Raw genomic sequence first — 119,176 nt, 5'->3', positions numbered from 1 at the left:
TCTCTCAAGCACTCTTCTTAGTTGTGTCACTGTGTTTTTTCTTCCTTACCTGTTTCTGTCCTTGCATCTCATCTTTTGCCTCCCTGCTCATTTATCCCATTGCTATGTCAAGCCCGTGTGTCTTAGGTCTGCATCTCAGTGTTTCCTGTTTTATTTTGAGGGCCTTGTGTCCAATGTCGAGTGTGTTCAGTTTTGCTTCCTCCTGTCCCATTAGGTCTAATTCATTCCAGCTGTTTTCCAAAGTGTTTCCACTTCCATGATTCCCTACTTGTGTGTGTATATATTGTGTAAGTTTCCACTTGTCCTTCATTGGTGCGTCTGTAAATCTCCTGATAGTCCTTCCTTGTGTTTTTACAAGGAAGTCCAAGTCATTCTAAGTTTCCTAGTTTTCCAGGTTTTTTGTTAATTCTAGTTTTCCCAAGTTAAGTGTTTCATGTTTTTGTTTTTGTTGTTGTTGTTGTTTTGGATTTCTTGTTTCAGCTCATGTTTTCTGTAATCTGCCTTAAAGATTGGCACGCCCTTATTTAAATACAGTTGTGTAGAGTTGTGTTCTCCAGCCAGCACAGCATGCTCTGGGCTGCTATTATGTTGTTGTTTATTTTTCCCTTTTCGCTCAGGCACAGCAACACTGCTTGTGCCTATCGTCAAAAGCACTACATACAGCACTCTCAAAGCACTCACACACACAACACAAGTGGAGATCAAACGATCACCGGTGTCACGGCTGCACAGCTGTTTTATACGTGAGCTGTAGGGCGTGGCCAGGCGAGCTGGAGTGTCTTAAAGAAGTATCCACACGCCACGACCAAGGGGGGGCGTACCCCGTACATATGGAATATGTAACGGTGTGGAGAGATAGTCTCGATATGCTAGAGAACTATAGTTTTTAACAGCTTCAGTTTCCACCTCAGAGGTTGTTAACTTGGTTTTCAACCTGTGCCCAACAATCAAAACAAAGATTGTATGTCGGGTTCTCAGCCCTGCGAGCTGTTTAAACTGTGCCTCTGTTTCTGAGGAAAATCTGGTGCTTATGAGAAAACTTCTAAATGAGGCTGAAAGCACTTTCATCACATTTCTATTAAGACACTCGAGTCCCCATGATACAGACCCATAAAAGCCTCTCCTTGCTCCTGTACTTGTTCAATATCTTTCGTGGTCTCTTTTTGGTCGTTTTGCGTCCCGTGGTTATTGAGCAGCCGTTCTTTTTGTGGTTTAGCATCTGTTTATAGTCGTCTTGGGTCTCTTTGCCGACGTGTTTCTTTTCTTGCTCATATATTGTCTGTTTGTAGACTTTTTGAAAATCTTTGTATTTTGCATCTTTGCATACTCATTTTGATTATGATCATATCACGAAGAGCCATATGCGCTGGTGGGTTTTGCCACTTCAGTGTAAATTCGATGACTTAAGCTGTAGTTGTTTCAACTAAATGTCAGAACGGTTAAAGCGTGCAGAACATTAAAGACAGTATGTCCTTATCAGCGCGCTGCAGGCTGTCTCATATTGGGAACAATTGACGACGACTGCATTACTGCCAGGCTTTAAGATGATGATGATGGACTATTGTCTGTTTTTAATATTCATGCTGGACTGTTAGCTTCTGAATGGAGCTGAATCTCACACTAATAAAGAAAATATATTTGTAGCTGCAGTGTCTGTATTTCTAAATGACGACAGCCTGTGTTCACAAACGCAGAGTCCTTCCTCATGAATCAATAATTTGATCAATAACAGCAGCAGGATTTATTGAAGCACAGATTTTTGCCCACATAAATGCAACAGAACACAAATATAAATCAAGCATAATTGTTTTGTTTTCACAGCCAGCGAAGATGTATAATAGGACCCATTAGTTTATTGAATTAAGTATAACAATAAAAGCAAAGCAAACTGTTCTCCATAAGGAACGCAGTGTCTTTTTTTTCTACCCACATAGAGTTTAAAGAGCATCGCCACAAAAAGCATTTAAATCCTCAGTATTTATTTATTATTTAGTTTTGCCGTTACAGTTACAAACCACCCCAAACAACAAGCACAAAATATGATGAATGATATTACATTTAAATATAACTGTGGTAAAGGGATGGAGATGGATAAGAACACCACACCAGGCAGTGGCACTTAAATTCTGGGCCAAGAATATATTTCTCACATCATTCATTCCCCCAGCAGTCTGAACCATGGTTACAGTGAGATGGAGCCTTTCTTCCATGTTTACTTGAGACTCTGTCCCGACCATCCAAATGTTTGAATAGAAATCACATATTTTACTCTCTTCTATTTTCCAGTTTTCATGCGCCTGTGTGAATTGTAGCCTCAGTTTCCTGCTCTTAGCTGACAGGAGTTTTTGCCTCTCTGTGTTTATGCACCAGTTTGGATTTGATCATTATGATTAATATCTTTCGCTCTTCCACAGTGTGTCTTTTGTCCCGTCGTTTTCCTCCTCTCATCCCCAACCAGTCACAGCAGATGGCCACTCCTCCCTGAGCCTGGCTCTAAAGGTTTCTTCCTGTTGCAAAGTGCTTGCTCAAAGTTTGATTGTGCATGATTTATGGTTTCCTTCCTATTAGCTCAAAGGAGTCTCCTTTGACCTTTGGTATTATAACCCAGAGAACTGCCATTCACCGGATATTTTCTCTGTAAGTCCTAGAGATGGTTGTGTGAAGAAATCCCAAGAAATCAGCAGTTTCTGAAACGTGGGAGGTGGCTGTAGCTCAGGAGGGCGAGCAGGTCACCTACTGATCGGAAGGTTAGTGGTTCAATCCCTGGCTCCTCCAGTCTGCATGTCAAGTATCTGTGGCAAGATACTAACCCCGAGTTACTCTCTGATGCATCCATCAGAGTGTGAAGGTGTATGAATGTAGTTAGGAAGTGCTCAGTTGAACGAAAGTTCTTGTGTGACTGGGTGAATGTGGCATATTGTATAGAGTGATTTGAATACTCTGGGAGAGTAGAAAAGCACCTCCACAGCTGCTCTTTGCGCAGTGCTTTGTGACTGACAGTTAGTTGCTGGTAGATGTTTCAGGTTTTGGTTGCTTATGTAACCCTATAATGTATTTACCACCACCTCATGTGTCAATCAGCTGTATACTTTTTACTTTTAGCAAGCTAAAATGCTAAGAACAATGTCAACTTCTGAATTTCAAATGTCTCACTACTGGAGCGTGTTAGCATTCTACCATTAACACTGACTTCTAAGCACCTCTATGCAAACACTTGTAGATAGCAAAGTCAACCTCCCAGCTGTGCTCCAGCCTGGACAAGGTTACTAGATCTGGCTAGCTTTCTGTTGTGTTCATCTAGTTTGGTTTGAGAACTGGGAATTCACCTAAGGGTGGCTGTAGCTCAGGTGGCAGAGCAGGTCAGCCACTAATCAGAAGGTCGGTGGTTTGATCCCATGCCGAATATTTTTGGGCAAGATACTAAGCCCATGTTTTGCCTACTGGTGGTGGTCAGAGGGCCCGGTGGCACCAGTGTCCGGCAGCCTCGCCTCTGTCAGTGCGCCCCAGGGTGGCTGTGGCTACAATAGCTTGCCATTGCCTATGGGTAAATGACTGAATGTAGTGTAAAGCGCTTTGGGGTCCTTAGGGACTGAATCAAGCACTATACAAATGCAGGCCATTTATCTGTGGACCATGTATAGGTTAAGTAAATTTTGGTTTATTTTGAGCCAGTGCACTTGGGCCAGCTCCGGGCTGTCATTAATGCTATCCTTCATCAGAATGGGATTCGGCTCTAAAAGAATCCTGAATCTAAATCTTTGGAGAATTTTAGCAAAGGTGACAGTAATCAGCAAAAATTTTCACCATTTTTTAAAAATCAGATTTGATGGTTTAAAATTATATATAGTTACAGTGTTTTGCTCCAGTGACCACCACAACTAATGTAGATGGTGGTTCAAAATAACTCTGTATGTAATGAGATTTACTTCTAAAGGGATTTTGGTATCACAAGAGTTTGCTAGCCATTGGAAAAGTTATTTTTGTTTCAGACTGTACCCTACATACACTTGATAGTATTGCTAGAGTATTGTAGTTCCGTCATTCTGTGTAAAAAGGGGTTAAAACACAGCAAATATAAACAGCTTTTGTTGCATTTTCATTCAGAGGACTCCTTTTCTTCTTCTTCAGCTCATTTGCACTTGTGTTGTTTTATTTCAAACTCGTTTATTTGTCTCCAGTGAAGGATGTGCAGTTTTGCCAGCAGCCCCTCAGGGAACCAGTCCTCCTCCGCCTCGCAGGTCTTCCAGAAGTTTCCACAAGGGTGCACAGTGAAAGGTAATGGGCCACAAACTCCTAATCATGGGTCTTTCTGGGGCTAATTGTCGGCTCCTTCTGTCTCATCCTCCCTTGCAGGGAGAGTAATGAGGTGTTACGTGATATGATGTACCCCTCAGGACAACAAACCATTCATTGAGAAGTCCTCAGAGATCAGAAAAGAGCTAATGGAGAGAAAACAAGGACAAGAGATAAAATCATAGGAAGAACAATGGGATAGAAAAACAGAGGTTAGAGATAGTAGTGGGTGTTTGTACAGGAAAGGCAAAGAAAAGTTACACTTACAGAGAGAAGAGGAAATTAAGACACTGCACCAAGAGACGATCGATAGAGCAAAGAAATAAAAAAATAATCCAGAGAGAAGAAAAGGTGAAAGAACCAAAGGGGACTGACTCTGCAGGACACCAAGAGAACCAGAGGAAAAGATAAACGCACTCCATTTACTGAAGTTTCTTGTATGAACCACTTAATTTTAAGCAGCCTGAGGTTTGCCTCCAACTTTAAAAACTCCACAAAGAAATTCTCCTGCAGCCTCGTTTTCTCCTATAAACTCAAGAAACATTTCAGCAATTAAACACCTTCTGTTTTCCACATCTTCTGTCATCTTTTATAGTGTGCAAATGTGAGATTCATTCCGAGTGAGTGTCTGAAGGCGAACGTCTGCCATCGGACCTTTTCTTTGTGCAGATGGGAATATTATTGTCAAAGCAGCATTTAGAAAGGTGACTTCTTGGAATAAAATCAGTTCATTTTATGGCTTTGAAGTTTGATCTGCCGAATGTTGTGTTGATCGATCTTAGCTTAAATCAAAGATAAATTAGTTGTCCTGTTTGTTTCAAGACGATGTTCTTTGATTAGTTTCTGTCAGGTATTTACAGGCTGCAATAATTATGTTTAGATTTGAGTTTCTGATAACGTAATGCTTTGAAGAACCTACACACAATCATATCCCTTCATTGATAAGGTTTAAGGTTTGTGAGAAAAACACAGTGTAAAACTCTACTGTATGAAATGATTTCTTATCACTTCTGCCACCATAATAGTTTTTGGGATATTTGTCTTGTATTGATTTACTTTATCATAGTTTTAGGTTTTACTTTGAGTTCATTTTCAAGTTTATGCCTATGTGGATATGTAGTATTCCGATATTCCTGGTGTGGAAGCTATGGTAGCACGAACATCCTGGTTCCTGCATATTGTCTGAGCCAGTGATATCTGTTATTTCAGTAACTGATCATCTTAAGATTTGAATGGCAGGTGGGTGGGGCTTCTATGCATGAGAATACCATATTGGAAATCCCTTTTTTCTACATCACAAAAGAGTGAGAGAAAAAAAATTCTGTTGTCTGATGTCTTTAGCTTACAAGGGTTACTTGTACATATACTGACCTCATTATTAGAAACTTTGGCCATGTCTAATATGAAAATCCACCACTGCAAGACTTTTTATGAGACAGGAAATAAAAGCATACAATGTTCCCTTTGATAGACATCGGCTTCAGGTAGCTTATAATGAGTCTGGTATGTTTGTAAAATGGATTGTTCAGATTCAGTTGCTGTCAAATCTTTGAAAACAAGCTTTCCGTGTCTCACATTTAGTATTGATTGTGCTGGTGAGTCGTGCTTCCTGCAGGGTGATTTTCCTCAGAAATGTCTGCTGAAGTGACGCCTTATTGAGCCTCTCTGGTCACATTATCAGAGTGACATTCCTCTGATCTGCCTCTGCTGTCAGCCAGCTCTACAGTGGATTTTGGAGTGTTGGTCATCAGAGTATCTCCTGCTGTCTAATTTCATCACAAAATGTTTTTTAGCCTGATGTCTTTACAGCGGCTCAGTTACCACATTACAACATTACAGCTGCTTGTGGATATTTCTGCAGAACACATACAACTGTCATTTCTACCAATTGGTCATGCCAGATAATGAGAGATAATTAAAGTGAAGAGAGGCTTGATATCACATTCCTTCATCTAACAGACACATACCCGCCTATAGAAAGAATACATACTATAAAAAGACACAAGATTAAGAGTTTCAAAGAGCCTCATGTCGAGCGGGAAATAGGACTCTCGATCTGATTTAACCTCCCTTCTGGCATTGCCCTGTGGCTTCAGAGTATCAACAAATCATTTCATAATGTTCTATAACATGATAGATGAGGAAAATAGTCCCCACTCAAGCGGCAAAAAATCGTTTTTTTCTTTAGCGGCAAAACTCTGCTGGGTGTAAGTCAGGTCTTAATTTTAGCACCATCACCAAACAACACAGTTTCAGCAGAAAACCAAACACAGACACGCTCAATAAAATACATTAACCATATATATATACATACATGAGAATATTACAGTTTATGTTGGCTGAATGATGCTAATGATAATAAGAGCTAGTTGAATTGTGTAAATAGAAAGAAAGGATGCTTCAGCCCTTCCTTTATTACCTCCTTCAACAAAGGATACAACCAAAGATCCTTTTTAAAAAGAAAGGAGATGATGTGTTCACATATTACACAGGACATGTCAACAGGGTGGGAAAAACCAAAGGTCTGAGAGAAAACCTGCCCAAGCACCTAAAGAACATACAAACTCGTCACACTCAATGCAAGCCACTGTGAACCCACAGTATTAACCACTCAGCTTCTCCCACAATTGACTCGGTCAACCATCTAAACAAAGATGCTCTGATCTGCCTCTCTCACTTTTAAAAACCAACATTCAGTGCTAATTGACCAAGTTCTTGAACTTGTCTGTAAGGCTGAGCTCAAAAACTCTTTGGAGAAAGCTCATTTCTGCTGTTTGTCTCCTCAGTCTTAGTTTTTCAGTCACCACCCACAGCTCATAGCCACAGGTGAGGGCAGGAATATAGATTGACCAGTAAATCAATAGCTTCACCTTCAAGCCCTCTCTTCACCACATACAGGTATAACATCTACGTCACTGCAGATGATGCATCAATCCATCATGAAAACCAAACTGAGATACTCAAACTCCCCCACTACAGGGAACAACTCCTCAAATCAGAGTGGGCATTCCACACTTAATACCATGGAGGTGTCAAGGGTGGTTTTCAAATCAAAGTCATTAAAGAATCTTAGAAAATTGAAACGACTTGATGATGAACAAGCTGTTTAAAATCATGCAATGTAGTTTTAAGCAAGCACTTTGACATTCAGTAAAAATCTCTAATCAAGCGTGAACCCATGGATTTAATTGATTTGCCAAGCCCTAAATGAAAAAGTGTAAAGTGCCAGAACAAGCAGGCAAATTAGTCCTGCAGAGACTTGGATCTGTTATCATTTCAACTCAAAAGCGGGAAAAAAAAAGGAAAACTTCAACAGTCAAGCTTATAATGTAAGTTTTTATTAAATAGTATTAGTGACAAAAATCAAAAGATTATAAATTCCAAAATAAATGAAAAAGATTATGCAGACAAACAGGCGAAGCTCGGCACAGTATCATTCATATACAACTGTGAACACCTGATTTTTCAGTTTCAGAGTATAAAACATTTTGCTGCGGTGCTGCTTGATTGCTCGTGTAGTCCAGAAAACACTGGGGAGGAAATCCAGGAGTAATGTGAGGAAACAACCTCCAAATCAAACCGAGTTGTCCTCTTTCTCAGGATTCCTGATCAGAGAGAAATGTTGAGCAAACTGAAGGAAAACTCAGCTTCTTTATAACACAGAACACACTGAACACCTTTCACATGACCCTAACACCGATCAACATCAAGTCCTGAAATTATATGAGTATATGAGATTATTGACATTTATGGGAGAGTTTAGTGGATACTTAAAGTAACTGTAAGATCCAGTATTATAACTCACAGCATGCTGGTCACAGTCTTGTTTCTCTTGTATTTAATTTCGAGAGCTGAATGACTTTTGGTTTGTGTGTCCAATAGTCCAGTGGATACAGGTGATGTTGTTCATTTCCACTAGTTAGAAATTTTGTTCTGATTGGTCCCTTTGATGGTGCCTGTTTCCACATGATTGACTACACCAGACGTAGGAGTGTAGCTAAAGCCCAGCAGAAACTTCCATGTGTACAGGAGAAGCAGCTGGTTGTGTTGGCTGAAGGTGGTGCTGTCAGGAGGCTACTGCTACAAACTCTCTGCTGTGTGTGAGTGAAATCAAAATGGTGACTCTAATACTCACAGAAAAGTATTTTACTGCATTCCTAACCTGTAAAAAATGAGCTACATCTATTCTTTCGATGGCTTCTATCTATAACAGAACGTTTTATCCAGAAAATGGTAATTCTGGTTGACCTTAAAAAAAGATCTTCCATAGCTGATCAGATGGTTCATGGTGTCTGCTGGTTTGGGACACATGTTACAGTTTGCATACTGGAGTTACTGTCTGAGACAATTCTAGGTCATATCTTGACTTATGGCATCATATTTTTGGATCTTAGATGTTGTTTTTTCCTGTAGCACATATTACTGGCACCTGATTTAACCCCTTGACATCCTCCAGGTCACCAGTGAAGCCCTTGGAATTATGGCTGCACTTTAGCCACATTCTAAATGTGGATAGTTGTTACCTTTCAAATTAACTGTGTTAAAAGCATGTTGGCCTTTCAGTTCCTCTGTTATATTAGTTCCATTTGGATATGACACACAGGTGAAAATTCTGTATAAAGGGGTAGACTCGAACTCAAAATGGATTACTGGTGACTTGCTGGATGTTAAGAGGGTAAATTTATATTTGAGTATATTAAAAGACTCGAAAGGGGGGAAAATCTTTTAAACCAAAGGTAAAATATTGGAAAAAAAACACTCACTTAAAAATTTTATGTGTGTCACATCAAGAAAGGTTCAGTGTAAATTTACCACAAAACACATTTTCAGTGAGTGTGCTTACATGGCTATGTAGCGTCCTGCTATTAATGATATGGAAACTATGATAATACGAGCATCCTGGCTTCTGCATATTGTTCAAGCTGGTGATATCTGACATTTCAATAACTGATCGTCATCAATTCCACCGTTGACCAATTTGCTGCAGGTGGGGTTTTTGACAGTAAGGGAGTTTGGAAATTGCTTTGGAAGTTCAGGGCAATGATTGTTTGTGGACATTTTTAGGCAGCAAACAGAACGGATTAGAAACTTGTCATCCTTGCATCCTAGTCAGGTGCTTGAAAAAACTCAACTGCCTCCTTTCGATGTGGAGCTCCTCACCTTGTCGCTAAGGTTGAGGCCAGCTACCCTTCATAAAAATGGTAAATGGCCTGTATTTGTATAGCGCTTTTCTAGTCCCTAAGGACCCCAAAGCGCTTTACACAACCTGTCATCCACCCATTCACACACACATTCACACACTGGTGATGGCAAGCTACAATGTAGCCACAGCCACCCTGGGGCGCACTGACAGAGGCGAGGCTGCCGGACACTGGCGCCACCGGGCCCTCTGACCACCACCAGTAGGCAACGGGTGAAGTGTCTTGCCCAAGGACACAACGACCAAGACTGTCCAAGCCGGGGCTCGAACCGGCAACCTTCCGATTACAAGGCGAACTCCCAACTCTTGAGCCACGATCGCCCCACGATCGAAAAAGCTTATTTCTACTGCCTACTGTCCACTAGCCAGAGTTTGTGACGTCTTTATACATTTTCTGGAACCCTAAACGAATGCAAGTAAATTCCTGTGACATTGCGGCGCACCATTAGTGCTGCTGCAACTAGAAATCAGGACTTCTTTCACTGGTAGCAGTTATGTATGATGAGGTTTGTTTGTGTCACCTTCATAGCAGAAAAAAACACTCTTTAATAAGCTTGAAATAATTTGCTGACTGATTAAGCCTGCTTCATATTGAAGACGCTCTGAATTTTTGAAATGTAGGTGTCAATAGCAGGACACTTAAACATAACCAGTAAACATATCTCCACATAAACACGCTCACAATTTCAAAGCATATGACACATCAGTCTGTATTCCTAAACTGCATTAATATGAATATAACTCTTGGGGCAGATCACAGATCAGAGCGCTGTCAGCTGTTCTTCCGCACATCCATCCGCTTCCGCTTGTCCTTTTCAGGGTCGCGGGGGGCACTGGGGCCTATCCCAGCTGTCATATGGCGAGAGGCGGGGTTCACCCTGGAGAGGTCACCAGTCTGTCGCAGGGCTAACACACAGGGACAGACAACCATTCACACTCACATTCACACCTATGGGCAATTTGGATTATCCAATTAACCTATCCCCACTAACTGCATGTCTTTGGACGGCGGGAGGAAGCCGGAGTACCCGGAGGGAACCCACGCAAACACGGGGAGAACATGCAAACTCCACACAGAAAGACCCCGGCCTGATGGTGGAATTGAACTCAGGACCTGCTTGCTGTGCGGCAACAGTGCTAACCACCGTGCTCCTGCTCTTCAGCACGTTCCTGAAAAAGGTCTTCATGCTCAAACTTCTGAGCCCTCTCTGATCTGGACATGGTGTTCTGTGTGAATGTGACGAAGCACAAAGGAAGAGGAGGGGACTGGAGTGAAGGTCAAGAAGAGGTTTAAAAAAGTTATCCCCCCCAACCAAAACGCTGGTCAACCCCCTCTGCTGCTTCAGTTTAAGACAGTGCTCATAGAAAAAGTAATTCCAGTTCATTTAGTTAGAGTTTGTTAAGCCCCGCTGCTTGTCTTGATTTCTCTCAGGTGTTTTGTTCAGGTGCTCTCTGTTCAGAGTTCTACAGTATTCAGTCATTCACGGTGAACATGAACACTTCTCCTTCTGCCTGCCAAATCCCTCTTAATCTTTTTCTTTTCTCTTCTGAATTCAACACTTTTCCCATTCATCCATTTTTATAGTTCTTCCTCCCCTTTTTTCACTTCCCTTGCCACCCGACATTTCATCCTTATTCTTCTTTTATGCTTCCCTTTTTCTCTTTACTTTGTACCTTCTATTTCTCTCCTCACCAACAGACTGACAAACAGGTAGATGGATAGAAGCGTCTTGTCCAATAACGAGTCTTGGCTAGGATCACATGCCTGTGGAGGAGAGTCCCAGGCCGGCTGCTTTGCTCATGCAGGGTAAACCCTGAGCTCCGGCTTTTGGGAAATCGTGGGCCACCACGCGGCCATTCTCCCCTCCAAGTCCTGACGGTCCAACTCCTAACCCACCAGCAACCGCTCCTCCTCCTGCCACCGCTATCCCGCCAAGGCTGGTGCTCATCATGGCGGCATCAATAAGCTCCTGCAAGACAGGGAGAGATGAGACAAAAGTTATTTAAGCACACAGACTCACACAAAGACAAGTCTTTATTAAATTCAGTTTAAATAGTTAAATTGTTTGGCAAAGAGGAAAAATATCTCAAAACTCTTTCATTTAGCAGATGAAAATCCTTCTAATAGTTTCAACAGTGAGTTTTTCTCTTGACCTCAGTTTCCAGTTAACAGAATTAATATTACCTTTTTAAGGCCAGAATTAATCAGCCACATTTCACGTGAATTTACCTTGGATATCCATAATGTAGATATTTTTATTTCCATCCATAACCAGATAGCAAAAAGTCTATTTGGATCTTATCGACAAATTCTTCGAGTCCATGTTGTTTCTTTTATTTATTCAGTTTTTATATTTCATATGTTGAAAATTTTACTTTTTGCCAGTGTACTTTCCAGACTCTTCGCTCTATGTGAAAGATGTTCTTTCTGCACAAATCAAAAAGATGTGATGTTCATGCTCCCAGCATGAACAATAACAATCACCAAATATCAGCATAGAAATGTATTCTACTAATCACTTACCTTGATTCATTTGATTAATGGAGGGATATTCTTGTTGTTTTTGGCTTTCACATCCACCAACACAGAGTGGAAACCTGGTGGATGCTGAGGAAGTTCATGAGGTATCAATAATAAATGTGTGTGTGTGTGTGGGGGGGGTTAAAATGATGTTTTAACAAATTAACAACAGTAAACATTGCCTAGCGGAAGAGGATGGATGGAGGAAGTATTACCTCCTATTACACTAGATGGTTTTTCCACTGAGGTTCTTTAGTTTCTTTATTCCTCAGATTTCTAGTTTGATTCATAGACATTCAGTCGGCTGAAGTCAGAAATAATGACGCACTTTATATATGTTAATATTGTTCACAGAGTTATGACTCTGAGAAGTAAGACTTTTGGCATAAACTACAGTGATCTGGTTGAAGGCTCCTAATTGCCTCCATGAGTTGTTTCACAGCTGCACATCCAGTTTTTGGATAAATGATGCTTGAATGAGTGTGTACCGCAGTAGACCGTGTGTGTGTGTGTGTGTGTGTGTGTGTGTGTGTGTGTGTGTGTGTGTAAAAGAGTCATCACCAAAAGTGATCAGAGTAGAAGTTGTTTTTCAGTAGCAGAATGAAGCTCTTTCCCTCAGCCTCACCTCTCAGTAAAACTAATGATGTGGATCCAAAGTTAATATCCTGCATCGGGCCTCTGAGGCTCCCACGCTCCCTCTCTGTTTGCTGCAGAGTGCCGACAGTCGTCAGGCAGATTGGTACAAATAAATCCTGGATTTATTCACTTACTGAAGCAGCTTCAGCGCCTACAACGCCTTGGAGCGAGCGTACTTACGTCTGAACGCCCGACACTGAGCACCATGGGCATCTCCCCTCATGTCTCTGCATCTCCTGCCCATCTTTTTCGTTTTGATAGAAGGTTTTATTATGATAGCAGCTCTACATATGATGTCAACAACAAAACAGCATCTGTCCCTGCAGAGTCAGACCATCACTGCTGTTGCCTGCAGATAATAATAGCCACCTGTTAAACCATCGTGAAGCAGACAAGAGATTTTTGTGTCCTGAATATGAAAATGTCTCCTTCCAACACTGTGGCCCCAATGACGGCCCTGTTGAAGCTAAAACTGAATTTTAAGCATCACTTGTCGATTTGGCCAGTTTTTAAGTAAAAAAAGTAAGAATCTGATGATAAGTAAAAGACATTATAGAACTTACAGGGGCATTTTCATGTAGAGACTTGATTCAAAATAAGTCTCAATGTGAAGAGAAGTAATAAAGCCACTGAGTAATAGGTGGAAAAACTTAAAGCTGGTGTTAAACAGGTGGAAAGTTTCAAACAGATGAATGCAAACAGGTTGGAATATAGGTGGGAAGGATTCCTTTTTTGGAGACCATGAACTTTTCTAACCTAATACACAGTTGTTGTTATGATATCTTAACTGTCATAAAGTGAATGTACAAACTTGACTGGACATGCATGTCTTTGGACTGTAGCAGGAAGCTTGAAAATCTTGAGAAAACTCTTGCAGCAACACAGAGAGCATGCAAACTCCAGGAAGAATCATCTGTCCCAGGAAGATTAATCCTGATGTCCACTTCTATGTGACAAATTAGTATCAAGGTTTGCACAGATGTTACTAATGAAGAACAAAGAACTTTAATGATCTGCAGCCTCATTAGGACAGGAAGTTGTGTCAGAATGTGAGCATGGAGCATAAGGTTTATACTGATCATATGCAATTAAGCCACAAAGCATCTCACGCCACTTAATGCAAAAGTAATGCAACAACTTACTTTGTCCAGGACACAAATGACAAGTAACGTGTAATGCATTTCTTTTCTTGAATGAACATCCCAACACATGGCAGATATTTGTCATGTATGGGTTTAACACGATCAGTATCTCTGCTTCTAGCGCGTTCTCATCCCTCGGGTATTACTTAATGCAGTTTTGTCGCTGTCGTGTCTCTGTTGAGCACAGGGTGTCCTTTAGTTTCTGTGCCTTGACACAGTAGGTTATGAGATCAGCGCGAGGGGTCTGTCCTCAAATCCCATCATTAGTTAGTGTATGGGTTATTGTTGTGAGCTGTGTAGCCCAAGCCACAATCTTCTCGTAAACCTAACTGCAGTTTTCAGAAACCTGAAAACTAGGACTACTTCACAGCACCTAAATTTAACCATTATTATATGAAATATAAATAAATAAACCATTTGGGTCCTTTGACTAGACCTAACTAGTCCTGATCTTTGTCACGTATACCCCCAAGTGCAGGATGCTTCTTAAACCCAAACCACAAGCTCTTCCTCAAGTCCATCAAGTACTTGTTAGTGCTTCAGTCTAACAAAGTTCTTTTCAGCTTCTAAACCTAATCCCGAATGTTTTAGTGTTTAAACTTAACCAGTTACTTTTGAGCACATAAACCTGACCAAGAAGTTTGAGTTCTTAGAAATAACCAACAAGTGAAAACTAAAGGAAAATAGGACACAGACTATCTAGACCTCTAATATGGGACCATTATCTCTCAGTATCAGCTAATGCCACAATGACAAAGAACGTCTCGCATCTAAGAAAAAGCCATTATATTATGGGCTGGGGTAAGAAAGTGCTGGTGCCTTAGACGATGGTCAATCTAATCGCAACTTGGCACCGAAGTTATGTTGGAGCACAAAGACACATGCAACCAACCTTAAATAAAAAGAAAAGCTACAGCTGCAAAGACCAGAACAGCTTCACAATCCAAACGTTTAGTGAAGTTAAAAACCCTTGCTTCTCTGTTACGGGAGACTATGATGCAATATTAACAGCCTAGTTTCAACAATGTATCAGAAGAGAATGCATCATGGATATTCCTTTATTGATTATCAGTCCCGTGTGTGCTGTCGTGCTCCTTCACATTCCTCTGCAGCAGGTAACCGTTGTGTAGCCCTGCTCCGTATGTGCCCCCATCTGCTCTTACTGATGAAATCTTGGCCACATGTTGTGTCACCACTGCAGAGTTTTTTAAGTCCTCCCTTTGTGCTCAGACAGAAATGTGAAGTGAATGCAAAGTCCAGCAGAGAGGAGACCTGACACACTGGTGCCTCTGCTGTGGAAAAACGACTCTAATGACTTGTTTGTTCCTTCTGAGCAGCCCATCAAAGTCTCAGTATTAACCAGCACAGTCAGTAATGAGGCGACCGCGGTTTCATCACATACGGACGCCGGCGATAAAGAGGAGCTCGAGACCCGAGTGGCAGATGAGCAGAGTTCAGTTGATGTACTTTGAAATGGCAGAAGTGTTTTTGCTCCTGCCCTGTGGCTCCATGCAGAAAAGGGCAGCAGCTCATGCACATGATTAAAAATAAAACTGCACCCATGAATGAACGAACTTTGAGTTCTCTGGTGTAAAAGAAACATGCACTAAAATTATGTTTATCTATTTGACCAGGCTTAAAACACCCACTTAGCTGGAACGAAGGTTATATATCACCTACAGAGATGCTGTACTACTACTACAAAAAAAAAACTAGTACAAAATAAACGGGAAATGTCTGTAAATTTGAGACTGGGATGTTTTCATGACTGAAAGTTCTAAAATCTTTTAAATCTATTCAGAAATTCTGAAGCCATCATAATTAAGCCTATAGACAGAAAACTGAACTACCACAGAAACCAGTAAGTACTACACCAAACTGAAACAGTGGAAACTAAACTTGACTAAAGCAAACCTGAATCTGTTGCACTCCCCTAAATATATGGCTAAAATACTCTTTTCTTCCTGTTAAGTACCACCTTTGATTTGTGGTGGCCTGACTGGAGTTCTATTCTTTTTTCTGTCCCTCGGATCCATATAGACACATGAGCCGTGCACTGATAATATTCAGATATACCTACTCAGTTCGCCCTTACGTATGTTCTTCAGCATATATTACCCATCTGTCTCCATCACCTTCATTCACTAATATTCCTCTCTATCTCTGGTTGTTGGTGTTGCTTCTGTGAGAACTTTTATGTTATTTTTTTATTCTTCCTAACTTAAATTTGCAAATCAAATCTGTTGCCAGAGCCAGCTTTGTTTCAAAAAACAACCTTGAGAAGGTTATCCGTGCTTTCATCATGCTCAGAATGAATTACTGCATTTTTATGTGGACTCGGGCTCTTCCAAAATGCTCCTGCGAGAGTCCTGACTGATGCACACAAACAAGTAAATGAGTACACATCACCATCCTGGCTGCAAAATTCCAACATGTGTTTGCTCCCAAGTGCTAATCACACTTGTTTCATGTACCATGCTACTCATTTAGATCACATCACCAGCAGCTGTTTAAACCACCAGATTGTATTCAACAGAGAAATTTCAAGCTGAAGCTCAGAAATGATCTGGAGGAGAACAACCTCTCCTCCAGATCATCTACCTCTGTAACTGTTAACAAATCAGTGCACAAGTGCAAGAAACGAGGTCTGTAAAGACATGGACGAGTGAGTTTGGTGTGGTTAATCTTGACTGGCCTGCACAGAGTCCTGACCTCAACCTGACAGAACACCTTTGGACTGAATTAGAGCAGAGACTGTGAGCCAGACCTTCTCATCCAACATCCGTGCCTGACCTGGCAAATGTGCTACTAGAGAATGATCAGAAATTTCCATAAAGACACTCCTAAACTTTCTGGAAAGCCTTCTATAGCTGCAAAGTTTTAAGCATATGAATAAAAGTGGGATGTCACTAAAGTTCATATGTGAGTGAAGGCAGACGAGGACTGCAGATTGATACTTTTGGCAATATATTGTATGTTCACGCTGGCCAGGACAGCCCAACTTCTGACAGCTATGTAATAGACATTTGTGCTTCATTTGGATCAAAAGAAGCTAAAAAAATTACTGCAACATCAGATATGTGAAATATCCAGCTAAAACATTTCAGGCTCAGCGTTTAAAAGCAAAAATCGCAGACTTGTTTTTACAATTTTACCATTTCTCTGATCTCACCTTCATCCTTCTTGACTCAATCCGAGACTTGTAGCAGAACTCGACCAGAGCCACCAGCATGGCCAGGCCCAGCCCACCAATCAGGATGTAGAAAACTCCAGCTACATTGCTCAGACTGAGCGCGCTAGTTTTGTCCTATCAGCACAGAGAAGTGAGGTTAGAGACACCGAATCATGGTGCACAGAGGCATGACATCACTATGGTTTGAATCCAACTGTAAGCAAAAGGACAAAATTATTTTTAGAAAGTTTAAAATGGTCTAAAATCCCAAAGCTAAATACAAGTTTCTAACTAGGAAGACCATTATGCAGCGTTCAAAGGCTGTGATATTCTGACAAATGGAAATATAAATCCCCTCAGAGAATGTCTGAGATCCCCTGAATTATGGAATTTAATATGAAATTACTTTTGGGCGACATCCACTCAAATTTGAAATTTGAAATTTACTGCCTAACTGATAAGTTTGTAGTTTCCATTCAAAACATAAAACCTAATCGGTGACACCTGCCAGGAAAGTAAGTTTTAATTGTGCTTTGATGTTTTTGTACATCAGAGTCTATTTTGAGATATGAACAAACTCCTCTTTGTAAAAAATCATCACTTTTTCCCAGCTAATCACAATAAGGAAACAGTTAAAATAGTTAATAAATGCTAACAAATGTTAACAAATAACAAACATTAAAACTAATTAAAATGAGAGTTTGTCACTCCAAGAGTCCAATTCAACCATCTAGTCTTTAGCCCAATATTATCTGATATATAAATGTATTTAAAAGTCCAAATGTATCTGACCCTACTGAACAGGGCAAAGACCCTGCTAATGTTCATCTCCTCATGAAAAGAATGACCCTCTGTTGCCTCAATCATAGCCTTTGAACCTCCACATCTATTGATCGGTCACATGCAGCTTCATGCACGAAAATGCAAACAAAATGAGGAAAAAAAATTATCTTGAAATTCTTAACAAAAAGGTCTTATACTTCAATTCAGAGGTTCATTATATCTGTGCTGGTCTTCACGGTCATAGAAATGTGTCATTTATGAAAAATAGCTTTATATCACAATCTTTTAAAAAACAGACTCAGTTGGCGAGCTCTTGAATTTTGCACGTTCTTTCCTCACATGCATCGCTTGGTTTTTGGTGGGTGTGACTTAGCTTTTTCATCCAATAGCATGCAGCCTGTTAGAAAAAAAGAAAGGAGGAAATAGTGGGCGGGGCCTCCCTTCAACAGTAGGAAGTGGTGTGAGCCTATCAGTGGGATTTCCTCTCCACACTGTCATGTTAACCTCAACCAATCAGCTTCTGGGAAATCCCACCAAAAGACACTAAAAAAGTCAGACTTCTTAAAAACAAAGTCATCTGAATTTGTGTGTAACATCTGATGCAATAGTATAGTTCATTGATGCTTTATAGTTGTTAACCAGTTAGCTAAGAGATCATGTGAATGATAGTAGAAATCAGCTTGTTAACAGAGATCTTTTAACCAAATACACTGATTAGATACCAGGTAGGTTAAATTTTCTTTTAAGAATTGTTTCTGGGAATAAACAGTCACGGGTCATTTTTAAAGTTGTCCCTGCCATCACCCTTGTATTTACAAGTGTTTTACAGACTGCATCAATAAGATCAACAGCCTTTATAGGGACTTTTCTTTGTCCGTGAGACTTGTACATAATCAGTTGTCCTATGTAGTGGTGTTAAAGTATAGTAGTATAATATGTTACTGAAAAAACTCAGCAGCTGAGCTCAGTGAGCTGTGAAGCATGATCACTGCCATTACTGACAACGTGTAAACAAAATGTAGATAAACTCCAGAATTAATCATGTCACATTAAACATTTTGAAAACTTGAGGGCATTTTGGTTTTTTTTACATAATGCGAAAGCCTTCTGAATACAGCCTCTGATATGAATGGCTTCAATAAAGAGATGACAAAGATCAATTTTAGTAAATGAATCTCTATTAGTGGACACATCTTATCATCTCTGTATATTTTTGTTATGGAAAGTTCTCTCTACACTAAACTAATCCAAAGGGAAGGTGGAAATACACCAATCATCGGCATGACTCTCAGTGCTGCACTTTCAGTCTGACATTAAAAGTGTCTTTTCTCAACAGATTGATGAACGTTTTTCCACCATTTGTTAGTCACGGTCTGTTACTCAGCGAGTTCAGAAGAAGCAGGAGGTACATGACAGATTGGAGACAAAAACATCAGCATTTGTGTGTGGGAAGGAAAGGGGAGGAGGGAGGATGGGTGGGGGCAAAGCTGTGGTCATTTGCTTCAATTTAATCAAAGTTGGTCAGCAGCCATAAACAGAGAGAGAGAGAGAGAGAGAGAGAGAGAGAGAGAGAGAGAGAGAGACTCAAAGAGCGAGAGAGGAAGAAACAGGCAAATATATCTGCATTTATAAAAATCTGACATTTTACATCTGACCTGTGTGAAGGGAACGCAAACCTGCTTTAATCTGGAGCTTATCTTCCGGGCCTGATTATGTCTGTTTGACGGCTTCTTCTTTCTTTTTTAGCAGACAAAGTGTCTTTTTCAAAACTCTGTGACACTGTACAGCCACGAGCAGAGACTAAAAATACACATGTAAAAGTGGCACCCAAAGGCAGTTGGATGTGCGATTAAAAGTGATGTAAAAGGTCACATTTTTCAGCAGAGTCACTCGTCTGTCTGTCTGCGGCTGCTTCCATTGAACTGTGCTGACCACCAAATATTCTGGAGAACAGAAGGAAGGCTGAGCAGAGAAAAGCCTCTGAAGAAATCTGATGGATTTCCACTGATCTGGACTCATGAAAACCCCTTATCTCCAAAAAATGTCTGCTTTGTCAGAAATGGCTGAAGCCCCGCTCGTTTGCCTCCCAATTTGCATAAATTTGTCTTCGAGCTTGAATCACGTTTGGTAGGAAAGAAGTTCATAAAAAATACTCAGCACATTTCAGCGGCCTCTCAGTTTAAGTCAGGAGTACAAATTGGAGTTGTGGGGTTTACACATGCCATCAGGATATTAAAATGTTTTCATGTTTTAATATGTTTATCTTTCAGTTCTTCAGAATGGTCAACTGAGTAGCAGTGATACACTGTAAAAGCAAAAACAAAAATCCTCAATAAACCAAAAAAAATAATCAATTAAAAAATGACTTTATGACCTTGAATGAAAAGTTTGTCACTTTGCGACCTGCTTTCATACTTATAGGTGAGAAGAGACCGTTCATGTTTAACCTTCTGAGGCTTCAGTCACAGGACATACCATTATTCCTCAACCAGTTGGTGAGTAGTTGCTGGCAGTCACTGGTTTGGTTTCAAATAGGTCTACAGTGATGCGCCAAAAACTTTGTTGCAAATGCTTTAGCCACTTGCAGGTTGCTGTAATCACACATAGATTGTATGAATTTGTTGGGAAACAAACAGAAGCTGTTTCTGTTCAGTGTGAAATATGTGCCTTTTGAAATGTGTTGGCACAACTTTTGTTGGCAGCACCATCTTTGTGAATGATTTCACCCAGGAACAGTTAGCAAACTACAGCACTACTTGCCAAATCATTGGAAAATACATATTTTTCGCTGTCAAACAAGGTTTTCCAGGGCAGGTCCCTTGGCCTGTATTACTGAGGCCTTACTTTAAGGACTTGAGACAAACAGTCTTTGTGAAGGGGTAACAAAATATACCCAATGAGCACCTTAAATCTCACTAAAACATTTACTCTACTGAAAACACGTTTCCTGTTGTGTCCACTGGTCATTGTTTACAAGTGTAGTTTTATTGGAAGATCTAATACAGTAACCTTTCCATTAGGACCTACTCGGATCGAGTCATCACAGTTCGCCATGGTTTTCAGGGTTTTCCATTAGGTCATAGTGAGAGTACCTGGTACCAGGATCCCTTGGAACCCTGCTTGGCCAGGGTTCCAAGGGATCCAAGGAGGTACTAAAATGTGACTTTGTTAGACTGTATTCCACCAATTGGCTGGTCAGTAGTGTCACTCAGTGACTTATGAGAGTGTCTTGTTCAGGAAAATCAAAGCCCCCATTTATAAGAGCTGGCAACGAATGAAACGGCTACAAGAAACAACCCTGTGGTCCCCGAGTCTGACGAAGAGGCACAGCACAGCAGGTATATTTTTGCCTTAACATACACCTTTGTTGTAGCGCTCATGTCGCACATTAATTACATAATGGGACACGTGGATGCATTGCTATGGTGACAACCACACACATCAAGTAGTACTGGATCGTAATGGAAAACCAGTCGATCTGAGTCGAGTCGTGGCGAGTTGATCCAAGTCGGTACCAATGTAAACGAGACTTAAAAGGTTAAATTATTGTCAAATGCTAGCAAAGGTTTTAAGAGTTCGTTTTGACAGGTGCTTTTCTTTTTTGCTCTTCACAAAGATGTTTTACCTGCATTATTCTAACCACAAACAAGTACAATCAGGCACGAGAAAGCTTGCTGCTGATTGTTCACATTCATCTGCTGGTATCTATTTGAGTTTTGAAGAAGTTATCTACAGGTTAAGAGATGTTTAAGAAAAATGTATTTTCTTCCTCATGCAGGATCCTCACCCCAGGTTACCTAAACGAATTCAGTCACTGTGATGTAGTATGTATAAAGTGTAAAGGTCATGCTATATTACTGCTCAAGGCCAAGGGACAGTGTTGGTCCCCAGAAAGTAGTAACATGCTCTGTTATTGGTTTTGTCTTACTGATATCTGTTTATCTCCCTAAATGTAAACAGAATTTTTACAGGATTCATATTTTGAATTTAAACTGACTTTAAAACTAAAAAATACATTTTAATGCAGGACAATAAACAAACATTTGCTTTCTATTTAGCTGCAGACTATTAGCGGTGCCTTCACTTATAAAAACACTTTCTTCCAGGTAACTTTTAGCTCAAAGCATACCAGTCAATAAAAATGTGGAATAAAGGATCAAAAATATGAATTAGCTCAACTTTTTTGTTTTTACAGTGTAGCTGCTGGAGTTTCAGAAACTAATAAGGGAAGGGGGAGGGGATTGGGTGGGGTGGTGTAGGGGGTTAACCAACACATGACCTTGGGACCAGGCCTCAAGAACTGACCTTTCTGCCGGAGTCCTTGTGTCCACACTCCCCCTTGTCATACCACCACCTGTTTTTCAACTTGTCTAAGACGGCTTGTTCATTGAGCTTCAGTACTGCTAGGTTTACTGGGATTCTTCAAAGAACCATAAGAGGAAGGGAGGGGAATTGGAAATAACATAAATAACATTATGCACCTCCATGTTATCTTATGTTATTGTTCAGCTGCACAGCAACAGGGCTGCGATAGCTACAGCAGTAGCAGTGGTGGTGGCAGCAACGTTTTTAGCAAAAGTGACTTTAGCAGTACAGTAGCTGTGGAACACTACAGAAAACACCTCAAAAACAGCAGAAAGAAAAACAAACAAACAAACAAAAACAGGCACAATCACACGGAAAACTCTGGAAAATGTCAGCATCAAAGTGATATGCATTAATACTCCATCTAGCTTGGTTTAGCCTGACTCCCTACGTGCGAGATGTGTATTACTATATCACTTTGGGTAACCGGCAAGGGCTGAAAACACTCCGGGAACTTTGGGTTTTCTGAGAAAGAATGCGTCATAAGCTGTCTAAAAAAACAGACTGCATACTATAAACTGTAGTCTCTAGGCAAGGAAGGCTGAACAGCTAACTTTTTCTGGAATAAAATTGAACTGACAAAACTGACTGAAGGGGTATTTTATTAAGTAGGTTTAGTACTTATCAATTCATTGCTAGTTAGCCAGGATTTATTTTCTTCAACTCCATGAACAGACTAGATTTGTATGCTGAACCAATCAGCCACAACCTTTGAACCTTTGGTCACTAAAAGGCATTTATTGTCTTACAATTCAGTGTTGTTCCAGGAAACCCCGGGTCCTAGAATGGCTTTCCTCTGCTTTCATCAGCCCGACAACCTGTACTGCCACACTACAAAAACAACTCTAGAAAGCCTTAAGAAACCCAGACAGACATTGTCTAGGCAAGTCTAGATCCCAACTCAATCCAGCATCTAAACCAGGCATATAAACATGTTGAATCTGGGGAAGTCGCACCTTGCAACTTTTGAGTACTCTAATTATATACTGCCTGACGCCACAGACAACCTTCTGCCCATATGACATGTCACAGCAACCAGAGGTAGAACCACAAAAGTTGGTTTTAGTGTCAGGCTGTATATTTATATAGGTAAAACAGTCCACCTACCTATCTCTGAAATATTGTTCTTATCCATATTAGACTTGAAACACCTAAGACAGACGGTTGGGACGTATTTCACCAATCTTTTACTTTTGTAAATAAATTTACAGATAAATGTCCTATAGTACTATGAAAGACTACAGTATTTAAGCAATCAACTCCTAGACTTTAAATATGTAAATCAAGTTTTGCTGGTTCCTCTGGTATAAATGCAGGTAGACAACCTGAGTTTCCCAAAGGGTTCTAAAGCCCCATTCACCTATAAAGTGGCTGGGTTCATTGTTTCTCAAGGCTGGTCACTGGTCCAGTCTCTGGTTGCCCAAGTCACTTCTTTTGTTCAAGTCCAGGGTCGAAAACCTTTCTGTCACTGTGTAAACCTGGAGAAAATCACCATCTTCCTTCTACACGACTAAAAGTACTAAAAAGTACTGAAAGTAAGGTGGATGTTAGTCTTTTAGTACTGAAAGATTTTCTTTTGTAAAATACCCCATCGATCAGAAAGTAAGAATTCAAAAATGTCTTTGACAAAGAAGGTCACAGTTTTGATGGCTCTATCACCTCCTACTTATCTGTAATAATTTTCTGAGAAAGACACCAAATAGAAGGTTCCTGTAGCATTTCATTGGTGCCATCCGGAGTGTTTTAGTTAGGTAGCGAATTCTGGGTTATTGCCGGTTACCCTGGTGTGCCATTGCCTGTCGTTACCCGTTGGGGTTACGGTGATCTGACCTTGGAGTCCCCTCCCCCGGTGCCGCACTCTCCCTTGTCATACCACCATCTGTTTTTCAATTTGTCCAACAGGCCCTGCTCGTTCAGTTTTAACACTGCCAAGTTAACAGGGTTTCTACGGGGATGATAGTAACAATAAGGGATAAAAGGGAACCTGGTGTTAATGAACAGACGACTGCCACAGTGAAGATAGCAACATTAATACACATGTGTACCTATGACAGGCATGATATTATTAATGAATGGTACATAAAAACAACAGATTCACTGCTATTCAGCCCAGACCTTGTAACATGCTGTTTTCCTGCATCTTCCTCCTGCATTGTGAACATTACAATGCAAGTAGACCAAATACTTACAGTTAGAGAAAAATGCCATCATTTTTTTTAAATCAAATTTTCTGAACTGGGAAAATCTTCAGGTAATGCACACTAGTGACTGTCTGTCTGTCTACTTTACAGGACTCATGCAGTCTCTTTTGAATCTCCGAACACTGTGGTCTTTAAATGGAGAAACACCGTTGTCAAACTCAATTAAAGGTGTGATGCCCATTTAAATGTAATTAGTTAATAACCTCTGTCTCTCTTCCACAGCATGTTTTTATCCTGTTTTCCTTCTCTCACCACAACCGGTCACAGTAGATGGCCCCGCCCCTCCCTGAGCCTGGTTCTGCTGGAGGTTTCTTCCTGTTAAAAGGGAGTTTTTCCTTCCCACTGTCGCCAAAGTGCTCGCTCATAGGGGGTCATATGATTGTTAGGTTTTTCTCTGTATGTATTATTGTAGGGTCCATCTTACAATATAAAGGGCAGCTGTGGCTACAACTGTAGCTGCCTCCACCAGTGTGTGAATGTGAGAGTGAATGAATAGTGGAATTGTAAAAGTGCTTTGGGTTCCTTGAAAAGCGCTATATAAATGCAATCCATTATTATTATTATTATTATTATTATTACAAAGCGCCTTGAGGGCACTGTAGTTGTGATTTGGTGCTGTATAAATAAAACTGAATTGAATTAAATGTCATAAATAAGTATGCAATACTGAATGGAATATCAGTGCGGTGGTCTATAATACAAGAATCATTTAGACTTTTAAAGTAAATAACAATCAATAGTAAATGTTTGACAAACACTTTAATTTCTGTCTCTAATTATAAGTAAAACTGGTAAAAATTCCTGTTTGTGAGCATCTTTTCAGTGGTAGCATATGTTGACAATGGTCTCACTGGTTGGATCCCAATCCTCCAAAACAAGGCTAATCACTGCATTCATTATTTTATGAAACAATGGCACCACGCCGATGCCAATATGGCATCAGCTTCTCGGTTTAATTTGCATTGTCTATAGCTCATTCTTGGCTCTGACTTGTAAATGGCTGGCTTGATTCACTCATTCAACAATTGCTTCAGTGGATTGTGTTAAACTCAGCCATTAGTTGTAGCAGAATGACAAGTTTCTCAAAACCAAAGGAAAGGTAAACTGCACTTTAATATTGTCTGGGTCGAAAAAACAGAAAATGATTCCATTTTACTACTGTGCAGCAAAGCGCCACTTGCATTTACTTCTAGTCAATACCTGATAAATAAAGGCGGAACACCAGTCAAGTATTCAGGTGTAAATCAGTTCAAATTAAAGGGTAAATGTCTTTTAAATATAAATTTTGTGACATTGTACATGTCCTTGTTGTTCCCCTTTACATACCATAAATGATCAAAACTATAGTGTGGCAGAAGGCAGCAGATGATGTTGAACGGTACATGGTAAATCAATAAAATGATCAATGAGCAGCAGTAATTCAGTTTGAAATGTCAATAACAGATGATGTGATGAGTGTGAAAGCAGCAGAAGAGTTTTGTTCTAAAGTGCATAATTTAATTTAAAAAAAGATCTGTATAAATTCAGTGTGAAAAAACTCAGATTAAATTCAGATTAAAAATGTTTGTGAATCAGATGCTGAAAATAGTAATTTTACAAATTTGACATATCAGGAGAATCACTTACGCTGGGTTCAGACTAGAGAATATTCGTTTTTTATTTTGAAAAATCGTTGCTTTTCATGACTGAAACAGACTAAACATTGTTTCCGGATCATGAATGCTACCTTACTTTCAAGGCGTGCATAATGGAAGGAAGTGCTGATAGCTGTATGTCTTGAGTAATGGTGTGTGTCCACAGGAGCTACCCATTCTGCTAATTAATGACTTGTGGAGCTAGCTGTGCAAAGCTGAAAACTAGCTGTGGACTATCTAAATGAATACATATTTACTCCTCCCCTCAAATGTTTTCAGGAAAATGTATGTATTTTTTCGAGGTTTTAACCTCTCTATTTGGTATGGTCTCATCATTCCCAGTGGCCAGAACAAAGTTTATCTTTTATTCTGATGTGGTCAGAACAAAATCAAAAAGTCTGAACCCAGCGTAACTGTTCACAGAAGTGATGCTTGAGTTCACACTGAGAAGATTCCTGCTAAATTACATTTCATGTCTACACACAGCTATGTTTGGTCAGATTGGTGGTATTCCTAATTGTTCAGGATTATCTCAGTTGGGATATCAAAGAAGCCAGTCCTACAATCCAGAAATGAGTTAGTATTTGTGCACTTCCAATTCCCTTGTCGCAGTCAGCAGGATTTTTAAATGGGACTGTGGTTGATATGAACTTCAGAGATTTTTATGTTTTGTTCTATAACATCAAGTACATAAGTAAATATTCATTTCATAAATTTTGAAGGTTTTACTTTAAGTCTTTGAAGCCTATGGACCTCATTATGCCCACCAAAATGTGTAAGTATCCAAAACTTTTATTTCCCACAGAGCTTATTTAATAGTCTAACTCAAAAATCAAAATCTGTTTTGCTTTTTAGCAAAGGAATCAGGGTGACGCTCACTTCCAAGTCAGCCTACAAAAACCCATCATCCCCGTGGCACTTTATTGTAGAAAATCACCATTTTGGCACAAAAAACTACCATTTGTTTGAATCCTATCAACCAGATTCTGTGAAAACTGTGAGAATGTCATTTGGAACAAATCTTGCAGAAACACAGTCATGGTTAAGGCTCAGAAACAGTGGCTGGGAAACAGCAGAAGGATGATGAGCAGAAAGCAGATTGAATGAAGTCGACTGATGATTTTTTTATTGTCATCTGTTCGTACTAAGAGCCGGTCAACCCAGAGAGAGAGAGAGAGACTGCTCACAGAGAACTCAAGAGCTCATCTTTTTGATGTGTAAAGTTGATTATACAATATGCTCAGCATTCAATGGGTTTAACACAACTGTGTTGCTAAGCAACTGATGACAAAAACTCAACCCTTTATATTTTTTTAAAAAAAATGTTGATTTGGTGCTTCCTGCATCTACAGCAGGGAGCAGAGGTAAATACATACCACCTTCTCTATGAAAGCTGCATTTCAAAGTGACTTATTGATCCATCGATTGATTGAGTCGGATCATACACACAGATTATTTTCAGGGATTAAATAGATTCAAAACTCAAAGGGAAAAAAATATCACATTCCACATGGTGCAGTCTTTGTTCTTCTAGTTCGTCTGCCTTTCTCTGACTCTGGGTTGGCCGTAAATTGCTGACATGAAGCAGAGAGAATGAGAACAAGAGGTTCTTTCACTGAACATCTGATAAAAACATGGACTGAGTTCATTCATGTATGAAACAAAGAAAAAGGAAGAACGTGACTTTATGCTGCTGTCAGGTATAATTAAAACTCACCAACTCCACCTCAGGTTATATTTTTCAGCTCAATTTCTGTTTTGTTTTCCTCTTCTGTGGACAAAAGCCATGTTTTTCAATTCACCTTAAATGGCTCTAAACCAGCAACTCATCTGTTATCAAATGTAACATTTATATGGGAAAAAATTCATTAAAATTTTACATGTCAGGTTGGGCTCATTTGTTCAAGAGTATTGCTTGTTTTCCTATTTATGTATTTATGTATTCTTTACTCCAATCAGCCTCACAGCTGTAGCCCTGCTGTCCTACAGTAGTGACACCATCTTGCAGTTCAAACAGCACACGTCACTTGGGTCTCTTTCAGTGATACTCCTTGTGCCTGGGGACCCAGCTCTCCTATGGGAATTACACAAAACACATCTGGGACTCTGCTCTCTAGCAACAGTAATCTCACTGTAATACAGGAGTGATAAAACCTCACATCTGGGACCCAGATCACTGGGGGAGGGAATATTTTGATTTCTATCACAAAATTAGGCAGTGATGCTCCTTATGGATGGGAATCCCATTGCCCAGAACAGAAGAATCACCACAGCCCTAATTTCTAATAGATGTGATGCTCTTCATCTACAGGAATTATGCTTATCTGCAGGACTGACAAACCTCAAGCCTACAAAGACCACTCTCTGACAGGAGTGATGATGTCCTCCCTGATTGCTACACCTTACATCATGCTTTGCAGTGGAAGTGACACTCCTGACAGTCTGTAATGAAAGTGAGGAAGGCCAGCTCTAGGAGCAGCCATGTCTGATGTGAGTATGGCTCTTCATGCTCAGAAATACTGGTCTGCAACAGGAGTGATACGCCTCACACACTGTAATGGGAGCAATGCCCTTGATACACAGGAATTCCACCCTTTAGCAGGACGGATGCTAGTGGGGGTGACAAACGTCAGAGACTAGAATGTATGTGACTCCCTGCATGATGCTAAAGAGTAAATGGAGTAATTCTTTAATAGCACTTTTCTACTCTTATACACAGGCCTATTTTTCAAGCATGGGAACTCTACAGTCTTACAGGAATAATACGACTTACATCATGCAAGGATCTTGCTTTCTAGTGGACGTCATGGAAAACTTTTAAGTGTAAGAATACTGGTTTGTAAGGGAGAGACAATCCAAACCAAATGCAAAACTTTAAACTGTTCATAGTTCAATATGAGACTTCAGTTCCAGAATAATCCTTATTTACTTCAGTGATCGTCAGCAAACTGCCATATCTGATAAATAAACATGAATGAGGTTCATCGAAGTGTTTATCTTAAAGCAGCGTTTTACCTGACAGCAGCAAAGCTCAAAGACTGATTGACAGACACAGAATGAGATTCATTAGGATGTTACTTTAGATGTCAGGATTCTGGTGAATGTAGAAGCAAAGACGGGCAGGTAGGCAGTCGGACGGGCATAACAAATGACAACAGACAGCAAAAAGGCCGACAGGGCAGCATCAGGCAGACAAACACAGATACTGACAAAGACAAACAAAAAGAGAGAGACAAGACAGACAAAAAGACAGATTAAGAGACAGACAGACACACAGACACACACAGACAGACAGTAAACAAGTCTAAAAGTCTAAAAAGCTGTTCTCTGGGGTTAGACTAGTTTTCATGTTCCAATCATGAATACCAATTTTGACATTTAATTTTCATGTCTAAACACCTGGATCTGCTCTGTGAATGCCAGCCAGTCATCAGGTTTCTGCAAAAACAGCATCCAGGTTGATGAGTTTGAAACAGCACTCTGTGCTGTGCAGAGGTCATTTTGTCCCCAAGTCTCCTCAGTCTCAGTTCCTAAGAGTAAATTATAAAGTAATTCCACTGATTATATAACACCAATATAGCCATTTATTTTTATTTCCCTCTTCTGTAAAACTTCTACTTAGCCATACTTCAGAGTCAAACATTGACATTTCAGTCCCACTATGTGTATCACAAGCTTGTAAAATTAATACATTACGAAGATTGAAGCAGAAGCTCCCAAGCTTTTAAGCTTGTGACCCAAAGACAATAACATAAGATATATGAAAGTTGTTCCATGAAGAAGCTATTCTTCTGCTTGCATTGTTTCATTTAAATAGCCATGCGACGTTCAAAGAGGATAAATTATCCAGTGATTCACAACACAAGCAGAAGGTAAAAGTTCTTTACTCTCCAATTAATCATTTCACAATCCCTCAGATTAATCTTGTGACCCTCTAAGCAGGGCTGAACTCTTGATAAGTAGCTCACTTTATACAAACTAATTAAAAGTAGCTCCAAACTGAGAAACTGTCACAGAAAAATCTATTGTGCTTATAGCCAGTCAGCAAACTATAAATAGATCCTTTAGTGGACATCTTCCAAGTTCTTCCACCTCTGATACACTTAGTGGGTTTTGCTTATAATTCTATAAGACTTTGACAAAATTGTCTATTATTGTGACAATCAGACAAAAGCAGCCCTGCTAACTAAATTATTTTAGCTATAAAACAAAACTTTAATGCAAACTTCAGCTTTCCTGCCCTTTTTATTTTTCCCAGAGGAACTAGACATGCCGGCATCCACACACCAGAGAGCGCTGGAAAGACTGGCTGAAAGTTTTTAATAGTTGTAATTTGTATTTACTACATTCCAATATTATGAGACCATGATATATAATGTTTTTAAAAATACACCCCAGTGTGATACGTTTGCATGCAGTGACCTAATTTCCCCACAAAAAAAGCAGACAGAACAAGACACCGACATTAGTCCCACACAGACTATCCTCTATCTGGAGATTCAGAGTCTACCTGAGGGGGGATCCTTTAGGCGTGGCCACTCCATAGCCTTTAGAGTCCAGGTTGCCTCCTACTTTCATGGTGTCACAGGGCTTCCTCTGCTCGATGTACTCATTCATGGAGGACTCCAGCAGGTAAGCATATTTCCCTTTTGACTTTCTGACCCGTATCACGCCTTCACTAGTGCTCTTGACGAAGACCGATGGGTCTGCACTCCGCATGTACGACCACATCTTCTCGAACACTGCAATCTTTGACCGCTGGTGGAGGAGCAGAGAATATCTATGTGTTATTGTGCTTGTAGAAAAACATTCCTTCTCAGACTGCTGCCTTGACTACAACGTCTGCACTTCTAGAAATGTGCCCCCACCCTGAAGAATTCTTTAGTGGAGCCTCCATCCAAGGTACCATAGGCAATCTCTGTTTGCTTGGCCAGGTCCTCTGCACTCTCTATGGGGGACACCATCCTCTCTACGGTGAGGAAGGCTGCCAGGTTGGCTGTGTAGGAAGAGATGATGATGAGGGTGAAAAACCACCAAACTCCTCCGACAATTCGACCTGAGAGAGACCTGGAGAAGACAAGAAGGGGAAGAAGAGCAAGGAAGATAAATTTTCCATTTCAGGCACAGCAGGCAGGGTTAAAGGGGTGTACTGGGGATATTTCAGCGTCCTTCCCATTTTCTTCAATTATATTCACTGTGACTGAACCAGGAACAAAGCCGACTATTCATTGAATTTTCAGAAAATGCAATAATAAGTGATTCTGCTTCCACCTCACTCTGTTTTCCAAATCTGTTATAACAAATTATTTCAGTTATGTAGATGATACACAAATGGTGTCTCCTAATAACATTATCAATAGCAATTGCTGGCACGTCTCTGCGCAGAAAAAAATCTGCGTTGCGCACAAAAAAAAAAAAAAAATCTAACCTGAAATGAAATTAAAATAAAAACTTTAACAATTCTGTTTTGCAGTGTTAGTCAGTGACTGGCTGCTCCCGTGTAGGATTAGAATGATGCCACCTTATCCCATAGTCCAGCCAATGATGCGATTCACATTCGTATATACGCAGCTGATCAACGTCATTGACAGGCTATGACAGCGTCCTTATGTGCCGACGCCGGTGTTTTAGCGAGCAAAGCGGCTGATGTGGAGTGAAGCCACGTTAATGACAACGTGTACAACCATTGGAGACGTGAGCAGGACAGACGGAACAACTGATGGAAAAAGTGTGGACTTTATAGCAGTTTTTAAATTGTGTTGATCGGCCACGTAAAACCAGAGTTATGATAAAATATCTGCAATGTTTGTTTTTCTTCCTGAATACTGTCGTTGTTTATATTTACTGCTGGAAGAAACGGTATAAAATGTGTTTTATAAGGAAAACGCTCGAAAGCATGTGAACAAAGACAACACCAAAAAAAACCCAGCCTTTCCTATTGGTCAAAAAATGTACCATGTGGACCAATCAAAAAATGATATGGCAACATGGCATTTAGTTGTTTAGGAAGGGGGAAGTTTTAGGAGTGACGGCGGAGTTTTGAGATGTGAGAGATTTGCGATGTTTAGCGCAAATCTTGTGTAGTTAGTGTGTAGTTAGTGTGTAGTTAGTGTGTAGTGTAGTCAATAGTGTTGTTGTGTGTGTCAGAACAATGAGGCGCCTGCTGAGTGTTACAGGTGTTACAGCAGTGATACATCTGCTGCTGTCAGGCCTGCAGGTATCAGGCTGTTGTTCTCCATCTCATAGTGGACAGAAATTATTTTTTGGATTTTTTTGGAGCGGCACAAATAGTTTGTGTGGCATCAGATTTGATGCAGAACAGCTGATTGTTCTGCAAATAGTTTGAAATGTTTGTTTAAAAAAACGTCTTGGCTGTATTTTTAGGTAAACAGCTGCAAAAAACTTTGTTTGCAAAACTCAGTTACTTTTTTGAAGAAGTAACTATATAATTAATTGCCCAACATTGGTCATTATTTACTGTATTTTCCAGACATAGTTACAGACACTACAGTTGTGTTTTCAAAATTGGAGTTCAAGTTATTTTTACTTCCAATAGTGTTAACATGCTACACAGGTCATGAACAAGATTTTTTAAAATTGTCATTGTAAGTGGGCTAAAGCAGTTAATTAAAAGTAGTCTAACATAAATGCTGTAATTTGATTATTTTAATGAACCATGTAACTTGGATGGATTGGATGCTGGCGTGACCACAGTGCACACGTCTGCTGTCGCTCACAGTGGTCCAAGGGACGCTCAGGGAGTTTGTGTGTTCGCTCAGACACATGAAACATTAGAGAGAACAACATTGGTTGTAGCTAAACAAAAAAAAGACCATATGGCATAAAAGCTCTTGTCCCAATCCTTTACCGAACCAGACCAGGTTAAAAACACAAAATAAATTGCACTTTAATATATTCTGAACCTTTCAAATCCCAAAGGTAAAGATCAGTTCAATCATTAGCGGATGATAGTTGATGCTTGTCTGATGCATTTAGCAGAAAAATTAAGCCAGACTCTTTCTCATCAGCCTGTGTACACAAAAGCCTGTTTACATGTGATTGTTCCTGCAAACCATACATGCTTCTGGTGAGAATGGCCATCATTTTTTAAAGTTATTAAAGTATAGAAAACAGAGTTTATGTAGCTATTTCTTGTCAGAAACATATATTTTCTCTAGTTTTTACCAGGGCCTGGTGGCTACATTACATTACTACATTACAAGCCATCTGCAGAATGCAATTCATCAAAACTGAAGAACATGCTCCTAGATGTTTTGATAAAACATGTATAAAACAAATATGAGAAAGCTCCCAGTAAATATTTAATAGCATAATAATTAATAATAATTAATAGCAATTATAATCATATACAGAATGTACTATAGAGTCTGGGATTAGGAAACTTGTAGTTACTACAAAGACCCAGTCACTTTTAAGTAATCCACCTACTGAATATTGACATTTTTCCAATATTTGGGAGTGCATTTTAGTCTTTTTTGTTGTTGTTTATTTTATTTATCTCTCTAGTGTTATGTAACACCCATACTAGTACCCGGTTGATCTGCTTTTGGCTTTTTGGCCACAGTGATTTGGGTCCATATTGACATGATACCATCACACAGCTGCAGTAGATTTGTAGGCTGGACATCCATGATACAATTCTCATGTTCTCATGAATTGAGCTCTACTGCCTCTGGGGTCCTTCTGAAATGAATTTGCTGTTTTCAAGAACCTAGTTTGAGTTTGAGACCCTGCCATCCTCAAAGTTACTTAGAAAACCTTCCATCCTCATTCTGTACAGTTTGAACTTCAGCAGGCTGTTTTGACCATGTCTACATATCTAAATGCACCCAGTTGCTCTCATGTGACTGGCTGATTAGACATTTGTGTTAACGAGCTGGTGAGTGTGTTTATGCATGTTTATGCATTCTCAATCACGACAGTTAAAACGGTCTCTGCACAAACTTTTTCTTCTTTAACCAATAGTATGTACCTCTAGAAAATTGGAAACAAACCCCTGGAGCATAAGTGCCACCAGATGGAATGCCTGTTCTAATTTATCTGTCCATGTGTTTTATATTTATAAAGCTTCTTTCAAATAGTATCTGTCTCTGCATATTCATGACTCATAGCTGGGATCAAAAGTCAGCATTTAAGAGCTGTGTGTAAAACATAACTTGACTGTCAGAGTTAAACAGATGCTGACATGCAAACAAATACTCTAGCTTCAACACTTGCATCACAGATGACAGTCTGGCATAAAAATGCAGGTCAGATGTTTTCTCTCTCTGTGTAACTCTGGCATGCATCACCTTAATGAAACAGACATGAAAAAGAGGAGGGAAGAGGTTCACACATTTCAGTTCATAAGCTGAGTCATCAATAGTGAATCAGTGGCAATCTGAGACCTGGAGATATTTGCATGGGTCAGATGACAAAAACTAACTCATGCTGACAACACAAGCAGAAGGTTCAAAGGCATGTGGACCAGGACCGCAGGCCTGCTTACTCCTTGAGAAGTAAGCAGTACCTGGCCCATTGTTGCAACCGTACTAAGAGCTACATCATCATTAGGTTTGTGCCAGGGTTTTCCTTTAATATTAATTCTGTCCATTATTTTTTGGGACAGTCATAGCCAGGAGGACGGGTCCTTAGAGTCACCTATCTATTTTTTGCAGATGATGTGGTTCTGTTGGTGTCATCTGGTGGTGATCTGCAGCTCACGCTGGCACAGGTGAGCAGAGTGTAGAGCAGCAGGAATGAGAATTAGCTTCTCCAGTGTCTACTCGAGATCAAGGATCAGTTTCAGAACAAATCAGTTTAAGCACCTCAGAAAATTGTTCATGAATGAGGGGAGAGAGGAACGGGAGACTGAGAGATGCCTTTCTGTTGTGGTAAAGAGCAAGCTGATTGTAAAAGCAAAGTTGTTGATTTACCGGTCAGTCTACATTCCCACCCTCACCAATAGTCACAGACTGAGACTTAATATTCAAAATAATACTGCATATACAGGGAGTGCAGAATTATTAGGCAAATGAGTATTTTGTCCACATCATCCTCTTCATGCATGTTGTCTTACTCCAAGCTGTATAGGCTCGAAAGCCTACTACCAATTAAGCATATTAGGTGATGTGCATCTCTGTAATGAGAAGGGGTGTAGTCTAATGACATCAACACCCTATATCAGGTGTGCATAATTATTAGGCAACGTCCTTTCCTTTGGCAAAATAGTCAACAGGGTCGCAAGAAGCGTGTGGAAAAACCAAGGCGCAAAATAACTGCCCATGAACTGAGAAAAGTCAAGCGTGCAGCTGCCAAGATGCCACTTGCCACCAGTTTGGCCATATTTCAGAGCTGCAACATCACTGGAGTGCCCAAAAGCACAAGGTGTGCAATACTCAGAGACATGGCCAAGGTAAGAAAGGCTGAAAGACGACCACCACTGAACAAGACACACAAGCTGAAACGTCAAGACTGGGCCAAGAAATATCTCAAGACTGGTTTTTCTAAGGTTTTATGGACTGATGAAATGAGAGTGAGTCTTGATGGGCCAGATGGATGGGCCCGTGGCTGGATTGGTAAAGGGCAGAGAGCTCCAGCCCGACTCAGACGCCAGCAAGGTGGAGGTGGAGTACTGGTTTGGGCTGGTATCATCAAAGATGAGCTTGTGGGGCCTTTTTGGGTTGAGGATGGAGTCAAGCTCAACTCCCAGTCCTACTGCCAGTTTCTGGAAGACACCTTCTTCAAGCAGTGGTACAGGAAGAAGTCTGCATCCTTCAAGAAAAACATGATTTCCATGCAGGACAATGCTCCATCACACGCGTCCAAGTACTCCACAGCGTGGCTGCAAGAAAGGGTATAAAAGAAGAAAAACTAATGACATGGCCACCTTGTTCACCTGATCTGAACCCCATTGAGAACCTGTGGTCCATCATCAAATGTGAGATTTACAAGGAGGGAAAACAGTACACCTCTCTGAACAGTGTCTGGGAGGCTGTGGTTGCTGCTGCACGCAATGTTGATGGTGAACAGATCAAAACACTGACAGAATCCATGGATGGCAGGCTTTTGAGTGTCCTTGCAAAGAAAGGTGGCTATATTGGTTGCTGATTTGTTTTTGAATGTCAGAAATGTATATTTGTGAATGTGGAGATGTTATATTGGTTTCACTGGTAAAAATAAATAATTGAAATGGGTATATATTTGTTTGTTGTTAAGTTGCCTAATAATTATGCACAGTAATAGTCACCTGCACACACAGATATCCCCCTAAAATAGCTAAAGCTAAAAACAAACTAAAAACTACTTCCAAAAACATTCAGCTTTGATATTAATGAGTTTTTTGGGTTCATTGAGAACATGGTTGTTGTTCAATAATAAAATTATTCCTCAAAAATACAACTTGCCTAATAATTCTGCACTCCCTGTACAAGCAGAAGTTAGCTTTCTCTCTCCCATGGAGATGAGGAGCTTGGCTATTTGGGAAGTCGTTAGAGAAGGGCTACCAGTCCTCTACATCAACAGGAGTCCGTTCAAGTGGTTTGAGCATCTGCTTGGAAATCTCCATTGGGAAGAGGCCCCTGTGCAAACCAAAATTATATCTCTCAACTTCTTAGGGAATTAAAGGTCTTGGCATGTTTGCTTAGACTGCTGCCTCCACAATCCATAGAATCCAATCCAAGAAGCAAAAGATGGGTGGATGAAACATGACCAAATGTAATATGAACAACAGAAGGAGAAAGCTATTCCTTAAATTTATTTTGAGAAATGTCAGCAACTATTTTAAAGCATCAGGTATGACTGGCGATTTAAGATTCCCATGACCACTAAAATGAATGTTATGACTCTCTAACCATTCATTTAGACAGAGGCTTGAATTAAGTAAGGCAAAATAACTCATTAGGGGCGCTGTTAAGATGATTGTCAACCACAGGATTTCATTGGCAGCCTGGATCCAGAACAGAACTGGTCCTAGAACAGCACAATTACCCACACATATACTGGTACGTAGCCCTGAATTGCCTACCCCCAACAGGGAACTAATCCCCACCCAGGATTACTCCAAAAATAAGAAAGGCAAAATAATAAAAGAGTGCCCAACGGAAAAACTTAAAAAGCTCAGCTGGACACTCACCTAACTTAACTGGGAAGTTGTGGTTCTCAAAAGGTGACAAAGCAAGATAATCAAAACCAAATCCAACTTGAAACTCCCTTTTCAAAGATCCCGGGCGAGCCCCCACTTGTTACGTTCCCCTAAAAGGGTCCAGGCAATGAGGGGGAAGTAACAAGAAGTGTCCAGGTCAGAAAAAGGAGTCAAGGAGGCAAAAGGGTTAAATTAAATAGTTTTATTAGAATTAGCTCAACTAAAGGAGACGGACAAGCCGCTATCACCATTTAAGGAAAACAAACAAAACTCAAGCGTTGGTCAATAAAGTAAAAAGTAAGTCAAAAAGAGAGAGCAGCTCACTAACTGCAAATACACCAAACGCACAACTCACTAGCTGCAAACACACTAATGGCACTCTGGCCCAGAGCTCACCTTTTCCTGGGCTTAAATCTCCTTGATTACTGACAAGAGTCAGCTGCACAAAAGGGAAAGGTGGCACCTCAGGCAGAAGAGGTGGTGGGACACGCCCACACAGGCACTTTCAGGAGGAGGCCCTGCTAGGGCCGTAACATTATGGTATTATTAACGGACATCCAGTGAGAAAGGTCCAGCCCTCTCATAGGTCCATGTACACAGCAAGACATGCTAAAGGTAATGCCAAGAAGAATCGTCACAACTGTAAAAGTCTGATTGAGGCAAAAGTGCGACTATAACTGCCTTCTTATACAACATGTATAAGATGTTATCTGTATGCAACATACAGATAACATCTCATGAAATCTGGCTTAGGGATCATGAGGAAGACAATCACTGTAATGGTTCAAAATACACACACAGTGACACACTTACATACATATGAGGACACGCACAAGCGCACAGACTGTAGCAGATCCAAAATAGAAAGAGCCTCAGGCCTTAATGCAGCGGTAACATACAACAAACCCGGCAGCATGTCACACAGAATCGGCCGCATTTCATGATACATGTGTGCATCAATAATGCAGCTGAGAGTGTATCATAAAGCTGCGTGTGTGTTCTCGTGTTTGCGAGGTCCTCTGTAACAGCACTCATACAGATTTCACAGAACGTCTTTGTTTGGTTCGTTTCAATTTTTAATTCTTAAAAACGTTGCACTCTCCACTGACACCAGAAAAATAGTAAAGTTGCTCCAGTAAAACAGACACAAACTGCTCCCGTGTGGGATACCTAATTAATAAGTGAAATTAAAATTACAGTGATCATTGAGACCTTTTGGCTGATCATAAAATAAAGTAAAACAAAAATAAAATAAATGTGTAATACAGAAGTTAAGAAAAATGAATTACAGGAACCGTTTCGAACATTTTGGTTTACAATAAAATTGCATCATTGCATCACAAAATGGCAAAACCCCAATATTTCACAAAAGCATGTAAGGCGCTAGAAGATAAGTAATTACCTGGGAGAGATGTCACAGCCCTGCTGCATAAACGCTCCGAGTGAGAACCACAGAGAATTAAAGATGCCAAAGTCATTGGTGCATTCTGGGGTCTCCTTTTCCTTCTGCTGGTTCTGGTTCTGCCCCTGAGCCTGGGAGAACCCTAACAGAGGAAACAATCAAAAATATAAAAGATGAAGGTTCGGTTTCTGTTGTTACAAGAATAAACGTAAAAAAAAAAGACATATATGCTGAGATACCTGGAGAGTGGGTATGTTCTGCGGATGAAGAGGCCTGAGCTCTTCGAGAAGAAGAGGGAGCAGTTTCATCTTCATCATCAGACTCCTCACCGTTCCATTCGTAAGGACTGAACCGACTCACCTGTTTAAGATAAAAAACAAAACAAAAAAAAACAAGGATCCTCAGTTTAACAGTAAACTTAAAGAATTAGATGTCACTTACTCTTCTAGTCCTAACAGCCTTTGGAGTCATTTCTACAGTATGTGAAGCAATCAAAAATCATTTTAATGTCACTGACTAGGCTTGCACCAGCTCCGTCCACCCATCCATCCATCCGTCTTTCACAAAGTATCATGTTAGCTAACATTAGTTAAAAGAAAGCTTTCTTTATCCAGTCTGCCCAGTCTCACCAGGAAGAGCACCACGCTGACCCCGATGTAGGCAAAGACGATGCACATCCAGATCTCGTAGGCCAGCGGGTCGAGGAAAGAGAAGACGCCCGGTTTGGACTTGGTAGGTTTCTTGATCATGATGGAGATTCCCAGAGACATGAAGGGTTTTGTGAAGTCGATCACCTGCTCTCGCACCAGAGTGATGGTCAGCGGGGCCACTGCCATGTCCGCCTTCTGCAGGAGGAGAGACACAAAACCCTTTGCTAAAAGAAAAGCATCTGTATGTATGGAAGCACATTATCATATGTCCACAACAGATATCCAAATTTGCAGTTTTTCTCGATTGCTTAAACACATTTCTTGAAACTATGCCTCGTATTCCCAAAACAGTAAAAACAAATCCATAACGTCTCACCCAATTTCCCAAACGTATTTTCAGGTCAAAATGAAGCTCTACACTTAAAACCAAAAACCATAATGTTTAATGTGATATTATGGTTTTTGGCGCAAGAGCCACAATGTCACATTAAACTTAACTCCGAGGCGCTCATAACATAATTTGGTTTTCTGTGTGAATTAATTTGCCAATTGTGGATTGTGGGTTCAAGGTGTTATGGTGAGAAAGTATATTCTATTTTCGCTTAAGGTTTCTGTGACATAATTATAACAGACTTTTTGTAATTATTAGGTGCATGCATACTCACACAGGCCACCTTATTAATACAACTGTGAAATCCAAAATCTGCCATAGGTTTAACTTATACCTGTATATATTGTCAGAAAGGTGATTACTGGACTCGCATTAATGCACACTTGAAGAAAAATGAGGTTGTAACCTGTGTGTTGTGGGGTTGCAAATTCAAAACAAACATCTTAGGATCTTTTTAATCCCATAAGATCTGGAAACACAGGTTTTATTTAACAAAAAAATGACTGATTAACCATTAACAGTGCCTGCTGTTATTTTAAAATAATTTTATGTGATTTCAGATAAAATGCAGCATTCAAGTCCATCCCAGCCATGCCTTTATAGTCAAGGTTTCTGCTTGAGTTTCTCTCTGAAAGTCTGCTGAGAGTGTTTGCAAAGTGATCGGGGGAGCAGGGCACAAAGCTAAAGGATGTAGCTGCCATGATGACATTAAGAACTTCAAAATTCTTTAACTACAAAGTGTATATGTATTGCATTAGGTCAGTAAAAGATTTTTATGCTGCATCCATTAAAACAGTCAACTATTACCTGTGAGTACAGATTCCACTGAAGGGATGCCATAATTTTCATCATGCATTTACTGGCCTACTGTGAGAAATTGATCATATATATATATATATATATATATATATATATATATATATATATATATATATATATATATATATATATATGATCAATTTCTCACAGTAGGCCAGTAAATACCAAGGGCCTATATATATATATATATATATATATATATATATATATATATATATATACCCACACCCAGCACGCCCCTGCGGGCGGTTTATCCTTCAAGCTCGGGTCCTCTGGGAGCTTGAGGGTCCTGCGCAGTATCTTAGCTGTTCCCAGGACTGCGCTCTTCTGGACAGAGATCTCCGATGTTATTCCCGGGATCTGCTGGAGCCACTCGCCTAGCTTGGGAGTCACCGCACCTAGTGCTCCGATTACCACGGGGACCACCGTTACCTTCACCCTCCACATCCTCTCGAGCTCTTCTCTGAGCCCTTGGTATTTCTCCAGCTTCTCGTGTTCCTTCTTCCTGATGTTGCTGTCATTCGGAACCACTACATCGATCACTACGGCCGTCTTCTTCTGTTTGTCTACCACCACTATGTCCGGTTGGTTAGCCACCATCATTTTGTCCGTCTGTATCTGGAAGTCCCACAGGATCTTAGCTCGGTCATTCTCCACCACCCTTGGGGGCATCTCCCATTTTGACCTCGGGACTTCCAGGTTATACTCGGCACAGATGTTCCTGTACACTATGCCGGCCACTTGGTTATGGCGTTCCATGTATGCCTTGCCTGCTAGCATCTTACACCCTGCTGTTATGTGCTGGATTGTCTCTGGGGCATCTTTACACAGCCTGCACCTGGGGTCTTGCCTGGTGTGATAGACCCCAGCCTCTATGGATCTTGTACTCAGAGCTTGTTCTTGTGCTGCCATGATTAGTGCCTCTGTGCTGTCTTTCAGTCCAGCTTTGTCCAGCCACTGGTAGGATTTCTGGATATATATATATATATATATATATATATATATATATATATATATATATATATATACATACAAGCTCTGAGCACAAGATCCATAGAGGCTGGGGTCTATCACACCAGACAAGACTCCAGGTGCAGGCTGTGTAAAGATGCCCCAGAGACAATCCAGCACATAACAGCAGGTTGCAAGATGCTAGCAGGCAAGGCATACATGGAACGCCATAACCAAGTGGCCGGCATAGTGTACAGGAACATCTGTGCCGAGTATAACCTGGAAGTCCCGAGGTCAAAATGGGAGATGCCCCCAAGGGTGGTGGAGAATGACCGAGCTAAGATCCTGTGGGACTTCCAGATACAGACGGACAAAATGGTGGTGGCTAACCAACCGGACATAGTGGTGGTAGACAAACAGAAGAAGACGGCCGTAGTGATCGATGTAGCGGTTCCGAATGACAGCAATATCAGGAAGAAGGAACACGAGAAGCTGGAGAAATACCAAGGGCTCAGAGAAGAGCTCGAGAGGATGTGGAGGGTGAAGGTAACGGTGGTCCCCGTGGTAATCGGAGCACTAGGTGCGGTGACTCCCAAGCTAGGAGAGTGGCTCCAGCAGATCCCGGGAACAACATCGGAGATCTCTGTCCAGAAGAGCGCAGTCCTGGGAACAGCTAAGATACTGCGCAGGACCCTCAAGCTCCCAGGCCTCTGGTAGAGGACCCGAGCTTGAAGGATAAACCGCCCGCAGGGGCGTGCTGGGTGTTTTATATATATATACATTTTTTTTTTTGAAAGGTTACTGGTGGATGCCAGCAACTATCTTGGAAGAGAACAATACAATCTGTTATAAGGCCTCCATTTGAAAATAGCGGATTTGATACTAGAATATAATAGCAACATGTAATCTGAAGATAACATGTAGTATTTAAGTGACCAAGTAATATTGGGGTAAAAGTTACTGAATGGTGTTGGGATAAAGTGAGAAAATTGTGCAGGATTAAAATATTCTAAGAGCTCAAATTACTTCATCAAAACATGTTTAAGTCACATTTTATCAACGCAAATTGCACAGGTTTATTGAACATGAATAAAGTGTGTTAATTTAACTCAATTGTTTAAGTTGCTGCCAAAGCAAAACATCTGCGTGCAATCAATGTCCACTACTGAATCAAATTAATCCAACATATTTTTTTCAGTGTGCTGAGTCTCCACCAATAACCAGCAAAAGACACTGTCTGAAGCTGCATAGTACTGGGGGGCATCTGGGCTTATGGCATTGGCAGCTTGCACATTTGGAAAGGCACCATCAGTGCTGAAAGGTATAGAACAACATATGCTCAACATGATGATGTAATAAAAGCTGAGAGTTTTTAGCCAAATACAGAAACTGTTAAGATATTCAAAAATGTGCTGTTGGTTTGTTAAAAATAAGATAAAAATAAGGAAAAGAAACATTTTAACTGTGGAAATGAGCACTGCTCACACTCACCCCATACACCAGCTCTCCCACCATGCCATTCCACATCTTTGTTTCAGCGTCTCTGGCACCGTACTTGCCATCACCTACTAGCTCAAGGCGGTACGTGAACCCGACGTGTTTGGCGATCTCTGCGGCGAGCTCAGCACAGTAACCTTCATATTTATCGTTTCCCCAAAACTGCTCGTGGTTCTTCTTTAGCATCATGTAGGGAGCTTCCTGTGAGGAGGCAGAAGTGTGAATGTCACTGCCACTCTACTCGAGTATGTTTAACTTAGATTATTTTACATTGTGCTTCTCTAGTAAAAAGTGCCTCTTCTTTTCTGAGGAAAATGAAAAAAACCCACAGCTGATAAGATGATATAAAGTCTGTGCAAACATCTTTACAGAGTGATGTTAAAGTTGAGTGTATGCTGACTGCAGTCAAGCAGCCAGAGCCTGAAGTTCAACAGGTAACAGGAGCAGTCAGAGATTTGTGACTGTGTGTGAGAACGTTGCCTAATTTGCACAAAATACTTTACTTTTTCCAAACATAACAAGTAATATATTACTGCACTGTGTGAAATATTTGAACTAATCATCTTGCCTTCCCAAACTTACCAGGATGGTAGTGACGATGTAGGTTTTGTTCTGCACATTGTAAAACTCCTCCTGCATCGGCCTGTAGATGGCAGTGTTCACATAGCCTCTCTTCTCATTCCAGAAGCCGATCTGGACACAAAACAGCACCGTTGGACCACAACTCTGTACTTATGTCATCATTACTGAGCCTCCTGCTTACCTTCCTGCTTATTTAACGTATTTGCTATGCTGATTTTGTGATTAATAAAATGTTTTTCATTTACATGTTTATTATGACACTTCAATACACTGTGGCCCATTTCACCTGAGAAAGTTTAGTAAAGTGTGACAGCAGATGGTAGCATTAGTGTGATATCACCTTCATGTGTAAAACAGCAGCACGGATCGTTTCTTCTTTATTAAATAATATTCTTTTAATTAATTATGAATGCTATTTATTTATTTTATTTAATTAAATAAGCTTTTAATTAATTTAAATAAAAAATCTCTTTCATTGTCACTGCTGTGTTAACTGTACTTTGCAGCAGTCACGATAAATATGAAACATGAGCTAAAAGAACAGAGGGTTGAAATCTAAAAGAAATCCCAGGGAGAATTTTGTGTGTATGAGTTGGGAAAACAGACATTTGCATTTTTGCGTTTCCTTCCTCAACAAAAAATATGAGTCACATCTCTGAACTCACTTTTACATTTCATGTCTGCATTTTGCTCAAGTTTTACGGGCCTTTTGAGTCATTTTGTTTAATTATAATTTTGTTATATTATGACTATATTTATTTCTTTGCATCGCTTGTGTTGGTTTGTATCAGGTTTGAGTACTGTTTTTTGTAATTTTGCATCCATTTGCTGTTGTTTTGTGCAATTTGGTGTCTTTTGGGTGTTGTACACTATAAAGTTCCAGGAGCCTCCGGCAATTATTGGAAACATTTATGCATTGGTTTCTTCCATAGCGCCCATCAAACTTTAAGATATCCCACTCTGATGTCTTGTAAACCACAAAGTAAGCAGGACTAAGCAGCTCATCACAATGATAAGTCGTTGTGTGATGCACTGTTTGACGGAATTTAATAGAAAACTGAGAGTCGGCAGATTTCCGCAGCAAACAAACGCAGCAGAGGCTGATTTCACTGATTATCGCAGCTTTAATCTGAGGAGAGGGAGCTAATTACTGGAAGGAGCTGATGCAGTGAAAACCTGCTGAGTGCAATTCCACACAAAACCCGCCTGAACTGAACAAAACAACAAGCGGCGGGAGCAGCACCTTCCTGGGTCCAATGTGGCTGAGCTCCATCACAGTCAAAGTGTAGTTGGTTCGATGTCCGCGCTCATCGAACTGGACGTGACCCGTCAGCCCCTCCAGACGAACCTGTCAACACAAAGAAAAGCAAAGCAAAAATGAAAAACTGCAGGATTTCATAACCAGAAGAGCTCGGCAGCACTGATGGAGAGAGCCCGTTATTTCTGCTTTTAACACTTACATTGATTTTAAATTCCTCTGTGTTTAAAGTGCTTCACGCTCCGTTTGTCTGACATGTTTTTCGATCTACAGACTAGGACATTTCTGGGACATTTCAGGACAAAACTTTCATTTTTCATTTCCTCTGAGCTGCTGGAGCAGCCTGAGGATCTGAGAACAGCTCGGAGTTAATATTTACTTTCTCAGAGGACCTAAAAATATTGGTGTTTTTAAAGAGGGAGTATTCTCCTCATTCCAACCTCCATATTTCTATACGTGATTTACAGTTCAAAATAATCCTTATTTATCTCCCTTTAAACTAACTTTTCTGATTGGCTGTTTTTCACAAACACAAGCTTTGAAGAGCAGGTGGGTGGGGCTTCTGTGGCAGCTGCTCCCTCTGGACCCACTCTCAGTTCTGCCTGTGTGCTGTTTATGCATACCTGCTGCAGGGCTCTCTGGATATCGATGCCCTGTCCCCACGGAGCGGGCGGGTTGGCCAGGCACTCCCCTGCGTTGCCCCGGCGAGAGATGTCGATCCGTTGCCTCCGCAGATTCTGGAATGCCGTTGCCATGACGCTGACACCATCATAGGTCAGAGCTCCTGTGTACTGAGTGGTCAGGCAGGAGGAAAGTGGTTAAAATCCTGATCCTGTTCACAGTTTTATTGGTGACACAATGAGACAAGATTTTGCTTTACATACACAGAAATGTGGTTTTTTTTGTACTTTCCTTAAATAGATTCAAAATAGAAGTAGAATAGAAGAAACAAGTGGGAATAAAAGCAATGGGGCAGATGGAAAAGTATCTGTGAATGATAGTTTGTATTTGTGTCACTGCTGCTTTAGCCTGAACAACGCCTGTTAATTCCTTTTGCTTCAGGAGAGTGACGATCTTGAAGTGCAGCTACAAATGACCATTTATCTGTCCTCTGGGAAGCAGGGAAAGCTGTGATGAGAGCTAAAATAATTTCTTTCTCATCACTTAAGAAGAAAGAAGAAAACAAAAATGTTCAGGAATTAGAAAAAAACATCAAATCCTTAGAAAAAGCCTATGTGTCCCACCAAGATCAAGAAATTTTGAACAAAATACGCAAAACAAAACCAGAATGAAATGAAATTATTAATAAAAAGACTCAATTGTTAGTACAAAGACTTTGGTTCCAAAATTTTGAACACGGTAACAAATCCGGACAATTTCTAGCTAACCAGTTAAAAATCAATAAAGAAAAAACAACTATATGAGCTGTTAAAGATTTATCTGGGAATACAATATATGACCTTAAAAAAATTAAACAAAAATTTTAGGGATTTCTATGAAACTTTAAATACACCACAAATAACCCCATCTACAAACGAAATTGATCAATTTCTCGACAACGTAACTCTTCCAAAATTATTAGATACCCAAGCAATGGCACTGGATTCGCCACTGACGCCAGGTGAACTCCAGGAAGCTCTGATAAGTATGCCCAATATAAGGCTCCAAGTCCAGACGGCTTTCCTGCAGAATTTTACAAAGAATTCTGGACGATTCTGGCACCAGTTTTTCACAGAATGTTGGAGGAAATCAAAGAAATTGGCAGACTACCACCAAATATGAACTCTGCAAATATTAGTCTCTTAGTAAAACCAGGCAAAGACCCTGTATTTCCTTCAAGCTATCGTCCAATATCCCTTATAAATGTAGACCTTAAAATAATCTGCAAAGCTCTCTCAAAGAAATTAGAGAAAATAACCCCCCTCGTAATTCATCCTGACCAAACTGGTTTCATAAAAGGTAGGCACTCATCAACAAACACATGTAGATTACTTAATTTAATAGACTACTCATGCAGTAAAAACATTGAAACCATAATATTGTCTCTTGATGCAGAAAAAGCATTTGACAGAGTTAACTGGAAATTTCTATTTGTAACTTTACACAAATTTGGTTTTGGAAACTCTTTCATAAGCTGGTTAAAAATATGATATACTTCCCCAACAGCTTGTGTCAGAACAAATGACCAAACATCCTCCAGCTTCTGTCTCCTGAGGGGCACCAGGCAGGGATGCCCACTCTCCCCTTCACTGTTTGCAATTTTTATTGAGCCACTAGCAGCAGCAATTAGAAAGGCTACAACAAGTACGGGCATAAAATGTAAGAATGTAGAACATAAAATCAGTCTCTATGCTGATGATGTGTTACTTTTTCTCCAAAACTCACAAACCAATCTCTCTGGGGTAACTGCATTGATAAACTCTTTCTCAAGAGTCTCAGATTACTCAATTAACTGGTCAAAATCTACAGTTCTTCTGAGTATTTGCTCCTTCTATAATTCTTCATCTACCCGACTGCAATCTGGAAATATTAAATATTTAGGTATCAATATGTCTCCTAAGCTTGCAGAATTAACTAAATTAAACCACATCCCACTTTTAAAGACAGTAGAAGGCGATCTAGCTAGATGGAAATCTCTACCCATGTCACTCATGGGAAGGGTCGCCGCTATAAAAATGATGGTCTTGCCAAAAATAAACGATTTTACAGCCCTATGCATTGCCAAGAAAACAGTCCTCATTAACTGGAAAAATAAAAATAATCTTAATTCTAGCAAATATAAAAACCCTCTGATAGATCACATTAGTCTTGAGACAGCCTCTGCCATCACATTTGATCAATCCCTCTGGGCTCCTTTGATCGGCTTCATCACCTAGTGGGGGTGGGGGTGGGGGGGTCATAGTTTGGTCCTGCCTTCTCTAGTGTGGTTGATATGGGGGTAGGGAAGGCCTTAGGGCGTCTGGGGATTCTCTAGGGACGTTTTCCCAGGAGGGCCTAACGCGGGGGTTGTGGCCATGACCTGGTTAGGGGCTCTGGTGGCGAGAGGGTCTGTGCTGGCGGACGTTGGTTACTGGCCTGGTAGCCTGGCTGCCCCAGGGTGAGTCCGGGATGGGCGTGGAGGCTTGAGGGTTTGGGGGTGCTCTGCCCCCGGGCTGGGGCTCTGGCTGGGCCTTGGGTCCTGGTTGTTGTGTCGCCAGGGTGGTGGGCGGGTGGGTGCATGGGGGCTCAGCCCCAGTGCGGGGGACCTCTGGTGCATCTGCCCAACTGGAGGGCTCTCTAACTGGTGGGGAGGCTGTTACATCTTTGCAGGAGGTCTCCTCTCTACAGGAGCTCACTCTGCAGGTGGGGGAGAGATATTGGAGAGGTGGAGAATGACTCAAGCTGAGTGTCTATTGTCTTGTGTAGTCTGGGAGAAGATTGGATGATGGGGTGGGTGCAGTTTTCTCTCTGGTGGGGTCGGGTGGGCTGCCCCGGACTCTGTGGGGCCGGGTGGTGCTGCTGCTGTGGGCCCCGGTCCGGATGGGCCTGGGCCCCCTTGCTCTGGTGGATTCCAGAGTGTGGGGGTGCCTACTGGGGTCAGTGGGAGAGCTGGCCCCAGAGAGGGGCCGCTTGCCCCTCCTTTTCTTCCCTCCCCATCCTCAGCTGCCTCACTCTGCCTCACTCTTCCTGCTCCACCACACCCACACACAGGCAGGGCTTGGGGTGCAGGTGTCTCACCAGGGTGCAGGGGAGGTACTCCCCTTCTGTCCCCTTCTGGCTGCCTGTGCCTCAATTTAATTCCGCAACCTAGACACCTAGACATTACTCATATTCTCATAACACATACATATAGGGCTTTGAGGGTGGGCACGTTATACAGTGTCCAGAGGATGGTCTTTGTATTCAAACCCACCTTTGGTGCTGGTGCCCTACCCTCAATTTTAAATGCATATAGACATTAAGGGTTTTCGGGAGGAGCCGTGCTGCTCTCTGGCTGGAAGCACCATGCCCTCCTGTGTTTTAAATGCACGTTAGAACAGCACGCAGCAACACTACATATGAGCGGGCGGAGGGAGGTATGGGGTCTTCACTCACCCCCGTTTTGTTAGCCGTCGGGGCTGGGGGGCTGGGTGGAGGTGCTCTGGGAGCAGGGGTACCTGGACCTGGGATTTAGAGTATGTTTGGGGAGTGTGAATGTGTGTACAGTGTCTATTTGTGTCTGTCTCCACATCGGGTGAGTGCAAAGTATTTGTTTGTGTATATGGGGGTGGGAATACACGTTTATGTCCGCGTGCACCTGTTGGTCTGTGTCTATATGTCAGCTTGGGTCTTAGACTCCACCTCGCTGGGAACATCTCAGGCTCTCCAAAGTACGGAGGTCTATCTCCCCTCACCACACTCCCCCTGCCAGTGGCTGATGCCCTCAGACGTTGGTGTGTTGGTGGTTCTTGGTGTCTGGGGCTGGGCACTCATGTATGTACTGACTCACTCCTGGTGGCCGATTGGCGGGACCTGGCGCCTGTGGCCCGGCAAGGCCCCTTCCGGGGGGTGGGGTGCCCTCAGGCCTCTGGGCCTGCTGGCTGCCAGCACAGCCCGCGGGCACATCACTGCAACCCCCTCTGGCCTCTGCTCTGTGGCTGCTGGTTGACCTTTCGTTTGAGGCTCTCCTCAGCTCTTCCCAGGAGGGTGGCACAGTTGCCCCCCTGGTGGTCCTCCTTGGGTCCTCGTACTCTGGGGCCTCTGGATGTCTGGGGCCTGGATCTCCTCCATACCTGCTTCATGCCCTGGGGGACGGGGCTATGACTCCCCAGACCCCCTAGCAGATCGTTACATGGAGAAACCTTTGGAATACAAGCGTGCTGATCCACACAGGTGTACACAGACACAAACTACACCTTTCTTGGCTGCTACCTCAAAGCACATTGTGCGCTGTCGATCTTGTGTGCTGCACAATAACATGTAATATTCAGTATCTACTGTTAGCTAGTTTATTGTGATGGTGTTGTATTTATTATGTTGCTCTTTTTTGTTTGTTTTCTCTTCTGTTTTTTCTTATCTCCATACAGGTGATCCAGGTGTTTTTTCTTTCTTCCCCCTTTATCACCGTCTCCTCTCTCCTCCTCTATTTTTCTTTCTCTCCCTCTCTTTCTTTCATTCTTTCTCCCTGTCCAATCCCCCAGTCATGTCTGTCCCGTCTATAACAACCGAGAATCAAATAAAAGAAATACTTAAAATAAAGTATTTAATAAAAATAATGGACCAATATGGCCATGATGATCCAATCGGTAAAGTAAATCCACTTGGCATCTTTCTTGACCTTCAGACAACAATTCTGATGGCTAAAGATCCAAACAGGACAGGCAAAAAAACAAAACAAAAAAAACCAAACCCAAATGACCATTTATATCACACCTGTAAAAAAATGTCAGAACAACAATGTCAGGATCATTTATACTGGGAGGATACAATTCAGATTTCCTCACAAAGAAAAAGTATGAAAACACTGTGTGTGTGTGTGTGTGTGTGTGTGTGTGTGTGTGTGTGTGTGTGTGTGTGTGTACCTTGAGCCTCCTGCGAGCCACTTTGAGGTCTTTGTTGTCGAAGTCCAGCCAGTTCTGATTGATCTTCTGCACAGCGGGATCCGACCGATTCACCAGTTGGAAGCCGGTCACGTTCGGTCCGAGCTTCTGAAATTCTGTGACGTTCAGGTCCAAGAAGCCCTAACACACACACACACACACACACACACACACACACACACACAAAGGAAAGCAACAGGTTTCACTGCCTGAACTTTCACTGCATCCCATAAAACCCTGTCTTCGGTATAGATAAACAATGACATGCACACTTTGGTGATGAAAAATGACATCATTGTCTGGAAGTTATTTGCACTACTCTGTGTTTCGAGTTTAGTTTAGTGTTAAAAGAAAGCCTGCATATTTCCAAATGTATTTGGAAATTTCTAGCTCTTTAAACTTATGAACTGAAATGCTGCAGTTTATTTGGAAACAGCTCCACATGCAGACAACAGCGAGCACTTTCACGTCTCTGGAAAGTTTGTGCAAACTGTTAAAGTCATCTGCATACGTCCTTAACCTCAGCCCTGTGTGTGGGGAAGCTGAGCCTGAACTCACCAGATTGGCAAGGATGTAGTGGTAGTTCTTCAAGTTCCTCTTCTGAGCAGCAATCTGAGCAGGAGCGAGAGGCACAGTAAATGATATGCTAATTACATTTTCCTGATGTTTCTAATGATGATAAAAAGCACCAATCACACATTCATCACAATCATCGCCATGTGTGTGTGTGTCCTCTCAAACAGCTGCTAATTGGAAGACTCGGCTGCTCTTTGAGGAATTAATTGCCCATCTTTGCCATCAGGAGGAGCTGGAAAGAAAGCAAGAAGCTCTCCTCAGATTCACGACTCCACTGACAGACGACAGGAAGGAAGGAAGATGGAGAGAAAGGAGAAAGTTTATGAAGAGGAGGAGCAGGTGTTGTTTGACGCCTTCCTCTCAGGTCCGGCTTTTAATGAGCGGCAGTCGAAGAGCGTTCGCGAACAGCTGCTCTGCATCACTGGGCACTTCTGGAGGAGGAAGGGAGGAGAACGCTGCTGAAGCGTCCCTCCTCTTAAACCTCCTCCTCTCCTTTTGCTTCCAGCCAACACTTCATTCCTCTGGTTTCTTTTGGTGTTCATTCACAGCAAACACATTCAGCTGATAATAATTTTCATATTGTGATCAAACACTTAACAGTTGTTATAATAAATGTGTACAAAACAGTGAAAGATGCACGTTGCAGTTTTACTCAGTCAAAGAATTGAATATCGAACAGCAACAGCAACACTGTCACCAAAACCTGCAGTTCATCTGATGGCCACAGTCCCCATAGTCTCACCTGTTTAAACTCTTGTACTAGAGTCCCTGACCTGGACCCGTGGACCATATCTGGAGCTTTTGTAATGCAGTTATCTAACACACCAGGTTTATCCTTGCTTTGCTTGGAACTTTGCTCTGATTAGCAGAAACATGCATCTGTTAACTGAGCAGGAGCTAACTTAGCCTTCTGTGTGAGCTGCTTTAGTTTAAATGATACGAGTGTTCAGAAAAATCCATCACTAGATGAGGAAAAAGGAGAAGAAAATATGACATTTTCCTGAGTTAGTAGGAGTGAAAAGTGCTTTTCTGCCTGTTTAGATTTATGGCCTCAGCTCAGAGTTTTTCTCGGTTGTAAAGAAGGTTAGCGTTGACTGCTCAGCTTTGTACTGGGAACACAACACATTACCACACCTGACCTGGACGCACATTAGTGAACACCTTCATAACTTCTTAGTATGAAGTTGAGATGATTTTTAACTGGTTTTTACTCAGGTATAACGATATAACATACAGGCTGTCTGGACTTAAAAAATTATTTTTCAGGAGTAACTTGTTTGTTCTCTCATGTCCAAAATGGTTTTTGAATTATGTTATTGTAAAGTTCACATAATATGACCCTGTCTGTGTGCAGACAGCAGTACACTCTGCATGTTTTGTGCGACTGTGATACCAAAGATCTCCCTAAAGCTCGAGCACGAGTTACGGTCATTTACAGGGTGCTGGTGCAGTGGGCCCACAGCTGGACCACAAGCTTGTGAAAGCTGTCAGTGTTTTGTTGTTGTTGTTATTTTTATCACCTTGTCATTTATTGATTTATCAGTCCCAGTCGGACTGTTATGATCTCCTGACTTTTGCCACGTCGTGGAGCTGAAAGAAAATGGATTTTGTTTATCTGGATGTTGAGTTTTCAGTCGTTGTTATGTGACACATCAGTATCAGCTGCAGTCACTGGTTTCTCCCACTGAAAACTCTGCGTCCACATGATTAGAATCAACTTTCTGTAAAAATCAGTCTTCCATCTGAAGTCACCGACGTCATCCACTGGAAACTTTCACCCCATCCAGCTGGACTAAATGAACCAATTTGAGCCAAAGCAAGCGCCACCTGATCATTTCAGCCAAACTAAACGGTGATGCTGAAGCCAATGGCTTCATTTCACAGATCCAACAAGCCACCTGATACTTGAGTCTCGTTCAGCCAGCTGGAGCTCAGCAGAAAGAGGAATTTCCCAAATGACAGCTGGTTTCTGGCCAGAGTTCCCACTGAGCACCTTTGGCTTCTCGTCTCTCTCCTGCTGCCCTCTTTCATTCCTCTCTTACAAACTGATCTCAGCTGATACCAAACGTTCCTTCTTCCTGAATTTTGAAGTGTCTCTCTGAAATCAAAGTGTTCCACCAAAATCTGGACAGTAAAGCAGCTGCAGCTGAAGACACTGAGCACGAAATCCAGCTGCTCTGAACACCGAGAGGCTCAAACAGAACAACTCTGTGTTTGTGGGGTCTGTGATAAACATGTATGCATGAAAAGATTATAAAACAACATAAGGACACGAGCCACTGACTTCCTGCTTCATAGTTTTGTTCTTTTACTCTGCCGGAGTAGCTCTGCGTGAATCACAGCCCAAAGCAATCTTTATATATCTCACACTGATTGGCTGCCTCTCGTAAACACAAAGCTCAAAGAGGAGCTGGTTGGGATCAGAGATGACCATATAAGGATTTCCATCCACATGACATCACAGACATTCACGACTGATGAGTTTATAAAACACTCGTTCCATAAAACCAATGAGAAATAATTAACAGGAAAACACAAAGAAATACAACCACAATTAACAGCATCATCATCATCATCATCATCCCTGTGGATAATAAAGCATCATGTCAATACCCTCAGAGTTATTTATTATCTTTGAGGGAACAATTAGTAAAAAATAAACAGACTGATTCTGAAGGTTCTCAGTCATCCAGGTCATGGTAGTCTACAGAGCTTGCAAAGAAAAGTGTCTGGACTTCTTTAAGTTGCTTGAAGACGTTTCACCTCTCATCCGAGAAGCTTCTTCAGTTCTAAGGTCAAATGGTGGAGAGTCCCAGATATTACTCCCACTAGGTTATATCTGGGACTCTCCACCATTTGACCTTAGAACTGAAGAAGCTTCTCGGATGAGAGGTGAAACGTCTTCAAGCAACTTAAAGAAGTCCAGACGCTTTTCTTTGCAAGCTCCTTTGAAAACAGACTGATTAATATAAAATGTGCTTGGTGTTATAACCAGCTCTGAGCTTCAGTATTATGGGATGTATCATAACTGCACTAGTGTAACGTCGCTGAAGTAGAGGAACACACGTCTTTTCTGATAAATCACTGCAGGAAACTTCAAAAAGTCCATTTTAGGTAAAACCTCGATCACCATGTCAGAGAGAGAGCTGCTTGAAGCAAGTCAGAACATAAAAAGCTCACGTTCTAGCTGTGAGTCATTTTCTAAAATACCAGCCTTCGGTGCTTGTTTGAGAACTTTTCCAGTCTGATAGAGTGAAGTTTTTATCCTGCCAGCTGGGACCTGGGCCTGCTTCTGTCACCAGACTGTGAATGATGATGATCTTCGTATATAACGCCCGCCTTTCTATAGTACCAGGAAAATGACTGTGCAGAATCCGTCTGCTACATTACATTTAGAGGGATATCTTTGTCCTTATAATGTAATATTGATTTGTTTGCAGGTTTTAACAGATCTTAAACGTGTTTTTCAGTTTCATATTTCTATCTTCTGTGATTAACAAGTTATGAGGCTTTAAAGATGCCAAAAAATCATTTGAAAGCACCAAATTGAATCCACCTCAGGTACGCTGAGGCCTGAAGCTCTGAAAGTTTTTACAGTATGAAGATGAAATGCCTCAAGTTAATGTTTTATATATTATTGTGTTTATTTATTAAAGTTATATAAAGAATAATCCACAGATTCTGAAAGAGTCACCTGGGAAATATTTTCACATTTGGTTATTTTATATAAAAGAACCAAAAAGCATAATTATTTCTAAAAGCTGGAATATCTCTGTGGGCAGGAGCTCCGAGCACCGCAGCCAAATCCGGCCTCCTGGAGTCTCCCTGGATAAGCTTTCCCGCCCCCCCGCTCTTTGTGCTCTTATGTGCTGCTATTGGTTGGTACGATCCGTGACACAGGAGTACTGGTTATCACTGAAAACACTTGTACTGTGAAATTTATGACTATAAAATACTTTGTAAATGTTGCTAGAAAATTAGAAGATATAATATGGAATCCTGTGGAAAAAGAAAGTTTTGTTTTTTTCGATTTTAGGAACACTAAACCTAAAATATAAATTATTCAAATTTCTCTTTCCCAGGACTTTTTTCTCACAAATGAACCAAACAGTCGTCAGTGCTGTAACGATGTTAAAGAGGCTCATTAGGAGATCATTTGGGGACGATTCTGCTCTTTTCCAGTCCCATAATTGAATTCTTCAACACCAGCAGCTGTGTGTGAGTCACAGCGTTAGCAAAAACAAAGACAGCTGAGAAGTCACTGAAGAAATCCTAACCGTGAACCCTTCCACCTTCAGGTTCACACCTATCTGTGGTGCTCTGACGACGCCTCTTCAGACTCTACTGTCGCACTAACACTGGCTCTAATAGGCTCTTAACAGCTGGCAGACAACAGCAGCTTCCCAGAGGGAGCCAAGGGGATGAAAAGAAGCACAGTAACAGTGCCAAGCTGAGCCGAGCCGAGCCAAAACTGTGCCGAGTCTCGGGGAAAAAAGCTGTGCTATGTGGTGAGTTTTAGTCATGCAGAGTGGCACCTAATCCTGCGGCTCCCTCTCCTAACAGCAGACAGGTTGTTGAGCTTTTTAAAGCCTGATATCTGTTGAATCTTCCAAACAGAAACTGTCATTAAATTTAATACATGAGGTCTAATTAATCTTTGACTGCCATCTGGTTATTACTTTCTGCGCCACGCTGAATCTGAAATCTGTTTCTTTTTCACACACAGTCAGTATCAGCTCATCAGGGCCGCATTGTTCTGTTCACTTTAGCTCCGCTGCTCGTCGCGTCGAGGGTTTGCTTACACACGAGCTTCTCATTAACCGACACCGAGAACGGGATCATCCCAGACGAGTCTGAGTTAAAGTGCCGCTGTTATTCTCAATAAAGGGGAAAATACTCTGATTCAATACAATGCAGTTGGTGTCTGTAATCCCTGCAGGCCAAAGCACTCCGGTTTCATAGTATTGGATCTGTATGATGTCATGAGGGGCCAATCAGAAAAATACTGTAACTGTCTTGTTATAGCAGTGGTATGGTTTCTAATCACTAATATGGTAGCAGTGGTTAGAGGGTTGGTGTGTACTGATACAGCAGCTTGGCCTTCAAGCCTGCTCACATCAAATGTTATATACAAAAACATGACATTGGTCCTTGTTGAGTTTTTAATGTCTCTTAGAATCATTAAGTTTCCTTTTTAGACTCCTCCAGGGCCGAAATTTTCCAAAATGAAAAATATGCACATATTGAACAAAATGATTTCCTGTTAGAGCTGGAGTACCATCTGGAAAACTCCAGAGCTGTGTTTGAATTGGATTAGACTATCTACTGGTGTTTTGTTTCTGTGGCACAACTTCTGATATTTCACATCCATTCATCCTCTTCCACTTATTCTTGTCAAGTTCATGGTGCTGGAGAATATTTGATATATGAATCTACGGTTTCAACGCAACCATTCTTTAGCTTTAGACAGTCGAGCTGGAGGCTCATGTTGATTTCAGATGGAATGCCTCAACATAAAACTGTTATCATTTTCCACAGGTGATTAGAGGAAGAAGCTAAAATCATCCAACATTCAGTTTGTTTCTGCCCTTAAATAACACTTACATGAAACTATTAATTCAATTTAGACTGACCAGTGGATAAAAACAAACTGAAACCACCGGCTTTTAGTTGGGTTCAGCTTCACTGTAAAGGCAGGCTTACAGAAAAAAAACAAATCGGGGATTTTCCCCAAATAATTGAAGATGGTGAAGAGCGAGGGTGAAACCAAAAGAGCTTGGAGACTTGGGGAAAGCTCCAAGGCAATATTGAGTTGGCTGTATTTCCACAAGATCAGGAAGAAACATTACCTGCCCAGTTATTAGTGCTGCCACTCAGCAGCTATTTGAGAAGTTATTTACAAGAACTTTTTTATTATATGAATGGAGAGGGAACCATCCATCCATGCACTTTCCGAACTGTTCATCCAGTTTAGGGTTGCTGGAGGGCTAGAGCCTCTCCCAGGTACCACAGGGCGGGAGGAGTTTTTGTACTTAACAAAACAAATTATCTACTAAAAAAAAAAATACAGAAATTATAATAATAGTTACAATCAGCATTTCTGACTTCTCACACCAGAGCGCTGATAAAATTTCATGCTAATTCACAATATCATTACTGTAGGCCCTCAGAAGTATCAGGCAGTAATTCTTATGCAGACAGAGTGGAGGCCACTGGTTTGGTTTCAGAGTGTTTTACCAGGTTGAGGATGTAGTTGAGGCGTTTCAGCTCGCAGTCGATGATGATCTGGAAGTCCTTCTTGTAGTCGAGGTCAGCCAGCAGCTTGATGAAGGCCGGCTCTGTGAGACTGTCCAGGTTAACCGAGGTGACCTGCCAACTTCGTTCTGCCGCCGTGTCCAGGATCCTCTGCAACACTGCCAAACCTGAGGGACAGCAAAGTAAGACGGGAGCCGCCTCAGCTGCATTTAGTCATAGACAAGATGACATGATTTAAATTTGGATAATCTAATTTTTTTAATAAAATCTGTATTCATTATAAGCTTTATTAAGCTTAACTTAACATCAGCATCCAATAGCTATTTCACCTGACACAGTCCCAGTGACTGATCAGGTGGACTCAAGTAACCCCCATCATCATCTAGTATTCATTTAAACTTCTTTAAACTGGATCTTGGTTACTTTCAGTTTACCATTTACTTTGATCAGTTTATCAGCTTACCAACAATCAGCTATGGTCAGCAATCGTATCTAATCATTCATCTATAACAGCTGGCTTATTAATCCAACCATGAAGCCACTGTTTTTAGCTTCTACTTCCTTTAACAGCTATTCACTGTTACACGACCAACATTAAAACTAGAACGGACACAGGAAGTCATTTTGAGTTGATCCTGTTTAACTGACAGCTTTTCATCATTTAATATTGTTTGTACCTAACAGATTTATTTTGGGATTTTTTTCATGCCCATCTGTGCTTCATCACTTTCACTTGCTAAGCTATATTTTAAGTTTCAGAATAACCATTTTGCGCTGCTAAATATTCCAGTAAGAATAAGTCATTTTTATTTCAGCTCTATATTATACTTTATCAAATAGATTTGGTTATCTGCAACGTTAACTAAAATTATTACTTACTGCAATATTTTTAGCCAATGGTTTCCAATATTTTATTCCTAATTATAGAAGCTCCTTGAACTGTTCGTGTATTATAACATTTTTAGCTGTTTTAACTATTTTGTTTCTCAGCTATCTAAGCTACGTAGCAATCCAACCATTGTTCAGCACAGCGGGAGGGGGGGGGGGGGGGGGGGTATAATTTCTCCTACTCCATGACTTTTAACTAACTTAACTTTTCTGCTAAACCTGTTCAGGTTCATTAACTTAGTGAAAGTTTCAGTGTTTCTCAGATTGGTTAGGCTAATCTTTTGCATGCTCCGTGACTACTGTACAAGTGACTCTTGGGCTATTTACTGCCGATTGGGAATCACCAAATCCGGGGTTTTCACAAGGCAGAAATTGTTTTGACCATCAAACTGATTTTCAGCTTCACAACTTGCAGACCTGCAACCTGAAAAGTAGACGAGTAACAGACGTTTGAGGTAGTGATTAAGATCAGCGGACTCATTGAAAACTGTCTCTGACTTTTACAACTTTAAGTCAGAGCAAGACAATAAAACTTATTTTTCATTAGCACATTGTATGTCGTAATTATGACTAAGAAGTTTTTTACTTTTTTTTGAGAGCCAGGTCTCAAAAAAAAAACTTATAATGAGAAATATTATGAGAAAAGTTTGAGTGAGTGGGAGATATAATCGCTGAGTCACTTGTTTGAAATGTTATCAGCTCATTGAATGAGCCTCATTATTTGTTATCTATCCCATATGTTTAGCTGCTGGTAGGCAGTTATCACTGAATTACAACGGTGACCCAGCTAAAAGGAAGTACAGAGTGTTTCCAGATTCAGACTGCATCAAAAGTCCACATTAACTCGAATCTCAATCAAGTATGATTATTCTGAAGAGGATTTGTTGAGTATGTTTTCATGTTGATATGAGATACAGTGTTTATGACCTTCAGAATAATTGTCCTACGTTGAATACAATATATTTGTGTAAACCTGCAGCAGTCCAACAGTTTACCCGGAGAGTCTGACTCTGAAACTCATCCCAGCTGTATTATAGAGTGACCTTTCTCTTTACTTAGAAATGATCTCTGCTTCCTTTGATCTTTGTTGGCAGATATCTTTTCTCCAGCTCTTGTTGCCATTCGTCAGCCTGACGGATTACTTTTCAAAGACGCTTTGCTCCAAACTGCTGAATGAATGCAGAGATATGTTTTCATGTCAGCTGCTGAGGACTGGATTTGAAGAGGCAGTGGCTCCTCTGACTGAATGTCAAACTGTTTTGTAGTTTTGTTTTGTTTTTTTTGTTTTTGTTTTTTTTTTTTTTTGGGGGGGGGGGGGGGGGGGGGGTTAGCGGAATCAGCCTCATATGATGTCTGCTGTAGGGCTGCCACAAACGATTATTTTGATAGTCGACTAATCAGATCATCATCCATTGGACGTAAAACGTACAGCTTATTGCACCAGCAGCATCTGCTCTTATATAACTATCATTAGCTTACAGCTTTAAGTGTTTCAGGTCTGTGCTAACTAAAAATAAAGACAAGATGATAGTTTATTAAATGTTAATGAAATCTGCAGATTGTTTCGGTGAAGTTTAATAAACTCCTTGCTATCTAAAATATAACAGGACACCGGAGTAAATTCTCGAGCATCTCACACTTCTGATAATCAGCTGTCTGCTTGATGTTTATTCAGCTGTGTAAAAACTATAACTTTAATCTCAGCCAAACCGATTTACTCAGGAACAAATAAAATACTAAAAAAAAAAGCCAAACAATAACATTTTTAAGTTATCTAAGTGACTCATATATCATGTTTAACCTGAGTAGCGAAAGACGGCGGTGGGTTTGAAAACGATTTGCCGGGAGTCCGGTGTTCTCACGGCTCTAGTGAGCCTAGCCCCCGGCTCGCTATCGAGCTAGTGGGTAACAGACGTCTCCGAAAACGTCGGAGCGCTTTTGAAAATATGCGGTGTCTTGATAAACTGAGCAGATATTTGAGGTTTACACAGCTACATTCTCGCCTGAAAATATGTTAAACGTTTATTTTGTGACCCAGAAAGAATAATAAGAGTAATATTAAAACTAACTAGCTGCCGCCATTGTTGGAAACTGAGCTGGGCTGCGCTATGAATTCTGGGACACAGCTTCTGCTTCTTCGGGGTTTAACGGCAGCTGGCATCCTTGTACATGCAGTGCTGCCATCTTCTGTTTCAGTCCGTTATTACACTCTTAAATCCTGCTACTTATTCCTGCGGCTTTTGGGATCTTACAAAGCTTCAAACGACGCGTCGACTATTAAATCAGTCGTCGACGATTTTGATAGTCGACGTAATCGTGACTAGTCGACTAATCGTGGCAGCCCTAATCTGCTGTCTGCCTCAGGCTGGACTTGACCCGTGTGCCACTTCAAAAAGCTGCTTCACATGGAGATGCCACAGATGCGAATTTATTTTTGTTTAAGAGATCGCATTTGACTGAGAAAATAAATCAATGTCTGTGATGGTGTTGAAGTATCCAGGATAATACCTGAGAAGCTTATTCAGAGCAGCACAGACTCTCTTATCTCTCACACTGCTTCATCTTCTGTGCTGTGATATATTATTTAAGCAGAGAAGCCTGACCTTAAACAGTCAATGGTCAAAGAAACATGATACACCAGCTGGCCTCGGGATCAAACCTGGAAGATACATACTGGATGTGATTTTCAATTCAATGACATTTTAGAAATATAGTGGTAAATCACAAAAGCAGTCGCCTCAGTGCATGTAGTAAAGACTACAATGATACAGAGAAAGCTCCAACAATCAGACAACTTTCCCCCTTAAATCCAGGCTCAGGGACAGGTGGGTTGATGGGAGAGAGGCAGGACAAACACTTGCTAGTACTCATTCTATTGTAATTCAACTAAGTGCTGGAAATATTCCTTCTAGATTTTGCTCCATATTGATATAAAAACCTCATATATTTGCTACAGATCTGATCTTCATAACACTGAAGATCAACCACAGAAGGTTGGTCCACTGTGGTCACAAAGGGCTGGACAGAAACGGTACTCAGGCTGTGGTTTTTAATGATGCTCAGTTGCTACTATTGATCCCAGAGTGTGCAAATAAATTATCCCCATAATTACAATTGCTTAGCTGACAGGAATGGCACCCAGTGTGGTCTTTTGCTGCTGCCCACCAGCTTCAAGGTTTGATGTGTTGTGCTCTCAGAGATGCTCTTCTGCATACTTTGGCTATATTTAGTTATTTGAGTCTCCATTGGCCTGTTCTCTAACACCATTATGGCATTTTGTCACAGACAACTGCAGCTCACTGCATAGTTTCTTATTTCTGACATTCTCTGTAAACCATAGAAATGGTCATGATATCCAGACCAGTCCACTGGGTGCTGCAATCCACCAGGGCTGCCCTTTGTAAATAGTTTTGGTCATACATTTACACAGGAACTGAAGACTGGGACATCATTTGTGAGCGTAGCAAAGCTATCCCATGATTCTGTTTTTAATCCCAGACTCAGGAATATCTGAATCCCAGTGTTTTCTCATATTTGCTGCACAGTTTTACAAAGTCTCTGAGAAACTGCTTTATAACACCGTTATTAAAGATGATGGTTTGGAAGAAAGTCTTGAAGCTAATGCTAAGCTGTTTGGACTTTATAATCACATCAGACTCAGTTCGATATTGATTGATTTCTTCTTTCTCGTCTGTGCTTCATCAGTGTCTGCTGGGAATCAGCTGGTCAAATCAACTGATGTGAAAACAGGAATGTGTGAAAATGTCCTGGGCATGGAGCGACCGGGGCGAGAGAATCGATGAGTAAAATAGGTTTTCTGCAGTCGCTTAGATTCTTGTATATATATATATGAACGTATTGTGTACATTTGTAATATTTACACATCACCACATTTAAACTGTATGTTAACAGGAAACAGGATCACCTTCAGCTTTGTTACCTGTTTGTATTCTGGTTCTTTGCGTCCCTTTCTTACCTGTGTGAGCGTCAGCGTCCATGCAGGTGATGCTCACAGCCATAAGTATAGTGGATTGAATGCTTGCCACAGCTTGCTACTAAATGTTTTTGCACCTATTTCTGCCCCGTGACCTACTTTTTCAACATCTCCTTTAAACCTTTCAGGGTCTTGAAAGGATAGAACAATTTCAGGAGAACAAGCCTGTGATTTTGCCCACAGCACAAAGCAGAAAATGATCCAGTTCTATTCAACTGTGGTTAAGGTGAGGGAGCTGCCTGGATGGCGAGTGCAGGAGGCAGCGCTCAGGACTACTGCAGTAGCAGGCTGGCAGCTGAAAAAGCAGCTACTGTACAGTCTCACAGTAGCAGTAAACCCAGCACAGGGCTGCAGTCCATGTGTGAAGAATGCTCTGGGGTGTATTCGATGTGAAGCTAGCATCCCCTTTTCAAATGGAGGGAAAGGTATTAGATCACTGTGCTGGTTTTCCTGCTCAAAAGAATCAAAACCTTTTTTATATCACTGCACTTTTCCTACCAGTGACCCTGTTACTGCTTACTCACCCCCCGCTCCTCTGCCTCTCAGCCGGCAAAAATAAAATCATTCAAATTCTCAATTAGTGCATCTTCACATGTCTTGTAGTGTGTTTCTACAACCTAACAGGGAGTTTTCTGCTCTGTGTTTAAAAACGCAATGAGTCAACACGCAGAGTAATCACATCAGCATTTTACAGTACACACACACACACACACACACACACACTGTTCAAAAGACAAGTCAGCAGAATTCAGATAGACTTCAAAGAGCAGAGAGAGACACACTGAAAAAGAGACTTCAAAGATACTGTGACACGTGCGCAGCAACACCTCCTCCAGCGTTATTACCTCAGTGTCTCACACTCAGAGCAGAAGATTAGACGTCGTTACAATCAGCAGACTCGCTCCGTGTGTGTGTGTGTGTGTGTGTGTGTGTGTGTGTGTGTGTGTGTGTGTGTGTGTGTGTGTGTGTGTGTGTGTGTGTGTGTGTGTGTGTGTGTGAGATACATGGGAACATTAGTTTCAACAGGGGGACAAAAGGCAATTCAGTGCTAACATCTGATGGATGAAGATCAAGTGCTGAGCTCCAAAACTTCTCTAGTCCTCTTTGACTCAGCAGGTTAGATAATGTCAGTTTTAATTGCTTTCAAACTGGGTTCTGCAAAGTAAACACCAACACTTTCCCAAGAATATTTTTACACACCTACATACTTTAAGAATAAAACTCTTATAAATCAAATAACTGATTTAAACTGGCTCAAACTGCAAGACACCTAAAGTTTCAGGCATGGGGGGGAAAAAAGGAAAGAGAAATACAAAATATCTTCCAGAGGAAGATTATTGATCTGACACATGTCATGACAAACATGAATAAATCCATCCATCAATCCCACTTAATGCTTGGTTTGCATGGGACTAAATCCCTGCTGTTGGAGAAATGATTTCATCATAGCTTCAGCTACACCATTAGATAATCATCCATGATGGAATCACTGGACCAGTGGAATAACACCAGGGTAACCGGTAACCTAAGATACCAATAAACAATACCAGGCCAACTGAGGAATACAAAGGCACCACCAAGGGAAAATATTAGGCAAACCAAGGCCGAACAATAATATATATATTTATATACAGTGTATATATATATATATATATATATATATATATATATATATATATATATATTTATTTATTTATTTATTTATTTTTTTTTTTTTTTAAACTAACATGAGTTAATATAGGGCCAACAAATGAATAACAAGCAAGGGGTGAGTACCGGCTGAACAGAGGGCCAAAACCAGGCTATGAAATCAACACAAGGCCAACCAGGGGCTGGAGTCAGGCTTACTACTGATAGCCAACAACATACCAACAACTGGAGACATCCAAGAGTCACAAACAAGGCTAAAAGAATCAATACCAGCCTGTTCTACTTCAGGAAACAGTAAATTCCTGCCAACACATCCATGTATCAGTATTAATACTGAAATAATTCATAGCTTCCTGCAGAATAACTACTGTCAGAGAGCCTTCCTATTGTGTTCTTGCCTGTTTTACTTAAATAAAGGATCCAAATGTTTCTTTCACTTCACCTCTTCCTCATAGGGATGTGTTAAAAATGGACATCAGCAGATATGTTGGCCATAATTGCTACTATCTGAAAGAAATTATGCATCTCCTCTGAAAGGTAGCTGTTCATTAAAGCCCATACGCTGTCAGTGTTTACAGCTGCTGCACAGGCTCAGCTCCGCAAGTCAAGTGTGTTAATGATAATGCACAACCTTCAATTAGACATACAGCAAGACACCCACGCTGACAGGCCAAGTGTCAGTCACTGCTGAGGACGGAGAGAGAACAATAGTGAGAGACAGAAGACTCAAATAAAAGAGCGAACAAAAGCAGGGATAAAAACAGGTGTAATGATTTTTAAAATCATAGACTCTAATCTGCCCTTTTATAATATGATGCCTGCATATCATTTACCTCTAAACAAGTGATAAACAGGAAGTAAAGATGAGGACAGAAAGAATAAAACCAGGTGATGGAGAAAGATGAGGTGAGAAAATATGAGGAAAGCAAAACCAGATATTTCAGAAGAAAAACTCAGGAATAGAAAAAAACAAAGAAGAGAGAGGGGAGGAGCAAAAACGGAACCAATCCAGGGATAAAACACCCGCCCTACCATCATCACACAGCCCCTAACCCAAAATTAAGGTGCAGTATTCTCCTGAACTATAGCTGGCGTCACTCAGACAATCCTGGCAGATAATAAGAGCTGATACAGCAAGAGAAGAACTCAAAATGTTTCCTGTTTTTTCCACAAAGTCTTTAGTTTTCAAACGACTGCAACATCTGTTTGTAAACCAACACGATTGTACGCTCCTGTCTCCGACCCAGGTCCGGTGGCTGTGGTGGAAAATCGAGCCGACGAAAGAGCCACAAATACTGGCTGTGCTCTGGAGCACAAATACACAGTCACATGAATGATGAAGTTCTGCAGTCTGGTTATGTCAAACAAGTCTTAGCTAACACTAACCAACAAAACTGGAAGGCTAGCTTGAGGTCAACACTGTGCTAACAGCTGCTCCACTCTGAGGAAACAACAGGAAGTAAGACAGAAATATTTTAGTTTAAGAATAAATGCGACTGCATGACTCAGCATTACTGTCTGCGTGGTGCTCACTACCAAGTGTTAACATTTGTTGGCTGTCACAGTCTGAACTCTGCGCTCGTCTCTCCCTCAGTTTGCAAAAGTAGATGAAAAAAAAAAAGCTGTCATAAAAACACTTCTTTTTACTCCAGCAGAGAAGAAGAAGCAGCGCTCTCTTTCTCTGCTGCCTCAGCCTGTAATGTGTGTGCTGGTGCATGAACGTGCACATATTTGTGTGTGTGTTGGATATTAAACTGGCGATGCGGCAACAGTTATGTCAACGACACACAGACACACACAGTTTCATGTTCAATTACACAGAGACTGCTCATTTCTTCTCCGTGGTTTATTTCCTTTACAGCTGCTGCCCGTCCATATGTCCAGCTTTTTTTCTCTTTTAATAAGTGGACGGAGCTCCCCGCCGTCCGCTTTAACCACGTCGTTGGTGAGCAAAAAGATGAGAAAATAGAAAAAAATAAAGAAGCAGCACAAGATGAAAGGAACATGTAAAAGCTTTCTTGATCCTCTGGACAGTTCAGAGAACACAGGAGAGGAAGCGTTTATTGTCTCAGGTCAAGGATTTTTACCTTGAATGAGCCCACAGGAAAAAAATGGTCTCAGTGAGAGGACCCGAATATTAACCGACCATCTCCACTGGAGTGCAACAATCACATCCATCCACTTTCTGCTCCTCGCCAAGGAGATGTTCGGTTCCGTGCCCGAAACATGTCGACTGACTCCTTTCAATGTGGAGGAGCAGCCGCTCTACTGCGAGTCCCTCAAATGGCCGAGGTCCTCACCCTATCTCTGAGGGAGAGCCCAGCCCTCCTTCAAAAGAAACCCGTTTCTACTGTCAGTATCTGCGACTTCATTCCTCAAGTTTTTATATCTGACACATCAACTTCTTCCAGTTTAGCTGGCGCTGTTTTTGACTTATCAGAAAAAGTACTTATCATCTGTATAATCTAACAGTGAAACAATATTTAACAGAACTAAGTATGTGTGTTTAGAAACTATCAACAGGGATCAAATGAAAAGAAAATTGAATCAAATGTTCTGCTGGAGGAGAAATGAAGGAACAAAGAAGGACGGACAGCTGTGCAGTCGTAGCTCTTTCTTCTCCACAGTCTCAGCAGCGTTTTCCACATGGAAAAGATTTATATAAATCCTATAAAGTTTGTTTCTGTCTTGTGTGAAACTTGCATGAAAAGCATACAAGAGTGAAAACAGATATAAGATCCCTTGAAAAATTATATAAATGAAACTTATATGTTTTTGGCTACTTGGGGCGACCGTGGCGCTGGGGGTTGGGAAGCGCATCTGTAACCGGAAGGTTGCCGGTTCGATCCCCGGGCTCTCTGTCCTGGTCGTTGTGTCCTTGGGCAAGACACTTTACCCCTGTCATATCACGCCATCGGGCCGATGGCATATGGCAGCCTCGCTTCTGTCAGTCTGCCCCAGGGCAGCTGTGGCTACAACTGTAGCTGCCTCCACCAGTGTGTGAATGAATAGTGACATTGTAAAGCGCTTTGGGTGCCTTGAAAAGCGCTATATAAATCCAATCCATTATTATTATTATTACTTACTAAAACAATATATGAAAGTAATGAGAAAGTGGCCACTTTCATGAGTAAATCATATAAGCCTTCTATGATTCACTATATGAAGTAGGCCACATCTGATGCAAGTCTTTTATAAGTTTTTTCTATTTATTTTCCATGTGGGTTACTCTGATCAGCTTATTGAAGTTCTCTCAGACATTTAGAACATGTTCACTCGTGCTGTATCAAACTGAGTAAATAACATTCTGCTGTGTATGGTTACATGTGGCCATCAAATCAAATCAGCCCTGTATGAGATCAGCGGCTGTGATTGGCCCTTCGCCAGCGAGGGCGGGTGGAAATCTGTCTAAATGGAAGGAGTGCAGGTCGGACTCTGCAGAGCTACAGCTCATAGATCTTTGTGGTTTTCCTCACTAGAAAAAAGTGAAAACATCTTCAGATCCTGGACAGAGACAAAGAAAACATTCCTAAAAATCCTTCAAATGAGAGTGAAAAAAACCCTTTACAACATGGAAGGACAGGACATGTCAGACTGAAGGAGGAAAAGGTGAAAGGAGACGAGGAGGGCAGGGCTCAGAGGAGGATGAAATGATGGAGGGCTGAAAACACTTCACTGTAACTACTCTGCTTTCAGCAGGCTCTCACATCTGTAAGTCTGTATCCATGGCAACAACACAGAGAGACAATTATGGGATGAGTCAGATTTGATAACTTTTTATCTGTCCATGTGTTGAATAAGGTTCGAACACGCCGGCAAGTTCATTTATGTAATAAATGGCGAGGTTAGTGAAGTCGTACACATGTGTTTGTGGTGTACACACACACACACACACACACACACACACACACACACACACACACACACACACTAAATAGGCAGAGCTGAGCCTGTGGCTGTGAGTCGTCCACCAGCAGCCAAGCAGAAAATAGGCTCTCAACACTGCGTTTACTGAGAGGTACAAGCTGAGAGTACAGAGAGCAGGAACAGAAGAAGAGACGGAGTAATGAGAAGTAACCCGACGACGAAGAGGGGAAAGGAAGAGGAAAGAACGAGGCAGGAAAAATAGGGAGAAGGAGAGCACGCTTGCACAGAAGCTTTTTCTCTCATGTGAAAGGTCATTCCAGTTTCCTCACATAACTTTACTCCAGGCCAACTTTTTAAATTCAGTCTTTACCTTAGTCCAGATTTCTTATAACATAAAATCCAACTTTTCCTCTCTAACCTTTCTTTTCAGTTTTTCTGTCACATGAATTTGAATTAGTCAGAACCATTTCAGTCCACTGCTGCTTAGTCATCCATTTTCTTCTGCTTTTTCAATTCAGGGTTGTCATGGTTGGGGAGGGGTGGAGCTTATCCCAGCTGGCATGGAGTGAGAGGTGGGGTAGACCCTGGACAGGCCCCGGCCTGTCGCAGGGCTTTGTAGTATTTAAATCTGTATTTTATGGAAAAGGCTGGTTAAGTCATTCGTTTCAGACACTTTGAGAATTCTTCCAGTTGCAGTATCCAGTCCTTCAGTCTGATTCTCCTCTTTTTCACACATTTCTAAAGAGTAAATAATTGAGCCTGAAGTCAAAAAGAAACGAACGAGTGAATTCGGATTTCTGAAAACCATTTTTCTTTCTAACTACTTAAACTATTACTGCAGTCTGACTGAAGCCTGACTGTTGATTGACTGTTCCATTTCATCCCCAGCAGGGACCCTCCTGTTTGTGCAGACGCTGAGAGTGGACGTAAATCAGAGCTGAGCTGGAGGCGCTCGGCCTCAGGAAATCCACTCTGCCTCCAACAGACAGCCAGTGTCCTCAGCAGATGTCGAGGAGCAATAACATCAGACAGACTGCACTGCCGAGGCAGACAGCCATGCACTATTACACCACATAGACTTCCAATAACACTTCCCGGGTAGATGTAAAAGAGGCAATAAGATTAGACAGTCTGCTGCCGATTGCCAAATGGACTATAACAGATCACGGGCTGCGGGGGGACACTCGGCCTGGCGCAGGAGGGAGGGAGGCCGACCAAGCTAACAGACCTTTTTTGGTCAATTCTCCAAAGGTTGTTGTTTGCTTGAACCAAAGAGCTGGAGGTGAAGTTTTCAGGACACAATCCAAAGTTTGTGTCTGCACAAGTGAATCTTTCAGTAGTCAGACAAACACTGAGTTCATGTTCAGCAGCCTGAAGTCAACCACAGAGACGACTCCTTTTTTTGCAGCTCGTTATGATCAGCTGAAATTGCACACGTGGCAGATGTTGTTCACTATTGTCTTTCAGATGGTCTAAAGTCTTTGTCTGTATGAATGCAGAGCCTGAGGACGAGGCTGCAAGCATCTGCAGTGATCTTCTCCTAAAAGCGCAGGCAGCTGCAGCTAGAAGGCGGAGTGTGAAACTGTGTCACACATCAGAAGAAGCCATCGGAGCGACACGCTGATTTACTGGAATACACATCTGTAATTACAGCCATGGCGCCGCGTGCCTGGATGATAGCGCCGTGAAAGCGATTAGCCTATTAGCTTTCATTGAGCACACTGAGCTCTTTCCTTCCTGACTGTTAAAAATAAAACGCCATACAACACTTCCCTCGTCACGCACACTCACACACTGCTGCTTTGACTGTTGATTGATGTCTCACATATTTTGCTAATATCACAGATTGATCTTCTTTTATGAAATCTGCTGCCAGTGGACCCGTCCGTGTTTGCGTTTGGTCAGAACGATAAGGTCAGCGTTAATTCATCGAGTTGACAACCAGCTTCTTCTTGTTTCTCTATCCTGGATATGCTGACCCTGAATGCTTCAGTGTCAGACCAACCAGACATATTTTCCCCTTTTTCTGTTTGCTGACATGAGAAAACTTCAGACTTACCGCAATGTTACCGTAACTCATTGTTTGTCATTTCTAAAGCTTTGGTTTTGTAATGAAATAAAATAATCTTCCAGATATCTATTTTTGTTTTTATACCCACCGAGAGCATCACGTTAACATTAGAACAAATTGATTTCTAAATCCAGGTTTCTCTTACTTTCAGTTCTCCACTCAGACTAAAGAGTCTGAGAACATCGAGAACGAACAAACACATGCTCTTTAACCCCGCCCCCTCCTCAGACCCGCACACTTTGCTCAGGAGTAATGTTGCACTGCTTGCTGAACAGGCACTCCAACACGAAGCTTGATACAGAGAAACCATTTGTGCTGCATGCTGGCGTCCTCACCTGATTCAGAGCTGTACATGTAGACGAACCTGGTCCAGTAGAAGTGCTCGAGCAGGGCCATGAGGGGCTCCTGCAGCTGGGGCCGCAGCTGCAGGATGAACTGGTTGTTGGTCTGCACGGGGAAGGACGGCGTGACGAAGCAGACGTGCAGAGACCCGCAGAAGGACATCAGCATGTTGACCGTCCGCCGGTCGTACAGACCCATGATGGCGTACACTCCCTTAGAGAACTGTGAGCAGACTGGTACAGAAACACAGAACAAGAGGGTTTCATTAATGTTTATTTAGATCATTTTTGAATGCTTTAGTCCGTCTGCCATTTGGAGCCAAACTAACAAATCCCAACATCTACTGGAACAAAGTTTCCACAAGTGTGTTTATTACATGTCTGACAAAAAAAATCTTTACAGTTCATATAACTGAAGTAACATTAAACACATAGACGTGGTTAGATATGACTCCAACATACTGACGATGTTTAATATACCAAGATCTGAAAAGGGGAACAAATTTGACTCAGACCATGGGCCTTGAAAGGATGGGGGGCAGTGGGTTATTGCCCCAACACCCCACTCCCACATCTTTTCTTTTCTTTTGTTTAATGAAACTAAACGTTGCTCAAAACATGTGACCTGATTTAGACTTCTGTGGGAAATCTACCCTTAACCTTCCACAGAACCTGACGTGCACCTCCTGAGAAATATGACCACACATCAGGTCGACGTGGTCGCCATGGAAGGTAACGGCGTTACATGTAGTTACATGATAACTAAGAATGTAGAGTTTCTGCAGAATAATCAGTCACAAGTGATCATGTCACTGTCGTTAGCATTTCTCTTCCTTTTTGTTGCTGAATATTAATCAGTGGACTCTTATTGTTATCCTCAGTGCCCCAGCATTTGTGTCTTTTCTGACACATTTACTCAAAAATAAAACAGGCCATTATTCCATTATTTACATCACCAACTACAACAAAAAAACTGTGTTGCTAGCTAACATCAGAGGAAAGTAATGTTTACATCCTGTCACATGGTCACAGCCACAAGTCTTTCGTTAGACGTAGTAACAGAAACGTTTCTCAGCAGAAGGAAAAGCCTTCTAACACGACGCTGCTCCTGGAGGTTTATGGAGTTTGTTTTTTTTACTTACTGGGTCACGATTTCTGGAAAGAGACAGCAACGCTGCCATTTTTAATTTTCGTCCCACAAGGCAATACCATTTAGTTCAATTACATTCAAGAGAAGACAGACATCTCTGACAAACTGGGCATCTCACATCAAAACAATCCAGAATAAACAGAAGTGAATGAAAAACACTACAGACCAGAGTGTTTGGGGAGAATTGTCCCTTTAAAGGCCAGCTGTCTCTCTCGTCCCACATCTGCTTCATTTTGCTTCTGTGCCTTCGGCCGGAGGTTACAGAGTGCCGGTGCTCATAGTAATGCCTACCTTCCTGTGACCTGTGAGTTCACTGGCTGTTTGCAAACCAGCGTGACATCAACAGTAAAAACCTCGTCATCTGCCTCCATCCTCTGTCACTAGGAGTCCCTCCATCCTCTGGCCTCTCGCTCACCTCCCGTTCTCTTCCCTCGCACTTACTCTCTCTCTCTCTAATAATGCCATTTGTCTCATTGTCTGTCTTGTTTTTAAGCTCCAGTTGTCCATAAATCCAGGTCAACAAACAATCCACGAGTAAAATCTAGCTCGTACACTTTATTATGACTCCTCAGTCACACTGTGCTTCATTTTAACTTAATGGTGCAAAACCGTGACAGCTTTTTTCCTTCTTCTTAGCGTTATCTTGTCACATTCGGGTCGCCTTTCTTTGGCATTTTTAACAGTCTTCTTCAAACAAACATGAACACTTCTGAATATGCTGAACTCTGCCATTTTTCATGCATGTTTATTGTTTTATCAGCGCTTCCAGTGGGTTTTCTTCCTCCCATCAACACAGAACAGCCCAATCTCCATGTGGTAATAAGCTAACAGATGATAAAGTGTCCTTATCTTCATGGTAAACAGACATCATCTCTGCAGCTGACTTATCTGCCGCTGTGTAGCTGATGAAGAGCAGCTTCCTGTTTCACACAAAGCGCTCCCACATGCTAAATCCCCGTACACACAATAGCTCTAATCAAATTACTCTGAGATCCTTCACAGTCAGGGATTAAGTCTTAAGACAAAATAATACTCACTGCTGAGGCTCCAAAAGTCATTCTGTAAATCACTGGCTCATTTTATGGTCCTCCCGGATTTAGACTGAATCAAAACATGTCCATATTTGTGTGTCATCACCCAGAAAAATCCCCATTTAGGCTAAAACAAGTGAAACCTGAGAGGAAAGAAGGAAAGAAGGAGGCATCTACACCAGTGAGCAGCAATATTAAAACCACCTGTGCCAATGTTTTGTTACACCCCCTCTCTATGCTGCCAGATCAGTCCTGATCTGCAAAGGTACAGACTGCACAAAACTGTGACTGCATCATGACCTCTTTTGTACCAGCTTGGTGGTGGACCTTTGGTTGCCTCCATAGTTCAGGCTTGTTCATATACATCCCTTTGAGGCCTGATTTGATTGGAATCTGGGGAGTTGGAAGGCTTTTGACACTAATCGGGAGAGAGACGACTGCCATCGGGGAGTGCTGCTGCTAACAGGGCATGTAACTCAGCAGATTTACAATCTAAGTTAGGTCTGCAAGAAGCTCAGTGCTATGCACTTCTCACTTCTTTTAATGTTTTGGCTCATTCACAAAGCATAACTGCCAGTACACTCAACTTCAAGCTAAGCACTTGGACCCAGTACTTGGTCTTCCTACATTGGTAGCTATAGAGGTGCTTTAGGTGTGATGGTTATTAACTTCAAGCTTTCTTCCTGACATAATGATAATGATAATAATAATGGATTGGATTTATATAGCGCTTTTCAAGGCACCCAAAGCGCTTTACAATGCCACTATTCATTCACTCTCACATTCACACACTGGCGGAGGCTACAGTTGTAGCCACAGCTGCCCTGGGGCAGACTGACAGAAGCGAGGCTGCCATATCGCGCCATCGGCCCCTCTGGCCAACACCAGTAGGCGGTAGGGTAAAGTGTCTTGCCCAAGGACACAATGACCAGGACATGACTGTTTGTCAGAGCTGGAGAGTATTTAATCATTACAGGCTTTTGTCTATGGCGCTGACACTGATCAAGTGAAAACCTGAGACCCAAATGCATAAATATTGAACCCTGTATGACATTCAGCTTCTCCAAGTGTAAAAGGAAACTATCTGACCTATCAGTTGATTGGGGCTACAGCATTTGGCCAATCTACTGTTTGAGTTTGAGCTGAACTTTGTTGCCATGCTGGTTCCTCTGGTAGTGGTTCATTGATGTTATGTGTCAAAGTTAAAAACAGTGAGAGTTCAAAAGTTCATACACGGCAACAGACATCTGTTTGTAATTCAGTAACCTATTTTTTAGTGTTGGCCTTTTTCTAAACAGTTTACGATGATGACCTTCCAGATGGTTCTGCATAACAAACATCTGGTGCGTCAGGTTAGTGAAACATCAACCCCTCTTTTGGCAGTAATTGACCTATAAGCTTGTGTAATCGCTATACATTTACAGATATAAAGCAAATATGGTTAAATCTCCAGGTTGTCTCACCCACCCACACTGGAAGTAAAGCTATTCGGATGCATTCAAATTCAGAGAACACCTGTTAATTAATAGGTTCTTCAGTCTTTCTTCCAGCCGTGGAGCTGTTGATTCAATATGCTTTTGTTTCTCCTGAGTAAACTTCTTAATAAATGGTCCACAGACTGACCAAAACTCAAAAAAGAATCCACTTTTTGCAGTTTTAAAATCAAACTGCTGAAATGTACTTATTCATCTGTTTTTTTGTTTCTAAATTTGCTAAATCGCTGCCAAACTGCTAATCAATGAATCAGTATTGGATCAGACACATAGGTGCTGACAGATGTCCTCGTCTACTTTCTTTGTGAATGTGTGTGTGTCCTTGGTGCAGATCCCTGAGGCCAGCGCTAACATGCTAACAGCAAGACCATCTACCCTTAGCAGACTCACACTGGAAATAACCATCCCCTGTGGGGCCATGCTATCATGCTAACAATAGATGTTTACCCTCAGGCAAATGCTATCAGTGCTAACGAGGTATCTGTCTCTTAGCATTAGCGCTGCTGTCCAACTGGGACGACAGGCGGGTCCTTCATCAGAGGGGGTCGGGCAGCACAGAGTTGACAGATGCTGCGAGCCTTGGGAAGCTTTGTAGTTAGTTGTGTTTAAATTAAAGCCAACATGATGGGAGTCCAGATGTTTAACCTATGGGATTAGCCAATGAAGTGGTTTCTAATTTATGTAGCATTACATAAATAGCTGTCTTTGTTGATTTAATGAGCTCAGTTTGTGCTGTTTTTTTCCATAATGATTTAAAATTCATGTCATATTTTGTCTCTTTAAATGTATGAATATTCTTTTTTTTAATGCCTTTTATAAACTGTTGCATAAAATACCAAATGTGGTTGTCGTCAGTGTAACTATTTTTCCTTTTGTAAGTAAGTAACCAGGAGAAATGTCAAACGTGAGACTCTTTCTTGACCCGGTCATTGATTTCAAAGAGTTTGAGATTGAATGCACAGCAACACAACAATCTTTTTTCAGCTTTGTAGGGGTTAAAAATCAGCCTGCAGAGTGTTGAATAGCGGTGTGAAGACATGCTTGCAGTCAGATTCTTTAAACTTGGCAGAGCCAGGCACATTCCCTTTTTTTGGCCTTAATGTTGATGCTGCCTTTATGTCAAATGGGACATTTTTTTAATGTGAGTTTTGCCGTTTCAGTCTATTTTTTTTAATATAGACAATGATCCAGTTTGAGAATATACAATGCAAACAAGCTGTCGTCGTTCTTTCCAAAACGATTCAGTTCCTCTGATGATTGAGAGGAGGTCAGTGATGTGTGACAGGATTTTGGTGAGACTACGGCGCATAACGTGCAGGTTTTAGTTAAACATGAGTTGCAACGATTTTCATGAAATCGTCCAGCTCGGGTGATTTTAATCGCACTTGAAAATCATTTGGAAAAATGTGTTATTTTGTGCAATTTATGACTTTTCTATGTTTATTTTAACTGCAAGCTTGAATCAGCTAATAGTTTCCAGCTATATCAAAGTCAACAACTCAACGTTGCGTACACACCTAAATACTCAAACACACGGCTCAACTCACCACCACTGAATTCTGTGCGTTTCTGAAGTCTCATCCAGTTGTGATGTCTTTGCGGTTTGGCAGCAGAACGTGTCCAAGAACAGCTGAGACAGCAGATAATTGGTTGAGTGTGTGCAGAGATCAACACAGCCTGGACCTGGCTGTGTGTTGCCTGGTTGTGCTGACAGATAGGTGGAAACTGTATTTGTGTGTGGACTGGTTCATAGGCACTCTGGTAACTTGGGTGCATTAAACACACATAAAAACAGAGGAAATTGTTTTCACATTAGTCAGAAGAAAGTTCGAGGGCCTGGCAAATAGAAACCACTATTGGAGATCACTGGAGATGTTCTTAAAATACAGGAGAGTGCAGGTACGTGTGATGCTATTAGTTATACTTTTATTAGACCCTGTTCCCATCTTTGTGTTTGGCACTTCAGTTTATTTCCCTCTTGATGACTTGTTTCATTTCCACTCATATTACTTTCACTTGCTGTTTAAGTTTAGATGCTAAAAACTACTAAAAACAAGGCCGGACACATTTTAACCACAGTGCGAGTGCAACCTTAAAGCTGCTAAATAAGATTCATATTAGATGTACCTCATTTGCTGTAACACCAATCAAAAGTCCAGTATGGGTTCACTACGTGCTGGACTTCCTGTCTCCACCACAGATGTTTAAACCACAGCTGTCCTGATTCAAGCCACCTTTAACGTTCGGGAGCCAAACAGTGAATGAGGACATCGATCACGGCGTCTCAGCAAATGAGCTGACCTCGCCTCGTACCCACAGAGGCTCCTCCAGTCAGACAGCTCGCTCCTCGCCACCTAAGGCTTTTAGACAGAGCTTTATTTAAACACAGCCCACAGTCGACGACGCCAAGTGCCACGGGGCCCACAGCTGAGACCGCGTCTACCCACAGAGCCATTCATCCTCCTGACACGCCGGTCCATCTCTGCAGATCTGCCTGTCTGTGATGAATAATCATCATCACCCTCATGTTTGCAGGGAGAGAGAAGAGGAAGAAAGGACTCTTCCGCCCAGGGGAACAGGCGGGTAATTGTGAGGACATCTATTAACCTTAGGCTTTCACCGTCATCCTCCTTCTCGACTGTTTACTCTCCTCCACCGAGCAAACAGGCCGGCCCGGAGACACACAGCCGATGATCAGGTCACTGTCTCGGTGCGCCGTTCGGCATTCTGTCACTCGGCCAGCACGAGTCACTGTCGCTTCTAACAGAGTGACATCGAGTCAGGTCGGAAACAGAAAGAGGAGTAACTCCAGCACCAAAGCTTTCATAGTGACATTTATATTCACCGTTTATTTGATCTGAGGTGACGTTCAGGGAGAGATTCAGCTGGAAGTGTGTGACATTATAAAAGCCCAAAATGGGAACTTCAAAGTTCACAGACAGTGGAGTGGTGAAGACATGAGCCCTCTGTCTAAATACCCTTTAAATGTCCATCTGAGTTTATATTCTTAGACTTTTTAAACTTGGGTGGTTTCAACGTATAAATCTCAACAGTAAAGTCCAGCTGTGTCTAATGTTAAATTGTCTGACTTCACAGCAGAAATAAACATGCTTACAGCCCACTGCAAACAAACAAACACACAAAAAGTATAATAGCTCACTTCCATTCTGCAAAGGGGGGGATGCTTTTATAACTAAGCTTTAAAAATGTACAAATGTAAAAATCAACAGGTGTGGATACGAACGTGAGGTGCTACTTTAGCTTCAGAGTGCTGTCACAGTGGCTACGTGTACAGTGTACGGCAACTACACGTCATTTATTCGGTGTTAAAGGCTCTGGAAGCAGGTGTCCAGGACCGAGAGGCCAACAGTGAGATCTTCAGTTCAAATAAAATTAGAAGAGATGAAATTTTAATTCTGACTCGCAGTGATCTGAGCGGCACTGTGAACCCAGCCCAACCTCAGGCTCTAATTAATGTGTTTTGTAGCAATGCTGAATAATGAATTAAATGACTGCCTTCCTCGGGGTGATGCAGCGCACACACACACACACACACACACACACACACACACACACACACACTAAAGTCATTTAGGCAACTGCTGCCTCTGAGGCATCAATGCAATAATCTCCTGCTGAGAATGCAGCTCTGACACACACAAAGTTACACAGACACGCTGATCTAGAGCCTCTCTACATGTGTTACCCCCCTACAGTTGTAGGTTCAAACCCCATCTGTCAGCTCAGAGCTCAGAACCTCTACATTTACATTTCAATCATCCACAGAGATTTACCCATAATTCACTGCAGAGATAACAAAAGCTGCGTGAACCACTCAGCCTTTATTTAGCAGAAGAAGACAAACCTTGACCTTGCTCTTGTCATGGTCCCTGTGCCTCACCAGCTGATCCTGTATTAGGCAACATGTGTTTTGTTGTTTTTTGCTCTCTCCTTCTCTCTCACCTGTAGGGGCGGTGCTCATTATGGGCCCCCGCCCCTGGCCCACGCACCTGCCATCTCCACACCTGCTGGGTGATCGCAAGGTCTATTTAAGACGGCAGCACTGTGTTACTCGTCGCTGGATCATTGGGCTATCAGCGTCAGACACTCTGCCGTTAGTGAGTTAAATTTCCGTCAGTTCGTCGTTAACTCTAGTTTCTGTGTACAGATCTACCCCGGACCTTCCCCTGCCTGCCTGTTACTGTGTGGACGAGTGAGTGGATTTGTGTTACCCCACTGTGGAGAAAGGAGAGAGATTCTTTGGAGTGTGTCTGATTTCCGTTCTTCCCCTCACATGCCCTGGACCCCCATCCCCTCCCTCCAGCACGTTGCAAACAGTGTCACCTGGTGTCGTTGTGTTAATAAACTGACTGTCTACTCTGCAAGGATTCCCGGCCTGCGCCTGAGTCCATTAACTACAACCTGACAGTTGTTGGCATATGTGCAACTAAAATGACTGATGAAATGTGTCTGATGTCAAAATGTTCAAAAATGAAAAGCTCAAAGTTTTCATGGTGATTTAATTTCTTTGTTATTCTGGAACAGTGACAATAAATTCAAACAAACTAAAAAAAAGGTTGATATCAGTTAAATTATTGAAAAAAAAAAAAGGTCCTTATTTAGGTGAATTCACTGAATCTCTTATAATAAAAAGCTGAACCAAAACTTACCACGAAGTTAAATCAACAGAACTCTGCTTTCACTTTAAATAAACCTTTATTAATTGATTTTCCCAGGCAACCTGCTGATTCACATGGCCTAAGTGCATTTCCTGGAAGCAAAATCTCAAGTTTTTTCCTCATACCTGCAGGATGGATGCAAAGCACCCAGTAGCTATGACACCCAAATTTCTGAGGCTTGACTGAAGAGAAGATTTAGAAGAAGATATAACCCCTAATTTCTAAAATCTCACGATCAGGAGCAATAATCATAGTTTCTCTTTTATCTGTGTTTACATGAAGGAAGGTTTTATGTAATAGTTTGAATTCTTTTAGCAAATACTTAAAGTAGACAATGTATAAAACTATATATAAAGTCTCTGACTGAATGTCATTAGCATGATATTAATGTAACGTCTAATAATTTGGTCTTCAGGGAGTTTGTAAAGCCAAAATGTAAAGCCCCGAGAGGCAGAACTCACTTAATTCATTTCAACAGTAAAATATCTCCAGGACATATTTATATTTTTGATCACAAACAAGTCATTAAGCCTGTTTATCATGATGCTGTGAGCAACAGAGATGGGCTCCAATAAAACTAAAACTCTGAATTCTCTGGAGTCTGCTGCTATCAACACGTCACCAGAAACAGTAAAATGTGCAAAACAGACTGAAAAATGTCTGCGATATTATTTTTCTCCATCAAATAATTAAGTTGCTCAGCTACTGGTATGTTACAGCCCGATGTCCTCGTCCCTAATAGCAACGGAGGTCAACTGAACCAAATCCAAACACAAAATTATAGTTTTAATGCAGTACAGCTGTTTCAAACACAAGGAAAACCACACGCCCGACTGCGACCTTTGAACTCTCTGAGGTCAGGAACCAGTTCTTCACACATCAGCGTTTTGATTCTGTTGTTTAATCCAACATTTAGCGTTTGTCAGTGGACAGTGAGATGTTTCCGGCTCCTTCTCTAAAACTCTGCGCTTTAGTTCTCCTCTCTCCTCCTTTGTTATTTCCTCTCTGAACACAATCTGAATCTTCCTCTTTTATCCTGCCACTCTGCCATCTGATATCACTTCTGTTTGTCCGACATGAAATTAGAGATTAAGATTATTAATTAAAGATAATCCCCTCCCTCCCTGCAGCTAGCCCTCGTGTCTGACAGACGGCTTTTCGTTTCTGCCATTATTTGCCAAATTGTGTTGTTGAGATAAAACGTCTTTCCAGGCGATACACGCAGCGCTCTTTTTTTCAGGGCTGCACTTTATCCTCATTTCACATTTGAGGCATTCAACTGAGCGTGTAACTACAAGTGAGTCCTCAAGGGCGAAATGTCACCAGCAACCCAAATCAGCCCTCTCTCTCTCTTCCTGTTTCTCTCGCTCCTCTCTTTCCACCGGCTTCCTGTCTCAGTGTGTCCGACACGATGCGCTCTTTATTTTTTTTATTTTCTACACCAATAAACAACAAATAACACTAACTACGGGGAGCGGGGCAGTCGTGTTTCTTCCTTCTGTCGTCTCAATCTGTACGCTCCTGATAAGGCGAGTCCTGGCAGCGAGAATCACCATTTAATTTCTCCTCTGTCTCCCTCCCTGCCTCCTTCCTCCTCCTCCCATCTTCATCTGGCCCTCGGGGAGGGCGGTGAGTTAAAATGTGAGTGAGCGGGCTCCCATGCTGCTGCTGCTCAGTGATTACAGCTGATATTTAATGTGCAAAGTTAAACTGCTGAGGATTCAGAGGAGGAGCTGTGATATTACAGCTGCTCCGTCTGATGAAGTGTGAAAACTCAAACTTTAAAAGACCTCTGCGTCACCTCAGAACACCTTTGGGATTAATGGACTGCAGTCACACTCCACGTGTGCGCTAACACTGGCTGAAACAGCAGTGAGATATAAACTGTAATGTTGTTCTGTTGTATGCATAAGAGCTGAGAGAGCAGTGTGCTGTATATACTGTAGACCTGTGTGGAATGACAAAGGGGACTTTGTTACAGCTAGCTAGCTAGCTGCCTCCACGCTGGCTTTTACGGTAGAAAGCAGAGAGGTCAAAACAGCAGAAATGTAGTAACCAGTACAAACACCAGCAGAATGCACCAGTGCCTGAAACTAAGTTTGATACCACGGTAATAAATAAATAAGACATAAATGAAAGTACATCATTTACCTAAACATAAAGTACTTTATTAAAAATAGTCATAGACATGGTGGAGGCAGACAGCTTATTTAAATGCACTGTTACTATGAGCGATAACATTACCCATGCTTATCCATACCATACAAACACTTAGCTTAAGGAACATAGTTGATTTCACAGCAATCTTTCTTATAAAAACCTTGCATAGCCAGCTCTTATGATAAGCTGATATGATAACATACAGACAGACAGCTTGGGGTTTTTGCTGAAGTTGATCAAATGCCTGTTTGGCCAAACAGTCTCCATAATATAAATCTGAGTTTCCGAGTAATATTAGCGAACATTAGTTCACCTAATTCTGGTGAGGAGTCCGTTTGGTGGTTAGAGATCTAACTTTGAGAAGCTTATGAATTAAAATGAGAGAAGGATGTATGGGTGGAGAACGGTTCAATCAGGGGTGAGAGCACTTAATGAAGAGGGTGAGGAGTGGAATGCTGCTGGTCCACATGACATACCTGTGAAGGTATGCGGGCATCTATGAGAGAGGGCAGTGGGCTTTTTTTACCTGATCGGTTAATGTGTTGGCGGAGAGGTATAAAGAAGGTCAAGAATGTCTCATTGTGAATGAGGACACAGAGTTAAAGGGGAGGTAGTTTAGGTAGATGAGGTTAAATATCGGCGGTCAGCCATCCAAAGCTACAGACACTGCGTGACAAAGGTGAGGAGAGAGGACAGGTAGGGTGGAATCAAAAATCAGGAGTCATTTCTGATGGAAGGATAAAAATATCAGATATATAACAAAGTCTGGTTTCTAGACGAAATCTTCTGTGATTGTTCATTTATAGACATTTGTCCTCGTCATTCTATGTATTTATTTTTAACACATTATTCATTTTTATTCATTTATTTATTTTTACCTTGACTTCATTGTTTGCTTATCTCTGCCTTGACATGCAGCTGTAAACTATTTGGGATCCGAGCCGATCATAAAGTAAAATAAGACCCATGGAATAGTCACTCTTCCTTAAATTTAACAGACTAGCTCAGCAATAGAGACGCTTCATATTTTCCCTTGAAATCAAACAGTGTTTTATACGTTTGCTGCAGTAAAATTCAGTGTGACACTTGTTTAATTTCACAATCCTGCAGGTGAGCGGTGTCGCAAAGCAATTTAACGGCCCGAAAAATTACCTTAGCCAAAATAAAAGAAACTTCATTTTCTGTGCTCGGAGTACTTTCCTCCACTTCATTTCTTCTCTGCTGACGGATGGATTTTCTGCCGCTCAGCCCCGAACCATTACTTCAGCCTAAGAAAAAATAAAATAAGCTCCATATTTCTTCATAAAACGGTGCCGTCGCAGATTTTCAAGGTGCGGTGGGGTGCGAGTTCATGGAGCCATCAGCAGAGTCTGAGCCTGCGTTAACACGGGGTCACGCTCAGGTTAAAGCTCCATTCACAACCCTGTTACATGCTCTGCTACACTGGGATGCTCGCTCCAACCCCCATCTCTCTCTCTGCCTGTCCTGACTCAATTCATTTCACTTCTATTCAGTCCATCTCCATTCAATTCAGCCCAATTTGCTGGCGTGAATGAGACATGGTGACGTATTGGCAAAGACTGCATTTGGGTTCCTTTGAAACACGATGTTTTTATTATTGCCGCAACATCTTTATTAAGATCCAGGCTTCTCTCCATCACCCGCTCTCCTCTGCTGCTCTGCAGTGACTGTAAAAGGTCACGACCTCAGTCCCACATATTTTGCTCTGTTCTCGACCTCAAGAGTCAACTCATTAAAGCTTATCTGCCGTCTTGTTGAGAGTGAGATGAGTCAGTGTGTCAGTTAAAGGCCAAAGCCAGAAGGCAGTTAGTGTAGCTTAGCAAAAAACAGGAAACAGTGGGGACAACTTATCCGGCTTTGGAGAAAGATAACAAAATCCTCTGAATCGTTCCAGCAAGCATGTCTTGAAGCAAGCAAGCAATTTATTTATATCGCACTTTCAAAACAACTCTCAGCTGAAAATAAAGTGCTGTACACATGACATAACAAATAACAATAGTGAAATAGTATATGTAAAAAAATAAATAAATAAAAATAAATAAATGCAAATTTAATTAGACTAAAAACATATAAAAAGTCCGGGTCAGGGAGCAAAAGTGAGTTTTAATGATGGACAATGATGGAGCCTCTCTTATGAGCTGAGGCAAATTGTTCCTGAGATTTGGAGCAACAATAGAGAAAGCCCTGTTCCCTCTGAGCTTCCTCTTAAACCTGGGTACCTCCAGGAGCAGCTCGTCAGCTGACCTGAGAGACCTAGGAGGTGAAGAAGCATGAAGAAGCTCAGAGAGATAAGGTGGAGCAAGACCATTTAAACATTTAAAAACAAACATTAAAATTTTAAAATGAACTCTAAAATGAACAAGCAGCCAGCTGAGTGAAGCCAGGATAGGAGTTATATGCTCTCTCTTACGTGATAAAAACTGGACTTGACAGTAATTTGAGTGTTCAATTTAAAATCACTATCCATCTAAAAACCCAAGTTAGTGACAACATGCGTAAAATACTCTGCCAGGGTCCCAAATCAATAGTGGAGGGGTCACAAGGTCCACTAGGACCAAACACAATCACCTCAGCTTTGCTTGAATTGAATCTTAGAAAATTTGGGGCCATCCAAGTTTTAATATCATCTAGACATGTCAAAAGTGGTTGAATGGAAGAGGCGCCTTTCTGCTCCAGAGGCAAATAAATCTGACAGTCGTCAGCAGTGTTGTAAGTTAAGGTAAGTTACTTTTAAAAAAGTAATTAATTACTAATTACTTAATCAATATTGTATTTAAAATACTTATGTAATTACTGTGTCTGAAAAGTAACTTAATTACTAAATAAGTAATTTAACTAAATACTTAAAATCCCAATAAAACATTGAGTGGACAAACAATAGAAATTAAACTCTTTAAATAATAAATCTTTTTTTTAAAGACGGAGACTCCACAGCAGCGGTAGCATCTCTTCCACAGTGTCGCCTGCAGTTATTTTTAAGCTCACCTTTTTAAGCACCTTCTGTGCTGCTGAAGTAAAATCAGGTTTTGCTGCTCAGCAGGAGTTGCCGCTGTGTTATCCATGGATGATGAACAAGGATCACTCAGAAGTGTTCGTCTGTGCTCTGTGTCAGGCGCTTCGGCAGATTACTCCTGCTATTAACAGCAGCCGATAGTTTTTACATATTACTGTAATGTTCTTGTCTGCTTGTTTCAGAAAAGTGAAGAGACGGGAATATGTCCATTTCATAAAACTCGCTTCAGCCGAGTCCGGCACCTTCTGCTTTAGAATACGACTGTGCAGCAAACTGGCGCGAAATGACGAGCAGCTGCACTACAGCGATGTTAAAGCAGCAGAGTTTACCTCTACGTTTAGAAGACAAATGATTGAAATTAAATAATGATATTCAGCGAGTTTAATTATTTTACAATGTAACGCAAGCACATTGTAAGTCAATGTAATTAAAATACCTAAAAATGAACAGTAATCAGTTACTCTACTTTTCAGTGGAAAAGTAATTTAATTACAGTAATGTGTTACACCCAACACTGGTCGTCAGCATAGCAGTGGAAGGCTATTCCATGCCTATAAGGATGGTACCCAAGGGCTGTAAGTACAATGCAAAAAGCAAAGGCCCTAAACCTGAGCCATGTGGGACCCCAAACTGAAACGTGGCAGAAAAGGACTCATACCCTAAAAAATTAACATTAAAAGTTCTGTCAGTAAGATCGGACCTAAACCAATTCAAAGCCGTACCACAGATGCCTGCAGGATGGTGTAAGCGAGACAATAAGATGTTGTGGTCTACGGTATCAAAAGCAGCTGTTAGGTCAAGAAGGACAAGAACAACATAATTACCTGGATCACAGGTAAGAAGGATGTCATTCAAAACCTTTAACTGAGCTGACTCAGTGCTGTGAAGGTTTTTAAAACCTCTAGAATACCATTCTCATTGAAAAAGTCCACCAACTGGGAGTACAGTATTTTCTCTAAGATTTTAGACATAAAAGGCAGCTTAGAGATAGGCCTATAGTTAGCCAATACAGTGTGGTCCAGGGCAGGTTTCTTAAGCAAGAGCTGTACTATTGCATGCTTAAAATTAGCAGGGACTACACCAGATCTTAAACTGCTATTTATAACAGTAAGAACAGCCTGCCCTATGCAAGAAAATATCTCCTTAAAAAAATGTGGCAGTAGAGGATCATTTGGAGAACCAGAGGGCCTCAGGTACCCAACCACATCCTCTAAATAAGAAAGAGTTATGGGCTTGAACTGGTCGAAAACAGCAGAGCAAGGGATTAAAACAGAGGTCAGACTCAGGGGCAGAGATGAGGTCCTGTGTGGTTGCAACCTTATCAATAAAAAAAAAAACACATAAAATCATTAGATAATTTGATAGAGGCGTCTAAACAGCCACTTTGTGGAGCATTTAAAACTAAACCAATAGAGTTAAATAACACACGGGGATTATGACTGTTGGAGGAAATGATCTTGGGAAAGTATTCCCTCTTAGCCTCTTTAACCGTATCACGATAGAGATGCCAGGAGTTCTTTAGGAGTTGTAGAGACACCTGTAAATTGTCCCTCTTCCATCTGCATTCAGCTCTATGACATTCCCTCCTCACAGCCCGAGTGGTTCATTAAACCAAGGCTCGGTTTTAGCATTGGGCTGCCTGGTTTTAAGTGGAGCCACAGAGTCCAAAATAGTTAGGCACGAGGATTCAAACCAAGAGCTAAGGACCTCTGTGTCCAGATCGGAAGGGACAGACAGCTGGCTAAAGGCAGAGGAGAACCGGGCAGTAGTGGAAGGGGTTGATGATCCGACAGAGGCAAGCTGGAGCACTGTTTTGACCTGTAGTGCGCGAAAACACAGTATCAGTAGCAGACACGAATGTTAAAATCTCCCACAATGAGAACGTAATCGTAGTTGGGCATAACCCAGCTAGAAATTCTGAAAAGTCATTTATGAAGTCCTTAGTATATTTAGGGCAGGGGTCCCCAATCCCAGTACACAAGGGCCGGTGTCCCTGCAGGGTTTAGATCTCACCCTGGGTCAGCACACCTGAATCACATGATTAGTTCATTACCAGGCTTCTGGAGAACTTCAAGATGGTTATTTATCCATTTAAATCAGCTGTGATGGATCAAGGACACATCTAGAACCTGCAGGGACACCGGCCCTCATGGACTGGGATTGGGGACCCCTGATTTAGGGGGATGATAAATAACAGCAAAGAGCACTGAGTTAGAGCAAATAACTTCAAAACACATCAGCTCAAAGCTGGAAGAAGGCTGTAAAAAGCGTGGTTTACATTTAAAATCCTTTTTAAAAACAACCGCCGTACCTCCTCTTCCTGATGTCCTCGATGTGTTAAAATAAGAACAGTCTGCTGGTAAAAGTTCGGAAAACATACTGGACTCACCAGTGTTCAGCCAAGTCCAGACTCCAGAAGGTGAATAACTCCTTCAGAACAAAAGATTTGTTTATCAGCGATCTGGCGTTTACCAATCCAACCCTGACAGAAGCTGGGGCCTCAGCAGCATAGGGAACTCAGCACAACGGCCACAGATTGCGGAGGTTCGTCTGGCGCACCTTCAGCCGAGGAGGACAGGGGTTGCGAAAAAGCGGAGTATCATCCCAGTTGCTCACGGGGATGAGGCAGGCTTCCACAGGGTCCAAGAATCGTCGATGCACAAAAACGCCAGGAAATAATCGATGTACTCCTTGGGCAGTAGTGGGATGATGCGCCAAGGAGAGCTTGAGGTTAACCAGCCAACCACTGCGCCTACCCTGGTGCCTTCGCCGGGCAGGTAGCAAAACAGCACGGCATAAGCAAGTTGGTATTTGTGACAGCAGCGGACAACAGGAATTCTGTTTTCCATTAGCAAACGGTATTTTGACCAGAGCTTCGGAGATTGAGAAGCGATTGGCGATCGTACACCAGTAAAGACCCGACTTCCAGAGTGACACATAGCAGAAACAATATAAAAACAAAACCGACAGCGACAGACGAGTAGTAGTGGATGTGACGAGCAGCCACATCCACTACGGTCATCCTCCAATTCTTCAAGTAGCCATTTGAGGCCGGTCCTGAAAATGAATGAATCCACATGATCATCCCAGATTAAAACGTCTTTACTGCAGAAACTAAAATGTTAAGAAAAAGTTTTGTTCTCATGAATGAATGAATGAATGAATGAATGAATGAATGAATGAATGCTTTATTGGCCATATGCAGGTTGCCCCACAGAGGAATAGGACCCCCCCCCCGACTTACACACACAACAACAAGACATCACATGGGAATACAGTCGGAGACCGGCAGCGTTGGGAGAATAACACTGAAAAAATTACACAACATTGGGAAAAGTACAAGAGGAAAAAAAGAGACCTCTTCACACGCTGGGCAACCTATGGGAGGACAGCATGAGAACAGGAAACAAAAAAACTCCTCTGCACAGAGAGCACATTAATGTCCACATCACAACATCAGAGCACATGACAAGCCACAGGGGATGGATAGGGGGGTGGGGGGTGATTCGAAGGAACACAGCAGTCGTCCTGCACCATGCTATCATTTCAGCGCGGCACGCAGACCCGCTGCCTTCCCCCGCAGGAACAAGCATCGAAGGCGTTTGGAAGGGAGGGGGATGAGTGCTTGCTTATCAGTGTAAGTGTATGTGTGTGCGTGTCCATAGTTCAGCTGAGACAGTGTCCTTCGCTGTATCAGGCTAAGTAAACAGTCCTCCAGCCGATCCAGGTGTCCTTCATGGGATGGGAAGAATAGTCATCACACAGTCGTTATCAGGGAGTTGTTTTTGGTGGGCTCCAGCCTTGGGCCTAGCAGCTGGCGCCGTGGTGTCCAAATGTAGAATATTGTTGATTTCTCCTTTATGCGAGCAGCGAATTTAGCACTCTGACACTGGGGCCTCGATTTCCCGTTGGAGCGCTGCGAGCCTCCCCATGATGGTATCAAGCTTCTGTTCCGTGGTGTTGTCATTCTTTTGATTCTGAGACCCCACAGCTGCAGTGAGCCGTTCTGCGATGTTATCCAACTTTCGCTCAAGGGTGTTATTGTGAGCAGGCCCCTCTCTGATGTATCCCATCATACGCTCAATGGTGTTAGTTTAAGTCTTCACGGCAGCTGTAAGCGTCTCCAAGGTGTTAACCATGCTGCGTTCGGTGTGGGAGGCCGCGCCTCGTCCCATCGCTTCAATTCCAGCGGTCAGCTTAGGGGGGGTTTGAACAGCTGGTTCCGCTCTCTTATTTCTCCGATAAGTCAGGGCCAAGCCAGCTCCGATCAGCAAGAACCCTGTTATCATGGTTCCGAATCTGTTTATCCCAGAAAATACTCACAGGCATAAAGCAGGGCGCTTTAAGTAACTGACACGTGGCATCTATCTCGGTAACTGCTTCACCTCTGCTAACTGGTGTCCTTGAACTGGACCTCTGGATAGTATCTGTGGTGATGGTGCTTTTTTTTGGATATTACACAGTGAAACTCTCCAACTAAGAGTTGGTGACACACATGCAATTTATGGATTCAGTTAAGTTAGGTGCATCTAACACTAACACCAGGAGCAAGTACGAAGTTCAAAACCTCCTTTTTGCCATTTCCGTCTGTGTTTATACAAAATATACAAATATATACCAACATTATTCCTTATGCCTCAAAACCATTTATTAATTATTCTCAAACATTACATTCAGTGTTAGTGTGTCACAACATGCTGGGAAATGAGGATCAGCTGAGTCTACACTAGCTCCTCTAATCCTGTGTCACATGTTGTGGAACAGTTGGTGGCTGTAGCTTCATTGAGAAAATGCAGTTGAATGTAAGCTGAATAAAGTAGTATTTAACCAGTTTTGTTTACATGAATACAAACATCAGCAGGTGAATAAGAAGGCAACAAGGCTGATGAGGCACAAACATCACAACACAGGGCAGACAGTGAGCTGTCACCCATCATGTTTCAACATGCACTGGTCTCAAAAGCAGGTGTTTGACGACGTATACGTGAACATACTCAATGTTAGATACGCTAGAAACACAGTGATTAAAAAAAACAAAACAAAAAAAACAAAAACACACAACACTAGCATGCATTAGAATAACCGAGAGGAAAATAAATGCATTAGAGTGTAGGTGTATGGTCTGCAGGAGAGTCAAATAAAAACTGACGGATAATATCCAAAGCATGAAAAACATGCAAATGAAAATAATATGATGAAAAAATGTGAGGATGTAAAGAAATTGAGTTTCAAACTGGGGAGACAGAATCCTCTGAGGGTTCAGGCCTACAATAAACGCAGTCTGACAGATGTAAGCCACGTCGAGAGTGAGACACATCACAGGTTTTGTCACCGGCTGTCTGATGACCGAGACAGGAAGCTGGCTCTGCATTATTTGTATGCGTCAATCTCCATAAAGGACATGACTGACACGAAGAGCAGAACATATCAACTACTTTTGTTTATTGCTGATGTAAAGTGTGGCATTATATTCTTATTATTTGATCATTTGGTGGGTAAATCAGGTGTTCATAAGTGGTTGGCAAACCAAACAGTCAAAATTTCTCTTTCTCTGTGGTGACATTTTCTGGTCTGTGTTGATAAGAAGATTATATTTTTAGTTTATCTGTTTTTCTAAGAAACAGGTACTGCGTATTGTGAAGATGATATCTTTTGTTAGGAAGACTTGTTTTCTGTAAAATTAATAACTCAATTAGCCGGCATGTTTTCTCTTGGGGTCTTTGCTTGGAATGATTCAGATGGTTTAGAAGAGCTGGTTGTTTGTTAAGGTTGTGTTGGTTCGATAGAGTGACTGACGAGACGTGGGGTAGGTGGATTTGGTTGCATGGGGTGACAAAAGTGGATGTTGGTTGGTTGTGTCAGCTTGTTGATTGTGTTAATTAGTATCTGCAAGTTGGTGGAGATAAGTGCTGGAGGTAGAGTGGATAGGTGGGTTTGGTTTGATGGGTTAGTGTGGTGGGATGGTTGGTCGCATTGGGGGAAAAAGTTTGGTAGGCTGATCGGCTGGTTATTTAGGTTTATTGTCAGTTGCGTGGGTTAGCTGGGATCAGTGAGTGAGCTGGGATTAGGTTTAGCATTAGGTGGATTTGGTAACATTAGGGTGCTTGGCCCTACAGGTTAGGATTGTGGGCTTGGCTGGTTGGTGGGGTTTGTCATACTTGTATTCCACTAAAAATTACAGATTACATGCCCCAAAATGTATTCTGTAACGTATTCCGTTACGTTACTCAATGAGAGTAACATATTCTGAATACTTTGGATTACTTAATATATTATCGTGCTTTTTACAACTACGTGAATGTACTATTGCTGTGTGATTTATTACTATTACTGGAGGTAAAGGGACCTCTGGCTAATACGTCGGGTTCGTGTCGGCTTGTAGCCGAAAACTAGCTTTACTTTGTTGTCTGGGTCGACTTTGCTAGTGAGAGACAGAGAGAGGCGTTGAAAGACTGCTCCAACGGAACTTATTGTTTCAGAGGAAAACACGAACACTGTGTACAGTCGAGTCTTAATAGCTTACTTACAGCTGGGCTCATCAGGCTCTCTTCTTGGCCGCAGTGGTTATTATTATATTTACATGCTTCCAGCTCCCGTTTCTGCTCAATGACAGTACTTTGCCTTTTTCTCCCTCCTCGCTCACAGACACATAACGAGTATAACAGTCCATTCTCCCTGCAGCACGGACTACACTGCCCATCAGGCTGCATTCTTTAGAGCTATGCCTGTAGCATTCAACAACAACAAAAAGGCGCTCTCTCACCCAGGAAACACACAGTCGCAGAGAGCGTGTCATCCTGTAACCATGGCAACCGTAACGCTGCCGCCTGGAACAACAGAACATCACAGCTGTCAAACAAACCCAAACAGTCCTGACCCGCCACAATATGAAACAGGAAAACACCACCGTGTAATCCATTTATTTCAACAAAGTAACTGTATTCTAAATACCACCTTTTTAAATGGTAACTGTAACGGAATACAGTTACTCATATTTTGTATTTTAAATACGTAACCGCGGTACATGTATTCCGTTGCTCCCCAGCACTGTCAGTTGGTTAGTTCAACTAAAAAGAGTTAGCCACATTAGTATCGCCTGGTGTTTAATAACACTGAGATTACAAAGCATAATAATCTAAATAAAGATACAGAAACAAATACTGAAATTATTTAATTTAACTTTTCAAGTTCGATGTTACACCACAGAGATCTCTTCTTAGAGATTTCATCTTTCTTCTTTTGTCTTTGAAGTTAAGGATGACAGAGCTTAGTAACTTTGTTGCCAACTGTAGGGAATTTATTGTGAGATTACATGGAAATACATCGCTGATATCACTGATCAATATCCGTTGGCACCTATTTTCCATTTACAGTAACTGCAGAGTTGCATTGATGAAGCTCCAGCAGCAGAGGCGCAGCTGCAGGTTTTTCCGTGAAGCTTTTTTCATTCATACAGTCCCTGTGTTCACAAATCCCTTGTGGTGCTCAGCTGTTCTCCCACCATCCCCCTGCACAGATGCACCCTACTTTCTGTACTGTACACTGTTGATGTACAGGCAGCTGACATTGAGACTGTTCTGAAGGGGAAATGTCATCAGTGGAAAAGTAATGGGCACAAAAAACCAAAAAGAGACAAATGTCTGACACACAGTTTGTACTGTAAGCTTTTAAAGAGGCAATTTAATTACAGTTTCACATTCACAACAGAACGGACGATTTAGTGCAGAATGAGTTTTCATTCGCATCATATTTTTGTTAGCACTTATCAGCTGTAAATAACAACTACAACTTCAAATATGCCATTGAGTTAATTAATGCAGTGTGGTGTGAAAGCGGACAGATGGATAAGCTAATTAAAAATTCACCATCGACTGCTACAACAATCCCACGTACAGTTTACTGGTGTGTGACTTCTCCCAACAGTCAGCAATCAGATGCAGAAACAAATGAAAAGTATTTAGGACTTTCTGCAGATTTCCTGGGTTGTTAACACAAGCATAACCATTGAAAATGTAACCTGCTCAGAAATTTAAAGCTTCAGAGTTAGCATCTTAGCTACTGCCATGTTGATGTGTAAGTTACTTTAAATGGTTAGTTGGCAACCTGCATCTGTGAACTGCATCTATTACAGAGACATAAACATATAAGTAAGAGAGTAACAAACAGGCTTAAACACTCAGCCACAAACATGGTCCAAACGTCCAGGGCCCTATTTCAGGAAGCCGGTTTAGTGGAAAAACTGAGTAAGTATACCCTGAGTTAACGAAAACTCTGGGTTTTCGGTTTCACAAAGCGAGTTCAGATGAAGCCTCAGTGAGTCACTATGACGACACACTCCGTGAAGCTAACCTGCCCCCTAGCAGGTTTACTACAACTAACCCTGACTGTCTCCGCCCCTTTGTCGGAAACCTGACAGTAGGAAGTGTCGGACATGGCGTGTCCCTTCCTTGAAGAGCCAGTAGATCGTGAAGCCCAAATTCTCCGCAGAGCTCTCCGCCGGGAGAGAGTGATTAGAGCGCGTTTGGACATTTTATCATTTCCTGATGATTTTCTGTGCGAACGTTACCGTTTCTCAGCACAATCTATAAGTTATTTGGATAACATCCTCAGGCCATATATTACGCATGTGACACATCGCGGACATCCTCTCAGTTCATTACATATTATTTGTATTGCACTTTGGTTTTTTGCAAACGGGAGCTTTCTGTATAATATTGGTGACGCTGAGCACGTTTCCAAGGCTACCGTCTGTCGGGCAGTCAGGAATGTTACAGTTGCACTGAAACGTCTCCTGTACTCGTTTGTGGTGTTCCCCGGTCATAGACCCACAAGATTTATCAAAGAGGGATGCCACAAAATTGCAGGTATCAGGATGACCAAAACTTAATTTATGATGTGGTGATATTTGAACTACTACTTAAATTTTACATTTATTTTTAGGGTTCCCAGGCGTGATTGGCTGTATAGATGGCACTCACATTCCAATCATTGCTCCTTCAGTAAATGAAGGAGACTATGTGAACAGGAAGTCTTTCCACAGCATTAATGTACAGGTACATAGTTCCCTGTAGCATTTCAAACTAACAAATTATTTCATCATAGTAATGGATGCTAATTTGTGTTCTCTGCACTGTGAAGATCATATGTGATGCTGCCAACATTATCACAAATGTGGAAGCCAAGTGGCCAGGCTCTGTCCATGACTCACAAATATTCCGTGAATGTACACTGAGCACAAAATTTGGACATGGTGAGTTGAGAATACTTTAAAATATATAAAGACCAATTGCTTCAGGGACATTTGAACTGAAGTGTATCCTTCTGTCTTAGGAGAGTTCATTGGCTACTTGCTTGGTGATAGGGGGTATCCATGTTTACCCTATTTGCTTACCCCTTACCCTGACCCTGAACCGGGCCCACAGCAGCGATATAATCTGGCTCATTGCAGGACAAGAGCCAGAGTTGAAATGACTATCGGAATGCTTAAGGCCCGGTTCCAGTGCCTGCAAAGACTCAGGGTCACCCCAGAAAGGGCATGTGACATTATTGTGGCATGTGTGATTCTTCACAACATTGCCACAATTAGAGGAGAACACTGTCCTTCTGAACCAAACATCAGCAGTGATCCAAACCATGAACATCCTGACCCTCCCACGGACATACAAGATGGAAGAGCAGTCAGAGACACCATATGTCACAATCATTTCTTTTGACCCATCACCTCAACATGTTGAAAGAAGAATAAACAGATTTTTTGTTCAACTGGCTTTATTGGTCACCTGTGTTTCCTGTACACAAAGTATTAAAAGATGTAAACCTCATAAAGTGTCTCTGTTGCTTCCTCCTCTGTAACAGCTGTCAATGTTTCTTCATTATTTTCCTGTAGTAAAGAAATTAACAACATTGCTGTTCTACTGTAAACTCATATAATCTGTGGAGTATTACTCACAACTGCATGTTGGTCTGGCTCAACAGGAGGCTGCACCAGATGCAGTACACCATCAACTGATAGAATATGAGGTTCATACAGGTCACTTATAACTTACAAGGGACCAAATGGCAATTAACAAACATACCAATCACCTTACACTTCATTGTCATTATGCTCTCAAAGACAACTAGGACTGAGGGAAGGCAAAATCAGTAGGAAAATAACTTCACTACAAAATACTCCATTATGGTAAAGAGTTTATCAAATGTATGAGTAGCACTGCAAAGGTGACTGTGGAGAAAGGATGTATGCACATCATGTATTATTTTGAATTTACCCCTTATGTAGGCACTTGTGTCTTGCGGGGTTATTGCCTCAGAGGATGTCCCCGCAGAGATGCCTTCAGCCACAGGGCGCCCACTGTTTTGGCTGAGGGCCAACTGCTCAGCCTCTGTGAGTGGTGGTGGTGGAGGACCCCCACCTGTTTTTCGGGCCTCCGCTTTTTTTCTGTTGGCTATAACGGGTCACATTTGAGCATACAGAGTAAGCAAATATGTACTTGTAATGTGCTCAGATAATTTCAATAAGTGCTTACAGAGGGGAAATTAATGTAGCCTCTAACTGCAATTGATTTACATGGGACAAACAGACCAAGCACTATGGCTCATAATACAATTACACCTTACCTGTTTGGACTATATTTTTATATTTCATTTTTACTTGCTGCCAGGAACGTTTGGGGCCTGTTGGGTTGCACCTGCGCTCACATCACGTCACAAAATAAAATGTATAAAATAACAAATAAAATAACATATGATAAAATAACGTGTTAAATGGGTGGAAATCCCTAGATCAATGTTTATATTAACACTCACGCATTGACTCTGTCGGCTATGTTTTGCCATGCATGCTCCCTTTCTTTTGCAGCTGTGGCTGTGTTACTTTTTTCCGCGGAATTTGCATGTTATCGGCATATGCTGCCATCAGAATTTCGGCCTCAAGCGCTGTAAAATACATTGACCGCGCCTTCTTTCCCTCCGTCTCCATGGTGACTCGCTTAATCTGTGCTCCGCTTAGAATCAGAATCAGAATCAGAATACTTTATTGATCCCTGGGGGAAATTATTTTTTGTTACAGTGCTCCATTTTAAACCAGGGCTTATCAGGGCTTTATGTATCCTCGTCCGCGCGCTTCACTTGGGGTTAAAGCAACTCCGCGTTGATTGAACTAATTGTTATCAGCCTTTCTGAAACCGAATATTCCGAGTTGGACAGTTCGGGGTTACTCAACCCCGTGTATCATTTTTAACTCTGAGTTTTCTAAACCGGCTTCCTGAAATAGGGCCCAGGTCACTCACTCCAGTTAGCTGTGGTGGAACCTACTCCATTTTATTTTATTTGCGCAGTGCCAAATCACTACAACAGTCACCTCAAGGTGCTTAATATTGTGAGATTAAGACCCTACAATAATGCCTAGTACAGTCAGTAGTACAGTCAGCTACAGCCACCTGTGTCATCATCCACCTGTCAATCCAAATAGCCAAGTTTAAGCCTTAAAAAACTCAAGTTGATGACTCATAACAAATTCGTAACCTGTAGAGTTGATATAAAGGGAGGCAATAGCTGTGATCATCTTACATCTGGATATTTTCACTACTGAGTCTATGAGGACTGATTCACCTTCAAGTGGAGTTACAGGAAATACAGTTTATGGCAGTTACTCAGTGTTCTTCTGAGATACTTGGTATTCATGTGAATACCTTTGATATATGCCACCCGCTGAAACACTGCATGGCAGTGCACCACCTGATGGCAGCAGTCTCTGGCACCACATACACTACTAACCTGATCTGGAAGGGATCACTAACAAACAGCCCAAGGCAAGAATCAGATGAAGGTGAGCGTGAACTATAGAGGCTTTATCAAACAAGCAAAAAGCATCCACAAACAATGGCCCATACCAAGATCACATGATTCTCTCCAGATTAAATGTCTCAAATGTCCCCAACAGGATGAATGAGCAAAAGAAATCAATAGATCAAACTTCAAAATTAAGACCTTGGTTATAATAAACTGGAATTAACCTGAAAATGAAGGTGTGCCCTGATTCTGCTCGGTGCTGCAGGTTATTTTTCTAAACCAGACGTGAACAGAGTCTGAATAATGGAGCTGCAGCACCTGAGCTGATCCCCACTGCCCCCTGGATACTACCGAAAAACCCTTCCTCTATCTATCTGTCTCTCTCTCTTTCTCCTTCCATCCATCTCTTTGTCTCCCTCTTGTTTGCCCTTTTCATTATCTGTCCCCGTCTTATCCTGTGAAGCCACTTGTCTTCATTTCTCTCGCCCTCTCTTACTGCATTTCTGTCTTGTTTAGCTTCCCTTTCTGTCCTCTGCTTTATTCCACCCATCGCTCTACCCTTTTCTCTTCCACAAAGACTCAAAGCTTTGAGATCTGGTTGAGATTTTTCTCACCAAATGTTTCCACTCTTTGTGTCACGTATTGGCATGCTTGCTAGTGAACTATTGTGACTGGCTGTGGTGAGATTATCCCTTTATGTCTAAATTTGGCTGTAAGGTAAAAGTTAAAAGGCATCTTTTCACGCTGTTATAAAGACATGAATTCAACCTCATTACAACCATGAGCGCACATTTACCCACTGAGCAATTTTCTGTTGGTTAGAGGTCTAACAGATGACTTCATGATACATCTCAATGAAAGTTCAAATTAGGTTACATTTGATCCAGAACTGTTAGTTTTGCCCGTTTATTTCATTGTGTATTTGTAGAACTGGACTATTGTAACTCACTCTACTTGGGTCTTCAATCTTCTCTTCTGCAGCGTCTGCAGCTGGTCCAGAATGCCGCAGCACGTCTCTTGACCGGCACTAGAAAGTTTGACTCTATCACCCCTGTTCTGAAAAATTTACACTGGCTTCCTATCAAATATCGAATTGATTTTAAAATTCTATTGTTTACTTATAAAATTTTAAACAATATGGCACCTGACTACTTAGCTGATCTCCTCTGTCTGTACAGCCCTCAGAGAGCACTAAGATCATCGGGCCAACTGCTCTTGGTGCAACCTAGGTCTCGGCTGAAGACCAGAGGAGGCCGTGCCTTTGCCGTTGCTGCACCCAGGCCATGGAATACTCTCCCTCTTCATATTCGCGCGTCAGATTCCATTCAGTCTTTCAAATCACGTTTAAAAACGTATTTGTTTGATCTGGCATTTAAGGCGAATTAGGGTAATTTACATCTGGCTCTGTATTTAGATTATGTAATTATCTTATATTTTATATATTTGTAATTTATATTTTATTGTGATTTTATTTGTACTGCAATTTTACTGGAAAGCACTTTGGTGTACTTTGGTCTTAAAAATGTGCTATATAAATACATTTTGATTGATTGATTGATTGAACTATAACCTGAAATTTGATTTTATGAGTTTGTTTCATGTGTTTCAAATGTAAAAACATATTTATGTCATATATAATTTCCCCCAGGGTTTAATGCCTTGAGCCACATAACCACCAATCAAAGGTTGGTGGTCCAATCCCTGGTTGCTCCAGTCTGCATACCAAAGTACCCTTGAATGTTACATAGAAAGTGTAGAAAAAAGTGCTTGTATAAATGGGTGAATAAAGCAGACCTTCCCAAAGTGTGGGGCCCGCCACCTCGGGGGGCGGGGGGGCGCAGAGCCATTGCAGGGGGGGCGCAGGGGGTATGAAAAGGAAAAAAAAAACAACAACAACACTTGGACACTGCCAGCACGGGGCTCCCACACAGACGCAAAGCAGGGGATGAAGCATCGCTGAATATGTTTCCAAACCAACTTCATTCTAAGACAAAGACTAGAAAATATGATGAAGCAAATCTGCCCTTTGGTTTCACCTACACAGGTGCTGAGGGAGGTCTCCCTGCAGGGTTGGTTTTCCCTGCGTCGGGAGCAGCGCTGGGCTCTTCAAATCACGGACAAACAGGATCCCACATCCTTGATTTTTAGTTCACAAACACTTGTTGTAATGACTAACTGCTCCTGACATGTTGGAGATGTTTGCTCTTTATACAGTAAAGTTGCAGCTGGATACAAATAACATCAGGCTGATCCTGCCACGATTTGTTCAAATCACAGACAAACAGGATCCCACAGCTGTTTATGTTTTTACACCCATTTTGCACAGAGAGACATTTTTTGAAAAATGTATTGACAGCAATGTTGAATATTATTACACAGGAAAAAACAACTACACGTAAAATAATCACAGCGTGACGCCTCTGCCTTTGTAAATGGAGGGACAGTAACTGCGTGTAAACCTGCAGACAGTCAGATTAACAGTATTTTGTCTCTATCTGCCATTCTGCAATTCCTCTCATGTAAGCAATAACGTGCACACAGCTAACATGAAATAAAGCACATACCTTTAATGTTTCATGACGAACTCTCGTCCACAGGTAAACACAAAAAAGGAATTTTAAAAAATCTGTTTCCGGTGATTCGAAACGCCGTTTATGTGCGGACGAAACAGCTGCGTTTTCAAAAATACCCGTGTAGGTGCGGACGCAGCATAAAAGAGTTTATTTTAACTACCTGTAATTTATTGCAGTTTACTTGCATTTGCTTAATTGTTTTCTAAATGTTTGAGGTGTGAAATAAACCGCAACGGAGTTTGAAAACAAAATATGGGCGTGTGTGGTTGGAGGGTGTGTTTGTGCGTGCGCGCGGGGGGTTGGGTGGGGGCGCAAACATTTTTTTGTAAAACAGGCGGCCTAGCAAAAAAAGTTTGGGAACCACTGTTATAAAGAATGCTTTGTGTTCTCAAGCAAAGCGTATAAGAACTTTAAAAACCTTTAAAAATTGGTCTATTTACCATTTGTGTAGTGATGGGAATCGAGAACCGGATCAGAACTGCTCAGTTCTAATCAAACCCTACATCTGTGCGTCACAGTTGTGCGGCTCCAACATGCTGGGATGACACGGTGGTGACTCTGTCGTCTCATACGCTCTGAAGTCTCTTCTCTTTGTAACCAAACCAAATCTCAACTTTGATTGGACGTCTTAGAAAATAGTCTTTTTAAAGTCTTTTCAATCAGTTGTTGATTATACAGGAACAGCCACAACGTTACCCAGCAATCATCATCACTGTTATTTTTACACAGCCAGAGAAATGTCAGCTTTTAACTGATTTAATTTAAGGCTGTAACAATTGGTCCATTAATCATGTGAGAGCAAAACCAGTAGGCCACAAATCAGTGGGTGATGTCACAGCATCCTTTTGTGTGAAATCTTTGGGCTGCACTCACACAGACCTGCAGGGAGTGATTTCACCGTCAACTGGGGCTGAGCAATTCATCCGATTTTTTTTATTTAATTACAAATTTGGTTTCCAGCTGTTACTAACACAATGCAACCTAGATAAAGAGTTTTGCATTGATAGTCAATCCAAAGCTCTCGTTTTGTCCTGTGATATAAATCAAGCGCATCACCTTTTTCCTTCCACTGATCTCGCTCACTGTTTAGTCCAGCTTGAGTCGAGACGATGGAGAGGGAACATTTGGTCAAAAACATCAACCAACAAAGATTTCCATCTGAGAACCTGTGGAAGAATCATTAATGGGTGGCTGCAGCTGCCCTCATCTCCGGATTGCCGCAAGTCTCTCACCTGATCCGCCTTCACTGACATGTGACAGAGGTGTGAGCTGATTGTGGCTTCATCCCTCCATCGCTCTCCCTGTGGCTTCTGTCCACTGCCACCTGGGCCTCCCACTCCCTCAAATGAACCCACAAAGATCCCACAGTGGAACCAGACGATGGTAGGGAGCCAGGGCTGGTGCTAACTCTGAGAACCCCGTGCAACCCACAAGCTCCAACTCTTTCAGGAAATCCTCACTTGTTAGCGCTCATGTTAAATAATGAAGCTCATATTCATGGTTATGATTTCTGCAGTCCTGCTGTCAGTGTCTGTTCACTTGCCGTTTGGCCAGCTCAGGACTGAAGCTGATAAAATGTCCTCTCCACAGCTGAACCTGAATTTGAAATCATAATTGCACATGAGAAACTGTCCTCTGTGCTTTTTGTACCAGCCTCGGTCTCCCCGTTTTCCTCTGTTCCTGCTCAGTCTCTCGCTTCTTTTCTCTCTTACTGTTAACCCCTCCCCTCCCGCTTTCTCCCCGGTCTGTTGTTGTGTGAAATGTAAAACAGACTGAGCTCGGCCTCCTGCGAGACAGACTCTAGAGTCGGCGCCGAGCAGCATGGCTGCGTCTTTCCAGCGCGCTCTGAGGCAGAAAAACAAACATCTCTCTGAGCGCTGAGACTCCGACACAAGCTGCTCACTCTCACTTTTATCAAGATTTAGTCTCGTGATGACGGCTCGAGTGACTGACAGCCGCTTCACTCAACAACGTGGCCTGAGCTCAGGAAAGAAAAATAAATCTCGCACGTAGAAAAAACTAAAATGAAAACTCGACTGCACGAAGGTGGAACGGACAGCTGGCTTACCTCAGGATAAAAACAGCCGCCTGGTTCTGTTGACAGCATCTCCTGAGCTCACTAAACACAAGTTACATCTAATTTTTAAAGCACAGATGATTATATCACTTTCAGAACAGAAATGTTAACTCACGTTTTCACTCAACTCAGGTTTTTCTCTGAATATGCAAATACCTGCAGCATCATCAGATTATCTGTGTGTGATACCTCTGGGTCTGACTTTTGTTAAATCAGCGTCCTCCTAATGAAGCTGATTAGCTCATTAGTTAGCATTAACAAACACATCTGCCGGTACACATTCTCTCACCTGCTTCATGACCTTCTCCAGGTTCACTCCTGCTCTTTTGTTCTCTCATGATTTTCATGGCCTTCAGACTTTATTATGAATAAATGATATGAATCTATTAGTTTTGCCTGTCTGATGTCACCCAGGCTGCCAGAACATCCAAAAAACACAACCAACCTGCAACTGCTTACAGTCTTAATACAACGTTCTACACAAATGATAACCTATAATCCACAATCTGCTATTGACGTGAGAAGTGTAGAAAGCCTATTTTTCAAATGTTGTTTTTTTAGCATTTCTTTCGAGAAGATGATGCCCAAACCACAGTCTGCTCATATTCCAAGAGTGCAGCTCTGCAGTCAGAGTCTGGGCTGAAAACAATCAGAGCGCTGATAAAACAACAAAGCGGCTGAACCTGAGCATCAGCTGGCAATGGAATAAATCTGGCTACAACAGGTAACTTCCTCAGTCCTCAGACACTTAATAAAGTGCAGTTATCAGCTATTCTGGGTGCAGTTATACAAAAAAAATTATATGTGAAAAGATATTTTAAGGCAATGAGTTAATATTACAGAAACAGAGTCAGAGCCTGAAGTGGTCGTATTCTGCTCAGATCCAGCTGCATATCTTTATTCTGGGACTCTATTAGAGAAGTTTTGCATGATTCAGAATCCAAAATAATCCTCATTTATACAACAGTTAGCTTTGGTGCAATCCCTCAGGCTATGCCACATCTGAAACAAGCCCCTCCCACTTTAAGCCAACTCTCTTCTAATTGGCTGCCCCTCAGAAAGTTTGAACAGCAGGTGGTTGAGGTTTCAGTGCCTGCGGTGACAACGTTACTGGTGTCATACACATCCAAGAGTAGGGAAGAGCTAAACAAATCAAAGTGTTTAAAGGAGTCTGAGATTACTTGTATTTATTCTGACCTCATTATCTGAAAGTAACTGAGGCCATCATTAATAAGAACCTCCGCCACTGGAGCACGAGAGCCAACAGGAAGTAAGGAAAAGCAGAAACCGGCCATTTTAAGAGCAACAGACAGGAGTAAGTGACTGCAGCCTGATTTTCCCACAGGACACAGAAACAGCAGCTCCGGAGCCAGTCTCTCAACAAGAAAACACCCATTGACCGGTGTTTCCATGGCAGCAATGGGCGACACCGACTGAGCGGAGTTTCCATGGTAACAATCGGTGACACCCACTAACCAGCATTTCCATAGAAACACTCAGAGGCACCTGCTGACCAGCAGAAAAGAGGAAACCAGGAGTTGCACTTTGTGGTTTCCTGTTTGCTCAGAGGAGCGAGCAGAGGACGCGTTTTTAGGAGAGCATCAGACACTGAGGCTGCTTTGTTTCACCCAAAGAAACTGGCCTGTCGGAACAGGTGGTAGCGCTGCGAGGATAAGACCCACAGAGGTCTGCTCTGCACTGAGCTGCCTTCACACAACTGTGAAACCTTCCTCTAACTGTTGGACTTTTTCTGGAAGCCACTTTGACCCTCAGTTTCAGACAGAGACGTCCTGAGATGGAGGACATGTGAATCCTTTGTGACGCCTTTTTTTCTATAAGAATTAAAATTGGAAATATGATGATAAACAAAACACTAGAGGTAATCAGAGGGCTAAAAGCACAGGACCCTCACTGTCCTTCCTCCAGGTCCAGAGGATGGCTTCCGCCCAGCTTTTGCCAACAAAGGCCTCCCTCAGGGCTGTCTCAGACGAGGCGATGTGATCTCTGGTTCCATCTTTCCTTGCAATCATAGCTTCTAACCATTCTCCTTGGCAGACTCTACGAGGGGGGGGACTTGCAAACAGTAGTATGCACCTACAAAATGGATGGACTGATGGATGCATGGACAGCTATCCTTTTGGCCACTTTTGGTTTCACTGATTTTCTCTCATTAATTTTCATTTTAAAGAGATCCAGAGACTCGATGGACTCACCTTCAGGTGGAATAAGCCAAACCTAAAACACCAGCACAGACAAACTCACTATAACTGACTGAAAACATTTCTCACTCAGCTACAAACAACCAATAGGCTAACACTGCTTAGAGGCCTATGATACACTGGTTGTTTTAATTAGGTAATTGATAGGAAAACTAAGCATCTTAGTGAGGTGCTGAGTCACCAGAGCAGCGTTAGTGCTCCTCAGCATTGTTTCTCCAAGTCTTTGGTACCAAACTGGAGATAAAGATATTTATTTTGTACGTAAATGATAGTAATAGAGAACACGTTGGTTCAAAATCCTCACCCCTCTCAAGTGTCTAGAAACGTTCCTATGGACGGACGCTTTGTCTTCCTGAAACACTCAGATCAACAAATGCATCCAAGCCAGCAGGCTGTGCGTTTAAGGGTTAATAAAGATGAAAAACTGGGTGAAAAGAGATTGTGAATATCAAACTTTGAGATCCTGACTGAGCCCCGTCCAAATCAAAGCTAACGATTCTGTCAGATGAGAGAGGACGACCGGCTCTGTGCGGCTCTACGCATGTATAAAGTATGACTCAGCAGAAACACAGGCACTTGTTGCTTATTAACTACATGGCGCTGGTTCTAAAGACTTCACAATTGAACTGGAAGCATGTTTTTGGGATTATCTGCTCTGCTAGGCTGTAAAACATGATCAGTGAGGACGTTAAGAAATATCTGCCCTCATAACAACACTAACCTGTGTAATGTGCAGTCCAATTGTCTTTCACTCCAGATTTAGTTTTAATGCTGCAGAGCACAGCTGCACCACTGAGAGCTGATTTTATATTCCACTTTTATTAGCATTAGCATTTTTTTGTTTAGTATTCTGAGACTGGAGCTGCTAAAACTGCCGGCTTCAAGATAGAATATGAATAAATAAACTGATGTTAATACTTGAGCTTCTCAGAGATGACGATGAAGCATTTCTTATTCGAGTGTTGGTACCAACGTCATGTTTACTTCCTTATGTTAAGGTTCATCTGAGCCTTTTTTGCAGTTTGTGTCACTTTTATTTCTTATTTTAAAGTTTTCTGTCACTGATTTGAAATATTGGCACCAACACTGCTTGTCAAAATGCAACAAGCTCCTCCAACATTTTCTTTGTTGCCACAGTAATAAATAACATTTATTACATTTTACTCCTCAACAACACCAGCAACACTCATTCCATCTATTTCAGAAGATCAGAGCCTCGTATTAAAGATGTTTAAGCCGCGGTGACACCAACGGGTCATGTGATAAGTTGGGAGTGAGGACAGGTTGGATCCACAAAGCATCTCAAGATAGCAACGTTAGAGACTTTCTGCATTATGGAGGAGAATCTCACTGTGACACATTGGTCCGCTCCGCCGGCCGTGGGAAATGTCAGGTCCAGGTAAAGCACCAATCATCAAAGTGAATGTGCACCGTGATCAGTCCCTGTAGACTGCCTGATAAAATCTCTTTACAGCAGAAATAAACATGTTTATGTCTTACTTCGAAAAATGTTCCAACTCTCAGCCGCTTCATTACATCTGTGTATAAAGGGATGGGTACTTTTACACTCCATTTGAGCACTTAAAGCACTTTCTTACGACAAGCCTCCTTCACTTATTCACAGACGATCATACAACCATGTTTTTGCCTAAGTTCACACATTCACACTGCGACATCAGGCTCTGTGGACAACTTTTCAGGATAAACTTCCACGCAGGCTAAAGGCGCCGGGGAACCTTCCAACGCTACCTCCTGAACCTTAGCCTCCTGGTGGGTGAATTCTTTAATAACTCAAATACTTGGATAATGATGAATTTTAAAGTTTGCATTACTAGGGGCGTGGCCTCTTAGACTGATGGATGGATTGCAACACAGACGACTGCAGTTGCTAGCTGTCTACTAATTGGAGTCACTGAATTGGATCTCTGGATCATGTTTGTGTTGTTGATGCCTTTTGCAGTTTTTCTAATGCAGTTATCTGACAAATGGTGGAGCTTTCTGTGCAGCTGGTTGTACTAACTCATCGTTGAAGAAATTGTGGTCGGTAGTCTTTTACCTATTGCTGATTAGCATGTGTAATTTAGCTAATTTAGCAACAACTCAAATTTCAGACATAAAGTCTTGAGGATACTTTTCATGTCTGTGACCCTGCTGAGGTTTGCTGGGGTCTAACTTATACCACCACATGGCGAACAAGGATCCGTGTAGACTGCCTATTTTCTTGACTGCGCAGACTCATCTGCAGATACTTTAATTAGAAAACATCAGCTACAAATAAACCTCAGACAGCGGACTTCAAAGAAGTATAACAAGAATAAGAATTCATCCCTTTGGTCGAGACTGAGGCTTAAAAGTTTGTTTATCCAATTGTAAATTAATCATACTGTTGTCATAAAAACAAGATTTTTAAAATGTTTAAATGACTCCCCAAATATACCTGAGCAACTCATCGGTTTAAAGCATACAATAAATACGTTTATGTCCATGTTAAATAAGAATCATAGCTACTAGTCACATTTTTCTAAATAAATGACCACAAATTGTTGTATTTGTGTTTTTCTATTATTTACTGCGTTGGCCCAAAAACTTACTGGACCAAGTGTTTTGAGTAGCATCACCTTTCTGACGAGTACCAACATTATCACTTTTTTCAGGACAACTAAACTCTGTTTTTAATGCTAAATACTGAAGGATAAAGTGTTGCTAGGCTGATTTCTTAATTTAAAGAGTTGAGTTCCAGAGTGATGTATGTGAAATACTCAGTTTAAATAAGTTGTAATGACCTCTGTTGTCTAATGATGTTAAGTGATGACATGTGCTGTGGTCTGTACTCAGTGTGATTAAGCACTCGTACTGTAGCTCTTTAAACAGCTCATGTCACACATGAAGCCTCGTGTCTGAGGTTGAACTGATTCATTGCAGCAGCAGCTGAACATTCAGGTGGTAAATTCAGTGTTTTGGGGCAGAATGAAACAGGTCAGCACATTATTGTCTAAACCTGCTGCACTGTACAGAACGCTCCCCGGAGCCAGAGTCCATTTAGTGGCGAGCTCCCCATGGTCTGCGTCCATTTACTGCCGCAACGTGCCCTTTTGAAGCCAGGCTCCATGTACTTGTGTTTACCCTGTAAATCCCAGGTCTGCTGAATGAAGTCTGGATGACGGGAGAATGATGCACTGACCCATGACGGTGAGTGCAGCGGACGGCAGGCTAACCCTTCAAAAAACCCAGTCAGACAAGCACCACAGAGAGCCAAATGATACACTAACAATGCACAAAAGCATCCGAGCAAAAGCGCACATTCAGTAGCTACAAAAACCATGTGTTATATCATCAAGACCCAAAAATAACCGGCAGGAAATTTGCTTTGCTGAATTTGACACTGAAATCTTAAACATGTATTTGCTGCAAAATCCTGTCTTTAAAAATCATTTCAAACCTTCCAAAATAAAAAGTCTGGAAATAGAACTATGGCACAATTTGCTGCCTTGTAACTGCGGTCAAAGCAAAGCAGCGGGGCAGTTAAACTGACCCGAAATCTTTTTTCAGCCCTTAAAATTCAAATTCTATTTGTCCTTTGGTGAAGTTAAGAGGGCAAATCACCAAACACCAAATTTTAACATCGCTAAAATATACAGTGATGATGTAGAAGTCTCAGAAATTCATAAACTCTTGACTTTAAAGTGTTAAATAGATTTAGCATGTGACCAAAAAATTTTGAACGTGTGGGACTAAAAAAGGTTATTTGATCTTATCTTAAAAATGCTAAAGTTATTGTAAAAACTCTTTTATACTCCTGGACTTTTTCCATTATTTTCTAACTCATCATTGGCTCTCTGATCAAGATCTCCAGTAATGTTCTTCATGTCTTTTTTGACACTTTCTCAGTTCAGTGAATGAAGCCGGAGCAGCATCAGCTGCAGAGACTGTTTGTTTGGTTCCTGAAAGCGAGCCCTCGAATGCAGCGCACTCCACTGTCACAACAATCGCTCTATTACTTCATACATGTAGAACGTCTCCTGTCAGCCTGCAACTCCACACACCAACATTAAGAAGTGCTGAAACCTCGGAGAAGTTGAGACATTCTTCTCTCGGGATCTAATAATGCCGCAGCAGAAGCATCGGTGCTGCAGGACACCAGCGGCATGTCTGACGTCGTGGGAGGAATGTGATTCAGATGTTTGGAGCACTTTGTGGTAAGAGACCGTGCGGAGTAAGCCGATGATGAAACAGCTGCAGTGTTATTCAAATATGAGCTCTGCCAGTTGTTTGGGCACGTGTAACCTGACAGATAAACTACATTTTTACATCCACATACAGCCGAAAATAAGTACATCAAAGTCAGGGGACTGGAGCACACAGGTCATAAGTTATGAAGGTACATTTTACATTTTCATATAAACAAGCTTTCTGATTGTTGCAAATGTCTCCGAGTTCTGCAGATGGTTCTTATTTTTCTTGTAATTGTTTCCTTGATGAGTTCACGCTGATCACCACAGGCTGAGCTGGATGATGCTTTAATGACGGCTTCACTCATAAATGTTGAGCAAACTCTGAGCGAAGCCACTCCTTTCTGTCTGCTGTTATGAAATAATAAAAGTACTCCACAGTGAGCGCTGATAATTTCATTACAGAGAAAGGAAACATCAGACTGTTTGTAGAGTTAATAAACCGTGTTGTTGCTACATTTCAGCAAAGCAGAGTGACCTCCAAATCCACCGGACCAGTGGCAGCCAGTTCCATCCCAAAACTGTTGAGCAAAACTCAACTTTGATCTGATCCAACTGCACCAGTGTGAGGTAAACATCCTCTATGCCCCGCTGCGTTTTGGAATCTGGGATATGAGTGCACAAAGAAAAGGAAAAAAAAAGCACAGCCGGAGATGCTTTGTTTCAAAGATTTATGCACCAGGTCCTCCTGCTTGCATTCATTCATATCAATTCAGATATCTAAAAGATGAGCATGGCACCTGAACCGCTTTGTAAAATGAAATTAAATCAAGTAGAAACGCTCCATGGAAACTAACTGCTGAAGCACAGGTGCACAAAATGCTGTTTATACCAGAATTAAAAAGCTCAGTTAAAAATGTGGTAAAATACCCCAAACACCAACAAAGAGTCACCCTCTGGCCCGCCCCAGAGCGCCATCGGTCTATGAACTTACAGGCGTAGGTCATGGCGAAACTGCTGCTCGTGTCCACCATGTCCACCTGTGGCACCAGCTTGGGGATGTCCTGGTTTTGTGCCAGGGCGAAACGAAACACCTCGTACTCATGGGAGTCACCGGGGAAAAGGCCTCCTGTTGACAAACACACAGAGACACACAGAGGGTGTTCTTCAGTGTCCCAAAGCACAAAGGACAGGAAAGCCCCAGAGAGAGAAACGACCGCTCACCCACAAGCCCAAAAACACCTTTACAGTAAGAGCTGACGCCGTTTGATTTAACATGAAATCAGATACAAGAGTGAAATCTTTATTGAGCTGTTCATAGTGATTGTGCTTTATAGGACCGCCCTGAAGAGCGCCCCCACTTTATGCTGTTCTTAGAGTATAAATGCAAACAGAGTTTATAAAAGCAGCTCTGTGTCACACTCAGTAAAACTTTAAATTAAACCTCAAAAAGTCAAAAGAAAAGGAAATCAAGGGTCAACGCATCGCCCTGCTTCCCTCTGCAGAAAAGCTAATGGTGTGTTCTGGATTATTGCAGGAAAAACGTCTCTCCGCAAAGCAAAAATTTTATAATAATGTCCATGACGTAACATTGTGCTAATTAGCTCGTGCTAGTTATTCATGTGGAGCTGTTTAGCACAATTAAAGCATGTTAGTCTTTCCCGTAAACGACGTTGATTAGCTGCGTATATACGAATGTGAATCGCATCATTGGGTGGAGCAGCCAGTTTCCGGTCACTTACTAACTTAAACTGCAAAACAGAATTGTTAACGTATTTGTTTTAGTTTCAATTCAGGTTAGATTTTCTGTGCGCAGAGACGTGCCAGCAGTGCGCGATTGCGCACGCGCGTAGCTTAGAGGGAACATTGCCTGCAAGTCATCTGCACCTTTAGCAGGGAGCTAATGAAGCTCATGAGTCTACTGTTAAGCTAGCTTCTCTTACTCATATAGAAATGCCTTAAAAAAAAACCCAATTGGAACTAAATGATGTAATTGTGGGGCTTCTCCTGTTTCGCCTTAAAGGACTGTTATTTAAAATATGTCTAACCACTTTTTTTCAGTGTGGAGCTTTAGTTACTCAACCATCTAAAGATTTTGTCTATAAAGTGGTCAATGTGGATGCCACTTCCTGCTGCTGATAGCCAGAAACAGCAGTCAGCAGCCGTGTCTCACTCCTGTCTGAACTTGGAACCTTTGTCCTGTTTAAGGCCAAAATTCCTCAGTTCCTATGAAGTGAAACATTTTCACGTGTTCAGCTCATATTAGTCTACTTAAGGCCGCTAATCAGGGTCAGATTTCATTCTCTGTTGTCTGTAAATGAGGTTAAATGTGGCTCCTTGTCTTCATGCTGGGTGGAAATGAATAAACTCCCAGCTTCTCTCTCCTCCAGCTTGCTGTTCTTAATTTGATGTCCATATAGTCGTGATAGAGCAGCCATGCTAACAATAGCAAAGAAGATTTCTTCCAATTTATTTCGCTTTCATGTCCCCAATAAAAGAAAAGTGGAGCTGAACTGTGTGTTTTCATACTTGCATGTAAGTGTATTCACACTCACTGCTCCTGAGCACCTCAAACTCCAACTTTACCCTAAAATAAGAAATGGGAGTAAAGTTAAGAAACTTTGAGATGCTTGATTGTGCTGCCCGTGAGCTGGCTGCTCACACAGAGTTTACCATTGTCACTAATAATGACGAGTGCCCGCTTTGCTGTAATTGCTGTTAAAAGCCTCTTTTCTCTGCTCTTACTGGAGCCATTTTACGGCACTCATACCCTCTCAGCATAATGGTTTCTAGGGTCACGTGGAAATTATCCAAACACTTAAACTCCGACTGACTGACCCTCTTCTGTTTTCTGTGCTGAAGGAGGAAGAGATGCTTTCATATGACTGCACAGCAGGGCGCTCCAACTTCCTCGATTCAAATGTTAATTTATGTTTTTCTTTCTTTTTGTGGTGAAGCTTTCACGACTCTTCTTCTCAGCAGGAAAGTAAAAATTGCTCTGTCCTCTGTCTCCACACAAACAGATCTTTGAATAAAGCAGTTTAATAAAAGGTTTCAGTTTCCAGCTTTTTTCGCAGTTATGGTTGATTTTCTGCTGCTGTTTGGTGACATTTAGGCACAAATTTTCTGCAGTTAAAGAAAAAGGAAGGAAACCATCTTTCTTCTGCATCGAGCTTCTCCTTCATCTTTATTTAGCCAGTCAGTGCAGAAATTAGCATCGCCATGGTTTCCTCAACAGAAACATATTGAGATTTTTACAGAGCTTCTTAGATCATCACATAAAAATAAATGTGGGGAAATAAAAGTTTATGATACGCACAAATTCAGTTCAGCATCTCCACAATTTGATGCCATTTTTATTATTGAGTAAGTGGGATTTCAGTCACCAGAGGGGGGCGATATGGAGCACAAAAAATTCATACTTTTCACACTCCTACTGTATATTAGTTTTTCCAACAAAGCACGGTGCGGGTCATCACTTTGTATTCACATTTGAAATTGTTGATCAGTTTGTTTCAGCCAAGGCCCCCTAAAATAGACATGAGCAGCTTCACTGTGGCCATCATTATGATTTTTATTCCAAACGTCCTGATAACTCACATCTGAGGTTCACACTCAGAGAGAAGGTGTTTTTTTCCCGATCATTGCAGTATAACACAAAGTCAGCTGAACTTCGCAGATATCAATGTGTCCAGACAGGAAGCACCCATTACACTGCAGAGACACCAACAGGACATTAATCCAGCTGCACGGTGTCTGTCTCACTGCAGGACGCCGGCCCCTTGTGGATTCTGGATCTGACAGTTCGGTCAGTTCGGAAAAAAAAAAAAAAAAAAAAGCAGCCAGGAGGGATGAGCAGAGCGCAGCAGTCTGTGGTCAGCACCTGCAAGACCATTCCCTTTATTTGGGGTTTGTCCAGCGCACCTGCTGCCACTTTCATCTGTAAAGCAGGTGAAACGGATTCACAGTTTATGCTTCCCAACTGGACACACTGTCTCTGAAGTTTGACTGTGTTATTCATTTAACCCAGTCGAGCATTTTGGAGACTTTTTCTTTGTGTCCTACCCAGTTACTGTTTTTTTTAAACTGGTAGTTATACAAGTCAGTATCATATTTAGTCATTATTACCTTAGGAGAACACGAAGATATTCAAACTTTACAATAACTTTTTAATACAAGACAGCTGTTATGATTCATCACCTTCCAACCGCCTCCATGTCTGTGTAACCAGGTCATAAATTACATAATGTTATAATTACACAAAATGTGTTCTAGACCCCAAACCCCTCCTATCATACCTGACTTTTAGGACCTTCAAGCCTGTAGTTATGTTCATTATCAGTTAGAGCCCCTTCTCCTTCTTTGGTGCAACCCTATAAATACGGGGTACCCCTTTGGCCCCTCCCCTTTTCCACAGTTCCCCTGTGGGAGAGGTTGGGGTCATTTCTTTCCCAACACTGTACAACACACATAATGTATATTTAGCCACCCTGATGTTTCTGATTGTGTTTTAGTTCAGTTATTGTCATCACTGTGCCCGTCTTTGGTAGATACTGTAAATGTGTAGTATGCGTGTGCCACATGTGTTATAGGCACAGTTAATGCTATCATGAATAGATCATTTTTGTTAGCTTGGAAGTTGTGGTGGGTTGAGCTAACCCTCTTCCTTACGGTTTACATTTGGTTGTAGGAGCTGGAGCGGGCAAGTTGGAGGTCTTTCTTTCTTTTACCTTTCAGTGTCAGACAACGCAGGAACACACCGGTTACAGCTGCTTGTCATATATTTTACATGACCTTCAAAAAAGATGGTTTCTCATGTACGCAACAGGAAACATGAGGAGACATTTTCACTTGTATGAATGCTCCAGTGCAGCTAACCCAGCTCAGCCAAAGCAAAGTTTCTGCCCAATGAACACACTGCACATTTAAATGCATAAAAACAGTGAAAAGATAATCATAAATAGGGATAAAAGTAACAATATCACATAACAGGAGTCATGACACCACAGGAAATATTTAAATCCCACATCAAGCACATCAGCCAGGAGGAACGCAAACACAAAATGGGACATTTTTGCTGTTTACAGTTTCAAAATAAAAATCTCAGTACACACACACACACACACACACACACACACACACACACACACACACACACACACACAAATATCATTTCTAGCCACACTACTAAGGCATCAGTTAATACACAAACAGTGCTTGAACTCAATGGAAGATTTCGTGAAGGGAAGAAAAGCTGTGAAAGAGTATTTAATAGGTCGCAAGTAAAGAGAAGCTCAGAGAATGTGACGGCACTTACCCCAGGCTCCTCTGTCAAAACTATGATATCCAGATGGACTACAAAATGAGCTCAATGAGTTTTGAGCAGTTTGTTGCAAAATTTTACTTCATTGTGAAGGTTGGAGTACTTCTTAAAGCGGGGTGGGCACCTCCAGGCCTCAAGGGCCAGTGTCCCTGCAGGTTTTAGATGTGTCCTTGAACCATCACAGCTGATTTAAATGGCTAAATTAGCTCCTGCAGTTCTCCAGAGGCCTGGTAACGAACTAATCATGTGATTCAGGTGTGTTGACCCAAGGTGAGATCTAAAACCTGCAGGACACCGGCCCTCGAGGCCTGGAGTCCGACACCCCTGTCTTAAAGGAACATACAACCTTTGCAGTTTCTCATTTTCCTTCCTGATCCAGTGGAACTCCAGCTCTCGTCTTTGTTTGGATTTCTATGACAGTGTCAGGGCTCTGTGTGCGGGCAGGCGGAGGTGAGGATCCAAATGCAGGACTCAGAGACTGAGTGCAACTCAAAAACCACAGCTTTATTGCTGGCAGAAAACAAAACAGAAACCTAACTGGGAAAACCCACAAACTGGACACACAGGCAAAATCTGATGGTACAACACGACACTGGCACAAAGAAACATGGGGCTTAAACACACTAAGGAGGTCATCAAGGAATTAGAGACAGCAGGGGAACACAGCCGGGAGGAATGAGACCTAACGAGACAGGGGGAGCGAAGCTAGAAACACTGACATCAGACATAACCCTTCAAAATAAAACAGGAAACAATTCACAAAGACAGACTAAACATGGACTTTACACAGAGGGAACACACGGGCAGAGAAGACGAAGCACAGAACTAAACCTAAACTAAACACGAGGGCATAAGAACAAAACTTAAGAACTAAACCCTAAACCAGAATAAACTGAAACGTAGACTTATAATAATAATCAAAGCAGGATAACTAAAGAATCAGACATAAATCATAATACAGAAGAATACCAGAAACATAAGAAACTGAAAATGCTGGGTCAACATGACAGACAGAAGTCAAATTCCCTCCATTCGTCACTTATCACTGAAGCATGTTCAGTCACATGACTTAACTGGACTTTTTTCAGTCAACTGGGGTCACAATATGTTTGCCCATGAATACAATAATAATAGAATAAATTAATTTCTTCATTTCTGCATCTGTGTACTCCATGTCTCCATCTTTAAACTTTATATAACTTGAAGTCTCCTTTGCAAAACCTGAATGAGGCACTATGCTCGGATAAAGGTTTTGTTAATGATAGAGTTTGTTGTGTATATTTTACCTAGAATAAAATCTGCAATCCCTAGACAGTTTGTGAAATTTTATTAGAATCATTTATGATTTATTCATCAGAGAAATGAGGGCTGGAAGCAATCCATCTGCTGTGACTGAAGCTATAAAGACGTGCAGGAGTGCCGAGGCGCTCTGGTTGGGCGTGCAGGGTCACGCTGCAGGAGGGATTTTATTCCAGTAAAATGAAGGTTAGTTCAACTTGATGCCAAATGAGCATCCCACCTGAGTGGAAGCCACAGCGGGAATCTGGACCAGCGGCCTGATGAATCACATTTAAACTTCATTTTGGCAGCGTAACACGCGCTACAGCCCACAGCTGCCTCATCCACACATCGCTGAGTGTGAGCCGACCAGTCGAGGCTCGACATGGGAATAGACGAGGAGGCAGAGGAGTCCCCGCTTCATAAACTCCCGCTGAACGTCTGTTTACTGACATCAGGACTGAGGGCAGAAAACAATACTGAGCCCCTGCTTTACTTGAGCTCGCTGCATGAAAATGGTAGCATAGAAATGTAAGTTACATAACTAAAGTCCTGAGGACGCAGAATATTCACTCTTGTACGACTTTGTTATAACCGCATGTTGGTATTTTTTTCCTTTTTCTGGAGCTTTATGCATCACTAATATCAGATGTTAACAGTTTTAATCACTGGGCACTTTTGCAGGTTATATATTTTAATTTGATCAATAACTTGAATGAATCACTGATTAAAATAACTCTAGTAATTCCATTTGAAGCAGCTGCAGCCTTGCTAACAGGATAGCGCATTTAACCACCAAGCCTGAAGCTTCCTCCACACTCTGCATCACCTGAGTCCTTGGATCCAGTTGTGATATTATTTGAGAACATCAGGATGATCTCTCCCAGATTTTCTTGTTCAAGCTAAATATGTATCTGAGAAGCAGCAAGAGCCAGTGTCCAACTCTGTGCTCCCACAGCAAGAAATCCTGCAAAACCTCCTCAATCCAAATCTGAACCCAACGCATCTAATAAAAGTGGGGATTCTGATTAAAAGGCACTAACCCTAACCTCTACTTTTACTTAGTAAAGCTGGATTTTTACTCCCCCAGGGGATGAATAGGTATATACTAAAGTATGACCACTTTTACTTGCATTGCATTGCTTCCATCACTGGGCTTGCAGTTTAGCCCCTTATAAGAAATGAATCAGTGACCCCTGTTTAATCTTATTTGGTATGCATTATTTAAACATCTGAACGTCTGTAAGCTGCTTTGCATCCCATTTAATTAGTCTCAACTTTGCTGTCACTGACCTGGGGTCTGCTCTGTAGTGGTCCCGACTGAATTAGCGTTAGAGCTCTATATGTAGAGTCTCATAGTGCAAGATGTTGAGTAATGGCAGGGTTGACTCCATCTGTCCCTAAATGAAAGTGACTTTGAGCAAGAGAACCACACCATCTATGTGAGCCTACATGAGAGGCACAGAGTGTTTTACAACCAGCTAAATAATAACAGTTGAACCATTAGGACACAAATCATAAGCTCTTTTCTCAGTTTTTAATATTATATAATGATGGAAAAAAAGGTACATTTAAAAGGAGAATAAATCATCAATAACTCCATCTAGTGATATAACAGCAAAGCACAAGTATTTAGACTTGACAGTAAAACTGTAAAGTGACCCGAGCAGACTGCGGTTTAACACAGAGCTGAAGGAAATCACTAAAGCCTCAGGAAATACTTCAGATTAATGAAAAGATACAGTTAAATTTAGAAATATGATAAAAATATGATAAAGTCATTCCAAAGAAAGATTGCAGGCTCCTCTCTGACAGTCCCATCGGCCGGGATGTCTCAGAGGAAATTATAAGAACCATCAAACAGGCAAAGTCAGGATTATCATAACACACCATCGTACAATAAAAACACAGTTAATACGCTAATGTGTGGCATTAGAGCTGCAATCATTAAATGATCAGTCCTCTGAGAGAAAATGAATCCACCCGCTCCGCAAACGGACATTTTCACGCATCTCAGCAACAAGCAGACTAAACAGCTGATCAGGTTCAGAGGTGACTGGCTCATAAATTAATAGCTCAATATGGAAAATCCTGTTGTGTACATGTAGCCTCGGGGCTAGCTGAGGGGATTAGAGTCTGGGACTTACTACTGGGATGTCCTGATCATGTTTATTGACATGAGTAGCCATGGTAGCCCTATATGGCTCTGTTCATGGTGTTAATTCTTCTAATCCCTATGGATTAATATAATAACCATACTTCTCTTTAAAAAACACTTTGCGTTCTTAAGTGATGTTAGCCATGCTGTGGCCTGTCTCTCTCTCCGGCTCCTGAATTCCAGCCCATGTCTTTATCGCTCTCTCCCTCTAAAGTTCTGATTCTCTTATTTCAATTGTAAATTTAAATTTAGGAATTTGTCCATAAAAACAGACAATGTTCTTTCATGATTCTGTCCATGGTGCTGAATATTACCGTCTGACTTTCTGACCCCATAAATGCTGATTCTGAAATGTGTATGGCAGAAACCATATGAATCATAAAGCACATTAAGCTACTGTGACTCTGTCCTTTGTCCTAAAATAAGCCTGTAATAAGCTCTGTCTGTGTCTCTGTGACCCCCCCAGTCATGGCAACGTTTTAACTATATTTAATTTAAGGCCATAAAAACAATCAGTCACACCCGCCGTGACTCTGGTGCTCATGCTGGTCCACTATTGTTCGTATGTAGTAGTTCTGTCCGTGGTGCTGAAGCCGGTATCCCCGTTTTCCCTCAATGATTCTCATATTTAACGATTTTTGAGCCATGTTTGAATCAACTCAGTTGTTGGTTGTTGAGTCTGTGACTCTGTCCGCGGTGCTGATCTCCATAATCTTCCCGCCGCTGAGAATCACCGTGAACAACCTCCGCCTCGCGTCACAGTGGTAAAGATGCCCTGCGTTTTGCAGCGATATTAAAGTGCTGCAGACACAAAAAGCGCCTGTCCTCGCGTGGAAATATAAACCCTAACTTAGTGTAAGTAAGGGAATCCCGATCACAGAAGCACATCGACACAAAGTCACAGCAGGAACGTTCGAGACAGTCTGGAGGAGCGCAAGCACTCGGGTCCAGGCGTCCACGCGTGAATCATGATATGAATGATCTGAATATGTGGGGGTCGGGCTGGTCAGACCCGGGTTCTCGGGGCTCACTCACCTATGTTGATGTTAGTTGGGAAACTTGTGCCGCTGCAGAGCCCGAGCAGCAGCGGGAGCAGTGCTGAGGGCAGCGGGCAGCTCTGCGGCCGCATGGTTCCTCCTGCAGTCCCGGAGGAGCCGCCGTAATCCCATTCACAGCTGACCGGAGAGACGCTCCGCAGCCCGCGAGCACACTCACGTCCACCGGTAGCGCTCCTCTCTGTGTGTGTGTGTCTCGGAGTCCTTCCCTCTTTTCTAACATCCACACTCGGAGCGCAGAGCCGTGCTGCCGCTGAGACTGTACCTCTCTCACCCCCTCCACTCTCTCACCCTCTCTCTCTTTCTGCTGCGCACATCAGTCAAGTGTAGTTACACCAAAATCAGTGCGTGACATTACTGTGAAACACATTTGGCCACACGACAAAAAGAGTTCAGCAGGTCAGATTTCTGTTAGTGAAGGATCGCCCGCTTCTCCCGCTGGTCACTGAGATTCACACATGTGCTAACTGTTTACACCTTTCACCGTCACGGGATCTGGTCAGTTTACAGACTTCAGTCTTTTCCTTCTAAACCTTCCCATCCGGTGCGAGCAGGCTTCTGAGCTGCGCGGGGAAACCCGGTTGGATTTCAAGTCCCACGCCTTAACCACTCGGCCATCACTGAGGCAGCGCCTCTAACTGTCCTCCTAAATCAGTGGTTATGGGTTCGAGACCCATCCTAGGAGTATATCAGCGTGACCGGAGCAGTGGCTGTTTGGTGGAACAAAGAAAGGCAACTGCAGCCCTGAGAACTTTTTTTTTCTTGGACTGACCTTCACAGAAAAGCCTGGTGGTGACTTAGAACCACGAAAAGTTTAGAGCAAAGAGCAAAAACCTGCAGTTCCTCGAACGTCCACTTGAGGCTCCAACAGTGGAAATAACACATTTATATCTTTCTCCAAAACCAGTTTTGGTTTTTGCTGCTAATTTAACATGGCTGCTGCTAGTTCACAACACACCCGTATGTTCTCCTAACACACCTGCTGACATTGTTCACAATCTTGCAGCCCTGCTGTTCTCTCATGTGTGTGTTTGTGTGCGTGTGTGTGAGAGAGAGTTAACCTCACTCTTCAGCCTCACACAGCTGGAAGTAACGAGCTCACCTGAGGGCTCAGCTGATGCCTGAACTCACATCAGCATTGGAGAGGAACTGAAACAGAACCGTGGACCCAACTCACCAGAAATCTTCTTCCACCACGTTCTCTAATGTCATGAACTTTTGTTCAGAGTCCAACCAGAACGACTAGTTCTGACACAAAGCTGTATTATTAGCTGTATCGTTACATGTAGTCAGTGCTGTCTGAATGAAATCATAATTTTATCTCATCTTATCTAATGTGACCACAAACCCAAACTCAAATGGGTTTGCAGATGTCAACCTGTTGCTAAAACAGAATGCAGACAGAAGACAAACCAATATCTTCTTTCAGCCAATCAGAGCTTTGCTCAGTCCCCAGGCTTTTAGCTTCAATCACAAGAACTGGGCTTATCCTGGGGCAGAGAAGGCAAAACGAAAACATTAAAAACTGTTCCTGTTCATTGTAACAAAGCACCAGCACAGTGTACATGTATGACCATGAGAACAGAGAATATGCGTGATTACAATCCTCATAAATCACTGAGCAAAATGAATAATGATGCTACAGGAACAACAGTAAGATGGGGATATCAGTCCATTCACTGGAGCTGCTGTGGCCTCCAACTGCAGCCACCAGCACATCGCCTTTCACCAACATACAGAGACAAAAGAAGAAACCACAAACTCTCTGTGTCTCCTACACAGGATTATTTATTTGCTTCCCTTCAGACAGGATTTAATTGTAAATATTTTAGACCAAAGAAAAAGGAAAGTGGGAGCGGACACCTGAAAGCTGAGTTTCTCTGCAGTGACACACTGAGGGTGAGGCTGCGTGTGCGTCTCACTGAAAGCGTGGAAATGCCCGCTTTAGATGCTGATGTTTACAACATCACACACGTAGCTGCTGGACAGCAGCAGATAGAGGAGAGCTGTGGGAGCGAGGCCGCTTCACTGTCAGAAGTCGATCGTTTGTCGTGTTTCCTCTGGATCCGCCCACGCTGCCGTTGGCCTGCTTGCTGAGCACAGATAAATTAATTAGGCAGGGACTTGCATGAAAGGGGGTGGTCACGTTCCCCCCTCTCTTTGTTTTGTCTCCATAAATTGGTCGACTGAGAGTGAATAGAAGAGGATTATCAGCGTCCCCGTTACTCCACGTGTGGGCACATGTTGTAGGACGTTAACGGTGCGCCTGTTGTCCTCTGGTCCTGAGAAAGAGATTCTGATGGACTTTGAAGCTTTCGGGTGGGAAAAGTGACTTTAAATAAACCATGAAATGTTCACTAATTAATGTAACAGCAGAGTAGAAGAATCAAATCTAAAATGTTTGTGTCGTGATTGTAAAATGCGTCGATCCGATCGTTCAGACTGAAAAGTCTCAGCAGCTGTTGGATAAAACATAAAACATGTTCTGCTGGCAGAGTGAGGCACACCAGGAGCCTCTGAGGCTGATCACAGCAACTCTGCACTCTGCACTTTAAAGCCTTCGTACACTCGAATCACTCTCAGACTGCCACCGGGTCCCAGTTTAGATACTTCTGTTAGTACACTTCCACATAGTACAGCATGTCCTTTTTACTTATTAAGCTCTTTACTGTGTTATCGGGACTGAGTGTGAAGGCCTTGTTGGATCTGCTCCGTTGTTATTTTCACAGGTTTGCTTTCTGAGGGCATCAACGTCCTCAAGAACTCATGAGATGCAATGTGTAGCTGCATGACATCCCCGACACAACTCCGACAAAGCACCTACACGTATGAGCTTCAGTACACGTATGTAACATGCAGAAGTGTACAAAAAGGCCTCTTGGACCTGCACCCGACACCCGACAGGAAGTTTTATTTAAGTTAAAAGAGTCTTTTTTTGTTCAGTTAGATTTTGCTTTCAGTCCAGTTTCCTGTGGCCATTTTTCATTTTGAAGTCTGTGCTGTGGTTATTTTTAAGGGTTAGTACTGATGTGATGCAGCATCATAACAGTGGAAACACTTCTCAGATTGATGGCGCGACTCAAAATTTGTCTAAGAATAAAGATTCTTGTTTCTGTTTGATGGTGGTCGCCAGAGAGGAGGGAAGCT

At 41.8% G+C, this 119,176-nt stretch overlaps 1 protein-coding gene and 1 long non-coding RNA gene across 5 annotated transcripts; one reads left to right on the top strand and one right to left on the bottom strand.

The window, feature by feature from the left end:
• Positions 1–7,627: 7,627 nt before the first annotated feature.
• LOC308387672 (glutamate receptor 1-like) lies at positions 7,628–116,496 on the bottom strand. 4 transcript variants are annotated; one of them, XM_080867887.1, is made up of 18 exons: positions 116,010–116,496; positions 107,210–107,344; positions 69,835–70,074; positions 57,012–57,196; positions 50,757–50,810; positions 50,181–50,339; positions 45,264–45,431; positions 44,626–44,730; positions 43,383–43,493; positions 42,795–43,001; positions 39,122–39,337; positions 38,732–38,852; positions 38,493–38,634; positions 30,816–31,014; positions 30,458–30,705; positions 23,943–24,057; positions 16,965–17,099; positions 7,628–11,463 (listed from the first exon to the last, which is right to left on the bottom strand). In XM_080867887.1, exons 1-18 carry the CDS (start codon positions 116,101–116,103, stop codon positions 11,251–11,253), a joined length of 2,847 nt encoding a protein of 948 aa, XP_080724013.1. In that variant the 5' UTR covers positions 116,104–116,496; the 3' UTR covers positions 7,628–11,250. The 4 variants fall into 4 exon arrangements, with proteins under 4 accessions (XP_080724013.1, XP_080724010.1, XP_080724012.1 ...); XM_080867884.1 differs by lacking the exon at positions 23,943–24,057 and adding an exon at positions 22,053–22,167; XM_080867886.1 differs by lacking the exons at positions 23,943–24,057; positions 107,210–107,344; positions 116,010–116,496 and adding exons at positions 22,053–22,167; positions 72,028–72,064.
• LOC308387780 lies at positions 67,548–69,591 on the top strand. The gene is made up of 3 exons (XR_013969989.1): positions 67,548–67,738; positions 67,947–68,000; positions 68,317–69,591. It is a non-coding gene; the product is annotated as an uncharacterized lncRNA (long non-coding RNA).
• Positions 116,497–119,176: the final 2,680 nt, after the last annotated feature.

Source organism: Rhamphochromis sp. 'chilingali' (genome assembly GCF_963969265.1).
Source record: "Rhamphochromis sp. 'chilingali' genome assembly, chromosome: 19".
Classification (NCBI taxonomy): domain Eukaryota; kingdom Metazoa; phylum Chordata; class Actinopteri; order Cichliformes; family Cichlidae; genus Rhamphochromis; species Rhamphochromis sp. 'chilingali'.
This window is presented reverse-complemented; position numbering and strand designations above follow the sequence as displayed.

Bases quoted from the DNA above. Each gene is read 5' to 3' on its own strand.
- LOC308387672 (XM_080867887.1), bottom strand. From the start codon at position 116,103: ATGCGGCCGCAGAGCTGCCCGCTGCCCTCAGCACTGCTCCCGCTGCTG. The intron at 50,811-57,011 runs GTAAAACACTCT...GCTCCTGCTCAG, and splicing joins TCAACTACATCCTCAACCTG to ATTGCTGCTCAGAAGAGGAA. The intron at 50,340-50,756 runs GTGAGTTCAGGC...TGTGTGTGTTAG, and splicing joins ACTACATCCTTGCCAATCTG to GGCTTCTTGGACCTGAACGT.